Source organism: Nuphar pumila, chromosome 4 (assembly GCF_984573655.1).
Source record: "Nuphar pumila chromosome 4, dmNupPumi1.hap1.1, whole genome shotgun sequence".
Taxonomy (NCBI): Eukaryota; Viridiplantae; Streptophyta; class Magnoliopsida; order Nymphaeales; family Nymphaeaceae; genus Nuphar; species Nuphar pumila.
In genome coordinates, this window is record NC_143252.1 from 40,028,188 (window position 1) to 40,172,366 (window position 144,179).

At 38.2% G+C, this 144,179-nt stretch overlaps 1 protein-coding gene across 1 annotated transcript; it reads left to right on the forward strand.

The window, feature by feature from the left end:
- Positions 1-37,490: 37,490 nt before the first annotated feature.
- On the forward strand, positions 37,491-109,617 carry LOC149840075 (protein DOWNY MILDEW RESISTANCE 6-like). Its single transcript, XM_090004988.1, has 8 exons — positions 37,491-37,529; positions 96,181-96,265; positions 100,416-100,486; positions 103,192-103,400; positions 106,665-106,884; positions 106,972-107,219; positions 108,155-108,476; positions 109,222-109,617. The coding sequence occupies exons 1-8, from the start codon at positions 37,491-37,493 to the stop codon at positions 109,465-109,467; spliced, it is 1,440 nt and encodes a 479-aa protein (XP_089861114.1). The 3' UTR covers positions 109,468-109,617.
- Positions 109,618-144,179: the final 34,562 nt, after the last annotated feature.

Genomic DNA, 144,179 nt, shown 5'->3' on the forward strand with positions numbered 1-144,179 from the left:
AAAAAATAGCATTTTTACCGTAAAGCGAATCAAACCGATTCCTGCGACCCAAATATACTTAGGATATTCGTATCTTTACGAATATATGCTCAAACACTCTGGAGGTCATAACTTCCTACCTGAACCAAATCAAGAGATTTCTACGAGCCAACTTTCTTAGTTACATCAATACGAAGATAATGGCCTACTCAAAAAATTTCGAAAAAAAATGCCGAAAACTTGACTTTTTTGCACGACCCGCAAAAATATTTGTGGGACCCACAGTTCTCAGAAAATATTCTAGAATATTCTAGAGTCTTCCAGCACCTTCCAGAAAATATTTCATGGAATATTCTTTATAGATAAGATCAAACAGTCAGATGGATAAGATCAAGCTGGATTTCTGAAAAAGCCAAAGGGCATTTTGGTCAAATGGGTTGCTTAGCCCCTAAGCAACCTTGGCTATAAATAGTGGAGGACCCCCCTTTAGAAAAATCCCCAACCCCTCTCTGTCTCCTCCTTTTCCAAACCTCCCCTACCAAGCTTAGCCCATCTGAGCCTGCCTGATCTGGTCTTAGCCTGCCTGACCTGGTCCTAACCCACCTGACCTAGGTCTGAACCCACCTGACCTAGTCCAAACCCAGTTAACTTGACTTGAACCTAGCTAGGTTTGAAGTCAAAGTCCTTTTTCGTCTGAAGTCTGGATTTGATTATTTTTGAAGCTGAACCTCTCAGAGGACGGATCGAAGCAACAAGAGTCGTTTCTTCCGCAATTTGAAGTAAGTTCGCTTCGTTAATTCATCTCTCTCAAGTATTTGCTTGTTTATATATACGTATATCTTTTGAAGTAGTATCTTGCCTTAGTTCTTGGTTGAGCCCTCTAGGACGCTTCGGTGTTCACTCGCTCTCCTTGTAATTATCATCGGATATATATGTTCGAATGCGCAGTATATGCGTTCTTCAAAATAGTATCTCACCCTAGTTCTTGATTAAGCCCTCTAGGACACTTCGGTATTCACTCACTTGCCTCATAACTTTTGTTGGATACAGATCTAGGTGTATATCTGTTGATACTGCCGGCGCGTCTTATATCACATAGGCTAAGTAATTTACCTTTGTCGTCGTGTCGTACGATGCCAAGGCTTATGCTTTCTGCAATTTCTGATTAATGCACTTTCGATTATGCATTTACTTACGCCGTGGCGTTGAAAGGCGCCAAGGCTCCTGCTTTCTGCAACTATATATGTAGAATATTTCGTTCAGTTACACACCCTGAATAATAGTATATGCATTTTGTTTACACCGCCGTTGTATAAAGCACAGTCTTTTGCTTATACTACATATATGGCGCGTAAATAAGCGTTCAAATAGAGATCAACTCTAAATCGCCAATGCAATTCCCTTACCGTTCCTCGTTCAAGATTCTGCTTGACGAATGAAGCCCCTATTGAAAAGGCTTCGCTTTTTGGCAAAATGCTCTTTTCGTAAAGACTAAGTCAAATACGTATGGCCTGGCTATGACCCAGGGTTTCCAATAACCTTGATGGATGCAAGGTACATACAACGGTGCATATCCATTTTCCGAGTTAAGCGTAGCGATTTTCCGCCAAAGAGGGGAGATGTCGCTAAAATGGATAAAAGAAACACACGCTTTCTCCGTTAAAGAGAGGAAGTGCTGTTTAAATTTCTGAAGAAGCTAAGAGTAGCTCAGAAAGAACGTAGCAGGATACTCTGTCATATAGCAGAGTGCTACCCAGTTCATGAAACACTTTCTATGATGTAGAAAGGGGCGTCGCACCACTGCCGATAGAGCAGGAGAGGTGCTGATGAAATGGTTGGCAGGAGAGCTGCCAGAACCAGTTAAGTGGCACAACGATGCAATTTGTTGGAAAAATGTCAGAATGACTCATATCCTTGACACCTGTAAGGGCACCGTACTTGTAAGAGTCATTACGTCGAAGTAGTGGTAGCGCCTTGACAAGGTCCTGAGCTCATTGCGTAAAAATACGCTGAGTAGTCAATCCGTAGAGATCGAGTCATGTGCATGCTCATTGAGAATTATTAGACAACCGGACTCGTAAGGGCCGCTGAGATAGAGTGTGTTGTTTTCCACCTAGAAGAGGTGAGGTGCTCGACAGGGCCGAAGTTCCGAGAGCAGAGTCAAAGAATAAAACCTTTGTTCCACGGTGTTGTTTTCCACCTAGAAGAGGTGGGTGATTGGGGTCGGGTACATACTTCTCAAAGTTTGCCCTATAGGCATGCAATGTTCGTTAAGTAATTGTAAGACTGGTAGATCCCTTTCAAAATTTCTCACCGAGGAAGACGGTGATGGCATAGCCTTGAGTGACATATATTTTACCCGAACCTGATAGAGTTCATTGATGACCTCCGTCACTCAGAGATATGAAGGTCGTGGTTATCCTTAAATATCTAAGGATTGAACCCAACTACTGCAGTAGCAGAATGCATCCGACTATCTAGTAAGGATCTCTTCTGATATGTTGTACCGTCCTACTAGTATGATGGGGTCATCAGGCCTCTGGAGTATCTAAAATACATAGAATAATCAACCCTCAGGTCATCGCGTTATCGCCTAGATATGAGTCACCTAAGCCCAAGGGGAGGTGCAATTATCGAAACAAAGCATTAGCTTAGGTACAACGATACTTTGAATATATGAGTGTATGGACGTTGTTGAGTCAGTCCTGCATAACCTTTGTGAAGGTGTCATGGTCAGTATACTACTGGACCGATTGAGAAATAACCCAAATGATATCTGTACGACTAAGCGAAGCTCGGAGAACTGTCTTTAGATTCGTAGGATACAGATGTGCCAAGAATAAAGGCTTGAGCTAGACATCCATTCGAGACCCTGAAGAGGTCAACGCTAAGTCATAGAGACTTGAGTATGTTATTTTAATCATAGCTCTAAAGAGGCTTGCGCTAAGTCATGAAGACTTAAGCGAGATATTCAACTCATAGCTTTGAGGAGGCTCTTCCGATATACGCCAAGTCTTGGAGGTTTGTGCATCGTTATTGGGAAATGTGACCCTGAGTGGTCAACACATTTACTTGAGTTGAATGAATGTGTGATTGCTTGCTTACCAGACCATCAGTGGTTCTGACCCCGTTTTATGGAGATTTCAGGTGTTGAACATGTGTTGCAATATGCAGAGCAAGGCGACATCAAGTTCCAGGGTTTCTCTAGACAGAGTTGTACTGCTTCCTTTTATTGAACCTATACTGCTTTCCCAAGTAGTGATGCTGTAATAAACATGTGGTTTTTGATAAAATAGAACACTTTGGTGGTCAATGAGTTACTTGGTCACATACCTGCAACGTGCTCAGAGTTTTCTAAAACTGACGACTCATTATCATCTGATTCCGCTGATAAAAGTTTTTCTAAGTTCCGCTGTAAAGAAAAAAAAAGAAATTCATGAAAATTTTCAACTTAACTTTGTTTTGGAAATCCGGGGCGTTACAGAATTGGTATCAGAGCCTGAGTCTGAGAAACTTGGTTCGAGATCCGTCTTGTTTACCGTATCGCACTGTAAGTATATCTCTTCATAATAGTTACTAATTCGAGTGCATCTTTGTATAGATGGCAACTCACGACTTATGAGGGTACTGTTATCGTTGTGGGATCATGCACGATGAGTGGGTATGCCCATATGAGGTCCAAGACTGCCAGTTTTATGGCGAAGAGGGGCATTCCACCAACGAATGCCAAAGGAAATACACCGCCGATATGGGTCGACGGGGATCGCTTGGTCTTAGGGACGAGACCTCGCGTGTTAGTGGACCACATCACTTCAGTGTGGGGAGTAGCCACACTCAATCGACTTCAGATGAACTACCACATCTGGTAGAATTTGACTTGAACTTCCATGAGGGATTCGGTCAGACGCAAGGCTATCAACAGACATCATATACGCGTAGCTTGCACAGTCAGGATGAGGGATGCAACAACTCTTTCTATAATCGCATTATGATTTTGGATTCCTCGAATCATAGTGCCATTATATTGGGGAATGCAACGGCTTCACAAACGCCGAGCCTGAATGGCTAGGGAGAGGGATACAACCCCTATCATCCTGTTATGGTATCGGATTCCCCGAGCCATGATGCCACTGAGTGGGCAAGTGGACCGGCATCACTGATCTACCTAAAAGATTCACTTGAGAGTGCGGAAGTGCCACCCAAGCCAAAACTAATTGTGCTTGCACCAAGGCAATGTGGAAGTAAATGATACTTCGGGTCATTTTGGTCAAGAAAGAAACCTAGTTCTTAGAAGAAACTGGTAATTTTTTGGAGTCAATAGACTCATGTATATAGTTTCTCGCCGCCTATGTCCGCTAGAGTGGTATGACACTTGTATATAAGGGCGATGTGTATGCTTGTAAAATGTAATGTATATTAAGTAAATAAAGCTTTGCTTCGATATATACATTGAGAAACTAAAACACGTTGCTTGTATGTGATAGATAAATGGCTCCTACGACGAGGAGAACCATGCCAAGCGAGGAGTCTCATACTCAAGGATTCCTGCTAGAAACACTCAACATTCTGGTTATCGCCATCCGCGAAACGAGACAAGAACCAGTCGTACCTCGCAACGAGAACCTTGGAGGAATAACTTATAAAAAATTCCTCAAGCTCGATCCACCAGTCTTCACCGGTAGAACCGGTCCTGAACTGTCAGAGAGTTGGGTCGAAGAGACAGAATGTGTCATCCTGGTACTAGGAGTACCAGAAAAGAAAAAGACCAACTTTGGCACGTACAGACTGAAAGACAACACACGAAAGTGGTGGGATACCACTAAGATTATCCAGTTCTCACAAGTCGAAGTCATTCCTTGGACTGACTTTCGGAGAACTTTCTTGGATAACTAATTCCCGTTGCATTCCAGAAACAAAAAGAAAATGGAGTTTATAGAATTGGAGCAGGGTGGTATGAGTCTGACTGACTATACCACAAAATTTCAAAATCTTGAGCAGTACTGCTCTCAGTTATTTGAGACCGACCAAGAAAGGGCCGACAAGTACATCAACAAACTGCGAGAAGGGCTAAGGTCATGGGTTATCACCAGCATGCCCCAAACTTTTCAAACTGTTGTGGCAGCAGCTTCAAAAATTCAAGTGGATTAGAAGCGATCAAAAGTGATTATAGCAAAGAGGCTTGTAGTTGATGGTGGGAATCAGAAGAGAACGTTCCCAAGTTGCCAGGGTTCACGACAACCCTTTCAAAAGAGAAAGTTCCAAGGTGGGAACGTTACTCAACAAGTCGTGAGGCCAAGGCAGAACATGGCTCCAAACAATTTGCAGTCCAACCCAAACTGCCCAAAATGTCATGTAAATCACGCAAGAGGACCATGTTTACGTGACACTGGTGGTTGCTTCTACTGTGTAAAAGTAGGCCACATTACAAGAGAGTGCAGAAAGAAACATGCAGATGAGCAAAAGAGGAATGCCGGATCTGTCGGACTCTCTCAACAAATACCACAACGGTCACAAATCCAAGGACCTCCACCTAGAGTAGAACAAAGGCCTGCTGTAGGTCGTGTATACGTTGTAACGACTGAACAAGTCGAAACCGGTGACCTCATTGAAGGCACCGTACATATTAATGGACATACAACTTACGTCTTGTTTGATTGTGGTGCTACTCATACATTTATCTCTGATGATTTCACCGAACAACTCCACGCTTCGGTACAAGCGATTGATAAAATGATCGAAGTATAGAACCCGTTGGGTTCACGCACCAGATGTATCTATTGCATCAAGAATTTGGATATAGAGATAGTTGGGCAACACTTGCCTACTGATGCCATCTTAATCGACATGGTACAGTACGATGTTATTCTGGGAATGAATTGGTTAGCCCAGAACCATGTCAGGATCTTATGTCGCAAGGGCAAGGTGATTCTATCACGACCGGGAATGCCTAAGATAGAATACCGGATATCCAAGCCTGTTCCACAAAAATGGCTTATATCTGCTCTCAAAGTGTAGAAATACTTTAGGAAGGGTTGTGTAGCCTTTCTACTTAGCCTTTCAACAGAAGGCTCAAATATCCAACCACTTAAGAGTTTGAAAGTGGTCCGGGAGTTTCCTGATGTGTTTCCTGAGGAATTGTCAGGACTTCCACCACTTCGTGAGGTTGAATTTGGAATTCAATCCTTGCCTGGAATTGCACCAATATCCAAAGCCCCTTATTGTATGACGTCAGCTGAACTCAGTGAGTTGAAATGCCAGTTGGAAGAACTAATGGAACAAGGGTTCATCCGACCAAGTATGTCATCGTGGGGAGCCTCGGTCCTGTTTGTAAAGAAGAATGATGGATCCCTTTGGTTATGCATCGATTATCAGATGCTTAACCAAGCAACTGTTAAAAATAAGTACCCGTTGCCTCAGATAGAGGACATGTTCGATCAGTTCAAAATAGCGAGGGTATTCTTCAAGACCGACCTCAGGTCTGGGTATCATCAACTCAGAGTAAAGGAGGAGGATATACCTAAAACTGCCTTCCAAACGAGATACGACCATTATGAGTTCATAGTAATGCCCTTCGGACTCACTAATGTGCCTCGTGCCTTTATGGACCTGATGAACCAGGTGTTCAGTCCATACTTAGACACATTTGTCATCGTCTTCATCGATGACATCCTCACTTATTCCGAGAACAAGGAACAACATAAGGAGCACTTGAGAATCGTCTTGAAAACCCTTCAAGATAATCAGCTTTATGCTAAGTTTTCAAAATGTGAATTCTGGCTAGACAAAGTAATGTTCCTTGGTCATGTAATCTCAAAAGATGGAATCGCAGTAGATCCTGCGAAGGTCAAAGCTGTGATAGACTGGAAGCAGCCAGAAAATATCACTGAGGTCTGCAGCTTCCTTGGACTTGCCGAATATTATCGGAAGTTCATACAAGACTTTTCTTGAATCGCCGTACCGATGACAAAACTGTTGAAAAAGGGAGTCAAGTTCGAATGGACTGACTAGTGTAAAAAGTGCTTTGAGGTTCTCAAGCAGAGGCTTACCACTGCCCCTGTCCTTACCTTACCTTCTGGTCAAGGAGACTTCGTGGCTTATACCGATGCCTCGAAAATGGGTTTGGGTTGTCTACTGATGCAGCATGGCAAAGTAATCGCCTATGCATCCCTTTAGTTGAGAATTCATGAGAAGAACTATCCAACCCATGATCTTGAGCTTGCCGCGGTAGTGTTCGCACTTAAAATCTGGTGACACTACCTATATGGAGAAAAATTTGACATCATGTCAGACCATAAAAGCTTAAAATACCTCTTTTCTCAAAAAGAACTCAATATGCGGCAACGACGATGGCTGGAATTCCTCAAGGACTATGAATTCACGCTTTCCTATCACTATTGGCACTCTGGCCAGCCTCACCAGACAATGGAAGTTGATGGAGGATTTCGTCAATTGGAAGTCATTCCTGGCTGATACAGGCAGAATACGATTGTCAAGCCTGATAATACAACATGAGATCATGGATCAGATCGTAGCCAAACAATTAAAAGATCCCTGGTACGTGGAGCTAAATGCTTGAGCTGAAAATGATGATACTTTCTTCCATCTGAAAGAAAATGGAGGAATATGGATGGAAGAAAGGATCTGGGTTGCGAATAACCCTGAGCTAAGAGAAGTACTCCAAGAGGCTCATAGTAGCAAGTACACTATCCACCCTGAAGGTACCAAAATGTTCAGAGGCCTACAGAGAAAGTACTGGTGGAGGGGAATGAAAAGAGACGTGGCTACGTTTGTCTCAAAATGTTTGATCTGCCAACAAGTTAAGATCGAACATCAACGACCTGGTGGAAAGATACAGCAGATCGAGATTCTGGAATGGAAATGGGAGGATATCACGATGGATTTCATCGTTGGATTGCCTCGATCCAAAAGACAACACAATTCAATGTGGGTGATCGTAGACAGACTCACCATGTCTGCTCACTTCCTGCCAATCAACACCAGATATTCCACAGAAAGGTTCACAGAAATCTATGTTCGGGAAATTGTCACACTCCACGGAGTGCCGACCATGATCATATTTGATCGTGACCCGAAGTTCACCTCCCACTTCTAGGAGCAGCTATAGAGAGCCCTGGGGATAAAACTCAAGTTCAGTATGACTTTTCACCCCCAAACAGATGGGCAATCTGAGCGAATCATACAGACTATTGAGGATATGTTGAGAGTCTGTATGTTGGAATGGAAGGGTGATTGGGACTCCTATCTAGCGTTGGCTGAATTTGCTTATAATAATAGCCACCACGCTAGCATTAAGATGGCACTGTATGAAGCTATGTACGGACGACCCTGCTGATCACCAATCTAATAGGGCGAAGTGGGTGAGTGAACCTTGAACTCGTCCATTATGTTGCAGCACTACACTAAGCAGTTCCACATGATCAAAAATAAGTTACTGACTGCTCAGAGTCGACAGAAGAGCTACGCTGATCAACGACGTAGGGAACTCACTTTTGCGGTTGGAGACAAGGTCTTCGTCAAAGTCTCTCAAACCAAGAGTGTTTTCTATTTTGGAAAGAAGGGGAAACTCAGCCCCAGATTCGTTGGTCCCTTTGAAGTTTTGAGCTGGATCGGAGAGACTGCCTACCGAGTAGCATTGTCACCGCAGTATACATAGATACACAACGTATTTCACGTGTCAATGCTTAGAAAATATGTTCACGACCCTTCCCACGTCATCTAACATGAAGACATCGACATCTGGGAAGATATGACTATGGAAGAAAGACCTGTTAAGATCGTGGACCGTCGGGAGAAAGTGCTTAGGTCGAAGGTCAATCCACTTGTTAAAGTGAGATGACAACATCATGGAGTCGATGACTGCACTTGGGAGCCCGAATCCAATATGTGGGATAAGTATCCTGTGTTATTCACTTAGTACTCTTAACTGAATTTCGCGGACGAAATTCTTTTAAGGGCATAATGATGTAAGACCCACAATTTTTCAGTTCAAACCCTGAATAAATTCTTGAGGCATTTTCCAGTGAAAAATAGCATTTTTACCGTAAAGCGAATCGAACTGATTCCTGCGACCCAAATATACTTAGGATATTCGTATCTTCACGAATATATGCTCAAACACTCTGGAGGTCATAACTTCCTACCTGAACGAAATCAAGAGATTTCTATGAGCCAACTTTCTTAATTATGTCAATACGAAGATAATGGCCTACTAAGAATTTTTTCGGAAAAAAATACCGAAAACTCGACTTTTTTGACCTGCGAAAATATTTGTGGGACACATAGAAATATTTCTCAAAGAATATTCTAGAATATTCTAGAATATTTCAGAGCCTTCCCGGACCTTTTAGCACCTTCTAGAGAATATTTCATAGAATATTCCTTCTAGATAAGATCAAACAGTCAGATGGATAAGATCAAGCTGGATTTCTGAAAAAGCCAAAAGACATTTTGGTCAAATGGGTTGCTTAGCCTCTAAGCAACCTTGGCTATAAATAGTGGAGGACCCCCCTTTAGAAAAATCACCAACCCCTCTCTCTCTCCTCCTTTTTCAAACCTCCCCTACCTAGCCTAGCCCATCTGAGCCTGCCTGATCTGGTCTTAGCCTGCCTGACCTAATCCTAACCCACCTAACCTAGGTCTGAATCCCCTGACCTAGTCCAAACCCAGTTGACTTGACTTGAACCTAGCTAGGTTTGAAGTCAAAGTCAAATTCCTTTTAAATCTGAACTCCGGATTTGATTCTTTTTAAAGTTGAACCTCTCGGAGGACTGATCGAAGCAACAGGAGTCATTTCTTTCGCAATTTGAAGTAAGTTCGCTTCGTTAATCCATCTCTCTCAAGTATTTGCTTGTTTGTATATACATATATCTTCTGAAGTAGTATCTTGCCTTAGTTCTTGGTTGAGCCCTCTAGGATGCTTTGGTGTTCACTCGCTCACCTCGTAACTATCGTCGGATATATATGTTCGAATGCGTAGTATATGCGTTCTTCAAAATAGTATCTCACCCTAGTTCTTGGTTGAGCCCTCTAGGATACTTCGGTGTTCACTCGCTCACATCGTAACTTTCGTTGGATACAGATCTAGGTGTATATTTGTTGATACTGCTGGTGCATCTTATATCGCATAGGCTATTTAATTTACCTTTGTTGTCGCGTCGTATGATGTCAAGGCTCCTGCTTTCTATAATTTTCGATTAATACACTTTTGATTATGCATTTACTTACGTTGTCGCGTTGAAAGACACCAAGGCTCCTGCTTTCTGCAAATATATATGTAGAATATTTCATTCAGTTACACACCCTGAACAGTAGTATATGCATTTCCTTTACGCCGTTTCTGTATAAAGCACAAGCTTCTGCTTATACTACATATATGGTGCGTAAATGAGCGTTTAAATGGAGCTCAACTCCAAATCGCCAATGTGATTCCCTTACCACTTCTCGTTCAAGATTCTGCTTGACGAATGAAGCCTCTATTGAAAAGGCTTCGCTTTTTGGCAAAATACTTTTTTCGTAAAGATTAAGTCAAATAAGTATGGCCTGACTATGACCCAAGGTTTCCAACAACATTGATGGATGCAAGATACGCACAACGGTGCACATACATTTCTCGATTTAAGCGTAGCGATTTCCCACCAAAGAGGGGAGATGCTGCTAAAATGGATAAAAGAAACGCACGCTTTCTTCGTTAAAGAGAGGAAGTGCTGCTGAAATTTTTGAAGAAGCTAAGAGTAGCTCAGAAAGAATGTAGCAGGATACTCAGTCATATAGCAGAGTGCTACCCAGTTCATTAAACACTTTCTACGATGTAGAAAGGGGCATCGCACCACTGCCGATAAAGTAGGGGAGGTGCTGACAAAATGGTTGGCAGGTGAGTTGCCAGAACCAGTTAAGTGGCACAACGATGCCGTTTGTTGAAACGTTGTCAGAATGACTCGTATCCCTGATACCTATAAGGGCATCATACTTGTAAGAGCCGTTGCGCCGAAGTAGTGGTAGCGCCTTGACAAGGTCCTGAGCTCGTTGCGTAAAAATACGCTGAGTAGCCGATCCGTAGAGATCAAGTCATATGCATTCTCATTGAGAATTATTAGACAACTGGACTCGTAAGGGCCGCTGAGCCAAAGTGTGTTGTTTTTCACCTAGAAGATGTGAGGTGCTCTACAGGGCCAAAGTTCGGAGAGCAGAGTCAAGCATGCATATGAATAAAACCTTTGTTCCACGGTGAAAGCGATGTGGGTGATTGGGGTCGGGTACATACTTCTCAAAGGCTACCCTATAGGCATACAATGTTCATCAAGTAATTGTAAGACTGACAGACCCCTTTCAGAATTTCTCACCGAGGAAGACGGTGATGATGCAGCCTTGAGTGACATATATTTCACCCGAACCTGATAGAGTTCATTGATGCCCTCTGTCACTCAAAGGTATGAAGGTCATGGTTATCCTTAAATATCTAAGGATTGAACCCAACTATTGCAGTAGCAGAATGCATCCAGCTATCTAATAAGGATCTCTTCTGGTATGTTGTACCGTCCTACTAGTAGGTAGGGTCAACAGGCCTCTGGGGTATCTAAAATACATAGAATAATCAACCCCCAGATTATCGCGTTGTCGCCCAGATATGAGTCCCCTAAGCCCAGGGGAAGGTGCAATTATCGAAACAAAATATTAGCTTAGGTACAATGATACTTTGAATGTATGAGTGTATGGACGTTGTTGAGTCAGTCCTGCATAATCTTTGTGAAGGTGTCATGGTCGGTATACTACTGAACCGATTGGAAAAGAACCCAAATGATATACGTACTACTAAGCGAAGCTTGGAGAGCTGTCCTTAGATTCGTAGGATACAGATGTGTCAAGCATAAAGGCTTGAGCTAAACATCCATTCAAGACCCTGAAGAGGTCAATGCTAAGTCGTAGAGACTTGAGTATGTTATTTCAATCACAACTCTAAAGAGGCTTGCGCTAAGTTATGAAGACTTGAGCGAGATATTCAACTCATAGCCCTGAGGAGGCTCTTTCGATGTATGCCAAGTCTTGGAGGCTTGTGCGTCATTATTGCGAACTGCGACCTTGAGTGGTCAACACATTTACTTGAGTTGAATGGATGTGTGATTGCTTGCTTACCAGACCATCAGTGGTTCTGACCCCGTTTTATGGGGATTTCAGGTGTTGAACCTGCGTTGCAATATGCGGAGAAAGGCGACATCAAGTTCCAGGGTTCTTCTAGACAGAGTTGTACTGCTTCCTTTTATTGAACCTATACTGCTTTCCTAAGCAGTGATGTTGTAATAAACATGTGATTTTTGATAAAATGGAACACTTTGGTGGTCAATGAGTTACTTGGCCACATACCTGCAACGTGCTCGGAGTTTTCTGATTCTGTTGCTAAAAGTTTTTCTAAGTTCCGTTGTAAAGAAAAAAAAATCATGAAAATTTTCAACTTAGCTTTGTTTTGAAAATACGGGGCATTACAGCTAATCCGTCATAAAAAATAAATAAAAAATTGTTTGAAATATAAATATCATTTTTTTTATCATTATACAATTTATATATCCTGTGTATAAAAACAAAGTACATATAAAAAATACATATACAAAGTAGTTGAAACAATTTATTGATCCACTATAATCCTCGCCAAGTTCTAATTATTTACAAATGAACATTTACAAAGAATTTCTTTTGAAACAACAATAAGGTACAACAAAGAATCTAATCATCACTATGATTTTGTGCATTAGTTTCTTCATTGTCTCGATCTGCCCCTTTATCCATGCCTCCATCAGCTCCTCTACGCTGATTATCTCTAGCATCCTACAAGAGAAAAGAAATGTTAGTATTAATAAATAAAATATAATGAAATAAATTATATGCTTCATGCAAATAGTCACTCATTGTGTCCTTAACAAGCTCGCGGATACCATCCCAAGAATTAGTCGTGTCAATAGGACGCTTGGAGTTGATGCTGGCGGGAGAACTCTGAGAGCCCTAGCTGGAGGAGGCAATGACTGGTGAGGTGTTTATATTACTCCTAAACCCGAACACACGACCATTTTTGGGTTCACCGGTTGCAGGATCAAAAGGCGAATGCTGAGTGGAGTCATCGCCATATCGCTCTACCATATGTTGCTCGTATGACTCCTATAAAGTAATGATTACAATATGGATTAATAATTAAGAATTACAATGTTCATGGTAACTTGTATATTACAATGTTTATTAATACAACAAATACATATCGTTGTCATTCTCACCTTCTCTGATACAAACTCTTCTGTGCTCTTATGTTTATGTGTTTCAACAAACACATCCTTGTAAGGCACAATGCCTCCTTTTTCTGCTTCCTGCGAGGTTAAATGATAAAATAATTATTTAAAAGGTATGCAACAATACTTATAAATTTGACAATATATATATTGATGAGTTATCATTTTTTTCAGGTGGCTCCCAAAAGTCCTAGATTCACCTATGTGTATATGGGCATCAGGCATCTTTGTTCAGTTTTATGCAGCCTTTACAGAGCGGTTTTAAAATTCATGCACCGCCCACTTGTCACACATTGCATCCCAAAAATCTGACCTGATAGTAGGAGGGTCATGGCCCTTCCACTGTAGTGGATCATCTATCCCACCAGATGCTTTTATTGTTATAGTCTTTATATTGTATAGCATGTCTGCAAATCGACTGGTAGTCACCTTCTGCCACACCCGCCTCACGTCCTGCTTCTCTATCGCAGTCGTGAAGTGATTCGAAGCCTACAAATAATTTCCGAAAGTTAGTAGACATGACTATAACAAAAAATTAAATATGAAACACATTAGCTATGATAAACGATTGTATGCCATAAATGAGGACCACAATATGTCCAACAATTCCTTCGAGTACTTTTTCTATTTAGCGACCAGTCCTGGTAGATGTTGAACTAGTGACTGTCTAATCTCTCGTATTACTTCTTGTGTCTCGAACCTTGCACTGCACACGAACTAGTACACATTAACTATCGATATACACTATTTATAAGATAAGTGAAAATGAAATACTTACAGTCGATTATCGATATACACTATTTGAATGAGTCATTGTGTGTCAGACTGAGAAGTCCTTGCTTTTAGCGTTGTCTCGTGATGTGTATGAATAGCTAGTGTATGTGGGTCATGTGCAGGCGAAACATCATTTATAGAAAAATGAGTTAGAAATTCATACAATGCGCATTTAAACTAATCAAGTATATAATTAATTAAATGATATACCTATCGAAGCAACCCGTGAAGATGAAGGCCGAGACTGGCTACCACTCGGTGCTCAACCACTGTGACCTCCATGAACCATATTCTAACAAATAAAAATTTTATTTGGATCAATTACACAACTTTATATCTTCATAGATACATAATCAAATCATAAATAACTTCAAGCAATACATTCAAACATTGCAATACATTCAAATTATTGCAATACATTCAAATCATTCACATTAAACATTGCAATACATTAAAATATAAGCTATGGCATCACTTGCTAATAATGGATAACTTATCATTAACTTGCAATATAATTGGATCAGTTACACAACTCTAAAAGATTGTAATACATTCAAACATAAGGTATATATTACAAGATGTATTTCACTAGCTCGAGTATGCTTCTTCATCACTTGTTTGACTTTCATATTCTTCTTCTTCATCCTCCTCCTCTTCTTCTTCTTTATTGGGCACCCATCCACTTGGTATATCATTTGGATCACATTCTTCTATACCTGTGTCATCGAACAATGAAGATATGACATGCATACCATGTGCGACATCGTGACCATAAAAGAAGTCATACATATCATTTGATTGATAGTAATCACCCTCTTCAGCAATCTTGTCTCTCTTCAGCAATCTTGTCTTCTTGTAACTGATCATACTCGAGGTATAGTTTAGACTTCACAGTGCAAACTGCCCACCATTCATTTCTATCTGATTTTCTTGTATTTGGATATGAAGTATAGTAAACTTGTTGAGCTTGCGAGGCTAATATGAATGGTTCATATGTTTCAAACCTTGATTTATGATTCACCTCTACAATGCCTGAGGCTTTGTCGACTCTTGTTGCTGTGGGATCAAACCAATGACACTTGAATAAAGTTACCCTATTATTTATGCCTAAGTAAGTTAACTCCATTATTTTTTCTATAACATCGTAGTAGTCATGTTCATTTTCACCGTAGTTGCTACCCTTGACACACACACCACTATTCACCATTGACTTATTTACACCATAGTCTTTTGTATAGAATCGATAATAATTTACAATGTACCCGTTGTAACATTGTACAACTTCGGTCGGACCATTTTTTAAATCACATATTCCTTGGTCATTAACATCACTATGACGAACCTACAAGTATAAACAATGATTGTGATCATGACCAATTAAGTAACACTACAAGAAAAATGTGTATTAGAGACGGATAGCGTCCGTTCGCATAATCCTAGTCGCTAAACTACAACAGAATTTATTTATCGCTACGTAGTGACGGATTAGCGACGGATCATGGCCGTCGCTAATCCATCGCTAATTAGAGACTGATTTGGTTATGCGACAAAAATTAATCTGTTGCTACTATTTAATGAGGGGTATGTATCTGTCGCTAATGTCTGTCGCCAATTTGGCGACGGCCATTAGCGACAGCTTAAATTCTGTCACAAACCAACGATTGCTTCAAATTGGCAACGGATTAGCGATGGATATTATCCGTTGCTAATTTTTAATAAAAAATTTAAATTTTTTTTGAAATATTTTAAAACTCGAGAAAAATTCTCGTTATACAATTCAAATAACCTACTTATAAAAAAAAGTACACATAAAAAATACATATAGAGGTGAAACAAATTTAACACAAGTTCTAAGTTAAGCAAACTTTAACAACCAAATACAGTCCTTACCAAGTTATAACTAGTTACAAATACATCAAATAAATTAAACAAATGAATCTAATCCTCGTCAAGATTTTGGGCATCATCCTCTTCATTTTCTCGATCTGCCCCTCCCTCTATGCCTCCATCAGCTCCTCTACGTTGATCATCTCCAGCATCCTACAAGAAAACCAAAATGTTAGTATTTATAAACAAAATATAATGAAATAAATTATATGCAATGCACCTAATCTAATGCAACAAAGTAACTTGCCAAATGACACATAGACTACCAATAAACTGAAGGACATTAACAAAATTCAAATATGTGTTCTAAGACTGGAAAAAAAATTATAGTGATTCAATCATGCAGATATGTGTTCTAAGGTTGTCAAAGAATGTAAGAGTGATTAACACATGCATATATGGTTTATAAGACTGTCAAATAAATGTGTTATGTATCACAATCATACATATATGTGTTACAAGACAGTCAAAAAACTTCTATAGTGATGAAATCATGCTTATATGTGTTCTAATGTTGTAAAAAAACTTTCATAGTGATTCAATCATGCTCATATGTGTTCTAAAGCAGTCTAAAAACTTGCATATTAATTCAATCATGGATAAATGTGTTCTAAGGAAAAATTTATAGTAATTCAATCATGCATATGTGTGTTCTAAGGCAGTAAAACAATTTCATAGTGATGAAAGCATGCTTATATGTGTTCTAAGGTTGTCCAAAAACTTTCATAGTGATTCAATCATGCATATATGTGTTCTAAGGTTGTCAAACAACTTTCATATTGATTCAATCATGCATATATGTGTTATAAGGCAGTCAAAAAACTTTCATATATGCTAATATCATGCTCATATGTGTTCTAAAGCAGTAAAAAAACTTTCATAGTGATTCAATCATGCTCATATGTGTTCTAAGGCAGTCAAATTTTTTTATATGTGATTCAATCATGCGTATCATGTTCTAAAGCAGTCAAAAAAATTTATAGTGATTCAATCATGCTCATATGTGTTCTAAGGCAGTCAAAAAACTTTATATATGATTCAATCATGCGTATCATGTTCTAAGGCAGTCAAAAAATTTTATAGTGATTCAATCATGCATAAATGTGTTGTAAGGCATTAAAAAACTTTCATATATGCTAATATCGGGCTCATATGTGTTCGAAGGTTGTCATAGTGATGAAAGCATGCTTGTATGTGTTCTAAGGTTGTCAAAAAACTTTTTTAGTGATTAAATCATGCATATATGTGTTATAAGGTTGTAAAAAAACTTTCATAGTGAATCAATCATGCGTATATGTGTTATAAAGGTGTCATAAAAATTGTATAGTGAATTAATCATGCATATATGTGTTATAAAGTGTTAAAAAAATTCATAGTCAATCATGCATATATGTATTCAATCATGTATATACTAGCTTGAAATCTAACGACATGAAACAAATGACATGAATCTTTATACCTGACGGGCACCAGAGCTCATGTTGAATGCAGATGAAGTTTCCTTGTCCTGAAAAAAGTTACACAACTTATTACGGATAATGTTGGGAATGACTTCATTTAAAAACTAATGCATTTTGTCCTCAAAACGCTAACAAACACCATCCCAAGACATAACAGGGTCAATCAGACATTGAGAGTTGATGTTGGTGGGAGAACTCTGAGAGCCATGGCTGCAGAAGGCAACGACTGCTGTGGTGTTCATGTTACTCCCAAACCTGAACTTATGACCCTTTTTGGGTTCACCGATTGCAGTCACCCATGGTGCAGGATTAAAAGGCGGATGCTGAGTGAAGTCATTGCCATATCATTACACCATTTACTGCTCGTATGACTCCTACAACGTAATGATTAGAATATGAATTAAGAATTAAGAATTATAATGTTTATGAAAACGTAATTCATAGTAACTTGTATATTATAATGTTTATTAATACAATACCTGCAATGTTAAATGATAAAAAAATCGATTAATAAGTATGCAGAAATACTTACAAATTTGACAATATATATTGATGAGTTACCATTTTCTTTTGGGGGCTCCCAAAAGTCTTAGATCCACCTGTGTGTAGATAGGCATCGGGCATCTTCGCTCGGTTTTGTGTAGCCTTTGCTGAGCGGTTTCGAAATTCATTGCTTGCCCACTTGTCGCACATGCCCTCTCAATAATCTCTCATCATAGTAGAAGACCCATGACCCTTCCACTGCAGTGGATCATCTATCCCACCAGTTGCTTTTTTTGTTGCAGTCTTCATATTGTGCAACTTGTCGGCAAATCGATTGCCAGCCACCTTCTACCACACTACCCTCGCGTCTTTTTCCTTGTTTGCAGTCGCGAAACGATGAAAAACCTACAAATACTTTCAGAAAGTTAGAACACATAAATATGAAATACATTAGTTATAATAAATGATTGCATACCATGAATGAGGATATTAATCTGTCCAACACCTCTGTCAGGTACTCTTTTAATTGCGTTACCGGTCCTTGAAGATGATGTAGTAGTGACATTCTCATTTCTCGTATTACTTCTTGTTGCTCAAACTCGCACTGCACATGAATTGATACACATTAATCTAGTCCAAGCAGGTACCTTGCCTTTGGTTTTAGTACTTTGCCATAGTACTCTTTGAGTTCCAATTCTGGTCTTTTACATAGTACTTTTAAATCCATGCGGGCCTTCGGATTATCCTTCGTTTTCCCTTTGACATTCATTACTGTATTGAACACATTATCAAACATATTTTTCTCCATATGCATCATATTTAAATTATGTTGTATCAATAAGGTCGACCAATATGGTAGTTCCCAAAATATAGATTTCTTTGTCCAATTGTGATCTTTTCCAAATCCAAGGAAGGGCGTCGGCCTACGGGCATTTGTCAGTCCACATGGAAAGTATCGCAATCTTCTTAAAATCTCTATACCAGACAACTTTGTGGGTGGACTTTCTATTTCAGTTATTGTTATCATCGCAAAAAAAAAATTCCCCTCTCTTGCGAGAGAGGAACGAATTTCGCGAGTCAAACTCGACCAAAGTTTTGAAAATGGTTTTGAAAATTAACTCGCCTCTGTTTTGAAAATTTGCGGGAAAATTCCGTGGAATGGGATCCGCCTGTCGGTACGATGTTCAACCGTTCCTAGCGCCTTCACCAGGGGTAATTGAACCAAGGATCAATTATGTGCTTTAACTTGACTCAAATATCTAAATTATGCTATGAAATTTTGAAAATGATGCAAGTTTGAGAAACATGATGTTTGCTTTGGAAAATTGAAATATGCTTGAAAAATGATTGGAAAAGTGCTTGAAATTGGAATTCCTGTGAAAATAATTGAATTTCATTGGAAATCAAAAATTTGCATCGGAAAGTGATTTCTCAGGAAAACTTGAACTTTGGAAAATCGATTTTGAGTTTTGGATTACTTTTCTAAGGAAATGGATTTGAGAAATTCTGGGAAAATCAAGAAATTCATTGGAAATGACTTTTTTAAAAGGAAAATAGATTCTCAGGAAACTGGGTTCTCTGGAAATGGGAAATCTGAGAAGATCGATTTCTGAAAACTTGGGATTTTGAAATTTGAGAATTTTAAAACATTGAAAAATCTTGGTTTGAACTTAGGAAATGCTTTGAAATCTTATTTGAAAACTCAAAATTCTGAGAAAATCAGATCCTGAGAAAGACTTGGAAATTCTTGAGAAAACTGATTTTTCTGAAATTGAAATTGGAAAATGAATTTGCAATTTGAATAATATGAATGAATGAATATGAATTTGAAAGGGAATTTCAATTGAGGAATTGAGAAATCCTTTTAAAACTTTGAGAAATGCAGTGCATTTTGAAGTTATCCTAAGTGTGTAGGCTGAATGTGGCTAATACGAAGATCATAAATCTTAGTTTTCTTCGTATTCTGACTATGGCCATAAATATGAATCCCACCGAGTTTATAAACTTCATAAGAGCTTGTGCACGTGCCATTCGTGTAAACCATAGTGAATTTGAAATAAATATGCATGAATCATACATCAAATATTGAAATTTGCAAAAATTAAACTATATGCAATGCAGCCCTATTCTAAGCAGAAAAGTAACTCTTATTCCAAATATTACATTGATTTTTACATTGAATTGAATAAAATAAAGAAATAAAGTGACTAAGTCTTCTTCTTGAGTGTTCCTGCAAAACTAGAAAACAAGGTTAGCACAAAATGTAGGTTTTTCTGAATTTATCCGAAAATATGGGAAATTATCGGATATTATTCAGATATAAACCCAAATTCATACCCCCTTTGATATAAACATGTTAAATAATGAATAAAGTTTGAAAATAAACTTGGAAATTCGAAATTGGAGTAAAAATGACCAAAATAACCCTAATGACCTTGAAATCAGGGTCTTTTGAAAGAAATTTTGTAAATTTTGGAATTTTGAAAATCAAATGAAATAAATCAAATACAATATGATAAAATATGATGATATGCATGAAAATTTTTTGGAATTAGAAATTAAAATTTCGAAATTTAGGTCAAAATGACCAAAAATAGCTCTGATAACAAGACTATGGCCTTGAAACCAGGGTTTTATGAAATAAAATTTGCAAAAATAGAAATTGTGAATTGAAAATGACATTGAAATTAACCCTAATATGATTCTACATGTTCATATACATGATAAAAACCCTAAAATGGCAAAAATATCATAAAATATCGAATTTAACCTGATTTTCACCTGATTTTCGCTTCTGAATTTAAAGATAAACTAACACATGAAGCAAATGAACTTGGAATTAATCCAAATTTGGCATGGACACCTAGACTAACCCTAGAAACAGAAAGGAGCTCGACAATCTATTTTTTTTGTATTTTTAAATATAGAAATTCAAATAAAAACCTTACATTTTGTGATTTTTTCCTAAAATGTTGATTCTAAAGGAGATTTCGGATATCAAACTTCCATAAAAAATTTCCAACTTTTTATGGGGTGATAGAGGACAGTTAGGCAAAGATTTTTTCCTTTTACACTTTCTGGTTTTGACCTATGGTCGGAGCTGTGCCACTCTGGCAAGTCGGATCGGAATCCAGCGACTCTAGGATTTAGGGGAAACAGACAGGTTTTGGTAGAAAATGTGGAAAAAATAGTAAAAAGATGGTAAAAAGGCTGAAATTAAGGTAAAATGTCTATGACAAACAGGAAAAAATTTTATATTTTGACACCATTGGGATTCGGGTTACGGTTTGATAAAGGGCACACTGTTATCAGAGACCCGAATCTCTGAAATTTTGGGATATTGAAATCTGTTAGTCATAAAAGAAATTTTTGGGAAAAATACTGAAATAGTTCAAAAAATCTCCAAAGTTTGGGAAATGACAGGAAAACATGTTAGGAACAACGTTTGTGTTGAAAGTTTTTGCAGACGAGCTACAGATTGAACGAACTCAGTGCATTAAAGTCTGTCTATACCCTGACAAAGGAAAATCGAAATTTTCCCAGGTGTCTGGGAAATCTGATTTTTGACAGAGGTCAAAAATAATTTGAAAAACCTCAAAATTTCTAGATCATTAGTATATATTATTATAAATCCACTGCGATTTTTATAGGATGATTCGGATCTCCACCAAGGGTGGTTTAGACTGCTCTTGTCTGCTAAAACAAATATTGGAAATTCTAGGCAGGTCCAAAACCCATTGTCACCCTTTTATTTTTTTAAGATAATAACGATTTAAAATTAAATAAAAATTTATACATGAACTAAAGGTCGTACAGGTCTAACAGTAGTAAAATTTGCAGAATTTAAAAATGCAAAAATTTACATGAAATAACCTATGGACTTTGTACCAAAATGAACTCTATGGATTCTAATAATGAAATTTACATTGAAATGAATGAAATAAATTAACATCCTAACATAAATGCATTTTTTATCGTAAAATATCATGAAATATAAAACTAATACACAAATCAATGGGGATACAACATATTATTTGTTGTTGGTATGCAAAACGGAAGATCCAATCCATTGAACGGATGAATCTTATCGTTTAATTAGCCCCTACACATGAGATATGTGTTTTTCTATTTTTTTTTTTTTAAGATTGTGAAAGAGATCCTTTCATCACCTTGGATCTGGTTTTAGACTAACTTCCCATTATTTTCACGAAAATAGGGCTTGCATACCCCTAATCACACGGCATTAACGGATTTTGGTAAATAAAAAAAAAACTAATAAGAAAATTGATCTTACCTTGACACCTAGATGGAATAGGCTGCAGCTATGGAAATGGTTGCCACCGAGATTGGAGGTTGAAGCAAAGTAGGTACTGGAAGTAGATGCTACAGAGCTGGAGGTGGAGGAGGCTCGCAGCTGCAAACTTGATGGAGTGGGTCGGCTGCTGCAAGTGGCTGCAAGGGAGGCGCTGGAGTGGATGGTTGTGGAGCAGCTGCTGGGCGTGAAAGGGGTGGCTGCCGGCTGGTGCTCCCTTTTGGTGGCTGCTGCCTAGGCTGGAGGAGGTGGCTGGACTGCTTGAAGAAAGTGCAGCAATGGAGGCTGCAACCCAAAAGAGAGAGAGAGAGAGAGAGAGAGAGGGAGGGAGGGAGAGACGTGGGTTTTTCTTTTTTGAGAACTTAGGTTTTAATCAAACTTCCCACCTAAGTTTCTAATGAATGTGGGTTAAGATGGGAGATGAGGGTTGTAGCAGCAAAGGGGAGAGAAGGAGAAAGCTAAAGGGAGAGAGAGAGATGTGAGAATGGGTAGAGAGGAGGGCCAGCCGTAGCCTTTTTTATTGTATGGAACTTAGGTTTTGATATTATCAAAACCTAAGTTTCTATTATTATCTAAAGAGCCATACGTGAATGGCTATGGCTGCAGCCTTGGCTTTGAAACAGTATGAAAAGGAGGTAAGGAAGAAAGGGGAAAGAAGGAAGGGAAGGAAAAGGAAAGAAAGGGGGAAGAAAGGAGAGGGAAAGAGGAAAGAGAAGGAGGGATGGGCTGCCATACGTGAGTGGAGGGAGAGGAAAGAAAGGAGGAAAGAAAAAGAAAGAAAAAGGAAGAAGAAAGAAAGAAAAGAAAGAAAGGAGGAAAGGAAAAAAAAAACTAAAAAAAATAGAAAATGGAGGAAAAAGAAGGAAGGAAGTAGGCTGGAAGGTGGGATAGGGTGGTCGACCCCCTTGTGGGTCCCACCTTAGGAAGAATAAAATAATTAAAAAAATAAAATAAAATAAAATAAAACAAACAAAAAATAAAGAAAAAGATAATTTTTTTTCTTATAAATTAAAACAAGAAAATGCAAATGGATGGGCCATCTCAGAGCGCGTCCAAATTTCACTTTTGAAATTCATTTTGACGATTAAAGGGGTAAAATAGTCTTTTCAGAAAATTTCCAGACGAAACGAGCTATTTTTGGCAGTTTTTGAAACAAGCTCGGATTTTAAAGTTCAATACCTCATTGCGAAGCAAATCCAGTGTAGAATTTGAAAATTTAATTTTGAAAGAAATCCAAATTGTTTTTTCTTGAGAAAATACTTCTAAATTTATTTTCAAACGAAACAAGCAATTTTTGGTAGTTTTTGAAACGAGCTCGGATTTTGAAGTTCAATAACCCGTTGCGAAGCAAATCCAGTGTAGAATTCAAAAATTTGAGTTTAAAATAAATTCAAATTATTTTTCTTGAGAAAATATTTCCAAATTTAGACTCCCTGGGGTAAAAATGTCAATTTTGGAAACCTGAGGTTTGAAATTGATTTCTGAAAACTTTTAAAACTCAATCTGGATTGAAATTTATAAAACTGGAGTTCTCGACTTTGAAAATGGAATGAAATGTGATGAAATGTTATGAAATGCTGAGAAATGATATGAAATGATGAGAAATGACATGCGAAATGCAGACCCTGAATGAAGAATTTTGGATGTTAGACCCCGATTGACACGTGTACCCGTTCAAAAAGTGTTAAAATTGACAAAATTTGCAAAAATGGTTGAAGAAATGATTTTCGAGCTCTGCCAAGCTAGAGTGACACTGGAAATTAGGGTTTGAGTTGGATTAAACTGAAATAAACTGGATTAAGCTGGGTTTTAGAGTTTTAGAACTCAAATGAACTGACCAGACACTGACTCAACTGACCTTTCTGACTTAATTTTCAAGAAAAACTATCATTTTTAGAGAAATGGTACAGAATGATCACTGGAGTGAAGCGAATTACGAATCTGAGCCGAGTTTGAGCTAAAATAAAGGTCAGTAATACTGACATGAACTAAAATCGAAGCTCGAACACTAGCTCAATTGACTGAACTCAGCTCAATTTCAACTGAAAGAACTGAAATGCACTAAAATGGGCTTCTGGACAGTTGGAAGTGGTTTTGTACTGAAACTGGAGTGCTTGAACTCCTGGTGAGCTCAAGTTAGACTCTGAAGAACATGACTGACTGAGAATGACTGACTCGAAGACAATTGGTTTGGATTTGAGTAAGAAATGAGCTCATTTATGAAGAAATGATCCCATTTTGGCAGGAATGGTCAGAAATGAAAATGGCCTTCTCACTTTGAGCTCAAATGAGCTTAAAATGACTGATATTCTAACTGTTCTGAACTGACCACCGAGCTTGGTTGACTCCGACTGACTGGGGTCCGGAATGACCTAGGGGTAAAATGGTAATTTTCCTAATGAAAATGGGTAAAATGGTGATTTTCTGAAACTGACCCGGGGTTTGACTCCTACACTGACCTAACAGGGTTAGCATTGCACGAGGAGGATTGTTTGAGATTCGATGAGAAAAATTTGGGGTGTTTATAGATGCCCCTCTTTGCTGCTAAGCCGGCTTGAAGACGAGCTTAGTGGCAAAGAAAAACACACCAAATTTGGGCTATAAAAATGCCCCAGTTAGAAGGATTTGACTGGATATGAACAAATTAGCCCTTATGAAAATGGTAGATATGAAATATAGAATGAAGAAGAAAAATTTACTTCAAAGAAGTGAGATTCAGGTTTTGCCCTTAACCTGGATGGGACGAGAAATACCTCGTGTAGAAACGAAGCTCAGGTTTGACCCTTGACCTGGTCGGAAATGAAATACCTCATCAGAATGAGGCTCAGGTTTAACCCTTAACCTAACCGAGAAATGAAATACCTCATCAAAATGAGGCTCAGGTTTAACCCTTAACCTAACCCGGAATGAAATACCTCATCAGAATGAGGCTCAAGTTTAACCCTTAACCTGACCGGGAAATGAAAATGATGAGATTCTCGAAAGAAGAACTCATGATGAAACCTTCGAACTTCCGCACAATGAATCCGATAAGGATTTTGCAAAAGGATGAAATTAGGGTCCTTAAAGCTTGAAAAGGGGTTTGATTTTGGGCGCCTTATTGCTGAGACTAAATAACTTTTGAAGTTGGTGACCTTATGTGAGAAAATGATTTGTGGCTTAACCTCAAGCCGAAATTGGACTGTCTATGGTGGGACAGTGGGGACACAGGGAAATGTGCGAATCTGAGAGCCCATGCGCTCAGATTATACCAACAGAAGGGAAGAAATCTTGAAAACTCCCGTTATCAAGTCTTAAAAGGGACAACAACTGATGTCAGGATGCACCAAAGATGAACCTTAAGCTTTCGCTTCACGCGAGGATAGCTAGAAAATATTGTCAAAATATTGAAAATTATTGTTGATTCAAAATAATTGAAAATGATGCACATTGTTTTGAAAGTATTCCCTCTTTTCTACTTGAAGTATTACCTTCGACTGGGCTTAACTCCGTAGAATCAAGATTCAAATTCAAATTTCTTGCAATTGACTTTCTTTCAAGGAGGCTATCAATTTCCCTGATATGAACAAAAAATGGAGTATTCTTGATATTGTGAAAGCAATTGGTGAAAGAATATTGATAATAGAATTTCACAAAATTAAAGAGGATTCTTGACAGATTCGGCAGTCTGATATCCTGGGATTCTTTTCTCATGATGATCTTTCTACCCACTTTTTTTTTATTGGCAGAATTAGAGCTCTCTTGGGTTTTTGGGGAGTTTATTGCATCATCCTTCATTTTGAAGGTCCTGACTTTTTTCTCTTTTTTTTGGAAGGGTACGTCACAAACTCTTTCATCTTGGAGATGATCTGATCTTTCTTTTCTCTTGACGGTTATTGGCTCTTTGGTTGGCAATCTCTTGATGATAGCAGAAATTAAATATCCTTTAAGGTTTGTCGGGAGGCTCATCGCAGTCGCCTTCATCTTGACGGTGCTCTGAACTTTCCCTAGAAGGATCCGTCACAAACTACTTCATCTCGGAGATGATCCAAATATTCTTTGGCCCCGGGGGTCTAACTCACATAATTCGTCTTCACCTTGACGACAATTAAGAGATCCCTTTTGCAGATATTTAATTGCAGCTTAGGTGATTGAGAAGATATAGGGATTGAGTGGATTTTTCTGTATCACCTAGGATATTTCGACTGCTTTATTTTCCAAGAATGATCTTTAAAAATGTGTCATTGACTGCGATCAATACCGATCACTTATGGCTTTGCAACAACATTGAATTTCCTTTGCTGGCCATATCAAGGATTTATTCTTCATCTTTTTGGTTGACCAATAGAAAGATTCTGAATTTTGAATCCCTTTTCGCAAAAGCTTTGTCCTTTTTGAAGTAATACTGAAGGTATTCTGAGGTAATAATTTTGTGCAATAAAGATTTTGAAATCAACAAATATTTAATGACAAATTGGCAAAATTTTCTTGAAATCCTTGGTGAAAGAAATTGCTTGAGGTTTAATTGACACATCCATGACCAAATTGAGTCTTAAAAAGACTCGATAAAAGATCAACTCGAAAGTTGGGTTTTATTTTGACTTACCAGCTCGAAAGCAGGATTTGGGTTGACCGACCAGATCGAAAGCAAGATTTGTTGAATTACCAGCTCAAAAGCAGGATTTGTTAACCGACCAGCTTGAAAGCAGGATTTGTTGACCGACCAGCTAGAAAGCAAGATTTGTTGACCGACCAGCTCAAAAGCAGGATTTGTTGACCGACCAGCTTGAAAGCAGGATTTGGATTGACCGACCAGCTAGAAAGTAGGATTTGTTGATCGACCAACTCGAAAGCAAGATTTGTTGACCGACCAGCTCGAAAGCAAGATTTGTTGACTGACCAGCTCGAAAGCAGGATTTGTTGACCGACCAGCTCGAAAGCAGGATTTGTTGACCGACCAGCTCGAAAGCAGGATTTGGATTGACCGACCAGCTTGAAAGCAGGATTTGTTGATCGACCAGCTCGAAAGCAGGATTTGTTGACCGACCAGCTCGAAAGCAGGATTTGTTGACCGATCAGCTCGAAAGCAGGATTTGGATTGACCGACCAGCTCGAAAGCAGGATTTGTTGACCGACCAGCTCGAAAGCAGAATTTGTTGACTGACCAGCTCGAAAGCAAAATTTTGATTGAAAGACCGAATTTGATGATTTGAAATTGATTTACATTGATGAAGTTGTAACCCGAAGGCTTAGAAAGTGATAGATATTGATAAAGTTGTAACCCGAAGGCAGAAAAATGAGTGATGTTGGTAAGATTGTAACCCGAATGCGTGAATTTGGAAATTGATTGACCCGAAGGTCGAAACTAGAAATTAGTTTACTGGGAACAACATGGGTTCAATTGAGAATGACATGGGTTCACTGGGAACGACATGGGTTCAATAGAGATTCAGCCTAAGAACTTGGATCAGGATGACTTCAACCTATAAATCACATTTCAGAAAAATACCAATCCAAAAGGGCTTCGACCTAAGGACTGTAAAGAATATTGGATCATGAGGACTTCAACCTACAAATCACATTTCAGAAAAATACCAATCCAAAAGGGGTTCAACCTAAGGACCTGGGATCAGTAGGAATTCCACCTACAGATCAAATTTTTGAGAATGAGATTGATTTGAAAGGGGTTCAACCTAAGAATCACTGGGTTGAGAAGGACTTTTGGTTTATAAAGGGGTTCAACCTATGATCTGTATTGGTTTGACAAGCATTCAACCTACAAATCACATTGGTTCTACAGAGGTTCAACCTACGAACTATCAATTTCATAGAGATTTAACCTAAGGACCACAACGGTTCCGTAGGGATTCGACCTACGAACTATCAATTCCATAGGTATTTAACCTAAGGACCATAGTTTAAGAAGGAAGGACTCAACTTTTTAGCTTTGAATGGACCAGGTGCTAAACTGGGTTTTGAGGGAAGATTCAAATCAGAATTCAAATCTTTAAGGAAAAACTAAATTAATTGGATTTTGAAAGAAAATTCAAGTCGGAACTTGGATCTTCTAGACCAATTACTAAATTGTAGAAAAGTTTGAGTAGGAGTTCAAACCTTTAAAGGAAAGCCAAGCAAATTGGATTTGTAAGAAAATTCGAGTCGGAACTCTAATTTTCTAGACTGATTCCAGGCATTTGAATTGGATTTGGAAGAAAAATTGAGTCGGAACTCTAATTTTCTAAACCAATTTTAGGACATTTGAATTGGATTTGGAAGAAAATTCGAGTTGGAACTCTAATTTTCTAGACCAATTCTAGGACATTTGAATTGGATTTGGAAGAAAATTCGAGTCGGAACTCTATTTTTCTAGACCAATTCTAGGATATTCGAATTGGATTTGGAAGAAAATTTGAGTCGGAACTCTAATTTTCTAGACCAATTCAGAAGGAAAAGAAATTCAAGTTGAAACTCGAATCCCGGAGGAAAAAAAATTCGAGTCGGAACTCGAATCACGCAAGAAGACTAGACCAGCATGAATTAGGTTTGAAAACATTAACCAGTAAAACCGGATTTAGAAAGTTTGACCAATAAAAAATGGATTTTGAAAGTCCAACCAATAACAATTGGATTTTGAAAGATGTACCAGTGTGAATACCGGATTTTGGAAATGAACCAGTATAAGTACTGGATTTTGAAAATGGACCAGTACAAATGCTGTTTTTGGAAGAATTACCAGTACGAGCACTGGATTTTGAAGATTTACCAGCACGAACACTGGATTTAGAAAATTTTACCAGCACAAACACTGGATTTTGAAAATCTTACCAGCATAAACACTGGATTTAGAAAATTTTACCAGCACAAACACTGCACTTTTTTGAAAATTTACCAGCACGAACACTGGATTTAGAAAATTTTACCAGCACGAACACTGGATTTTGAAAATCTTACCAACACGAACACTTGATTTTTTTGAAAATTTACCAGCACGAACACTGGATTTAGAAAATTTACCAGCACGAACACTGGATTTAGAAAATTTACCAGCACGAACACTGGACTTTGAAAATTTACCAGCACGAACACTGGACTTTGAAAATTTACTAGCACGAACACTGGATTTAGAAAATATACCCAACTGATTCTGATGAGAGATTTTCAGTCTTCATCCTCACGATGACTTAGACAACTATCGGGGTCTCAGGATTTATCCCTTATCCTGAATAGGTAGTTCAGGTTTATCCCTTAACCTGAAGGGGAAATGAATTTGATGCAAATGCAAATTGATGCATATGAATGCAGATGAATGCGAATCAATGCATGCAAATACAAATGAATGCAAATGATGTAAATGGGTGCACATGCATGCAAAATGAGAGATTTATGTGATCCTGCCTGCATACAGGATGTTTTGAAGACAATTTTCAAAATAATGTCCCAGTGTAACTGGGAAAGAAGAATTTGACCATTATTGAAGAAAATATATTAAGGAATTACAAAGGATGGAATAGAGGATTTAAGTATAGAATTTTTTCAAATGTTGAGCATTGATAGGGTCTGATAATTCCACACCATCAGCATTGATAAGAAGATATGAATTGTGAGGGTAATGCTTCCTCGACAACATAGGGCCCTTCTCAATTCGGCGACCATTTGCCACCCAGGCGGTGCTTGAGATAGTTCGTTGATCTGAGCAGTAGATCATTGACTCAGAATTTTCTTTCAATGATAATTTTTGCATATTGTCTGGCTACCCTCTGCCGACATGATTGAGCGTGCTCTGCTGCTCTGATTCTCCTTTCATCAAGCAAATGAAGTTATACTAGCCGTTGTTGCTGATACTGATCAAGAGATAATTCTAGAAGTGATGCAAATTTTAGAACAGGTTTCTGAACATGTAGAGGCAATACTACTTCAATTCCGTAGACAAATTCTGACGGAGTAGCATTAGTTGGAGTCCAAATGGTGGTTCTGTATGCCCATAATGCATCATGGATCTTCTCATGCCAATTATGACCTGTTTCCAAGGTTCGCTCCAGGATTCGAATCAGAATCTTATTGGTGGCCTCTGTTTGACCATTCTCTTGAGGATAATAAGGAGCGGAAAAATGATGATGAATTCTGAACTTTGAGCAAAATGTCTTCATTCTCTCATTCTTGAAATGACTGCCATTATCTGACACAATATCTTGCGGTATGCCGAAACGACATAGGATATTCTTGTGGATGAATGAGATCGCGTGTCGACCTTCTACTATGCGTAGAGTGAGTGTTTCTACCCATTTGGTGAAATATTCTGTTGCGGCAAAAAATATTTGTGGCCATTTGAAGTAGAAGGAGTGATAGGGCCTACCACATCAAAGGCCCATATAGAAAATAGCCATGGAGAGATGGCGGTTTGCAAATATGTTGCTGGCGCATGAATAGAAGGTGCATGTATCTAGCATAGAGCACACTTCTTCACAAAATGGTAGCAATCTTGCTGCATAGTCTTTCAATAATATCCTGCCTACATGATTTGCTTGATAAGAGTTTGGTAGTTGACGTGACCACCGCAAATGCCTTAGTGTGCCTCTCGCATAATTTCTTTGGCTTCTTCGTCGTCCAGACATCTGGAATACTCAGAACTGAATCCATGACGATAGAGGACATCGGCGAGAATAAAATATCGGGCAGACACGTGCCAAATTGCTCATTACTCTTGCCAGTGATATTCTGAGAGAAGGAGACAGATGTTTTCTCCTTAATGGGAGCCTTTTTGAGACTGTCTTCAGCTTGCTCAGACATCATCCTAATCATCATTTTCTTGAACATCTGATATGTAGCAGGATCAATGTCATCCCTATCATTCAGACTCTATCTTCTGGCAGATCTTGGAGAATCCATTTCTTCTCGTCTGCTTCTAAAATCACTGATGCACTGACACAGTGGTGTCTTCTTGCTTGATCTGAACCACTTGAAAATACCGATATTCTCTGCAGAATGATATGGATGATTATATTTTGATGATGAAGATTTGGGATAGAAATGAATATAGGAAAAATATTTGAGGAGAATTTGGTAGATAATTGAAAGAATATCCCATTACTAGGGATTGGGTCGCCGCTAGGATTACAACAATTGCATTGTCATTCCTTCTCAAAGAAAATAAATAACTGAAAATTATGCCTCCTTACCTAGGCGAGGTCGTCAAACCAAGGATTGAAGAATTTGCAAGATTTTTATTTATTGAAAGGAAAACATGATTGCATCAATAGTAAACTTGGGAAAGAGGGGGCAGACAGACAATTTGCCACCACTCTTTATAATTAGCAGAGACACAAGGACCAGGAAAAAGTGGAAGAGTTAAAAAAGAGTCTCAGCCATATCTGGCAAAATGGTATGTTCTGGACCACTGCGTTGATGTAAGGTCGAACACTAGCACGACTCCTGATAGCAGCCCCATCTCTATGTGCTTCTGTCTCTGAGAAAAATGTCGAACACACCGCTCTAGATGATAATAGGCACAAAAGAATGGACCAAGCAACTTGAATCTCTTGCCATATGCATAGGTGTATCTGGGAGGTGAAAGCTTTCGATCAAAATAGTCTCATACCACTTCTTCTTTCTGCAGATAATCGATCAGGAATCGATACCACGCAACTGGAAGGAGCTCCTTGTCGTTGTATCTGAAGAAACTAGCTCTGGTCGGTTCATGCTGAAGGAACTAGGACTGAAGTTTATAAGTACATCCCTCGACTAAAATGGACTCTCCAAGTGTGAAGCGGGTCAGTCTTTTGTATAGAAAAGCAAGCGCGACCATGGCTATCGAAAGACGGCTGGTCTGTCGACTTCCCCATCTTCTCAGAAGTTGTACTATTCTGATGTCCACATAATTTTGTCTATCTGGAAAGAAAGTAAGTTTCACAGTGCACAGAACCATCGCATGCTGGATTCTTTCTCGAGCTGTTCTGGATAGCGTGCTGACTTCTGCGAATTCTCCATACTGTCAGTAGATCTCGATCAGGCTCACGTATTCATTTCCATTTTCTTCAATCAGTGGCCAAGACTTGCGCCCTGTCATGCGAGTCATAGCATCTTTAGGGTCCAGACCCTTGACATTGATTAGAAATTGCTGCTCTAATGGATCTCCAGGCTGACCTGCTGGCTCGAGCAGTCCCATGATCTCTGAAAAATTTTCCATCAACAGAGTCATCTCGCCCCATGGGAACCAAAATGAGCAAGTGCACGGATTCCACCGCTCTGCCAGTGCATGGATCAGATTGCCATTAACTGTCAACTTTCCCACTGCAGATGTCAGTTCCAACCCACAATCGCTCAAGCGGTCCGAAAACATACGAGAGAAGTTTTTGAACCAAACATAGTACCACCGGGGGAAGAAGGGTCCGGTGCTGAGAGCTCGATGCTCGGGAAGACTTTGTCGCACCTCGTAGGAGATGTGACCCTTAGGAAAAACAGAATCAAGTTGACTGTATGCCATTGGACTGAAAGATAGGAAGATTGGAATTAGACATTGGAAAAATACAAGAATTTTGAAAATTGCAGGCAGGATAAAATAAAAAGCTGGAAATTCAAAGTCCAGAGGAACAAAAGAATGGAAAATCACCTGAAGTTTTGAGGAAAAGGTGGATAATTTGGAAAAATCGTCTAGGGTTTTTGAGAAAAAGAAGATATTTCACAAAAGATGGAAAATGAGGTATTTTGAAAAATTGTTCGGTATTTTGGAAAAATTGGGAAAAATATGAGAAAATAAGGCGAAAATGAATATCATACATTCAATTACAAACAATTATGCACATACAACAATCCCTAAGAAGCTGACTCTAAATGCATTGATTTTGAAAGAGCTTTAGGACCCTAATCCTGACTCTAGGCTCAGATCAACTATGTCCAATCATGCTATGCTGATATACTCGAGCCGAGGCTCGATGTACGTGGCATAAAACTCATCTCCGGTTTTAGGCTTGTGTTTTCCCAACATCCTTGAGCGCCTGCCGATATATGTTGGACTATGGCCCTTGGTACGTGGCAGGGGGGCGTTAGCCCAAATAAGTGGCCCAGTTGTGAGGCTCTGTCCCGAACTATGGTTCTGGAAGAGAGCCCAACAACGTGAAGACCGGGTAGACATAGGTGAGGTGGTTTTTTAAAATATGAGCACATGCAGGCAAACAGAGGGCTTTAAAACCTAAAGAGATAGAGATTTTGAAAATTTTTGAAGAAGCAAACATTGTTTTCATACAAGTCCTAGATTGAGGAGTGTTGTATTTCAGACCTAAGTCAATGTAAGCATGAATAATTCTCCTCAATTGGTCCTACCAAACCATGCCTAGTCTATATGCAATCCATGTCAGCTGGGTTCAAGTCTAGGCTCCTAGGTTCACATGATATCATGAATTAAAGTTGACATTTCATAGAACATAATTTTGATAATTAAGCTAAGTTAAAGCACATAACTGATCAGGCGAAGACAGGTCCCATCACGGTCGTCAAACCTGTTATCATCGCAAAAAAATTTCCCCTCTCTTGCGAGAGAGGAACGAATTTCGCGAGTCAAACTCGACCAAAGTTTTGAAAATGGTTTTGAAAATTAACTCGCCTCCGTTTTGAAAATTTTCGGGAAAATTCCATGGAATGGGATCCGTCTGTCGGTACGAGGTTCAACCGTTCCTGGCGCCTTTACCAGAGGTAATTGAACCAAGGATCAATTATGTGCTTTAACTTGACTCAAATATCTAAATTATGCTCTATTTTTTCTAGAATGCACAAAAAATCAGGCTTGTGCTATGAAATTTTGAAAATAATGCAAGTTTGAGAAACATGATGTTTGCTTTGTAAAATTGAAATATGCTTGAAAAATGATTGGAAAAGTGCTTGAAATTGGAATTCCTGTGAAAATAATTGAATTTCATTGGAAATCAAAAATTTGCATCGGAAAGTGATTTCTCAGGAAAACTTGAACTTTGGAAAATCGATTTTGAGTTTTGGATTACTTTTCTAAGGAAATGGATTTGAGAAATTCTGGGAAAATCAAGAAATTCATTGGAAATGACTTTTTTAAAAGGAAAATAGATTCTCAGGAAACTGGGTTCTCTGGAAATGGGAAATCTGAGAAGATCGATTTCTGAAAACTTGGGATTTTGAAATTTGAGAATTTTAAAACATTGAAAAATCTTGGTTTGAACTTAGGAAATGCTTTGAAATCTTATTTGAAAACTCAAAATTCTGAGAAAATCAGATCCTGAGAAAGACTTGGAAATTCTTGAGAAAACTGATTTTTCTGAAATTGAAATTGGAAAATGAATTTGCAATTTGAATAATATGAATGAATGAATATGAATTTGAAAGGGAATTTCAATTGAGGAATTGAGAAATCCTTTTAAAACTTTGAGAAATGCAGTGCATTTTGAAGTTATCCTAAGTGTGTAGGCTGAATGTGGCTAATACGAAGATCATAAATCTTAATTTTCTTCGTATTCTGACTATGGCCATAAATATGAATCCCACTGATTTTATAAACTTCATAAGAGCTTGTGCACGTGCCATTCGTGTAAACCATAGTGAATTTGAAATAAATATGCATGAATCATACATCAAATATTGAAATTTGCAAAAATTAAACTATATGCAATGCAGCTCTATTCTAAGCAGAAAAGTAACTCTTATTCCAAATATTACATTGATTTTTACATTGAATTGAATAAAATAAAGAAATAAAGTGACTAAGTCTTCTTCTTGAGTGTTCCTGCAAAACTAGAAAACAAGGTTAGCACAAAATGTAGGTTTTTCTGAATTTATCCGAAAATATGGGAAATTATCGGATATTATTCAGATATAAACCCAAATTCATACCCCCTTTGATATAAACATGATAAATAATGAATAAAGTTTGAAAATAAACTTGGAAATTCGAAATTGGAGTAAAAATGACCAAAATAACCCTAATGACCTTGAAATCAGGGTCTTTTGAAAGAAATTTTGTAAATTTTGGAATTTTGAAAATCAAATGAAATAAATCAAATACAATATGATAAAATATGATGATATGCATGAAAATTTTTTGGAATTAGAAATTGAAATTTCGAAATTTAGGTCAAAATGACCAAAAATACCTCTGATAACAAGACTATGGCCTTGAAACCAGGGTTTTATGAAATAAAATTTGCAAAAATAGAAAATGTGAATTGAAAATGACATTGAAATTAACCCTAATATGATTCTACATGTTCATGTACATGATAAAAACCCTAAAATGGCAAAAATATCATAAAATATCGAATTTAACCTGATTTTCGCCTGATTTTCGCTTCTGAATTTAAAGATAAACTAACACATGAAGCAAATGAACTTGGAATTAATCCAAATTTGGCATGGACACCTAGACTAACCCTAGAAACAGAAAGGAGCTCGACAATCTATTTTTTTTGTATTTTTAAATATAGAAATTCAAATAAAAACCCTACATTTTGTGATTTTTTCCTAAAATATTGATTCTAAAGGAGATTTCGGATATCAAACTTCCATAAAAATTTTCCAACTTTTTATGGGGTGATAGAGGACAGTTAGGCAAAGATTTTTTCCTTTTACACTTTCTGGTTTTGACCTATGGTCGGAGCTGTGCCACTCCGGCAAGTCGGATCGGAATCCGGCGACTCTAGGATTTGGGGGAAACAGACAGGTTTTGGTAGAAAATGTAGAAAAAATAGTAAAAAGATGGTAAAAAGGCTGAAATTAAGGTAAAATGTCTCTGACAAACAGGAAAAAATTTTATATTTTGACACCATTGGGATTCGGGTTACGGTTTGATAAAAGGCACACTGTTATCAGAGACCCGAATCTCTGAAATTTTGGGATATTGAAGTCTGTCAGACATAAAAGAAATTTTTGGGAAAAATATTGAACAGTTCAAAAAATCCCCAAACTTTGGGAAATGACAGGAAAACATGTTAGGAACAACTTTTGTGTTGAAAGTTTTTGTAGACATGCTACAGATTGAACGGACTCAGTGCATTAGGGTTTGTCTATACCTTGACAAAGGAAAATCGAGATTTTCCCAGGTGTCTAGGAAATCCGATTTTTGACAAAGGTCAAAAATAAATTGAAAAACCTCAAAATTTCCAGATCATTAGTATATTCTATTATAAATCCACTGCAATTTTTATAGGATGATTCGGATCTCCCACAAGGGTGGTTTAGACTTCTCTTGTCTGCTAAAACAAATATTGGAAATTCCAGGCAGGTCCAAAACCCATTGTCACCCTTTTATTTTTTTAAGATAATAACGATTTAAAATTAAAGCAAAATTTCTACAGGAACTAAAGGTCGTACAGGTCTAACAGTAGTAAAATTTTCAGAATTTAAAGATGCAAAAATTTACATGAAATAACCTATGGACTTTGTACCGAAATGAACTCTATGGATTCTAATAATGAAATTTACATTGAAATGAATGAAATAAATTAACATCCTAACATAAATGCATTTTTTATCATAAAATATCATAAAATATAAAACTAATACACAAATCAATGGGAATACAACATATTATTTGTTGTTGGCTTGCGAAACGGAAGATCCAATCCATTGAACAGATGGATCTTATCGTTTAATTAGCCCCTACACATGAGATTGTGAAAGAGATCCTTTCGTCACCTTGGATCTGGTTTTAGACTAACTTCCCATTATTTTCACGAAAATAGGGCTTGCATACCCCTAATCACACGGCATTAACGGATTTTGGTAAATAAAAAAAAACTAATAAGAAAATTGATCTTACCTTGACACCTAGCTGGAATAGGCTGCAGCTATGGAAATGGTTGCCACCGAGATTGGAGGTTGAAGCAAAGTAGGTACTGGAAGTAGATGCTACAGAGCTGGAGGTGGAGGAGGCTCGCAGCTGCAAACTTGATGGAGTGGGTCGGCTGCTGCAAGTGGCTGCAAGGGAGGCGCTAGAGTGGATGGTTGTGGAGCAGTTGCTGGGCTTGAAAGGGGTGGCTGCCGGCTGGTGCTCCCTTTTGGTGGCTGCTGCCTAGGCTGGAGGAGGTGGCTGAACTGCTTGAAGAAAGTGCAGCAATGGAGGCTGCAACTCAAAAGAGAGAGAGAGAGAGAGAGAGAGACGTGGGTTTTTCTTTTTTGAGAACTTAGGATTTAATCAAACTTCCCACCTAAGTTTCTAATGAATATGGGTTAAGATGGGAGATGAGAGTTGTAGCAGCAAAGGGGAGAGAAGAAGAAAGCTTAAGGGAGAGAGAGAGACGTGAGAATGGAACTTAGGTTTTGATTTCATCAAAACCTAAGTTTCTATTATTATCTAAAGAGCCATACGTGGCTATGGCTGCAGCCTTGGCTTTGAAAAAGTATGGAAAGGAGGTATGGAAGAAAGGGGAAAGAAGGAAGGGAAGGAAAAGGAAAGAAAGGGGGGAAGAAAGGAGAGGGAAAGAGGAAAGAGAAGGAGGGCTGGGCTGCCATACGTGAGTGGAGGGAGAGGAAAGCAAGGAGGAAAGAAAGAAAGAAAGAAAAAGGAAGAAGAAAAAGAAAAGAAAGAAAGGAAGAAAGAAAAAAAACTAAAAAAAAAAAGAAAATGGAGGAAAAAGAAGGAAGGAAGTGGGCTGGAAGGTGGGCTAGGGTGGTCAACCCCCTTGTGGGTCCCACCTTAGGAAGAATAAAATAATTAAAAAAATAAAATAAAATAAAACAAACAAAAAATAAAGAAAAAGATAATTTTTTTCTTATAAATTAAAACAAGAAAATGCAAATGGATGGGCCATCTCAGAGCAGGTCCAAATTCCACTTTTGAAATTCATTTTGATGATTAAAATGGTAAAATAGTCTTTTTAGAAAATTTCCAGACGAAACGAACTATTTTTGGCAGTTTTTAAAACAAGCTCGCATTTTAAAAGTTCAATACCTCATTGCGAAGCAACTCCAGTGTAGAATTTGAAAATTTAATTTTGAAAGAAATCCAGATTGTTTTTCTCGAGAAAATACTTCCGAATTTATTTTCAAATGAAACAAGCTATTTTTGGCAGTTTTAGAAATGAACTCGGATTTTGAAGTTCAATACCCCGTTGCAGAGCATATCCAATGTAGAATTCAAAAATTTGAGTTTGAAATAAATCCAGATTATTTTTCTTGAGAAAATATTTCCAAATTTAGACTCCTGGGGGTAAAAATGTCAATTTTGGAAACCCGAGGTTTGAAATTAATTTCTGAAAACTTTTAAAACACAATCTGGATTGAAATTTATAAAACTGGAGTTCTGGACTTTGAAAATGGAATGAAATGTTATGAAATGCTGAGAAATGATATGAAATGATGAGAAATAACATGCAAAATGGAGACCCTGAATGAAGAATTTTGGATGTTAGACCCTGATTGACACTTGTACCAGTTCAAAAAGTGTTAAAATTGACAAAATTTGCAAAAATGGTTGAAGAAATGATTTTCGAGCTCTGCCAAACTAGAGTGACACTGAAAATTAGGGTTTGAGCTGGATTAAGCTGGGTTTTAGAGTTTTAGAACTCAAATGAACTGACCAGACACTGACTCAACTGACCTTTCTGACTTAATTTTCAAGAAAAGCTGTCATTTTTAGAGAAATGGTACAGAATGATCACTGGAGTGAAGCGAATTACGAATCTGAGCCGAGTTTGAGCTAAAATAAAGGTCAGTAATACTGACATGAACTAAAATCGAAGCTCGAACACTAGCTCAATTGACTGAACTCAGCTCAATTTCAACTGAAAGAACTGAAATGCACTAAAATGGGCTTCTGGACAGTTGGAAGTGGTTTTGTACTGAAACTGGAGTGCTTGAACTCCTGGTGAGCTCAAGTTAGACTCTGAAGAACATGACTGACTGAGAATGACTGACTCGAAGACAATTGGTTTGGATTTGAGTAAGAAATGAGCTCATTTATGAAGAAATGATCCCATTTTGGCAGGAATGGTCAGAAATGAAAATGGCCTTCTCACTCTGAGCTCAAATGAGCTTGAAATGACTGATATTCTAACTGTTCTGAACTAACCATCGAGCTTGGTTGACTCCGACTGACTGGGGTCCGGAATGACCTAGGGGTAAAATGGTAATTTTCCTAATAAAAATGGGTAAAATGGTGATTTTCTGAAACTGACCCGGGGTTTGACTCCTACACTGACCTAACAGGGTTGGCATTGCACGAGGAGGGTTGTTTGAGAATGGATGAGGAAAATTTGGGGTGTTTACAGTTATTCTTTCTCGAAACACATTACTTTATCGTCAGAATGGATGGTCGCTGGGTAGAAATTGACGGTGACAATCAAACCAGCATGGCTTCCTTCCATGCGTTAATCTAAAAGATTTTGTATCCTTTATGTTGTACGGACATGCCAACCTTTCATGTGTGCTTCAACCAGATAACATACCATATGCAGGGAAGTCACTGATTGTCCATAGAACAACAACCTTCATATTGAAGTTTTATTTTTTGTGGGCATCGTACGTGAGAACACTATCACTCCACAGTGTTTTCAATTCATCAATCAATGACCTTAAATATACATCAAGATTTTGACCCAGAGAAGTCGGACTAGGGATTAATAGAGACAAGAAAAGATTTTGATGCTTCATACACAAACTTGGAGGAAGGTTGTATGAAGTGACAAATGTCTGCCAACACGAGTATGGGGTTGATCTACCCTCAAATAGATTAAATTCATCTGTACATAAACTTAGCCTAACATTTTTCACTTTCATTGCGAAGTTCTGATGAGTACGATCGAAGTATCTCCAAGCTTCCGTATCAACAGGATGTGTGATCTTGTCTGTTACGACAATGAAGCCATACATGATACTTCAAGTACAAGGTTTTGATGATGAGCAAGTGGAATCAACTGCATTTCAACTAAGGCTATGAAGAAATTTAAGAATTCGATGAAGAATCTTTGAAGACTAGTGTGCAAATGTTTAATTCATTAAAAGTCTTAGATTCTTGTAAGAGCCTTACTTAGAGTGCATATTTAGGTTGCATTTCACCTTAAAAGTCTTTAGAAAAACTTTTCTAAAAGAAACCCTCTTGAAAATCTTTTTAGAAAACTCTTTTCTTAAATTTTCATGTTTATTAGTCGACCAATCAACTTACCAGTCGACTAATCCTTTCGCGCCATATTTTTTAAAAAGTCATTTTTGTCAAATTAGTCGACCGAAGGTTTTATCAGTCGACTAGACAGAATGTCTGTTTTCTGGAAAATTAGCAGCAGTCGACTAATGGTTTTATCAGTCGACTGAACAGAATATGTGTTTTCTGAAAATTTAGCAGCAGTCGACTAATGCTTTTATCAGTCGACCGAACAGAATGTTTGTTTTTCAGAAGATTTTAGCAGTAGTCGACTGAAAAGTTTTTTAGTCTACTGATGATATTATCAGTCGACTAATTTTTCTCTAGTCGACTAAGTTTCAAAAGTTCAGATTTTCAAATGGCTCGATTAACAGATCAGTCGACCGACGATAACTGTCAGTCTACTAATAACTAACTATTAGTCGACTAACTGATGTTTCAGTCGACTAATTTTGCCGTTTTCCTGAAACTTCAAAAAGGTGTGTCTTTTCATTTTTCAAGCATTTTGATCGTTCAAAATGGACTGTTTTGACACCCTTTCATACTCTCAACGTATGAAAAACTTCAACTATAAATATGAGTGCATTTTACACTCAATAGAATAAGAATTCAATCGATTTAAATGAGTTACTTATTGCTTTTCACTCTTAGTCATTCAAGTATTTGCTTTCTCACTTACTTGATATTTTCACTTCAATTTTTCACTCAAATCACTTTGAGAGATAGTGAATTCGTGAGTAGAGTATTTCAACAACCTCAAAAGCCAATTGCATCTCATTTGCATTCAAAAGAAAGGCTCATAGGTTGTATTGTAAGTTGTTACTTATTTTTCTGTAAAAAGAAGGACTTCTTGGTTTAAAGGAGTTGTTTGCTTTCAGTAGGATTGTTACTGAAAGTGGGACCAGTTTTGGTCTGTGTGATCTTGTAGTTTACAAGGTTGATAGTGGAAATCTCAAGCGGGTTTTGCTTGGGGACTGGATGTAGGTCGGGATAGACCGAACCAGGATAAAATTTTGTGTTCTTTGTGGGTTTGCTTTTTCGATTTACAAAATCCTTCAATATTCTGCAGACAATTTATAAAAGCACTATTCACCCCCCCCCTCTAGTGCTCGTTGCCTCGATCCTAGTACACTTTCATTTGGTATCAGAGCACATGATTGCTATTACTTTGATTTGACCATCATCTAGCATGGCAACTGCAACATCTCAGCACAAAGAAGGAAGCTCTTGTGTTCGTCCTCCTCTCTTCAACGAAACAAACTATGGATACTGGAAAGTAAGAATGACAATATTCTTGCAATCCATGGATCTAGATATTTGGAGAATTGTTTAAGAAAAGTACCAAACTCCATCAACTGATTTCAGCCGATGGACCGATGAAGAAAAGAAGACTGCTTCACTTAATGCCAAGGCAATGAATGCATTATATTATGGCGTTGACAAGGTAGAGTTCAATTGCATCTCCCAATGCTCTACAGCAACTGAAATCTAGCATACTCTTCTCGTGACTCACGAAGGTACGTCAAAGGTAAAAGAATCTAAAATTGCTTCTTTAGTTCATAAATTTGAATTGTTCAAAATGAAGCAAAATGAATCTATATCAGACATGGTGACTAGAATGACCGATATAACTAACACTTTGAAATCCCTTGGAAAAGAATATTCACAAGTGGATTTAGTCAGAAAGATTCTAAGGTGTTTAACTCCTGAATGGGAGAGAAAAACCACTGCTATTGAAGAAGCAAATGATCTCAATACTCCCACTCTTGAAGATTTAGGTGGTAACCTTATGGCATATGAAGTTCAACTTCAAGACAGACAAAAAGAAGAGCCCAAGAAGAAATCTCTTGCTTTCAAGGCTTCTTCTGACTTAGAAAATTCAGAAGAAGATAAAGATATTGCCCTCATCACAAGGCAATTCAGAAGATTCATCAAAAAGGGAAGATTTCAAAGAAAGGTAAAGAAAGCAGATTCTTCCAATCTCATTGAAATCAAGTGCTTTAACTACAAAAAGGCAGGACATATCAAGAAAGATTGTCCTCTTTTCAAAATCAAGCCCAAGGACCAATTCAAGAAGAAAAAGGCATTTCAAGCATGTTGGGATGATAGTGACTCCTCTTCCGATGAAGAAACAAATGAAGAAGTCGCCAACATGTGTTTTGTAGCATAAGAAGATTCGGTAAGTCAATTTGACTATGATGAATTATTTGAAGCATTCAATGATTTATAAGCTAAATTTAAGAGTCTAAGTTCTAAAAATAAAGAGTTAAAAACTGAAAATTTAACTCTTGGCTCTCAAAATAAAATGTTACTTCAAGAGATAGAAGATCTTAAGAAGGAAAACTCTTGCCAAGCATTTGAGATAAAAGAAGTTGGAGTTAGAACCAATCTCTTACAAAAAGAAATATCTAGTCTAAAAGAAAAATCAAATGATCTTCTTTCCATAGTGATCAAATTCACAAATGGTCAAGAGAATCTAGAAAAACTTCTTGGTTCTCAAAGATGCTCGGTTAATAAAACCGGATTGGGATATAGCTTCTTTGATACTCAAAATAGACCAAACTATGTGGTGAAAAATCAAAGACATTATTCTCAACCATTTGTTCATAGAACTAAACTTTCTAGTTCTAATAGAAATGCATCTAATCATGGAAACTATAATGCTTATTATTCCAGACATGATTATTCTAGACATGATTATTCTAGACATGATAAATCCTTTCATAGAAAGAATATTTATTATCAAAGGAAACCAAAATCCAAATGGATATGGGTTCCTAAGACTAACTCTCATGGACCCGAAAATAGAAAGGGGTCAAGTGCTCCGTTTTCTAATTTTGTTGTAGGTACACAACATAAGGAACAAATGGATATTGGACAACGGTTATTCCAAACATATGACTGGAAGGCCAGAGTTATTTTCCACCCTCCAAAATAAGGATGGAGGAACCATCACCTTTGGTGACAATAACAAGGGAAAAGTAATAGGTATTGGTAATATTGGTAATCCAAAATTTTCCTTGATAGAAAATGTTCTTTTAGTAGATGGTTTAATGCATAATTTAATATCTATTAGTCAATTATGTGATAAAGGTTTTCATGTTTCTTTTGAAAATGATTTATGCTTAATTTCTGATTATCAATCTAAAAAAATCATTTTTAAAGGTAAAAGAAGGAACAATGTGTATGAACTATATCTAGATGAATTACCCATTTTTAATGAAAAATGTATTATTGTTTCAAATGAAATTCAATGGTTATGGCACAAGAGACTTGGACATGTTAACTTTAAAATTATTTCAAAGTTATCTAAGAATGATCTTGTAAGAGGCCTACCTAGAATACCATATAAGAAAGATCACTTATGTGATGCTTGCCAAAGGGGTAAACAAATCAAGAGTTCTTTTAAAGCAAAAAATATAGTTTCAACAAAACGTCCTCTTGAACTTTTACATTTAGATCTATTTGGACCATCTAGAATTCAAAGTTTGAATGGTAGCAAATATGCTTTTATTATAGTAGATGATTATTCTCGATTTACATGGGTAATTTTTCTAAAAAGCAAAAATGATGCCTTTTTGGAATTTTCTAAACTTTGTAGAAGAATTACAAATGAAAAAGCTACATCTATTATTAAAATTTGTAGTGATCATGGTGGTGAATTTGAAAATGAATCATTTCTAAAGTTTTGTGATTTACATGGTATATCTCACAACTTTGCTTTTCCTAGAGCAGCTCCACAAAATGGAGTTGTTGAAAGAAAGAATAGAACTTTGCAAGAATGTGCTAGAACCATGCTTCAAGATAAAAATTTACGAAAATACTTTTGGGCTGAAGCAATTAATACAGCATGTTATGTTCTAAATTATGTTCTTATTCGACCAATTTTACATAAAACATGTTTTGAATTGTATTATGATCGTATACCAAAGATCTCATATTTCAAAAATTTTGGTAGTAAATGTTTCTTGTTAAGTACCAAAGATAATCTTGATAAGTTTGATTCAAAATCAGATGAATCAATATTTCTTGGATATTCGTCTAGAAGTAAAGCTTATCGTATTTTCAATAAAAGAACATCTTGTATTGAAGAATCTTTACATGTTGCATTTGATGAGAATTGTGAGCAGATTATACCACTAAGCGAAAGAGAAGAAGTAATATTTCAAGAAAAACCCTTGATAGAGAGTACTTCTCAAGAAAATATTCCTCTTTAACCGGTTTGGAAAGAAGTTCCTAATCATCCACATGAACAAGTTATTGGTGAAATAAAGAGTGGTGTCCAAACTAGAAGGCAATTAGAAAAATCTATTGCAAATGTTGCTTTCATATCTAAATTAGAACCAAAGAATATCAATGAGGCTTGTGATGATGAATTTTGGCTTTTGGCCATGTCTGAAAAACTTAACCAATTTACTAGGAATGATGTTTGGAATCTAGTTGATAGACCAAAGGATCATCCAGTAATTGGAACAAGATGGGTCTTCCGAAATAAGCTGGACGAAAATGGTGAAGTCATTCGTAACAAAGCAAGGCTAGTAGCACAAGGATATAATCAAGAAGAAGACATAGATTTTGATGAAACCTATGCACCAGTGGCTCGATTAGAGTCAATTCGAATGATGCTTGCTTTTACTAGTTACATGAACTTCAAGTTATATCAAATTGATGTTAAGAGTGCATTCTTAAATGAACACATCAATGAAGAAGTTTATGTAGAGCAACCTCCAGGCTTTGAAAATGAGAAATATCCAGAAAAAGTCTACAAATTGAAAAGAGCTTTGTATGGACTCAAACAAGCACCAAGAGCGTGGTATGAAAGACTACGAAATTTTCTAGAACAATCTGGTTTTTCCATTGGTCGGGTAGACTCCACTTTATTTATTAAAAATCTTAATTCAGATATTCTTATTGTGCAAATTTATGTTGATGACATAATATTTGGTTCTACTAATGATTCTCTTTGTAAAGAATTTGCTAAAGCTATGCAGGAAGAGTTTGAAATGAGCTTGATGGGCGAATTAAACTACTTCCTTGGACTTCAAATAAAGCAAACTGAAGAAGGAATTTTCATCAATCAGGCTAAGTATACAAAAGAACTTCTCAAGAGATTTGGGATGGACTCATCGAAATCAAGAAGGAATCCTATGAGTACAACTACTTCTCTTGATAAAGATGAAAATGGTAAAAGTGTAGATACTAAGCTCTACAGAGGTATGATCGGATCTCTATTATACTTAACTGCTAGTCGACCTGATATTATGTTTAGTGTGTGTATGTGTGCAAGATTTCAAGCTAATTCAAAGGAATCTCATTTAACTGCCGTAAAACAAATTCTTCGTTATTTGAAAGATACTTCAAATTTCGGTTTGTTTTACCCAAAATCATCTTCCTTTGATTTAGTTTCATATAGTGATGCAGATTTTGCAGAAAGTAAATCTGATCGCAAGAGTACTAGTGGAACTTGTCATTTCTTAGGAAATTTCTTAGTCTCTTGGTTTAGTAAAAAGCAAAATTCAGTATCACTCTCAACAACTGAAGTTGAATATATAGCAGTTAGTTTAGCATGTTCACAAGTACTTTGGATGAAACAGACCTTAAAAGGTTTCAGTTTGAATTACTCCACAACAACTATTTATTGTGATAATATTAGTGCTATAAATCTTTCGAAAAATCCTATTCAGCATTCAAGAACTAAACATATTGAAGTTAGACATCATTTTTTAAGAGATCATGTGTTAAAAGGAGATATTTCGTTAAATTTTATTTTCACTAAAGAACAACATGCCGATATCTTCACTAAACCTCTTAAAAATGAAGATTTTATGAGAATTAGGAGAGAACTAGGTATTTGCTCATTTTTAGATTTGTAAAAATGTTGTTTTTTTTAACAAAATCTCAAAATCGCACTATATTAGTCGACCGATAAAATTCTAGTCGACTGATGTTTTAGTATTTTAGATTGAATCGCACCATATTAGTCGACCGATATATTTCTAGTCGACTGATGATATTTTTAGAATGAGTCGCACATTTTTAGTCGACCAATAAAGTTTTAGTCGACTAAAATTTTTAAAAAAATTTAAATGAAGGGACCCGATACCCCTTGGATTTTTTTTTACTCGTTTTTTTTAATAGGCATCGTTTCACTTCGTTTTCGTATCTTTTCATTTTTCTTAAAACGAAAACCCTCTTTCTCTTTTGCCTCTCTCTCTTCTGAAAAACCCTCAGAGTGTCGTTCGATCCCATCTTCGTCGGGATTTTCTTGTCGTGACAGGGAGATGCCGGAATCTTCTGGCCGTGATCTTGAAATGCCGGAATCCTCTTGCAGTAACTGGCGCATCTTCAAAACACGCTGGAACTCTCTTGCCGTGACAGTGTATTTTCCCCCATTGCCGAAATCCCCTTGTGGCAGCCTTCACACTCGTCGTCAGCCACCGTATCTTCCTTAGTTTCTGAATGCCGGACAACATCTTCCTTTTGCCGAATGCCATTTGGAAGTTAACATCATTCTCTGCAACTATTTTTCTTGGTGAATCAATTTTTTTTAATCATGCCTCGTACGAAGTCTGCATCTGCAAAAGGTTTAGGTTCTCCTCCGCCTACACCTATTTCAAGACATGGTTTTTCACTCAGATTACTCAGAAATCCTCTTTTGTATGATACTTTTGGATCAATTTCTGCACTACCTATTTTACCTGGCCGAAATGTTCTATTTCACTTATTTTCTCGTTACAACATAAGAGAATTATTTCCTGGTATTTCACATCTTTTTTATGCTTGTGCAGATACTTTTCACTATCCTTTTCTTATTCACTTGTTTTACACAAATCTACAAATGGATCATGAAACTAGAATTTTGTCCTCTCTTGTTCGTGATGTTGAAATCGAGTTTGATTCGAAACTACTTGGAGAAATTCTTAAAATTCCACCTTCAGACACTCTTTTCAACACTATTGAATTAAATGATGAAAGAGTTTTTGAACAAATTCTTCTTCCAGGTGCACCTCACTGCCCTCCTTTCAAAAATACTAATCTTCAAACTCGTGCACGCATTGCTGGACGAATCCTTGCCCACAATGTTCTACCTAAAACTGGTTCTTTTGATTATTATTCCACAGATCTTTCTACGACTCTTTATGTTTTATTTGGAAATATTTCTGTCAACTGGGCCATTGTGTATTTTACAAATTTGTGGAAACAAAAACCATTTCTTCCTTATGGTTGTCTTTTAACTCGTATTTTTAGACATTTCAAAGTTCCCTTAACAAATGAAAAATGTATTGAGCAAAAAGAGTTCTTTGATCAAACAATTTTTAAAAGAATGAAAATTAAATATCTGCCTCCTTTAAATGTTGATCAAACTGAACCATCTGATCATACTGAACCATCTATTTCTGAACCTTCACCTTCTGCAACACCTTCATCTCATGCAAAAAAAAAAGAAATTTTCTACAAGTCAAGACAATGATGAAGTTATGCAGAGACTGAAAGCTTTGGAGCTGCATCAACACACTTTTCGTGAAGATGTGACTCAGCAACTATCTTCGATTCAGAAAGAGATTACTTCAATCAAGGATTTGCTCAACTCACTTTTCTTATCTTTGTTGTCTAAACTTTCATACTTTATGGGTTGTAATATTTTAAACTTGTATCACTATTTTGCTTATGCTATTTCTGCCCTTACTCTTTTTGATTCTGACAAAGGGGGAGAAAAAGATAAAAGATCTTGCATTAAATTGAATTTGCAGGAGATCTTGCAAGAGAAAAATCTCATATGGAGAAAAAGATAAAATGCATGAAGTAATGATGAATGGAAATGCAAACCAATCAATATGTGATATATGTGCTTTAAATGTGCTAACTTTTAATGTTTTGCAGCATATTGATAAGGGGAGTAAAATCTTCATCTATGCATCTAAATGCTTCATCTTTGATTAAGTTTGTCATCATCAAAAAGGGAGAGATTGTTACGACAATGAAGCCATACATGATACTTCAAGTACAAGGTTTTGATGATAAGCAAGTGAAATCAACTGCATTTCAGCTAAGGCTATGAAGAAATTGAAGAATTCGATGAAGAATCTTTGAAGACTAATGTGCAAATGTTTAATTCATTAAAAGTCTTAGATTCTTGTAAGAGCCTTACTTAGAGTGCATATTTAGGTTGCATTTCACCTTAAAAGTCTTTAGAAAAACTTTTCTAAAAGAAACCTTTTTGAAAATCTTTTTTAGAAAACTCTTTTCTTAAATTTTCATGTTTATTAGTCGACCAATTGACTTACCAGTCGGCTAATCCTTTCGCGTCATATTTTTTAAAAAGTCATTTTTGTCAAATTAGTCGACCGAAGGTTTTATCAGTCGACTAGACAGGATGTCTGTTTTCTAGAAAATTAGCAGCAGTCGACTAATGGTTTTATCAGTCGACTGAACATAACATGTGTTTTCTGAAAATTTAGCAGCAGTCGACTAATGCTTTTATCAGTCGACCGAACAAAATGTTTGTTTTTCAGAAGATTTTAGCAGCAGTCGACTGAAAAGTTTTTTAGTCTACTGATGATATTATCAGTCGACTAATTTTTCTCTAGTCGACTAAGTTTCAAAAGTTCAGATTTTCAAATGGCTCGATTAACAGATCAGTCGACCGATGATAACTGTCAGTCTACTAATAACTAACTATTAGTCGACTAACTGATGTTTCAGTCGACTAATTTTGCCATTTTTCTGAAACTTCAAAAGGCGTGTCTTTTCATTTTTCAAGCATTTTGATCGTTCAAAATGGACTGTTTTGACACCCTTTCATACTCTCAACGTATGAAAAACTTCAACTATAAATATGAGTGCATTTTACACTCAAAAGAACAAGAATTCAATCGATTTGAATCAGTTACTTATTGCTTTTCACTCCTAGTCACTCAAGTATTTGTTTTCTCACTCACTTGATATTTTCACTTCAGTTTTTCACTCAAATCACTTTGAGAGATAGTGAATTCGTGAGTAGAGTATTTCAACAACCTCAAAAGCCAATTGCATCTCATTTGCATTCAAAAGAAAGGCTCATAGGTTGTATTATAAGTTGTTACTTATTTTTCTGTAAAAAGAAGGACTCCTTGGTTTAAAGGAGTTGTTTGCTTTTAGTAGGATTGTTACTGAAAGTGGGACCGGTTTTGGTCTGTGTGATCTTGTAGTTTACAAGATTGATAGTGGAAATCTCAAGCGGGTTTTGCTTGGGGACTGGATGTAGGTCGGGATAGACCGAACCAGGATAAAATCTTGTGTTCTTTGTGTGTTTGCTTTTTCGATTTGCAAAATCCTTCAATATTCCGCAGACAATTTATAAAAGCACTATTCACCCCCCCCTATAGTGTTTGTTGCCTCGATCCTAGTGCACTTTCATTGTCTTCATCATGTTGAACTTTATTTACATGTCAAATCATTTGTTTAGCTGTTCTCGAAGACATATACAGTCGTTGCAATCTAGGGGTGAGAGGAAAGTAGCAGAGTGACTTATATGACACTTCTTTTGACCTTGTATTACCATTTCTTGTTGTCTTTGGCTTGAACCGAGGATGTCCACATGATAGACATGATCTGCTATTTTCTTGATCTTTGAAATACAACATGCAATGATTTGGACACACATCTATCTTTTGATACCCCATACCTAAAGCATTGACCATAACCTTCACACGGTAGAGATTTTGTGGCAATTTCTCATCTTTGGGCAACATACTCTTTACAATAAATCACAAATAATTTTTAACAGTTTTAAGTTAATATTATGTGTATTTGTATGCATTTATGTATTTATATATATAATATAGATAAAAATGGACTTGATTAGGGTTAACTGAATCTACTTTTGGATAGAAATGGACCTCGGTGTGGTTGACTTCACCTAATACAAAGGAAGTTGTGTCCAAGTGTCACACCCGCCTGGTGCAGGTGTGACGCAGATGTGGTGCCCTGTTAGAAGAGTCCGTGTGACATAGCTATGCACCTTTCATTTATTTTATTATGATAAAGAATTGATGTTTTAACTGACTGTGTATAACTGTTTAGTTATACACTGCCGGTCCCAAGCCCGGATAAAGGAGGAGGGTTGCGGTAGGCTAGTGATAGCCAACATAAAAACTTAGTCACACCCTATAAATATGAACCAATATGAGAATTTCATTGGGGCGTTCCCTACTGAGCGATGCACTGTACTCTATAGGCCCGGAGGCAGTGATAAATGGGCAAGGGTTGCTAGGTCATCACCCAAAAGTGACGCATCACACTGGCGCCCGGGTGTGGTGTCAAATAGGCAAGGGTTCCCTCACTTTGTTGGATGGGTGGGGGTAAAGAAGATAGTTCAAGACCATAAAATTAGGTTAGCCACTTGGAATATAAGGTCTTTAACTGGTAAGTTGGTAGAATTAGTTGATGTTATGTGTAGGAGAAAGATGGATATTTTATGTCTACAAGAGACCAAATGGGTAGGTGAGAGAGCAAAAGTGATAGAACCTTTGAGATACAAGATTTGGTATACAAGAATAAATAGGAATAGAAATGGAGTAGGTATTGTTATTAGTCGTGAGTTTATAGATAATGTAGTTGAGGTCTGTAGGAAGGGTGATAGGATTTTACTTATTAAATTAGTAATGGGTACAAATATTATTAATATTATTAGTGTTTATGCACCTCAAGTAGGTTTAGATGATTCCATTAAACGCCAATTTTGGGAAGATTTAGATGGAGTAGTACAAGGGATATCTTATGGAGAAAAGCTTTTCATTGACGGTGACCTTAACAGACATGTAGACATTAGTAGGGATGGATTTGAGAGTATCCATGGAGGCTATGGTATAGGAGAAAGAAACGAATGTGCAGAAAAGATTTTAGATTTTGGTTTGTCCTATGATATAGCACACACTTGATTTGGGAAGAGGGAGTCTCACTTAGTAACATTTAAAAGTGAGGTTAATACAAGTCAGATAGATTTTTTCCTACTTAGAAAGAAAGATAGGGGTTGTTGCATCGATTGTAAGGTTATACCAGAAGAAAGTGTAGCTACACAACATAGAGTCTTAATTTTAGATCTTAGAATTAGAAAATGCTGCAAAAGAGATAGACATAGGATAGATCTTAGAATTAAGTGATGGGCACTGAAAGGAGTTAAACAAGAAATGTTTGTAGAGCAGGTAGTTAAGGAAGTTGATTGGTGTCTCGAGGAGGATTCAGAATCAATGTGGAATAAGATAACAGGTGGCATCGCTAAGGAGGTATTGGGTGAGTCTAAAGGTGGTGCACAGCTATGTAAGGATACATCATGGTGGAACGAGCATGTCAAATTAGTTATTAAGGTTAAAAGAGAGTGTTATAGAAATCTAAGTAAGAGTCGTGATAATGAGAATTTGGAGAAGTATATGATAGCAAAGAAGGAAGCTAAAAAAAGTAGTTTGAAACGCGAGGGATAAGGTATATAAGGAGATTTATGACAAGTTGGATACCAAAGAAAGCGAGAAGGATATTTATAGGCTTGCAAAGATGAGAGATAGGAAATCGAGGGATCTGAGTATGGTTAGATGTATCAAAGATGAAACGCAAAGGGTTTTAGTCAAAGATGAGGAGATTAAGGAGAGATGAAAAAATTATTTTGATAAGCTATTTAATGGAAGTCATGCTCAGAATCTTGGAGACTTCTCCATTCTTTTTCATGAGATGAATTGTGACTTCATGCGCAAGATTCAAAAGAAAGAAATTGCAGAGGCTTTGAAGAAAATAAAATCAAGAAGGGTAGTTGGCCTAGATGGTATACCGATTGAGGCTTGGAAATGCTTGGGTGAGAAAGGTTTAGAATGGTTGACAAATCTTTTTAACAAGATTTGGCGGACAAATAAGATGCCTAATGAGTGGATGAAGAGTACTTTGGTGCATTTATATAAGAATATGGGTGATATACAAGATTACACAAACTATCATGGTATAAAACTCACGAGTCATACTATGAAACTATGGGATAGGGTAATTGAGTATAGGTTGAGGAAAGTTGTCATGATATTGGAAAATCAATTTGGTTTTATGTCTGAAAAATCAACTATGAAAGCTATACATCTTCTTAGACAACTTATTGAGAGATATAGAGAGATAAACAAATATTTGCATATGGTTTTTATTGATTTAGAGAAGGCATACGATAGAGTACCTAGGAATGTTCTCTGGTGGACAATGATGAAGAAAGGTGCTTCTCTTAAGTACATTAGTATAATTAAAGATATGTACGAAGGAGTAGTAACCAATGTCCTTACTTGTGGAGGGGTGACAACCAATTTTCCTATAACTGTTGGGTTACATCAAGGATCTGCATTAAGCCCTTTTCTATTTGCTATAGTGATGGATGAGCTTACGAGATCAATTCAAGAACATGTGTCATGGTGTATGTTGTTTGCTGATGATATTGTTTTGATTGATGAGTCTAGAGCTGAGGATAATGCTAAGTTAGAATTATGGAGACAAACATTGGATGCAAGAGGTTTTAAGTTGAGTAAGAGTAAGACAGAATACATGGAATGTCGGTTTAGTAAGCAACGAAGTAGTGATGGGAGTGTAGTGAAGCTTGGTGAGCAAGAAATACTGGTGGATGACTGTTTCAAATATTTGGGATCTATCATTCAAAAGTATGGAAAAATTGATGAAGATGTAAATCATAAGATAAAGGTTGGGTGGATGAAATGGACGCTTTACTATATGGTACGAAATGTTGGGCTGCCAAGGGACATCATATTAAAAAAATGAGTGTAGTTGAGATATGTATGCTTAGATGGATGTGTGAAAATACAATAAAAGATAAGATTCGAAACAAGGAGATACGTAAGAAAGTAGGCGTTGCATTCATTGAAAATAAGATAAGAGAGAATCGTTTACGGTGGTTTGAACATATTCGGCGAAGGCCTAATGATGCTCCAGTTAGAAGGATGGAGAAATGAAAAGATATATTAGTTAAAAGAGGTCGGGGTAGCCCTAAGAAGACTTGAATGAAGATGATAGGAAAGGATATGAATGCTTTGAACCTCACTGAGGACATGACATTGGATAGAAATGATTGGCGGAGAAGGATTCATGTGGAAGACCCAGAATGATTTTCTTTTTTGGTTCATATCGCTGACCCCAATTGTTTTGGGATGAAGGTGTAGTTGTTGTTGTTGTTTGTTGTAGAGAATGAATGTTTTAAGGTTGATTTCACAATATCAACTTGCCCATGGAAGTATTTGTTTATTTTGTTGTAACACCATGTCATCCAACCTCGGTATAATTTTTATTGTCCTCTTGTCAAAACCACTTTAGATAATATGGTAATTAGCATGAAAATACAACAATTTGCATTGGCTATCATTCACAGGACTTTGCAATTATTCAGTAAAGATGATTTGATTAGGACATTCAATCTCAATTCGACAAAAATATATGACGATTGGGACGCTTAACTTGGTTATAATAAAAGTAATATAAAATATCTTGGCTTGTGGTCGCTTTCATGTTTATGTGTTGTTTATGCTCTTTTCGATGATTCCAGGTAGGGGTGGCAATCAAGTCGGGCTGGCGGGTCAGAATACCTCAACACGAACATGACCCATTTATTAAACAGGTCGGATGTGGTAGACACGACCCATTTATTAAATGAGTAACCTGACACGACGCGGTTAACCCGTTTAATAAATGGGTCAGGTTGACACGACACGATTACACGACACAGCGACCCATTTATTAAACGGGTCGACCCGATAACATAGACATTTTTGTTTACGATTTGGTTTGGTTCGGACTATTGGTCAAACAGGAGTTAGGGTTAGATAAGTTTATATATATATATATATATATATGGGTTGCGGGTTGACCCGCCCGCCTAACTCGTTTATTAAACAGGTCAAATGGGTTGGCATACCCCTAACACGAACACGATCCGTTTAATAAACAGGTTAAGCGGGTCAACCCGTTTAAGCCAAACCTTAACCCGGCTAAGAAGCGGGTTGGCGGGTCGGTCAGATTTTGCCACCTCTAATGACAGGGATTCATCTCACTGGCAGGGCCATTAAGTGATCCTTTTCTCGAAGAGGGTTCCTCAAAAAAAAAAATATATATATATATATATATATATATATATATATATATATATATATTAGTAACCATAGGTGCTCCTACTCCCACCTAACATAATCTTCATATTTTCAAAAAATGTGAGCGGTTTTTGGTTGATCGGATCCTATAGATATGGTCTGAAATCATTATTTAGTGGAAAACAAGATTTGGATAACGTGATGATAGCATACATGTACGTTTTTTAAGATCTTCAAAAATCAATGACTCGCAGTGTACCAAAATTTCATGACTTATGAAAACCTATTTTTATGTTGAAAAAACATGATTCCTATCAAATAAACTATGTTAAGTACTGATTGAGAAGATGCAACCTACAACCTTGATTTCCAGTAGGTGGGAGTAGGTGCTTCTAGAGCACTGAGCAGATATGTATATATATATATATATATATAATTCCAAGGTTCACCCATTTAATGATAATGATGACTCTGTTTTGAAGAGCAATTTTAATAATTTGGACTGTCTTGTGCTGCTTGGCTGCTGCAGTCATACTGAGTTTTGGGGTGCTGCCAACTTTGTCACAGGTAGGGATGCACACGAACAGAGCCTTGGCTGTTCGAACTCGGCTTGGTGCAAAAGATATCTGTCCAAGCTCAGAGCCGAGCTTGAATGGCTTTGTCCATACTCAGCACGGTTCCAAGCTCAAGCCGAGCTTCAAGGCATTTCAAAAAAATCATTTTTTAAAAATATTGTTGAAGGAAAGATTTGAACCCAAACCCCTCTCAAGTAACCCAAGTGCCACTCCACCAAGCCAAAGCATACATTTTAAACATTAGCACTGAAAATAATATATACATACTAAAAATACTCTATATTAAGAGTAGAAAAAGTGAAAAACGGGATTCAAACTTCGAGCCTTTGATAAAAAATCAAAGGCCCAGTTGCAAATATATTTTATATATACTTATGTCCGAGTGTGATCGAGCCTACCGAGCTCAGTAGGCTGATCAAGCTCAGCTCATTTGCTGGTCCAAGCCTTAGAACCATGTTTAAGCTCAGCTCATTTAAAGCACAGATGAGCTTTGAGTCAAGCTCGAGCTAGCTCGGTTCGTTGTGCATCCCTAGTCACCGGTATGGTGTTTTCCTGGCTTAGACACGTATGGATATTTTTTTTATATATTTAATAATTTTTTATTTTTCATAAATATTTCACTAACAATACATTTTTATATATTAAAATATCAAAAACAATTTTTTATTGATTTAAAATTTTTACAAATTCTTGTCTCCATATCCTTTTTCCCAAGCAATGTTTGAATTTACACATCAGTGCCAAATCCTGTTCTTGAGATGCCCAAAGAGTCGGTTTGCAAACCAAAGGCATATTTTATTTGTTGAAGGGAAAAAATCCCTCCATCATCTATGGCATATTGGCTGGCCACCAGTTGGTAAAACCTTTTAGGTCTCCTATGCACCGGGAAGTACACTCAGCTTTGACCTTATAGAAGAACGCTGCCTGTAGATTTCGAACTTGTGATGTCCTATCAACTTGGCGACATTTACTAGATGCCCCTGCCCAATTAGTGGAACCCTTGTAGACTGATTGGCTATAAGTTGACAATCTAAGAATTGCAATTATAAAAGGGTAAAGTTGGGGATACAGTCACCCAATATGGTCATACTTGTGATTAAAGAAACGTAGCTAGTTCGAATTAAGGCTGCACCTTGTGCTTGTCTTTAAGTGAAAGGTGTAATGTTTTATGTTGATGGCTACCTGCATACATATGGATTAGAATCATGGTTGTTGATTAAATAATCCTCTATGATTCTTTTTTCTTATGGGGTCCATGGACTTTAATGTTTTCTGCTTTTTATGCTTTCAAGATGATTAAATTAAGATCAGGCTCCTCTTTTGTTTAATAAGATGGAAATTTTTTTTTATAGCTCATTGATTTTGGCTGCTAAGCGTGCATGCAGAGGTTTCACATTGCAAGTTGATTCTTTCAAGCATTTTTGGACCTGACCTGGGCTTGCATATGGGCCTGACCTGCTTGGGAGAACCCCACTTTCAGTGAAAATTGTAGGCTCTGTTTTGGGAGTTTTGCATTGAGATGGAAGCACTGTTTCTATGTGTTGCCGAAACTCGATTCTGCCAAAATGTGGTTACAAAAACATGATATCACCAAAATGTGGTGTTGGGAATGGAGTTTACAAAAACATCCTCTTGTGAATGGTGTTGAAATGCAGTGTTGGGGTTGTCAACTCAATCCCCAACATCACAATGTTTCAGCTATAGTATTGCTCATAAACAACAGAGGGTATTGAGGAAACAGCAATGTGCTGCTTCCAAATGGCACAGGGGTTGGAAATCAAAACCACAATCCACCTCCAATTCAAGTTTCGCAAACATAGCCTTAAATGGTTCTATCCAAGTTGGTCATTGGATTATACCTATATTTAGCCCGGAAATGTCGGGCTTCGGATCCTACCCAAATTCCTGTCAGCTTCAAGTCATCAGTGTCAAAAAAACCAAAGTTCTTGTTCTACTAGAACCGTGATGCTGAAAAGGACATCATGAGTTTGAAACCCACTGAGGGTGTTCTTTGCCGCAAGATCAAAGCTGGGTGTACTCTCTGGTGGGCAAAGAGGACCTAAAAAGTTTTATCAATTGAGCTTGTGATTAGTGATTGAGGGGTTTCTCAATGCCATAGCCGACAAAAGAAAAAAAAAATTGGCAATATATCAAGTGATGCAGTGATCAGGAGGATGCTCTTGAACCCCGTAGATCGATACCAAAACTAGAGAAAAGTACAACCTATTGAATGAAATTATATATGTAGAACAATAAACAAAGCAACAAATATGGTTTTTCAATCTCTGAACTGTTCTCCTCTCTCAAAAGAACAAATAAATAGTCTCTCTTTGTGGTGGAATTAGATCTAGATTAAAAGAATATATGGAGATCTGGATCACATGATAGACGTTATGCATTAGCTCGCTTAACCATGCTGGGTTCATATCCAACTAAGGAGGTGAAAGACTAAATGCTCACTTCCTTTGCCCTTTCCTCTACCTACTGGATCTACACACATAACAATCACCACGAATAGTCACTGCATCCGTAGAAGAATCCACTTTGAGAACCAAATCAGTAGTCTAATGATTCAGCCCCAAAACGGGTCACCAGTATCGTGGGTCCGGTCTGCCTCATCAAGTCTTGGTAAGAGGTCCAATCATCTACTTAAACAGATGCGTGTAGGCTAACTATGAGCACAAGTTTCCTCCAAATGTTTGCAAGAAACTCAGCATCTGCTTATGTGGAGATCCATTTTAATAATCATTTGGAAAAACAAAGTTGTGAGAAGGAAATCCATAACCACGAGAGCTTCTTGTTTTTTCTTTCCCTTGGTCATCATCGTCATCAACTCAAATTCATATACTATGGAAAATATAACGAGCCTTTATTATTTGCTAATGAGGGGCTCATATAATATGGAATTGAAAACGTTTGGTTGGTGCCATTAGTAGTTTTTGTTGTCAGGGAGGGGGAGGGATGGGGAAGGTAGAAACCGCATAGTTGATTCCACATCATCCTTTACCCTTTCACCTTATCCACACAGCACCCACTCAGATTGCTGTGTCAGCAAAAGCATTGGCCATGTCATGCACCATCTGTGACATGTAAACGCTACCATGGCTCAGCTCGGGTTGGCTCGGCTCTGCTAGACTCGGCTCATCTAGTACAGTATTCTCCAATATGAAATTATGGGCTTCGCGCAGGTTAGGCTCAGTCTACTAGCCAAGAGCCCAAAACCAAGATTACTGGGTACATAGCTATGTCAAACGGGGATGGCTTAAAAGAAAAAAAGTGACACGGTCAAAACACAGAACTGTGCCAAAAGCTAGCGCTATCTATGTCTTTGTCAGTAAAACTTTTCACTAAGGGGAAGTTTGGATATATCATTCTGATTTACTTTGTCATTTGAATGAGAAAGTAAATCTGATGTGTATAAGCAGCCGAATATAAAAAGTTAAGCTGTGAGAAAGTGAATCTCATTTTGCCTTTGCAAATGAGAGTCACTTTCTAATTTTCTTGAGATTCAAAATCACATGAGACCCCATGTGATTCTGAATCTCGAGCAAATTAGAAAGTAATTCTGAATCATGTTTTTTTTTAAAAGAGCAGCCAAACATACCCCAAGTATATTTGTTCAAGTTTTTTTTTTCTTTTTTGCGATGACTGGGAGAAGAATCCACCACTTTGGTTTGGATGTCTCATTACCTGTTGAGAGGTGTCACATTGACCATGGTCGTATTTCGATGTAGGGAATCTTAACTCCATGAGAACTAGCCCCATCCCCATGCACCGCCCCCACCGTCCTATACCAAGGATAGTTTTCCATTGGCTTTGACTTTGCAATAAGGGATATGCGCCGACAGCAGGGCGTGTTTTAATTTATAAAGCCTTAAGCCAACCCACCTAGCCAGGTATGTGGAGCCCTAGTGAAGGGTATTCATCAATGTGGTAATAATTGTCTACATATACAACCAACCAAACCCATGCAAGTGTGACTCCAAACAGTGACCTCATTGGTCCTCTCATTGGTTTTAATCTTTTGATCATGAGCTCCATGTATGCTTTCTATAATATATGACTTCGAAACATCACCCTTCCAAACTGCAATAACCCAAAATTTTCTTCTTCCTCCTCCTCATCTTTTGTTCATCACCTTCTTGAGCATCATCATCATTATTCTTTGAATGGGTTTCCCTTTAGCTTTTAGTAATTATGGCATCATCATACCAACACTTGTGCTGGATTCAATTAACCTACTAACCCAACTCGATCTTCTGGTTACATGGTTCCTTTCTTATCTTGATCTCGATCTCCTGGATCATGTCTGGGACGAGGTTTCGCCACACCAGCGAAGAAACTGTGGACTGTCATCGCCGGCAACCAGGCAGCTGATCAAGAAGACCCTGCCGGTGGTGGAATTCGGTGGTTTCCTTGACAGTTTTAGGGAGTGTAAGCAAGAGGAGACTATTTGTGTTGTTTGTTTGTGCTGCATAGAAAGAAGGCACAAGGTGAGGGAATTGTACAACTGTAGGCATGTGTTCCATAAGGATTGCTTGGATAAGTGGGTGGATCAGGGGCAACAGACTTGCCCCTTGTGTAGGTCTCCCCTCCTGCCTCATTCGGCTGGTGGGTTTGATGATGATGGTTCGTGGTTGGTCGACAGCATATCTTATCTATTTGCCGAGGATATGTTGATAGAGATCTAATATCTCTCTCTCTCTCTCTCTCTCTCAACTTTAGATAGTTCCTCCATGTATTAGTGGTAGTTAGTCACATGGAAATTGGTGAGGATTTGTTGATCTCGCTCTCTCTCTCGTTCATCGGCCTTTCCTGAGAAACAGAGCAGGTCGTGAAGGCTGCTCTCTTATTAAAGGGGCAATTTTAGATGATGATTGTAACTGATAACTGAAATTATTTTGATGGGAGTGATAAGTTCTAATATGCTGTGGGAATTTGGTTTACTTTTATCCAATTGTTTTTCATTTATGAGCATGTGGTTTGGTTAATTACTTCTTGTTGAAATATGGTACCGAATTATCGTTAAGCGTGATTTAGAATGTGAATAATATTTGCTGCAATCGCTTGTATTGAAAATACAAGCGACTGAGCAAAACAGCACTTTTTTATTTTTTTTGTCACATCTAACACCATATTTTGTTCAGTGAGAATAGGCTTTTGGATCACCAGAATCTGACCTGTATACAGGTTACTGACAATCTAAAAATCAAAGGCTATTTATTTATTTATTTATTTTTACTCATAAAAACATGTTTTTTCATTAAAAATAAATAAAACATGATCCAGGAACTTATTCCTGCTAAATGCTGAAGGTACTATGAAGTTAGATTTGAGTCATAACAGATTGCATCATGAGATTCTAGCTTGACTGTAGGTACAATTGATTATAGCAAATATATATCTTTTAGATGCATGATTAAATGGATGACACAAATTCTCTTGCTAGCCCGCAAAAACTTCCACTCACCATGGTGTTTTGCTTCACATCATCTGCGCCTTCCTGGTCAGGGGTAAACGTTGTTTGTCAACTGATGTGGGACGATCACAATTCAAAACCCACGGAGAGCACCCCTTGCAGAAAGACCAGTGCTCGGTGCACTCCTTATATCCGACTAATCTGGATATTGGCTATTGAGACTGGGATTCCAATGAAGAAAAGATAATACGGAATTTGAAAAAAGACATACAATTGGATTCAGTTATGAATTCCTTATACCAAACCCAAATCCAATTACTAATCAGATTCAACTTTCTTAATCGAATCTGATTAATAGGACTTCGGATACATCCAATCCATTGACATCCTTAAGTTTTCCATTGGTCTAGCGAAGTACAAACAAGAATCATGGTCTTTCCTAAGCTACAAGCAAGGAATTGTACCGTTGTTTCAAAGAGTCGTTTCCACTTTCCAAAAACCCAACCTTGGAAAAGGATTCCTGCAACGTTTCTAGTTTCCAAGAAACCAACCTTCGAAAAAGGACTCCCACGAAATCCTTCATCCAGGCAAGAGGTAGCTTTCATTGGTTTCGAAATGATGTCCATAACTCCTGTAGATTGTTATTCGTCAATTCAATGCAGATGCAATCCAACAGGTGTTACCCCGGCCAGCGAAGCTGTCAATTATTTGTTTTCTTCGACAGAGAAAGCTAGGGTTAAGCAGAACCCTACCAGTTATACAACCATATATATCATTGGGATTCGAACTTGCAACGCCCCAACACCAAATAACATGCACTAACTTCTCCTGCCAGACAAGCGGAGCCCCCATTGGTAACTGTCAATTATTGTGTAATGTGAGTGCACCTCTTCGGCCGCCCGCCAAGTGGGACCACAGAAGCAGCATCATTTTGGTGAAATGTCATTGGATTGAGCTTGGGTGAAAGATCTAATTGAATCTAAAACAGGTAATTGGATTTTGTAAGACAAATAGAATCCAATTAATAATTGAGTTTGAATTCAAATCTGACATAATCCAACCCGATTACATATAAAACTTATATACTCAGTATTAGAAATTTTTTTGGGTTTGATTTCAAATATAAATCATATGCTACATTCAATTAAGTCGGATTCAGCAATGCCTAAATCCAAAGCAAAGTCGGACCTACTTGCATCCATTATCAAAGAACCTTTTGGGCCAACCTTTCCCTTTTTGATGGGCTTACTTTTGTGGCATGATTTTGAGTAGGGGTGTCAACGGGTAGGCTTTGGTTGGGACGTCCCAGGCGGAACCAGAGCTCACTGGTCCAGACTCGGGTCTAATGGGACCCACCATAAGAGAAACCATACCCGGACCCGATAAGTAATATGGTTTGGTATAGGTTGTGGATAAACCCAACCCGTTACACCCCTAATTTTGCCGGAGATTTTTTTTTTTTCACCGAAATAACTCCAGCTGTGCATGTAAAGATTAAGCCTTTAATATTGTGATTGCCATGTACGTTGCAATGAAAGTGTTTCTACCAAAAGCCTGCTCCATTTTTTCTTACTTTCAGAATCGCTACTAATGTTAGATGCAAATGGTACAACAATCGCCCCCAAAGGGGAGGGTTGTGTATGTTCGCCCCCGATGATTCACTGAATCCCACGTCCGTGTTCGGGGGATCGAATGAGCGCCACGTATTCATGCACATGGGGCTCGTATTCCCGTGTATGTTGACATAACTTTGCATCGGACTCTGGTGCTGTTGCAAAGACTTAATCACCCTTACTTGCTTTTCTTGCCCTGAAATGACGGTTCGAGGAAATGACAAAAATATCTTCCATTCAAAAGTTGTGAAACGACGGGTGGGGAAAAGGACAAAAAAGTCCTCATTCCAAAAAGTTTGATGTTAACCATTTAAAGTGGAGACGTTCGCCTGCGCCATCTGATGTAACAGTGCTCCCATTATCAACGCAAACTTTGCCTTCGTCTCCAGTCGAGCTTTCCGCCTTGTTTTTTATCCTGTTGTACAACACACTGTCGCCTTCTCGTGCTTGCCTTGTGTTACAAGACATTCCATTGTCTTCTCTTCATTTCTGCTGTCGTTAGGCATCATGGAAGAAATCAATGATTCACAAACATTCCAACCAGTGCCATTAAGACACCGTGAGTAGCTTTTCATCTCATCATGCTATCGATGAAGAAGGCATGTCGTCTTGTTTGCCATTAAGGCATTGTTTGGTTATTGCAGGTAGATCTTGTTATTACGAAGGTTGGAAACTTATCGATATTTGTAAGACGCTGGGACTTGTTGACAAGAACACTTGTTTGCAGATGCTAGGAAGGGCCTCTACCCCATCAGGTATCCTACAGTCACTCATCATATGCATTGCATCTCAAACCGCTGTATTAGTAACAGACTCTCGTTTTTGTGAGATACATTTTTGTTAGTTAATATCGATTTGTTTGCTATTATGTTCAAGTTCTTCCTTATCGATTTGTAATTTATTGTGCGATATATTTATCGACCTTTTAGATAGTATGTTTTTGTATCGTCGAGTTATAAGTTATAAATACTGAACTGCTGTATCGATTTTCAATATCTGACAAATCGCTATACATATCGTTTTGTAAGATATTATATGTTTTGTAATATGTATTTGTAAGATATTTGTACACAGACTTTGAAAACGTTTGGGTGCAGAAACACATCTTGACATGCATGGCGGAGCGATTTTCGCATGCATATCGTTGCTCTCTCAGCGACTTCTATTGAACTCGCTTTAGAGCCTCGTGGATATTATGAGAGCGTTATCGTCAACACACATGTACGACATGTTTATTTTATTGGCATGGTAAGCGACACGTCGATGCTCAGCACAAGCAAACATCAAACCGCACTTGCTTTGATACTTTCATTCATTAAATCGTTGCTTTGACTTGCGTAACCCTAGTGGTATCCATTCTTATATGCATCCTGATTAAATCGTAGTAAACCTATGCCGCTTGCTAACGGAAATTGATATATTGCTTACAAAACATTCCACTGTCTTCTTTTATTTGTCGTTGTTGTTAGGCATTAAGGAAGAAAGCAATGATGCACAAACATTCCAACCAGTTCCATCAAGGCGGCGTGAGTAGCTTCCCAGCATCATGCTATCGATGAAGAAGGCATGTCGTCTTGTGTGTCATTAAGGCTTTGTTTGGTTATTGCAGGTAGATCTTGTTCTTACAAAGGTTGGAAACTTATCGATATTTGTAAGACGCTGGGACCTGTTGACAAGAACGCTTGTTTGCAGATGCTAGGAAGGGCCTCTACCCCATCAGGTATCCTACAGTCACTCATCATATGCATTGTATCTCAAACCGCTGTATTAGTAACAGACTCTCGTTTTTGTGAGATAATATCGACTTGTTTGCCATGTTACTGCAAACACAAATTGATATATTGCTTAAAACATTATTGAGCTTATCATTAGGTTGTAATAAAGACGATGTAGCTCAATCAATAGAAAGATCTGGAGAATTGAATATCTATACTTATGACCCAACTGAAGAATTGAACATCTGCACTAACGATGCACATGAAAAGAAGGGTGCAGGCATTAGACCCACTATTGACTTGAATGTTCCAGTGGAAGAAATGCAATTCAATGATGAGGTAGACTACCATGACAACGCACATAATAAAAGTGTGTGCACTGGGAATGTACACGGAAGTACACCTGACTTCAATGTTCCAGGAGAAGAAATGCAATTCAATAATGATCCTAATTTTGATGTCAGTACACTTAATAAAACCGTAGGAACTGGGAATGTACATGGAATTGCACTTGACTATGTTCCTGTAGAAGGAATGCATTTTAATAACGAAGAAGATGCATATAAATTTTACAATGATTATGCCTTAAAAGTTGGCTTCAGTGTGAGAAGGTTTTCTTGGTCAAAAAATGCACAGGGTGTCTTGGTTAGAAAGACATATGTCTGTTCCAAGCAAGGTTGGAAGAAATCAATGGGAAATCCAACTAGGAGCACGCCAGAATCAAGATGTGGATGTCAGGCGAGATTGGTTTTGAGAAGACATCTGAATGGGAAATTTGTCGTGCGTACTTTAATCAGTGATCATAATCATGATTTATCTGCATTATTTATGACTCCTATGCTAAGGTCACATCGTAAAGTAACTGTAGCTCATGTTGCAATGGCTGAAATAGCCGATAGCGCCGGCATTGCACCAAGGAAGACATACAATTTGTTTACCCGCATTGATGGTGATCGCGAAAATGTGCCATTCACACCTTTGGATCTTAGAAACCACTTGAGCAGGAAGAGGACAGATAACATGAAAAACGGAGAAATATGTTGTTTGGTTCGTTACTTACAAAATAAATCAAGTAATGAACATGGTTTCTTTAGTGCAATGCAAGTGGACGCAGATGGATATGCCGTGAATATGTTTTGGTCAGATTCAAGGTCTAGATTAGATTATGAATGCTTCAATGATGTGCTTGTGTTTGATACTACAGTAAAGATTAACACTGAACAGTGGCCATTTGCGCAGTTTGTGGGAGTGAACCATCACGCACAGAGTTGTATATTAGGCGGTGCTTTTGTGTATGACCAGACTAAGGAAACCTTTGAGTGGTTGTTCAGAGTATTTACACAGGCAATGAACGGGAAGCATCCTGAAACTGTACTTACAGATGGTGATCACGCAATTGCGGCTGCAGTGCTTCATGTGTGGCCAGATGCACATCATCACCTGTGTTTGTGGCATATCTTTCAAAATGCAGCAAAGAACATAGGACACATATTTAATTAGAATACAGGGTTGGACAAACATTTTACAAGGTGTGTACTTCATAGCGTAGACGAGGTCACCTTTAAGTCAGATTGGGACAAAATGATTAAGACATACGACCTTGCTGACTGTCTGTGGTTACAAAATTTATATGCAGAAAAAGAGAAGTGGGCATTGGCATATGGAAGACAATACTTTTGTGCAGGTATGATAAGCACACAAAGAGCCGAATCTATGCATGCCACGCTGAAGAAAACCCTGTATTCATGTTTAACAATGTTTCGTTTCATAGAACAATATGAATTATTTATAGACGGTCTAAGACAGAATGAGCTTAAATAAGATGTGAAATGCTTCAATACACGACCTCTAACTTTTGGCATGAAAATATTGATGCGACCTGCAGCTCTGTATACACTAACTGTATTTGAATGGATCAAGAAAGAGGTGTTGCATGTCATGAATTGCAGAATAGAAGAACTGGTGCAAACCGATAATATGCACAAATACCATATTTTTTGTCAGGGCGAAAAGCATCAGGAAAGGCAAGAAGCGCATGTCACATACAATGTCGACAACGGAAGGGTAGAATGTTCATGCAAAATGTATGAATTCAAAGGTATCCTATGTTGTCATGCATTAAAGGCACTCAATCAAGAGAAGATACAAGAAATACCTGAGTCTTACGTAATGCGAAGATGGACGAGACGCGCGAAGATTGAAAAGCTCGTTATGGACAATGCGAGTAAATCTGGTGTTGACGAGAAGTGCCACATAGCCTCCCGTTACCAACAACTGTGTAGGTCATTCATGCATGTTGCTGATTTGGCATCGAGAAGCGAAGAAGGTTATGCATGTGTGAGAAAAGCTGCAATAGAGTTACTTGAAAAAGTGAAGTTAATTCACATTAAGTCTGTTGCAGCGAATGAATACCAGCCGAAGATAATGGGATCGAACAACGTAGGTCAAAATCATGTCTCGCTTGACACTCCCGAGAAGTTGCGCCGAAGCGTAAACATTATCTTCAACAAGTCAGTAGTGAACGTTGTTGATTATGATGGACATATTCATGAAGCGCAGGGTATCAAAAGAAAACCTGCCTCTGATCGCAGTCGTCGGAGGGCAAAGGGTGCACTAGAATTGGTTGGCAAGAAAAGGACTAAGAAACAACCAACCTGTAATAAAAAACAACAAAGCCCTTCGAATGAACAGGTATGTAAAACATTATATTGTTTCCCATTGCGTGAAGCTTGTCAAATAGCTAACTCGTGTAATGTCCATCATGCAGCAATACCCTGCAGAAGTACCGGCAAACGTTCAAACCTACATTCCTCTCGACCAGATTTCCGGCAATGATCGTTACAGTTTTACAAGGCTTTTGGTATGTAATCGATGTTGCGAGGAGGTACGCATTTCTTGTGAAACATAATTCAGTGTCTAATATTTTTTCTTTCATGACAGGCTATGATGCAGTCGACAGATAGGTTTGGGACACAGGAATCTTGTGTGGGCTATTAACTTAGTTGTCATGCCTCTTTGCATGACCCGATCTCCACAATGCCAGATTTTTTGAGAGTTTATAGTCGTTTGTCATTGACGACTTGCGGTCCGTGGTTGAATTTGTTCAAATCGATAGATAGCGGGTTTTTGCTTCTGCAGGAAGTCGATTGATGACATCACTGTATGGCGATTTGTGGTTATCGTTGAATAGCGATATGTGGCATCGCAGCGTAGTGATTTGAGGTTATTATTGGACTGTCAATCTTAGCGTGATGCGAAGGATTGTTCAAGTAAGTTTTTTTGCGGCATTGAGCAAGGTTGCGCTTCACTTTATGATCTAAGTAGTCTATAACCTGCGCGGTTGACAGCCTACTTAGATCATAAATTAAAGCTCAACCTTGATCAATGCCCTAAAAAAATTTACTTGAACAATCCTTCGCATCTCGCTTAGATTGACAGTCGAACAATACCCTTAAATCACTGTGCTGCGATGCCACAGATCGCTATTCAACGATAACCACAAATCGCCATACACTTCATTTCTTCGTAGCTTACACTTCTTCGGCGCCATGCCTGGACGAAGAGAGATCAACCATGGAACAATGAAGGAATTCCGGTGAATTTACCAAGTTTAGTTGGCAAAGCTATGACGTAGAGTCGAGTCAACTTCTTCTCCAGCAAATCTTTCGCGTTCCCGACACCTCCACTTGCCTTTTGAAATCATTATTGTTATCTTGTGAAAAGTTGTATCCATATATTATAAATAAAAGGCTACTCAATGTGTATTTTCTCTTCTTCAATTCATTTGTTAAGAGGTAAGTAAACCGCTTCATCTGGTAAAGGGGGAACTTTGTTCGCTTTAGTAGTGGAAGTGCAAGTGTGAGTGGTATGCCACAATTTCTCACAATCGCTATGTGCGGGTTTTTGCTTCTGCGGAAAGGTGAATGATGACATCACTGTATGGCGATTTGTGGTTATCGTTGAATAGCGATATGTGGCATCGCAGCGTAGAACGTTGTTGATTATTGTTGGACTGTCAATCTTAGCGTGATGCGAAGGATTTTTCAAGTGTGCTGCGATGTGTGGCATCGCAGCGTAAGACTGTCAATCACTGTGCTGCGATGCCACAGATCGCTATTCAACGATAACCACAAATCGCAGAGTAAACCTCCAGTCAACTTCTTCTCCAACAAATCTTTCGCGTTTCCGACACCTCCACTTGCCTTTTGAAATCATTATTGTTCAAAAATACGTCTTTCCATGCCGCTCATTAAGTTTTAAATATTCAAAAATACATTTTCCACGTGTGATTAGACATTCGAACAATACCCACAAATCACTATGTTGCGATGCCACAGATCGCTCTCCGACTCAAAGCACAAAGCTAATTAATTGATTGCGTTTAAAAAAAATATAAATACGGCTTTTCGCATGCCGCCTTTTTTTTATAACCGCCGCCAAATTAAATGCTTGCGTTCGAAGTATTCAAAAATACGTCTTTTTATGCCGCTCATTAAGTTTTAAATATTCAAAAATATGTTTTCCACGTGTGATTTGACATTCGAACAATACCCACAAATCACTATGCTGCGATGCCACAGATCGCTCTCCGACTCAAAGCACGAAGCTAATTAATGTGGCATCGCAGCGTAGAACGTTGTTGATTATTGTTGGACTGTCAATCTTAGCGTGATGCGAAGGATTTTTCAAGTGTGCTGCGATGTGTGGCATCGCAGCGTAGGACTGTCAATCACTGTGCTGCGATGCCACAGATCGCTATTCAACGATAACCACAAATCGCAGCGTAAACCTCCAGTCAACTTCTTCTCCAGCAGATCTTTCGCGTTCCCGACACCTCCACTTGCCTTTTGAAATCATTATTGTTCAAAAATACGTCTTTCCATGCTGCTCATTAAGTTTTAAATATTCTAAAATACGTTTTTCACGTGTGATTAGACATTCGAACAATACCCACAAATCACTATGCTGCGATGCCACAGATCGCTCTCCGACTCAAAGCACGAAGCTAATTAATTGATTGCATTTAAAAAAAATATAAATACGGCTTTTCGCATGCCGCCTTTTTTTGAGAACCGCCGCCAAATTAAATGCTTGCGTTTGAAGTATTCAAAAATACGTCTTTCCATGCCGCTCATTAAGTTTTAAATATTCAAAAATACGTTTTCCACGTGTGATTTGACATTCGAACAATACCCACAAATCACTATGCTGCGATGCCACAGATCGCTCTCCGACTCAAAGCACGAAGCTAATTAATGTGGCATCGCAGCGTAGAACGTTGTTGATTATTGTTGGACTGTCAATCTTAGCGTGATGCGAAGGATTTTTCAAGTGTGCTGCGATGTGTGGCATCGCAGCGTAGGACTGTCAATCACTGTGCTGCGATGCCACAGATCGTTATTCAACGATAACCACAAATCGCAGCGTAAACCTCCAGTCAACTTCTTCTCCAGCAAATCTTTCGCGTTCCCGACACCTCCACTTGCCTTTTGAAATCATTATTGTTCAAAAATACGTCTTTCCATGTCGCTCATTAAGTTTTAAATATTCAAAAATACGTTTTTCACGTGTGATTTGACATTCGAACAATACCCACAAATCACTATGCTGCGATGCCACAGATCGCTCTCCGACTCAAAGCACGAAGTATCCAGCGATGGCAACAAATCCTTTCCTTATCTATTGATTATTTAACACAAATACCTTTTCACGATTATCGTATATGGATACAAACCTTTGTGCCGTCAGAACTCGTTAAATTATTATTCATGGCTTAGATCGCCAATACTTTGTGTGCTATTCTTTCGAGGCGAAGACAAATACAGCGATTGCGAAGACAAAGATCTCTGTAAAAGTAATTTCAATTGTAATCATTGCTTTTTTGGAAAAATGAGAAGCTTGACTTTTGAACAAAGATCTACGTTTACAAACAAATCTTTTGAACTTGTGCACTCGGATTTATGGGGACCGACACCCGTAGTATCTAAGGGAGGATTTGCTTACTATGTTATTTTTTTTATGATTATTCAAGATTTTGTTGGATATACTTCCTTAAACATAAGCATGAAGTCTTTGCATCGTTTAAGACATATCATATGATGATTAAAAATCAATTTAATGATAATTTAAAAATCTTTAGAGTTGATTCCGGAGGAGAGTATCTTTCAAATGATTTTAAAAACTATCTTGAAAACCATAGAATAGTTCATCATAGATCTTGTCCAAAAACACCACAACAAAACAGTCTAGCTGAAAGAAAACATAGGTATATTATTGAAACAACTAGAACTTTACTCATTTCTCAAAACATTCCAAAAAGTTTTTGGGTCGAGGCGGCTCTTACATCCGTTTATCTTATAAATCACTTTTCTTCAAAAAATCTAAACAAAACTTCAGCTTTTAAAATTTTATACCAAAAGGAACCCGACTAAAATAGGTTAAGAATCTTTGGATGTAAATGTTTTGTCCTTACCGACAAAAATGACAAACTCTCACCAAAAGTCATTCCTTATGCATTTCTTGGATATTCTGAAACTCAAAAAAGATTTAGATGCTATGATGTTAAGAACGACAAACTATATGTTTCTAGGAATGTGACTTTCTTAGGAAACGTTAGTGGTTTGGAGAAGGATGAATCCCATAAAGAGAATATGGATTATTCTTTCTTGTTTAAGTTACTATCTAGAAATGATGATATTTTTAGTGATGATGAACTCAATTAGTTTAGTAAAAAAGAAAATATAGATGAAGACAACCATCCTTCTTATCAACCTACTAATCCTCCCATAGAGGAAAGTTTATTTATTACCGAGACCCAAAGTCGGAAAGATGTAATAATAAAGAATTAAACAGTAAAAGAATTTCACGTTACCTTAACTCATTATACAATTACAACAAATGTATAGCGTGATAAAAATAAAAAATCTAGGATTTATTCCGAGTCACTGGACGAATCTGATGAAATTTCATAGACTTGTCTCTCACTTTTTATTGGTGGACCGTCTATCCTGGGTGGCCTCCTCGTTGCGAAACCTTGCCTAAGAAGACTGGTCATCATGTCCACCACTGCATTCAATTGGGTCCCCATAGTGCTTACTTCTGTCCTTAATTTCTTATTCTCCCTCTCAATAAGTTCGAACTTTGCGGCAGAGACAGTTTTCTCTTTTGGAGCAAGAGTTCGGTCTTCCTCGTAATTTGTTACTGATGGACTAGTCGTATTAACCAGATCGAGATGACGTTTTGGTTGTAGAGGCTGGGCTATAACATGAGAAAGGACAGTTGGGAGGCATGGGTTGACAATTTTCTCAATCTTCCAATTTCGCCACATTGGTTCCCAATAGCTTTCGAAATAGAAGGGATCAAATTGTCGTCCTTCATGATCATACGGTACGGCAGGGACACCACCTGAGTTCCAATTTAATAATTCGTCCCTGTAGCGATCGCTCCAATTCACGTGCCTGCCCCCACCATTATTCATCTTCCTTCTCACCTCCAAAGGCTTATTTGGGATAGACTGCCCCAAGCCAGATTGTAGGAGAACTCGACTACCTTGCTGCATCTCGGCTTCAAAATTGCAGAATAGCCACAAATCCCGGTCAGACAATCTGGCAGCCTCCGCAACAACGTCTTCATCATCGCCCCCATCTCCATAAGGTCTCCACAAAACCTGTACATTGGTAATTCTTTTTAATAACGAATGACAAATATATTAAAATTTATTTACGCATGATATGGCAACAACGATATGCACTACGGAAGACAATCCTGCAGCGATGTATACTTAAGAATGTTGAACATTACAACGACTTATAATACTCAATGGTAAATGCTGACGCGATTGTAAACAATTTTAGAACGTTTACCTCGTTTAATTGCAGCCCATCTAAAATGGACTTAGCATTATAAACTGTGACGTTTATTCTGGCCCAGCGACCGATCTTTGGAAAACCACAAATCGGAGGGTCACACCGTGGACGCAATGGGATAATATGTTCCAACGCCCAGGCCTAACAAAAAAAATATTATTAGCAATGCCACAGACTGCAATGAGATTTGTCTACAAATACTAAGTATGTAATCAACAAATACCTGAACAAATGGCCAAAATCCGCCAACTGTTTTCGTACCATTACTCGCACGGTGGAGTTGACTGTACAGGTGTGTGAGCATAGCGGCACCCCAGGCAAAGTTGTCGACTTCGTCTAAGTCTGCCAGGTACTGCAGCCACATGGAACTTATTCTCGAACCAGAACAATCGAAAAATAATATAAGAGCAAAAAAATATAGAAGGAAGCCGCGCAACTCTTGGTCAGCTGTTTCAGATGCACAAGTAGCGGAGTGGCCTTCCCATTTATTACGAAAAACTGAGACCTTCATTGATGTGGAATTGCTTCCACCAGAAATACATTGACTTCATTCGTCCATCGACATTCCTAGAAGGGCAGTGCAATTTTCCCTTGTGTTATAGTTTGAATGTCGTAATAGGACAGCACTGCCATCGCACTTAAGGCCAGTGATCCTCGTCACATCTTCTAGAGTCATGGTGATCTCAAAAGAATCAAACTGGAATGTGTTAGTCTTATCATTCCACTTATTTACCAGGTGAGTCATGGTATTCCAGCAAGTTTCAAAATATTGCTGGTCCAAAAGGCCACCGAAGTGCATATTTCGTAGTCGGTCCTTCTGATATGCACTCAGTTGACCATACCAAGACAGAACTACAGGCCATTGACAGCGACCTCCGAGCTTCTCACCTGGTGCTCTACTTTTCCTGTGACCTCCCTGTAACACAAAATAACATATTATTCCTACAAATTATAAATTACTTCCATTTGTACTTATAAATACTATTCTACTAACCACTATAAATAATATTGGTTGCAGACATACTATCGCAGTAATCGCTATAAATATCAATACCTAACACAGTAATCGCTATACCAAAATCGCTAAACATATTATTAAATCTTCGCAGACAGGACGGATATATTTACCTTGGTCGCTATTTTCTGCTGTTCTCGCTCCAACCTGGGATTTTCTGGTGGGTCCACTGCCTCGAACTGCCTTTCAATCTCCATCTCTACCGGCTCCACCGTCGCCTTCATTTCTCTCGCCTTCCTTTTCTCATCCTCCTTCTGCTTCCTTTCTCTGACTCTATTCTCCTCCTCCTCCTCCTCCTCCTTCTGCTTTCTTTCTCTCTCCTTTTCCGCCTGCTCCTTCTGATTCCTTTCTCTCTCGCATTTCTCCTCCTCCTTCTCCTTCCTTTCTATCTCCCTTTTCTCCTCCTCCTTCCTTTCTCTCTCCCTTTTCTCCTCCTCCTCCTTCTGCTTCCTTTCTCTCTGCCTTTTCTCCTCCTCATTCTCCTTCCTTTCTCTCTCCCTTTTCTCCTCCTCCTCCTTCTGCTTCCTTTCTCTCTGCCTTTTCTCCTCCTCCTCCTTCTCCTTCCTTTCTCTTTCCCTTTTCTCCTCCTCCTCCTTCTGCTTCCTTTCTCTCTGCCTTTTCTCCTCCTCCTTCTCCTTCCTTTCTCTCTCCCTTTTCTCCTCCTCCTCCTGCTTCCTTTCTCTCTGCCTTTTCTCCTCCTCTTTCTCCTTCCTTTCTCTCTCCCTTTTCTCCTCCTACATCCTTTCTCTCTCCTTTTTCGCATCCTCCTCCTTCTCCTTCCTTTCTCTCTCCTTTATCTTCTCCTCCTTCTGCTTCCTTTGTCTCTCCCTTTTCGCCTCTTCCTCCTGCTTCTTCCTTTCCCTTTCCTTTTCTTCCTCCTTCTCCTTCAGCCGCCTTTCTTTCTCCTCGATTTCTTGTTTCCTTCTTTGCCGCAGTTCTTCCACCTGCATCTTCCTTTCCCTTTCCCTTTCCTTTTCTTCCTCCTTCTTCCGCCGCCTTTCTTTCTCTTGCAGTTGTTGTTTCCTTCTTTTCTGCAATTCTTCCTCCTGCTTCTTCCTTTCTCTTTCCTTCTCTACCTCCTCCTCCTTCTCCTTTTGTTGCCTTTTCTTCTTTTCCTCATTCTCCTTCTGCTGCCTTTGCATTTCCTTAGCTTCCTTGAACTCCAACTCCCTCCTTCGTCTTTCCTTTTCTTCTCAAACTGAGGAATATTCTGTTACTTCTCTTCCTCCTCCTTATTCATTTGCCTTTGCCTCTCCTCCGCCAACTTCAGTAGCCTTGCCTTGTGTCGCATTGCTCTACTCTCCAAGTTTCTCCTTTGAGCCTCCGCCATCACATTGCTAACATCCCTTTCCCACTCCTCCGCCTTCTTCTTCCTCTTTTCCATCTGCTGTGCGTTAATCCTCCGCCTTCTATTTATATTCTCATCAATATTTCTGGCCTTTGCCTTCTCTTCGTCATCCTTGTTCTGCATCTTTCGTTCTTCAGAGTTCTTCCTTTGGTCCGCAGCCTCGATATCTGATGGATAATCCTCCGCAAAATACGATTCCAAGGCTTTTTCTCTGTCTTCATCGTTCTCAATCTTAAGTATATTTTGGTATCTTTCAAAAACTTTAGATAAATGGGACTGGCGGATCACTTCTCTAATAGACAACCCATAGAACGACGGGGTATCTCTAATCTGATGAGGCGCAGACATTGCTAACCTGCACAACACAATACACGATCATCATCATTAGAAATCGTCGGAATATTTGGGTTCATAATACAAATCCTTGTATAAGAACCAATCTTCAGATTGAAGAAAGAAAACTTACACGAAACTCACCGAAACGATGGGAACTTGGATATTCCAACTGTAGAGTAAGCAACAGTAACAACTAATACGCAACAGAAGGTGGCAACGATGCTGCGACTGCGCGTAAGACGGAAACAAATGCTCTGGTAAAAAGGAAAGGATGCTCCGACAACTCGAGATGAAAGCAAAGAATCTCCGGTAGAGTGCTTAGAGCGAGAATGGATTGTTTTGAACTATTTAAATCCTACAACATAAGGCTTGCTACATACGCAAACTTTGCGGAACGTTTTGGCGCGATAACGATGGAGGGCAGTTTTGTCTTTTTCACAAACCGACGATTCAGTTTTCTAGAAGGAGGGCATTTATGTCCGTCCGAGGAAGAGGAACCGACGATTCAGTTTTCTAGAAGGAGGGCATTTATTTCTGTAAATTTTCAGCGATTTCTATTGTCATCTCATTCTCCATTTTAACTTCAACGATACATTACAGTGGAACGTTTTCCCGCGATATCGATGGAGGGCAGTTTTGTCCTTTTCATGAACCGACGATTCAGTTTTCTAGAAGGAGGGCATTTATTTCTGTAAATTTTCAGCGATTTCTATTGTCATCTCATTCCCCATTTTAACTTCAACGATACATTACAGCGGAACGTTTTCCCGCGATATCGATGGAGGGCAGTTTTGTCCTTTTCATGAACCGACGATTCAGTTTTCTAGAAGGAGGGCATTTATGTCCGTCCGAAAAAGAGGAACCGACGATTCAGTTTTCTAGAAGGAGGGCATTTATTTCTGTAAATTTTCAGCGATTTCTATTGTCATTTCATTCCCCATTTTAACTTCAACGATACATTACAACCACCTGCGGAACGTTTTCCCGCGATATCGATGGAGGGCAGTTTTGTCATTTTCATGAATGTCGTAAATGAGGCAGAGCACGACCGGAGCGAGCGCTACGGAGTGGCCTAGAGAGAAGCGCACCGCCATTTCGAAGACTCCCCTCCTCACCCACTGCCCCCTCGAGCAGCAGATCACGCTGCGGCACAGCCACAACACCAAGAACGCCTGGTTCTCTTGCATGGAAGGCTCCTCCTCTTCTTCTTCTTCCTTGCCTCGCGCCCACTCTTCCATCCACAGTTCAGTTTTCACATATGATCAACTCACACGAGGAGTTGGCAAAACCCGAGCAGGACAAGTAGCAAGCGCATTAGAAACACTGATACTGAACTCCTTCGCATATTTGTCATTATTATAATCATTTGAAGAAACAACCTGCAAATGTAAAGAGTTAGCAGCAAGAAGGACTACGGATCTTACTGGTGGAATCTCAGTAATCCAATCGAGATGAGCATGAGGGCCAGATTCTGCTTACTGAGAAGCACTTAAGCAACAAGCAATAAACACAAACAATCAAAGCAAGAAAGAGATGGTTGATGAGCCCGAACGGGTAGCATCCTGTGAGGGCAAAGGGCCATGAACACGCTGGGAGGAGCCCTCAGACCCCCCTTCTGTAAGGGTAAAAGCTCTGAATCAGACTCCATAACTCTTCAAGTTGAATGATGCTACCCACACTGAGAGGAGCCCCCAGACCCTCCTCCTGTAAGGGTAAAAACTCTGAATCAGGCTCCACAACAGTAAATGTGCAGGTCAGTCGGTGCTTGATGGAGCAATGTAAGATCTTCTGTTGGATGTGTATAGAAGCAAAAATAGAAGGGAGAGAGAGTGTGAAAGGGTTGATGTCCAGGGGAGATATCTTTCTCGAATAATCCTGTAGTGCAGAGACTGGGTCTTAAATAATCATCTTCGGGACACTTAAGTCTTTACAACCACTCCTTTTCAAGAACCGTCATTTTTTTTGCACCAATGGAGGAGAGGGTACTTAAGTCTTTGCAATCGCATCAAACTCCAACGCTATAGCGATTTGTAGTGTTATTCAGTAAGCAAATCGTTGTACCTAACCGGAGGTCATATTCCAAATCTGTAAAAAGTGGTGTCTTCGTTATTGAGTCTAGTTTATTTTTGTAAATTTTCAGCGATTTCTATTGTCATTTCATTCCCCATTTTAACTTCAACGATACATTACAACCACAATCATCAAAAGAAAGATTTCCCAAGCTAAGAGTCTTGAGAGAGTAGAGGAGGGCCTCACCACCCACCGAATAACAAAAAATACAATGACTCAACTTCAAGTGCAGTAAGGACCCAGAGTCGAATAAATTTAGAGGCAGCTCATCAGTAAGGACCCACAACAGTCAATGTGCAGGTCAGTCGGTGCTTGATGGAGCAATGTAGGATCTTCTGATGGATGTGCACAGAAGCAGAAATAGAAGGGAGAGAGAGCGAGAGAGGGTTGATGAGCCCCCGGACCCCCCTCCTGTAAGGGCAAAAGGCCATGAACACGCTGGGAGGAGCCCTCAGACCCCCCTTCTGTAAGGGTAAAAGCTCTGAATCAGACTCCATAACTCTTCAAGTTGAATGATGCTACCCACGCTGGGAGGAGCCCCCAGACCCTCCTCCTGTAAGGGTAAAAACTCTGAATCAGGCTCCACAACAGTAAATGTGTAGGTCAATCGGTGCTTGATGGAGCAATGTATGATCTTCTAATGGATGTGCACAGAAGCAGAAATAGAAGGGAGAGAGAGAGAGAGTGAGAGTTGAATGATGCTACCCACGCTGGGATGAGCCCCCAAACCCTCCTCCTGTAAGGGTAAAAACTTTGAATCAGGCTCCACAACAGTCAATGTGCAAGTCAGTCGGTGCTTGATAGAGCAATGTATGATCTTCTAATGGATGTGCACAGAAGCAGAAATAGAAAAGAGAGAGAGAGAGAGAGTAAGAGGGTTGATGTTCATGGCCTCCTCTAGGGGAGATTTCTTTCTCGGATAATCCTGCAGTGCAGAGACTAGATCTTAAATAATCATCTTCGGGGCACTTAAGTCTTTACAACCACTCCTTTTCAAGAACCGTCATTTTTTTTGCACCAATGGAGGAGAGGGTACTTAAGTCTTTGCAATCACATCAAACTCCAACGCTAATTAATGCTGACAAACATGGAGATACGAGACACACATGCTTACATACGTGGTGCTCTTTGGGACCCCCGATCATGAGATGTAGCTAACTGCCCTGTTCGGAGGGGGGAACATATAACCTGCTTCGCCCCCAAAGGGGTTTAGCATAGTGAGATAGGGACCTAAGCCGCTAGGCAGGCGGTCTAGGTTCAAATCTCATGAGTGTCATCCCTTATGCAAAGCAAAGCATGGCGACTCTCTAGAGGCAAGAGGGTAAGCCTATGAAGTTTTCGGCTGTAATTTAAAGGCATCTTTACATTCAAAATATATACAAGATCCACAAGTCGAGGCACGGTTAGGTGATTGGCCTAGAGTAATTTACAAAATACTCGGGCTGCACAAAACACAGAAAACAGTGATTTTCTGCGTAAAGCACGGCTAGGTGATTGGCACCGAATACACACAAAGTACTCGGGTCACATAAAACACAAAAAATTGCTAACGCATGCACAGCAATGTTCTGTGTTTTGTGTGGCCCGAGTACATTTGTAAAGTGTTTGGACCCGATCACTGGATCTGCTCTGACACGGTCAGGTCAGATATCTGTGCAAAAATATATCCCCAACCTGAGCTATACCTTACTCAGTTCGGGCTGAGGTTAACCCAGATAATATTCGAGTCAGAATTTTTCTTGCCCAAACCCGATTATTTGGGTTTAGATCTGGTGGGTTATCCAACACAAACCCGACCAATTGACAGCCCCAGCAACTAGGCGCATGGATATTGGTGGATATATATATACATGGGATTTAGCATTGAGACGACCCAATAGAGACGGGTGGGACAGGGAGAGGGCCTGACCTGCTGGTATGGGTATCAATGGGTCGGGTTTGGTTTGGACCAAAGTAGAACCAGACTCAAACCTGATTTGAGATGTTGGACCTGGGTCCAATCAGACCCACCAAAAGGGAAACCATACCCGGATCCTATAAAGATTAATGAACCAAACCCCAACCATACCCGATAAAATAAATTTTTTTATCATTTTTACATTGAAAAATAGCGGATCTTTGTCAGAACTTGGGTCGGTTATGGGTCTTGCATGAAATTTCAAAAACCATACCCGGCTTCACATATTAATTGCCCTTCAGGTCCAACCCAAATTCTAGTCAGACCTTCTTATTTATTACCAAACCCTGACCATATGGGTCAGGTCCCGGTCAAAACCAACCCATTGACACCTCTACCTGCTGGTAGTCCAAAAACCCGGCTCATATTAGACATGAACTAAGCTCAGGTCTTAGTGGGCTTGTCCCATGTGCGCAGGTAATCAGGTCAAACTCGAGCTGGGCCTCATTAAAATGGTGCTTTAGTTACCCAGATCCGAAGAGACAGTCCAATTTACTGCTCGAGCTGGGAGAACTGCACAACTTAGGTAGTGTTTGGATGTATTTATAAACACATCCTTTTTACAAGTATTTTCAAGCACTCCAAACTCTGTCCAACTTATTCTCCATTCTCAGCTCTCTTATGTGACAACATTTGCTGAAACCCATAATCGACCAAGTTCGTTAACAAAGCTTGGGACTATGCGTGCACAAAGCTCGGCTTGCGATCGAGCTCGACTTGTTTAAGCCCAGCCTGGGTTCATTTGAGATGTTAAATGAACCGAGCCTGACACCAAGCACAGGCTCACTTATCTTAAACGAGCTGAGTTTGATCAAGCAATCGGGCTCAATTAAGGCAGTAATAAGTGTATAGAGAGGTTTTATTAAACAAAAGGTAAAATAATTAAGGCATATAGTTTGTCATGCATTCAAGAGGTGGTGGGTTCGAACCCTGCCCCCTCAATTTTTTTCCTTTTCTAAACAAAACTTACTAGCTCGAGCTCAACATCCTACTTTTTAGGTGAACCAATCTCGGCAAGCTCAAACCTGGTCTAGCTCGGCACGTGTACATCCCTACTTGGGACATGGCCCCCATCAACTCAGAAGGTAAAAGCATTTCACAAATTTTAATAAAAAAAAAACTCTGATGGGCCCTTTTTTTTTCTTTTTTTTCATAAAATCAAGCTAAAAGATTGCTCTTCTAGGGTTCCAACCAATGTTGTCAGTATCGTTGCAAATCAGTCTGAATTGGCCAATTCGTATAGTATCAACAAAAGTCAATATGAAACTGAGCTTATTTGGCTTATTTTTAAATAAATTTTAAGAATGGTTTAAAATATTTTTTAAATTTTTGAATATTATTTTAATGTTTTCATGATTATATTGACAAAAGTTTTTAACGGCAATTTCTCATTTTTCAAAAACTTGCAAGAAATTGAAAAAATTCCATAAATCTCACATTTTTTCAGCAAAATCTCGATAATAAAAAATTAATTAAAAATATAAAAATATTTTTTATAATAAAATATTAATAAAATTTATTTAAAAATAAAAAATATAGGATTTTTGTGGTGATAAATAGTTGTTTAAAATGTAAATATCGCATTTAAATTGCAGTATTTATGTTTTTTCATAAATCTCATGATATTTTGAAAATCTCATGAGAAATTATCGTTTAAAACTTTCAGGCAATTTCTCACGATATTATTGCGAGCTTTTCATAAATCTCACGATATTTGTCACACTATTCATGATACATGTTATCTGTTGGTTAAAAATTGTTCAATTTAGCTCGATTCAATTTAGAATCAACATCGGCTGATTCAGGAATCAAGTTCTGATAAGATTCAGACAACATTGGTTCGAACTTCAAACCCAAGAGTCGTTGGTTATGATGGTGTAACTTGAAGCATATGTCTCATACAACCCTTATACATCCATGAAATCTTTGTTATTAGTGAAATCTTTGGTTATGTTTCAAAGCCTCAGATCTCAAATCTAAGTCTGAGAAAAATGCTCGGATTTGAGAATGAACCTTTCATGCTTTCCTCATCCATTCTATTGAAAAAATTACCTTACTTAGTGGGTCAGGTAACAGAGGTTGAACCTGTGAGCTCGGAGGCATGCATAAATGCATAGTCTTTCAAGCGATAGTTACCCAACTTAGGATCAAGTCCTCGGTGCAATGAGTATTCATGCAAATACGCTCTTAAGATACAATTGAGTTTTTGCATTCTAGCGAATAATCAGACCACGTGTTGCACTAGGTGAGCCTAACGATCTCGACACGGACTACCTTGAACAACCTCTTGACTAGGTTTGAATCAGGTATGGATCCTGGGTAACTGAGTTGAGATCCAAACTACAACTGGAAATGAGTCAACCGAATCTGGATTCTGGAGAGGGATTCTAAATTATAACAGATCTAGATCCTGAATAGGGATCTAAATTATGACAGATCTGGATCCTAGATAGGGATCCAAATTATAATTAGATCTAGATCTATAACCAGATCAAGATTCTGGATAGAGATCCAAACTATAACTTGATCTAGACCCTAGATAGGACTCCAAACTACAACCGTATTTGGATTTGAACCACAACTAGAGCTGAATCTGAACCGAAACTCTGAAACAGGAGAGTGCAGAGCTAGTGAGAGAGATAGAGAGAGCTGAGCAGCGAGGGATGAGAAATGAGGAGGGAGAGTTGGGTTTATATAGTCTCTAACCCACCAGCCATCATAATGACTATTAAGAGATCCCAAACAGCTAGACAGGGAGGGGTGCCCAAAATGGACCAAACAGATAGGAACAAGGTCTAAAATGACCCTGCCATGTACAAAACCATCAAAAATAGGATCAGAAGTCAACAATCAACATGGTTGAGCAGCCATAGATTGTTTGGACTCTTAATGCTCATGCAAAAACATTGAACAAGGTCCAAATAGATCCAAATAAGATCCAAGAAAGTTTTAAAGCAAAGTCAAAGTGCATTTAATGGTTGGTTAAAGGTCAAAAAATATACTTGAGGATTAAAACAGTCTCAAGTATTAAAAAGAAAGTCGAAGACTAGACTAGACCGAACCAAACTGAGCCGGGTCTGAATCCAAAACTGTAAAGCACAAACCCAAATATAAATATAAATATAAATATAAATTGATTGTAATCTAAGATTAAAGGTTTGTTCAAGCTCAAAATTTAACGCCTTTAAGGGCCATGCCCTCTAAGGCACCACCATCCTATATAAAGACAAAAAAAGTTTCTACAACTTTTAATATAGAACTAAACTTTTGTAGGAAACTATATACCCATATACTTAGGAAAAAATGGAAAGATAGAAGATATACTTAAGTAGTTTTGAGCAAAAAGTCCAACAATCCCCCACGTGGATCAAAACTATAAAAAGAGGACTCAAGAGATTGTTCATGAAGATCCAGTGCATAGGTGAAGGTACTTTTTGGGTTTAAACCCCCATGTTATTGTTACTTAGTTTTAATCAGTCTGAGACCTCAATAAGTTTAGCTTTGAATTGAAAATCTCAATTGATCTTCTAAACACCGTAACACACACTTTCACTTTAGGTGGTCATAGTGTGTCTTCCAATATATAGAAGTCATACATTAAGGGTTATGTAATGTATCTCAGTTTCATGAGTGCTATAGAGATAAAGTCTAAGTCCCATAGAAGGTGACCTCACCTTCACACTCATATAGGTAAGTCCATCAAGGGTGTAAATTTATTTGAAATACCCCAACCATAAGGCCTATAAATCTTTTTAAGATTTCAATTATAACTTAACCTCCTTACACTAATTTCGAGCATTTGACATTAGGAATGAAAAAATTATTAAGTGCTCAATCCAATCACTCATAAACTTGTTCTTTCTATTGAACCACTCAATATGGTTTAACGTTTATCATATGGTTAAATTTTCATCATCGATGATTGCGTTTACCGACTTTAACCATATTCTTCTTGATGTCTTAAATACGATATCTCAAGAAAGTTCTTTTGTCAATGAGATTTCATATTTAATTGAGATTACTCATTGCCTGAGTAAATTATTCACATAATTGTGCTTTAGACTGATATGTGTAGATTTTTTATCATAAATATTACTTTTCACTTTGTATATAATTGTTTGACTATCACAACGCATAACTATTGGAGGTACTGACTTATCTCCTAATGGTATCTCTATTAAGAGATTCTTTAGCCATTCAGCTTCCATATTGTTCGATGTTAGTGTTATAAACTTTGCTTTCTTTGTAGAATAGGTTATCAAAGTTTTCTTCTTGGATTCTCAAACAATTGTTTTAGATTCAAGGGTAAATATTCAACCACTTATGGATAATGACTCATTGGAATCATAATTTCAGTTTGTATCACTATACCCTTCAAGTATAGCGGGTTCTCTTTCATAGAATATTCAATATTTTAAAGTTCCTCTGAAGTACTTTAGGACTCGATATATTGCATCTCAATGTTCATGTGCTAAATTACTCGTATATCGGCTCAACTTGCTCATGTTGAAAGCTATGTCTGGTTTAGTTTCATTTATAGCATACATGAGACTACCAATAATACTTGCATACTCCAAGTGAAATGTGTTTTTTTCAGTGTTAATCGATAGCATAACACTATGATCAATCAGAGTAGCAGCAGGCTTATAATCATAATAATTATATTTTCTCAATATACTGGGATTGAGTTAATGCATAACCGCTTTTATGTCTGATCAGTTTAATAACAAGTACAACATCAACTAATCCTATATCTTTCATGTCAAATTTAAATGAAAGAAAACTTTTTGTATTATTTATACATTCTATATTATAACTTATAATTAACATATCATCCACATAATGAAAAATAATTATAGCATGGCTATCTTCTACTTTCACTACAAGAAAAATGCGAAGTAGCGATGGATTTTTTCTGTCGCAACTTTGCATCGGATTAGCGAGAGAAACTAATTTGTCGCTAAGATTTGTAATATTGACGAATGTAGCGACCGAAAACCATCCATCGCTAAATCCGTCGCTACGTAGCGACGACCCATTTTTGTCGCAACACGCGACGATTAGCGACGGATTGGGCGACAGAAGGCTTTTTGTCGCTACTTAGCGATGACATTAGCGACAGAAATATTTCGTCGCTAACGACTCCTGTAAATTTATGATGGCTTGGCGACTTACTAATTCCGTCACTAAAGCCGTCGCTAATTTTTGCGTAAATCCCTAACTAGAGCCTTTTTCCCTCTTTTCTTGTTTCCTCTCTCCTACCCTCCCGACGCCGCCCTCTACCGCTCGACGCCTTCCTCCGCCGCCCGACGCACTCTCCGGTCTGTCGCCTTGCCGCCCGGCGCTCCCCGGCCCGCCGCCCGTCGCTCCCCGGTCTGCTGCTTGTCACCCCCCGTTTCGTCGCCCGTTGCACCCCGCCCATCGCAGATAAAGTGTTCTTTTTTTTTCAGTAGCGGTGGGCGCCTGCACCTTCTTATTTTTCTGGCAGAGGGTCGCCCCCTGCCGCGTTCTATTTTTTTCGGCAGGGGGTCGCCCCCCTGCCACATTTTGTTTTTTCTGGCAGGGGGTCTCCCCCTACCGCATTTGGTTTTTTTCGACAGGGGGCGACCCTTTGCCGCGTTCTATTTTTTCTGGCAGGGGGTCGCCCCCTGCCGCATTTTGTTTTTTCTGGCAAGGGGTCGACCCTCCTGCCTCGTTTGTTTTTTCCAGCAGGGGGGCAACCCTTACGGCGTTTTGTTTTTCCCGGCAGGGGGTGTGGACCCCCTGCCTCGTTGTTTTATTCGGGCAGGGGTCGACCCCCCTGCCTCGTTGTTTTATTCGGGCAAGGGGTCTTCCCCTGCTTTTTTGGCAAGGGGTCTCCCTCCTGCCACTTTTTTTTCTGGCAGGGGGCGACCCCCTGCCTCATTTTTTTTTTCGGCAGGGGGTCGCCCCTCTGCTTCATTTTTTTATTCGAGCAGAGGGTCGCCCCCGTGCCTCATTTTTTTCGGCAGGGGGTCACCTCACTGCCTCATTTTTTTATTCGGGCAGATGGTCGCCCATGTGCCTCTCTTTTTTTCGGCAATGGGGCGACCCTTGCCTCGTTTGTTTTTTTTGGTAGGGTTGCTCTCATGCCTCATTTTTTTATTCGGTAGGGGGACGCCCTCCTGCCGTTTTTTATTCGAGCAGGGGGTTGCCCCCAACCCCCTGCTTTTCTGGCAGGAGGGCGACCTTGCCTCGATTTTTTTTTCGGCAGGTGGTGACTTCATTTTAACACAGTGTCTCTTGCAGATTTCTCAACGGAACCCGCTTGTGCCTCGTCACCCGTGGTAAGTAAGTGACAAAAACAATGTAAATCAGGTAAATACCCGTGGTGAGTAAGTGATGCAAGCACATCACATGTTATTTAATTTATTGAATGCAACACTTTACTGTTCACACACTCACTTAGTTGTTGATATCTAGGACTGCTTTGTTGGAGTTTGGAGATCATGCTGAGCATGATTTTAATGTATGAGAATAGAAGTGTTCTTATTTTTGGAATGTGAATTTAATGCTAGGCATGGTAGTAGTTAGCGGGATATTGAAGTGTGTTTGTTGCAGGTACATGTTTGACATTTGTTTGATATAAATGATTTCAATATATTGCAATGTTTGATGTGATTGTATCTATGCTTGCATGTAGTTACTTTCAATTTGATTATGACTTCCATGTGAAATTGTATAATGAAAGTATGCTTCAAATGAATGTATCGTGTCATGAATAGTTTACACATGAAAATATTAAGTTATCAATGCATGCATCATAATTCTTGTGATTGTATGACATCATATATTATATGATAAATTTGATATTTTCTTCATCATAGCATTCTGATGGTTCTCTTTTTACTGGTTAGGATATTATTCGTAACATCATACGACAAAATGACTGCAAACCGTGAATGAATGTACCGTAGAATAGTTGACAATGAGTTATCGCATGAATATATGGATGGTGTTGAAAGTTTTATTGAATTTGCAACGACAAGTGTCAGTACAGTGGATCCCACAGGTCGGATTAGGTGTCTCTGCAAGATTTGTAAGAATAGTCAATTTGTAAAACCTCATGGCATTAGACATCACCTATACAGGAAGGGTTTTGTGAGTGATTATCAGAATTAGACGTTTCATGGAGAAGAATTTATTAACAATTTTGATGCACGGGTGAATGTAGTGCACGATAATCCATATATGGATTTGATATTTGATGTCGCATGAACAAAATGATGCAGCTAGTAGATTTTATAATTTACTTAGAGATGCTGATGAGTCACTTTAGAACGGTTGTGAGAGTCACACTATCTTGTCTGCAGTTCTTCAACTAATAAATTTGAAGTCCGAGTATAATTTGAGGCAATCATGTTTTGACCATTTGTGCATGATTGTGAAGAGTATGTTGCCCAAAGATGAGAAATTGCCACAAAATTTTTATCGTGCGAAGGTTATGGTCAACGCTCTAGGTATGGGGTATAAAAAGATTGATGCTTGTCCAAATCACTACATGTTATATTTCAAGGATCAAGAAAACAACATATCATGTTTGTCATGTGGGCATCCTCGGTTCAAGCCAAAGATAAGAGGCAATGGTAGCACGAGATCAAAAGAAGTTCATACAAGTCACTCTGCTACTTTCCTATCACTCCTAGATTGCAACGATTGTATATATCTTCAAGGACAGCTAAACACATGAGATGACATGTAAATAAAGTTTGACACGATGAAAACAAGATCACGCATTCTGTTGACATGGAAGCTTGGAAGCACTTTCATCGTACTCATCAGAACTTCGCAATAGAAGTGAGAAATGTTAGAATCGGTTTATGTACATATGGATTTAATCCATTTGGGGATAGATCAACTCCATACTCATGTTGGCCAGTATTTGTAACTCCATACAACCTTCCACCAAGCTTGTGTATGAAGTGTCTAAATCTTTTCTTGTCTATGTTGATCCCTGGTCCGACCTCATTTGGCCAAAATCTTGATATATATATTTAAGGCCATTGATTGATGAACTAAAAGTACTGTGGGATGACGGTGTTACCACGTATGATGCCTACAAAAAATAAAATTTCAATATGAAGGTCATTGTTCTATGGACAATCAGTGACTTTCCTATATATGGTATGTTATCTGGTTGGAGCACACATGGGAGGTTGGCATGTTCGTACTGCATGGAGGATACCAAAGATTTTAGATTGATGCATGGAAGGAAGCCTTACTGGTTTGAGTGCCATCGTTGATTTCTACCCAGCGACCATCTGTTCCGACGACAAAAGAATGTGTTTAGAGCAGGCACAACTGAAATGGAAGGTCCATCCACAAGATTGTCTGGCATAGAGATTTTAAGAAGATTGTGATACTTTCCAGATGTATTAACAGATGCCCGCAGTCTGACACCCTTCCTTGGATTTGGGAAGGATCACAATTAGACAAAGAAATCTATTTTTTGGGAACTACCATATTGTCCGACCTTATTGATACGACATAATTTGGATGTGATGCATGTGGAGAAAAATGTATTTGATAATGTGTTAAATACAGTAATAAATGTTAAAGGGAAAATGAAGGATAATCTGATGGTTCGTATGGATTTAAAAGTAATATGTAAAAGACCAGAATTGAAACTCAAAGAGTATAATGACAAAGTACTGAAACCAAAGGCAAAGTACGTGCTTGGACCTGATCAAATAAAGCATGTATGTCAATGGTTGAGATAGTTGAGATTTCCAAATGGATATGTCTCTAACATTGCTCGGGCTGTGAAGATTGACGATGGATAGTTATATGGGTTGAAGAGTCATGATTGTCATATCTTTATGCCAACATTTTTCGATGTTATGGAATATTTAATCATACATTTGCCTTATGAACTAAGGGTTGGTGGCTCTGTGCAATATCGATGGATGTACCCATTTGAAAGGTATATGTTTTTTTATATTTGTCTCTTCAATGACAGATATTTCAAATTTGAAATATATATTTTTGACAGATGCATGTTTGACCTCAAAAAAAGTTTCGTAATAAAGCAAGAGTAGAAGATTCTATTTGTGAGGCGTACACTTTAGAAGAGATTTCAAATTTCTCATCTATGTACTTTGAACCTCACATTCCAACACTTTACACATGCCCGCCTCGTAACGATGATGGAGAATAGTTTACTGTAGCTGACAAGCTGTCGATATTTCAACCACTTGGGCATGCATTTGGTAGTTGCCGATCAAGACTCTTGACAGATCAAGAGCAAGACACAACACATATCTATATTCTTTTTAATTGCTCAGTGATCGACCCATACATCGAGTAAGTATATATAGACGTAACACAATTATAAATCCTTTTATGTTCTATACGTGCATACATGGTTCGGTAATATAAGTATCTGTGGTTTACAGACGATTTGATCTAGAGTTGCAAAAAGAAGTTTCACATCTCACTGATGCAGAAGTATAAAAAGAATGTGAAACTAAGTTTGTGGAGTGGTTGAAACAGTTGGTAAGGACGCTAACATAAATTGTGTACTTGTAAACAACACTAAGTTACTTAATTAGTCGTGATCACAATAATTGTTTATGTTTGTGTGTAGGTCCGCTATGGTGATGGTAAAGATCAAGGAATATGTGATTTAGAAAATGGTCTGACCAAAGTTGTGCAATGTTACAACGGGTACATCGTAAATGGTTATCGATTTTATACAAAAGATTATGGTATAAACAAATCAACGATGAATAGTGGTGTGTGTATTAAGGGTAACAGCTACGGTGAAAATGAACATGATTACTACGGTGTTATAAAGGAAATAATGTTGTTGACTTACTTAGGCATAAATAATAGGGTAACTTTATTCAAGTGTCATTGGTTTGATCCAACTGCAACAAGACTCGATAAAGCCTCAGGCACTGTGGAGGTGAATCATAAATCAAGGTTTGGAACATATGAACCATTCATATTAGCCTCGCAAGCTCAACAAGTTTATTATACTTCATATCCGAGTACAAAAAAGTCAGATAAAAATAAATAGTTGACAGTTTGCAAGGTGAAGTTCAAACTATACCCTGAGTATGATCAGTTACAGGAAGACAAGTTAGCTGAAGATAGTGATTACTATCAATCAGATAATATCTATGACTTCTCTTATGGTCACGATATTGCACATGATATGCATGTCATATCTTCATTGGTCAATGAAACATTCATAAAAGAATGTTATCCAAATGATATACAAAGTGGATGGGCAAACAATGAAGAAGAAGATGAAGAAGAAGAATATGAAAGTCAAACAAGTGATGAGGAAGAATTCTCAAGCTAGTAAGCAAAATCTTGTAATACAAACCTCTATTTGAATGTATTGCAATACTTGATGTAAATGATTTGAATTATTTGAATGTATTATAATACTTGATGCGAATGATTTGAATGTATTGCAATACTTGATGTGAATGATTTGAATTATTTGAATGTATTGTAATACTTGATGCGAATGATTTCAATGTATTGCAATATTTGATGTGAATGATTTGAATTATTTGAATATATTGTAATACTTGATGCAAATGATTTGAATGTATTACAATACTTGATGTGAATGATTTGAATGTATTGCAATGATGTGAATGATTTGCAAGTATTCCAATTATTTGAATGTATTTTAATACTTGATGCGAATTATTTGAATGTATTATATGACATTTTTTATTTGTTAGAATATGGTTCATGGAGCTTACAGTGGTCGTTCATCCAGTAGTAGCCAGGCCTAGCCTTCATCTTCACGGGCTTCTGTGATAGGTATATCATTTAACTAATTGGACGTTTGATTAGTTGAAATGCGCATTCTGAGAATTTCTTACATATTTTTTTACAGATGATGTTTCGCCTGTACATAACTCACCTGCATCAATTGATCATACAAGTCAGGAGCCAACACAGGATGCAGAGTCTTCTCAGTCTGGCACAAGAAGACTCATTCAAATAGTGTATATCGATAATCGACCGTAAGTATTTCGTTTTTACTTATTGCATATCTTATAAATATTTTATATTGATATTTATTGTGTACCAATTTATGTGAAGCACGAGGTTTGAGCCACAAGTAGTACGCGAGATTAGGAATTCACTTCTTCAACATCTACGAGGATCGGACGCTCAATGGAAAGAGTATCCAAAAGAGGTGATAGACAGATTGTGGTCCTCATTCACGGTATACAGTTGTTTGTCATAGTTAATGTGTTTCATATTTAATTTTTTTTATAGAACACATATGAGCATAATAGAATCACATATACAATTTTTTGACTGCCTTAGAGCACATATGAGCGTGGTAGAATCACATATACAGTTTTTTTGACTGCTTTATAACACATATGAGCATGATATAATCACATATACAGTTTTTTGCCTGCTTTAGAACACATGTGAGCATGATAAAATCACATATACAGTTTTTTGACTGCCTTAGAGCATATATGAGCATGGTAGAATCACATATACAGTTTTTTTGACTGCCTTAAAACACATATGAGCATGATATAATCACATATACAGTTTTTTGCCTGCTTTAGAACACATGTGAGCATGATAGAATCACGTATACAATTTTTTGACTGCCTTAGAGCACATAAGAGCATGATAGAATCACATATAAAATTTTTTTGACTGCCTTAGAACACATATGAGCATGATATAATCACATATTCAGTTTTTTGCCTGCCTTAGAACACATATGAGCATGATAGAATCACATATACAGTTTTTTGACTGCCTTAGAACATATGTGAGCATGGTAGAATCACATATACAGTTTTTTTGACTGCTTTAGAACACATATGAGCATGATATAATCACATATACAGTTTTTTGTCTGCCTTAAAACATATATGAGCATGATAGAATCACATATAAAGTTTTTTGCTAGCCTTAGAGCACATATGTGCATGATAGAATCACATATAAAGGTTTTTTGACTGCCTTAGAACACATATGAGCATGATATAATCACATATTCAGTTTTTTAACTGCCTTAGAAAACATATGAGCATAATAGAATCACATGTACAGTTTTTTGTCTGCCTTAGAGCACATATGAGCATGGTAAAATCACATATAGAGTTTTTCTGACTTCCTTAGAGCATATATGAGCATGATATAATCACATATAGAGTTTTTTACTGCCTTAGAACACATATCATTCATGATAGAATCACGTATAGTGTATAATTTATTTCAATATATTTTATTTATCAATACTGACATTTCTTTTCTTGTATAGGTTGCTGGCGATAATCAGTGTAGTGGAGCTGAAGGGACAGATCAAGGCAATGAACAAGAAGACGCACAAAATCTTGGCGATGATTAGATTAATGTGTTGAATTTGTTCTACTTTCTTTTTGTTTCAAAAATATAAATGTTGAATTGTAAATAATTATAACTTGCGAATTTTAAAGTGGAATGATTAATTGTTTTAGTTTCCTTTTATATGTATTTTTATGTGTACTTTGTTTTTTATTCACACAAAATATAGATTGTACGAGAAATTTTTTCTCGATATTTAATTTTCAATTATTTTTTTTTAATTTTTTCCTTGTTTGCGACGGATTAATGACGGATATATCCGTCGCTATTTATTATTATCGTTGAAGGTAGCGACGACTATAAATCTGTCGCCAAACCGAAGTCGACGTTTAGTAACGACAGCCTTGCGACAGAAGTTGTCATTCGTTATTTCATCACAACTTAGCGACAAAACTGGCGACAAATACAGTATGTCGCTGCTTAGCGACGGAATGGGTGACGAATATATATTGTCGCTTATTAGCGTTAAAAAATTTGTGATGGAAGATATATGTCGCTAATCTTGTTAGCGACAGATTAGCGGCGAATTAGCGATGGATTTAAGTCATCGCTAATCCACTGGATTGTTGTATTGTTTTCTATATATGTATTTTTCAAAGTCATGAATTCTAAAATCATATTAAATGACTACTTTATCCAATTTCTTATGTTATTGTTTTAAACCATACAATGACCTTAAAAATTTGTAAACTTTCTTTTCTTGACCTGGTGTGATATAACCTTCAGGTTGTTTCATATAATTTTTTTTCTAAGACATCATTTAAAAAGACAATTTTGACATCCATTTGTTGAATTTTAAAATTATAAATTGATGCCAAAGCAACCAAGTTCTAATAGATGTAATCCTACTTACAAGAGCATAAGTGTCAAAATAATCAAGTTCAAGTTTCTGTTTGAAACCTTTAGCTACTAGTCTAGCTTTAAATTTTTCAATAAAGGCATCAATTTAAAGTTTTCTTTTGAAAATTCATTTGCATCCCAAAGGTTTAAAATAAGAGGGTAAATCAATCAAAAATTCAAGTTTTATTTTCATGATAGAATCTAATTCACTGTCTATAGCTTTCTTTCAATAAAGAGCATCAGGAGAGGTCATAGATTTCAAAAAACAAACAAGGTCTCTATCTGTGATGTAGAGATTAAAATCAGGACCAAAGTCTTTTGCTTTTCTTGACTTTTTATTTTTTCAAATTTTGGGACTTTCAGGCTCATAATTTTTTTTTCTTTGATTATTTTCAATCACTTTTGGAGGTTCAAGTGATTTTAAAGTTAAATCTTCTCTAAATTCGGTTTAGATAGTTTTTAAAATCACTTTAGTTTCAATACTCATAAATCTATATGTCTTACTATTTTGAGAATATCCAATGAAGACATATGCTTTAGTTTTTTGACCTAGTTTGGTTAATTTTAGTTCAGTAAACTTTAATAAGCAATACAACCCCAAACCTTTAAATAATTTAAATTTGGTTTTCTCTCTTTCTAAAGTTTATAAGATATAGTATTTGACTTAGAATATAAAACTTTATTTAAGATATGACATAAACTAAGCAATGCATCACCCCGCAGGTTATAATCTATACCAAAACTAATAAGCATTGAATTAACCATGTCAATTAGGTCTATTTTCACGTTCAACTACACCATTATGTTAAGGAGTATATGGACCAATATTTTTTTTATGTATTTCATGAATTTTACAAAATTCAATGAACCTATTTGAAAGATATTCGCTACCTCTATCAGATCTAAAAGACTTTATTTTACTATTATGAAAGTTTTCAACCTCTGCTTTGAAAATCTTAAATTTTTTAAATAATTCATGTTTTATTTTCCTGAGATAGACATAGGCATATTTGGTGAAATCATCAATAAAAGTTATAAAATAATTGTTACCCCTATGAGTTGGAATAATTTTTAAATCACATACATCATTGTGTATTAAATCTAATAATTTAGAAGTCCTTTCAACACTCTAAAATGGTTTTTTCGCAAACTTTACTTTAATACAAACATCATGTTTTCTAAAATGTTCAATTTTGTATTTATAAATAAGTCCTAAGCTACCTATGCTTCTCAAATATTTTTAATTAACATGCCATAAATCAAGAGTCAAGCATATAAACAACATAAGAATCAACTTTATTACTCAAATTGAGTTTGAACAACCCATTGATGGTGTATCTTTTGCCTATAAACTTAGGGTTCTTCGATAGTATAATATTATTGGTTTCCATTATAACTTTGAAACCATGATTTGTAAGCAGATAGGTGGATACAAGATTTTTTGTAATGGTAGGTATGTGATACATATTTTGAAGAGTTAGACATTTTTCGGAAGTGAAGTAAAGTTTCACACTCCATTTTTCATGAACTTTAGCTTCATGTTTATCTCTCATATATATAATATTATTTTTTTTCATGATTTCATATGTTTTGAACTTACTTTTAGCATTACATGAATGGATCGTTGATCCAAAATTCATGTACCACCTTTTATCTGAATTAATCATAAATAACTCACTATCTACAACCACTAGGTCGTCATCAAGTTTACTAGCTTTATTGCCCTTAAATTTTTTTCTATGTCGACATTCTCTCACATAGTGACATGGTTTTCCACAAGTATAGTAGGAAATTGTCTTTCTCTGTTTAGCATCAAATTTGGATTTCTTATTCTTGTTCTTAAGTTTGGGTTTGAAACTTGGTTTACGTTTAACCATATTTACCTTAGCTCGAACTTCTTTTATATCATTTTTCTTATCTCGAGATCAAGTTTTCTCCTCGATTCTAAGATGTTGAAGAAGTTATTCTGAGGTAAACTCCTCATTCTTATGTTTAAATTCATTTCGATAATCTTTTCAAGATAGGGGTAATCTCCCAATGATTGTAGCTACCTGTTATGATTCATGGTTCATACTCTAAGACTTGATCTGATTAGCCAAGATTTGTATCTCATGTACTTGAGGTAGCAGTGACTTATCATCAAACAATTTGAAATCCATACACTTGTTAACTAAAAACTTTCAATTTTCTGCATCCTCTATTTTGTACTTTCTTTCAAAAGCTTCTCATAGCTTCTTTGCAGTGCTGACTTCTGAGTAGAGGTCGAGCAAGGTGTTGTAGAGTGCATTTAGTATGTGTATACGACACATGAAGTCATGTTTTCACTTTAGTCTCTTGTGGTTTTCAACAATGGTTTTGTTCTCCCGTTCTTTTGGATAGTCTTCCGTAAGCACATGCACCACTTTTGCAATTATGAAGAAGATGAACACCTTGTATTGTAATCATTTAAAATTGGTGTCATCAAACTGGGATAACTTGGGCAGCATCTGGTTTCCAACCTTTACAGTCATCATTGCAGAACTATTGCTTTAAAATTGTTGAAAAATTACCTTACATAGTGGGTCAGGCAACTGAGATTGAACCAGTGAACTCAGAAGCACGGGTAAATACGCAATCTTTCAAGTGATAGTTGTCCCACTTAGGATCAAGTCTTCAGTGTAATGGGTATTCGTGCAATTACGCTCTTGGTGTGAGTTTTATGAAAACCATTTTTAAAACAATATATTTAATGAAAATCCAGTGAAAGCTAGACACCAAAAATATAAAAAAACTGGCTCGCACGAGTGGTGGAGTCCGGGTCGATCTCAGGGAACGGAAAATACTTTGTATTCAAACACACAATCTAAACTACTCTTTATTGCCAAAATAAAAAGAATTAATTAAATAATTAACTAACTAAGGGAGTACGGCCCTACGCAGAGGGCTTAAACAAAATAAATAAATGATTTTATTACAGACCCAATTAATAAAATGAAATAAAACCCTAATCTAAAAAGAAAAGCAAAAGTGTCTTCAGTGCTTGAGTCTTTGTTCCCTTTGAATTGATTTGCTTCCCTTTGTCCTTCCCTCTTTTTGTTTCCTCAATGAAACAGGTAATGCATGTTTTCTTTTGCCCTCTGAGGGCTCTTTGAGGATACTTTTAAGGGCTTGAGAAGACCTCCGAGAGTGCTTTTAGGGCACGAAAAGAGCTCCATCGTACATTCTGACACTCTCTGTAAGATACAAAAACAAAACAAGCAGCAGGAACGAGACAAACTAGACTAAATCTAAACTTAAAATTCAACAAAGCAAAGATCTAAACTAACTAGACAAGTAACAAACTCACTAAAGGACGAAATAGCATAACAAACTAACAAGTTATGAAACTAATGTAAAATGATCTAACTAAACTAAAATAATTATGAACTACTGAATTTAAAACACATTAAATACATGGAATGAAATGAAAATCATGAAAATTACTAAAACAAATTAACTAATATCTACTACCTAAAAAATCATGAATTTAACTTACTAAATCTAATATAACTAACAAACACTTAACATGAATCAAATCAATACATGAACCAACATCAACTAATTTGCTAATCTAATTCACTCTAACTAATACAGTACATCTTAAATGGCTAACCTTAAACACACATTAATTAAAAGTTACGCAAGATTAAACACATTGTTCTACTCAACTAATAAAAATCAATGTAAATAGGAACTCACGACTGAATGCCTTACACAGTAAATAATAAGCTAAAGGGAATCTAATACTTAAACTACATATGTAATCTAACGGCCATGTAAACAAAAACAAAAGAACAATATTGATTGACTAATGAAGATAACTATTAACTAAGCTAATGTACCTAGTTGCTAATGAAATAAACTAGCAAATAGTATAAACAACTAATGAATACACTGCCTATGGAATGAAATAATTAATAAATAACTAATGAGTACACAGCCTATGGAATGAAATAATTAATAAACAACTAATGAGTAAAGAGCATATGCAATGAAATACTTAATAAACAACTAAGGAAATTATCTAACATATGTAATAAACAAGTGTTGAATAAAAACTATGACAGAATCATGACTGAATAAAAAAAACTAACACAAACATTGAACCTAACTATTACACAACGCTGAAATTAAATAACACAAAACGACTAATCCTAACCATATAAAAAGTTGTTGACTAAAGAATCGACTGATCCTAATTGTTGTAAGCTATTCAAAGTACACAACTGCAATATAAAACATTCAAAGTGAACGGCTGCAACTGGAGTATGCCCAACAACGTGATTTTTTTTCTTTACAGCGTGAAACGCTGTGTATTTTTTTCTTTTTATTATTAAGAGCAACTCAAGATTGTGTACACTAAGCTACCGAACATGCATACTACTTACTCGGTAAGATTAACTACCTAACACCACACAACAAAAACTGCAACACACGCAGATTAGTGGACGACCACTATTTGCTGGACATGACTATGACGAAAACGTGAATACGCCAGCCAACACGACAGACCTATCTATCACATACACGTTAACCCTACAGAACACATTGCAAGAACACAATCTAACACAAAATTCAGGATACATTTTTTTTTCTTTATTCTTTTTCAGCAAAAATAAGAAACTAATCTGAAACACGTAAAAAGAAAAGGGGAGAAGAAGGATAAAACGTTACCGAATATTTGCCTGGACAGGTTGCAAAAAGAGTGGTTGATCCCGAGCTGCAACTGCACTTCTCTGATGAAGATGAAGATATAACCGGCGATGAAGTGGTTAACAGTAGGAAGAAGAAGAAACAAAGGAAGGAAATGAGAGGAAGAGAGGAGAGAAGAGAAACCGATTTTTGAGAGAGGAAAAGAAAGAGAGAAAGGGGGAGGCGTGAGCTGCTGGGGAAAAACGTGTTCTCCTTTTCTCACCTCCTTTTTATAATATTATAATTAGGTTAAACCAATTTTTTAAAACCAGACCAAGAATTTTTAATAATTTCCAACAAAGGCCTTATTTTAGAAAACATGTTTGTCAAAATTCAGACTTTCTAAACTAATTACATTAGCCAATTAAAACCTAATCTAATTAAAATATAACTAAGAAAACTCTTAAACTAATAGAAACACTAAAGCAAATGCAGGAAAACTTTGAAATATGTGATTTTTCAATAAATTCAATTTCGATGCAGTTTTTCTAACTAACGATAAAAATGAGTTTTTAAAACGATTTTAACATGGATCATGCATAAAATAAGATGAATAAAAGTGCAAAAATGTATGCATGATCAGCTCTCAAAATATAACCAAGTTTTTTCCTTCTCGTGAATGATCGAACCACACCCTACACAGGGTGAGCCCAACAACCTTGACATGGACCACCTTGAACAACCTCTTGACTATGTTTGAATCAAGTATAGATCTTGGGTAACTGAGTCAAGATCCAAACTACAACTAGATATGGATCCTGGATAGGAATTCCAAACTATAATAGATATGGATCCTGGATAGGAATTCCAAACTATAATAGATCTAGATCCTGGATAGAGATCCAAACTATAATGGATCTCGATCCTAAATGGAGATCCAAATTATAACCAAGATTGAATCTTGGATAGGGATTTGAACTATAACTAAATATGAATCTTGAATAGGGATCCAAACTATAATCAGATATGGATCCTAAATAGGGATATAATCTAGAATCAACTCTGGATCTAGATCCAAAATACAACTAGATATGGATCTAAATTGGAACTTCAAAACAGGAGAGAGAGAGAGAGAGCAAAGCTCATGGGAGAGGAGAGAGGATAGAAGAGAGATGAGTAGTGAGGGATGAAAAATGAGGAGAGAGAACGGGGTTTATATAGGCTCCAACCTACCGGCTATCATAATGGCCATTAAGACAACCCAAATGACTAGCCATAATGGGCCTGAGTTGGCCAAATGGCTAGCCAGAAAAAGGCTTTCAAAATAGACAAAAAGAATAGAAACAGGGTCTGAAATGACCTTGCTAGGTATATGACCATCCAAAATAGGATCAAAAGTATGGTTGGGCGGTTGTGGACCTTGCATGTGGACTCTTAATGCTCATGCAAAAATGTTGAGCAGGGTTCAAAATGCTCATGCAGATAAGATCCAAGAAGGTTTTAAAGCAAAGTCAAAGTTTATTTAATGGTTGGTCAATGGTCAAAAATATACTTGAGAATTAAAACTTTCTCAAGTATTGAGAAGAAAGTCAAAGGCTAGACCAAACCAAATATAAATATAAATATAAATTGTTTGTAATCCAAGATTCAAGGTTAGTTCAAGCTCAAAAATTAATGCCTTTAAGGGTTATGTCCTTTGAGGCACCACCTTCCTTTATAGAGACAAAGAAAGTTCTTACAACTTTCAATATGGGGGTAAGAAACCCTATACACGTGCTTTGAAAAAAATGAAAAGATAGAGGATATACTTTGGTAGTTTTGAGCAAAAAATCTAACACATTCCTAATTTCAAGGATTTGGCATTTATCTCCTTTATACCAAGGATCTCTTAATTTCGAGGATGACATGCCAGATAGAGCTTTGTTAGCCTTTGTTAAGGAAAATGGCTCCCCCTAAACTATTGAAGTAAGGTGGGCACTCTAAAGGTAAGAGAAAAATCAAGAGTTACGGTAAGCTCGAATAGGAACAAAAAGCGTACGGGTGGGAAATTCAAGTAGGAACACTAATGCTAGGGCAGTAAATAGCTTCAGATCTTGCCACAGGGTCCATACCATATCAGCATATCCATGCCATATCCTTGGATGGAAGATCAGAAGCTTTTTAAAAAAAAGAGAATCTGGATTTAAGTACGTATGACATTTCATGTTCCTAAGGTTAATGTTTGCAGGCTGCGGGGAAGGAGCCCCTATAAAAAAACTCTAATATCTTTAATTTTTAATATTTTTTGAACATATGATCCTTTAGATGTGATCTATATATGTTTGAGTTTATTGACATAGGTGTTTGGATCATGTTATCCCAACATGTATATAAGCTTATGCAAGTGTTGAAAAAGCAACAACATACTAAATTTTCAATCCTCATAAAATCATATTTTTACTTCATAAAAATACCCAAGAATTGATCCCTACTTATCATTAAAAATAAATAATAATTGATTCTTACTATTTTGATCATGCTGAACGCATTTATAGGTTAGATTTGGCCAAAACAACCTCCCACTTTGAATTCCAATTAAAGAGTTCCTTACCCACGAGGGTACCAAACCGAATCTCCTTGACACTAAAAAACAAATTTTCGGGTGTTATTAACAGCAGTAATAGGATGGATTTGGACACCATCTCAATCCATTGTTTCCTTCTATTCCTGATTTGGACAAGTCATAACTTAAAAGCACTTACTAAGTGTGAAAGAAAACCACAGTTGTGGTTACCCATGTAGTCAGCGGGGTCTTGTGTCAAGTTGAAGGCCGAGGATCGAATCTTGTTAGCGCAGGGGGACTTCTGTTGCTTTTTCGTGGTTGGGTGGCGGCATCCTCAACCTGAAGTTTTACCTTGTAGGGAGGTAGGCCCAAGTGATCCGATCATCACTGAAGGTTTTCCTTCATCATAAAAAAAAAATGTGTGAAAGAAAGGGCCTTCAGGAGGGCAGGTTAAGTGCATAATCGTTAGCACCATCAATTGGTGATAAGGCATCACCACCATCCATCACTGCCCATCATGATAAAAATCAGTGAACCATGGTATATAAGAGCCATTTACCATAGTAGACCCTGCTGGTTGCTGCAGTGTATGGTGAAGATGACAAAAATCGAGGGTGACAATGGTTTATCACCAATGAATGGTGATAATGCTTATCACCTCATCCTGTGTGGTCCACCATATCCTTCTCATCAGCCAACTATCATATTTATGATTTTTTTTCTGATAAATATTTGTGACACTATTTTGAGGAGTCAATAGAATATGAGAACTAATGTGTGAAGGGTGATTTTCATAGATTTTTTTTTCTTTTCTCTTGAATTTAATCATATGATGTGATCTACATGCTTGGTTTTATAAAATCCCAGTCTTAAATCATCAGATTTTGATCTATAAACGAGATTTTTTAAGGCTTTAAAATCAATGACTCTATCATCACAAATATTCAAGCATTCAAAAATCACATTTTTTTATCAAAAATGCATATCCAATAGTTGATTCCTAGCAAATTCATCATGCCAAGCACATGCACATGATTGAATTTGCAAAAAAGCATTGGAAATGCCCATATTTTTAGTTCTCATATTCTAGTGACTCTTCTTAAGGGTGTGTTTAGATTCATGAACTTAGGTGAAAGTGGAATCCAATTCCATCAAAATTCTTTCACTGAAAAGAAAGCATGAGAGAAGTTAACTTTTGTAGAATTGGATTCCAATTCCACCTAATTCTACAAATCCAAACACTCCCAAGTACCACAAAATAACAATCTTATAGCGTTACTAATGGTACTGGAAATAACGGGGGTTTCAACTTGGAAAGCTCAATCAATTATTACCTTCTATGCCTAGGGGAGAATTGGTCAAGTTAAACCCAAGCCATAGGAGGACTTGGCTAACTCAGTTAACATGTCAAACTATCTTGCCCATAAAAACCTAGCCCTAGCCTTGGCTAGAAATGCTTGACTGACCTATATCCCTTGAGTCAATTCTCACAGTTGGCCAAGCTAAGCTCGTTCAAGGAATCTTAGGCTCTGTTTGGGAGTTGCCAGTCCAAGTATGAAATCCACAAATCCTGTGTATTTGATATTTTTCACCTGCCTGTTTAAGAGCACCTTCAAAATTTTTGCAGGCACCTAGCTACCAAATCAATTTTGAAGTTTTTGGGAGGATGTATGGATTTCATAGTTGTCTTTTCATATACCAATTTCCAAACAGGTAATCAAATAAGTTGGTGTGATGGCCATGGACCATTGCAGGTGGGCAACGGGATAAACTTTGGAAATTGCCACCTCTCCGCGGTGGTAGTCAGTTTGTGGATTTGGCGCCAGTAAGTGCATTCTGAACTCCCTCAAATATCAGTTTTCCATACTCCCAAACATCTGGCGACTGTTGTGGATTCCATGCTTCCACTTCAGTGTCCTCCGCCTGCCGACTCCCAAACAGAGCCTTAAACTAGGATCACCTCTTTATCCATTATTGACTTTCTTGGTCCAGCAGACCAGACCCTTTGGCCAACCAGTTTCGCCTTAGCTGGTGCTGGGCGCCATGTGGGTAGCCCGCGCGCCCAGTGCAAGCCCTCTATGAGCTTTTCTTTTTTTCGGAGGTAAGTTTGCTGTTTTATTTTCTTTTTGTTTTCTTTATTATTCTTCGCCTCGGACTGGTGCCGGTCTGAACCACCAGCACTACAGTCCGGTTTTGACCGGCTGGGTGCCAGTTTGGACCCAACCTGATTTACCTCTTTGGCTGGGGATGGGTGTGCACCGCGTAAGCACCTTGTGGGTGCAGGTCTGAAGCCCTTGTGAGCCCAGCTAGCACCTGGTGCTAGCTGCGGCTTCACCTTATTGGAGCCGGGTGCCAGCCACTTGGTGCTGGACACCCCGAGTCTTCCCTATTTGGCTGAACCTCTTCGGGCCCAGGTCTGAACTAAAAAGTTCAGACCTTAGCATGTGATAGCTGCTGTCTGGGACTCAACTACCTTGGTGTAAGTCCAAAATAATCCTTTGTTCCATAGCCATGGAGCTAGTTGCCAGCAGTCACAACAATTGCTGATGAGCAAAGTTCATCATTGTCTAGGTCATGGCTTCCAAAAAATATTTATTTTTGGTTTTGTATAATCATAAAAAAAAACCCACCTTACTCACTGAGTTAATTGATGTAACCCTTCCATATACTTGCCCACAAGGGAGTACACCTAATTTTAGACTCATGACAAGGCTAAAGAAGACCCAAACTTGTGGGTTTCTAACTTGTCACATCCCATCAACTTGGTCATGAGTCACCCCTACCAGATGAGCGGAGCCATGGTGGATGACCTAGAAGATCCTGATCAGAAGTAGATCTTTTATATTTATGAAAAAAACCTGATAACGATATTTATGATATTATTTCAAGTAAAGCAAGAAACCATTTTAACGCAGCATTAACGGCGTTAAAAGAGGCACTTAGAAGTATTGGGATCGGTTCAGTCAACGCGATCTATTCTTCCCTTCCAGGAAAGACTCAACCCAGTCGAGACCTAGTCGTTGGCAGATGATCTTGCCTAGTAAAAACCCAACCCTTGACTAGAATAAATATACAAGACCCACACATTTGACCCATCCAAGTCATTCCAATTCTCATTTCACAAAAAAATGTGATGCCCCACTTAACTACAGAACACGTGTTGATGGGCAATATAAACTATTAAAAAACTAAAGACTCGCATGACGGGACACGTGCTACGCTGTCAGGCCAGCAATAACATTTTTTTATGAAACAACATTGCTCCTGACCATAGTGACAAACGTTTTTATGGGCAATTTATCGTTTTCCAAAAAAACTCACTAGAAATTGAAAAAAATCCATAAATCTAGCATTTTTTCGGCAAAATCTTGGCAATAAAAAAATAATTAAAAAATATATAAATATTTTTATAAGAAAATATTAATAAAAACTATTTAAAAATAAAAATACATTATTTTTTCACAATAAATAGTTGTTTAAAACGTAAATATTGCATTTAAATCGCGATATTTATGTTTTTTCATAAATCTTGCAATATTTTGTAAATTTTGTGAGAAATTGCCGTTTTAAAATTTCAGGCAATTTCTCATGATACTATTTTAAGATTTTCATAAATCTCGCGATATTTGTCACACTGCTCCTGACCAGCTCTCTCATACCTAGGGGTGTCAATGGGCCTGGTTTACCCAAACCCGACTCGAACCAAACCCTTTAGGGTCCAGGTATGGTAATAAATAAGAAGACCGGATTAAGACCCAGGTCTGAACCTGAAGGTCCGATTAATACATGGACCGCAGTATAGTTTGTGAAATTTTATACCGGACTTGCACCCCACCTGAGTTCCAATTAATTAAGACCCTCAAATTTTCAATGTAAAAATGATAAAAAAAAATATGGTTTACCAGGTAAGGTTCGAGTTTGGTTCATGTAGTTCTTATCCAGTTTAGGTATGGTTTGTATTATAATGAACCTGATTAGATTCAGGTCTGGAATCGATATCATATCCAAAATCTGGTCCAAACCAAACCCGTTGACACCCTACTCGTACCTGAACAGTCGGCTAGACACCTAATCGATCCGGTTCGATGAGACGATCCGAGTCTGGGTCTCCATCGACTCGGCAGCCACATGTTCTCGGAAATTCAAAGAAGCCGCGGGAAAACGACCCGCGATATGCTCTCATCAGTTGATCTTACGAAATTACTCAACTACTCCTCAAGTCCACGTCACCATGCAGCAAAATCGGAAGATATCGTGGAAACAGCGGATGAAGTTCAAGGGCAAAAACATAATAATTAGATAAACTAAATTACCCTACTGATTACGCATTATTTCGGGTAGTTAGAGTTGAAGATTTCAGTTATCGTTTCCACGTGCAAACGGAATTCCAATTCTGGTCTTTCGGAATTCCTCCCATCTCTTATTGTTTCCTTTTATATCTTGAATTCCATCTTCTTCTCTGAGGCTAAACCTCCTTTCCGTGTTCGCCATGCACGCAAGATTCTGTTTTCCAGAATCTTGTCCAAACAGGATCCTTCCAAAGACTTCAGTTTTGTTTCTTCTGCCGTGAAAGATCATGAAATCAGGGTCTTCTGGGGTTCTCTCTTGCTTGCTCTTGTCTCTGTTGATTCAGTAACCATGGACGGGAACCCGCTGAAGACGTTTAAGGTCGAGCCCGGTGCCGGGGATTGGAGGAAAGACGTCACGAGCAGTTTCCGGCAGAAGATCGTGATGAACATGTAAGTTTTAGCCCTTCTGACTGGGATCTTTGATCTGATCGTCTCTTGATTCCTCAGTTTTTCATGTATTTGTAGTAAAAAGAAGTTTGCATGCTTTGGATGAATTAGCAATGATCGCCGTGAATTTGCGGATTTGCAGTTCAAGATCGAATTATCTCCCGAACATTTAGCGGAGACGGAGTTTGGATCGTGAATTGTTGGTTTTTACATGAAGAAATAGATATTGTGTGAAATTGCAATAAGTAATGTTTATTGTTTGAGATTTTCATTAGCAGCTGTTTGTTTTCGAGGACGGATTTAAGTGTTTCTACGATTGGATTTTGTTGTTTAGTTCATCCAGCATATTTTGATTCAAAGAGTTCAAATTGATGAAGGAACATGGGAGAAGAGAGATTGAATCTAATATCATATTTTTGTTCTGTTTCTGTTGCCTTTTCTCTGAGTAGAATCAAGAGTGAAAATTTTTCTAATGTTTTTTGGAGGTAGATTTGTCAGCCTTGAAGTGAGCCCTGGAAACTTTTTAACTCTGTTTGTGCTTTGTGCTTGCATTGAGTGAATTGAAAGAAGAAACAGAGGTTGAGTGTATATTGGATTGGTATTCCTTTCTTTTATAACTTTGTTATGATGGCTGCGTTTCAAAAGTTCGCAAGCGTTTGCATTCGGTCGAACTTAAATGCTTTCGTTGCTGCCACCACATGAACAGATTTGGGAGCCTCCAGAAACACTTGCCTAATGTTCCTGAGGGGATTGCTGAACTGAACAGGATTGCAGAATCTTTTGAGGAGAGAGTCTACGTGATGGCCTCAAGTCAGGTTTAGTGGCTTCATCTTAACTTTAGTTTTGTTTTCTTGATGACGGTATGATTTCTAATTTGTCATCTGTCGATCCTTCTCATTCGGTCTATCCCTCTAAGTTCTTGTCTGCCGCCGCGTTTGACAAAAATCTCCTATCAACTCTAATGGTGCACTTCAGAACTTTAATTTGTTTGGGAAACTGTCATTTTTTACTAAGAAAGCTATGATCAGATCATAAATAGCAGAGAACTATAATTTAAATCACCACCATGTTTGGAGACTAGGATTGTAAACTTTTCCTTCATTTCCCGGATCATTTCGAAGGAATAAATTGCTCAAAGAACTAAATAGCTTGAGGAAAACCTGCTGCATAATGTGCTTGAGCGTCTTCATAACTTGAACAAAAGGAGCAGATTGTGAACAAAAGTCTAGGTAGCAAATATGAACGGCTGAGATGAAAAGTCTATTAAAATAAAGTATAAATGTGTTCATTTAAGTTCTCTAGTTAATTAACTTTATATAATTGGTATGCAAACTTATAATGCAGTAGTGATATGACCATTGTGAATGTCAAGGTTGGGCTAATAGTAACACCGTATTGTATCATAAATTTTTAATAAAAATTTAAAAAAAAAAAATAAACCTTTTAAAAAATCATATCAGATAAAATAGTAATAAGTTACACAAAATTTATGTAGCTATGAGTCACATAAGACATCATCAAACATCAACTAATATAGAATCATAGTTAGTATTGCATGCATATCTTACAAGAACAATGCAAAATATTAAATATCTTCTGCAATTAAGAACATGTCACAAGACTTATACTTTAATATTACATAAACAAAAATATTATGGCAATAGTAGCACTCAATTTTCAATCGGTTTCCACTTATCACTTGTGTGCTGTATTGCCATGCAAGAACATCTTATACTATCTTTTTTGGAGGAGTGTGGAGTCTGATTTATACCTTAATATAAATATTTAATTTTTATGGATCCAACTTTGTAATTTTACTCATAATAAAGATTTTTTACCTTAACCTCTTTTCTTTAGTGAAAAATGGTATAAATGCAGTTTTTTTTTATCTTAATTCACTTCTTGGAGTGAAAAAATAATGAAAATGCACTTCTAATGACTTCTAGACAAACGGAGAAGTCAACCCTCAAAAGGTATTTAAAACTAAAAAAAAACTTTCGGCATTTTTAAAGTGTGTCGAGATATAGGGGTGTATCATAGGATACACCCGATACGGGTATGATACACACTCATATCATGATATGAGTGTGTATCATATCGTAAACTCGGGCATGTGCTAATTGTATAAAAAAAAACCAAAGTCCTTCAAGGTCCTTCAAGGAATGCACACCAAGGTCCTTCAAGGAATGCACATCATGATATGAGTCTTGACAAGACTATTCTATCTCAGCTCAGCTCCGAGCTGAAGCTAAGCTTGAACAGGGGTGTTTCTGAGAGAGCCAAGTTCAAACAGCAACTCGTGTGCACCCCTAGCTACCAATCTACATTTACCATAATGGCCCTTTGCCTTCCAAATATTCCTTTTCAAAGCATGTACAACGAGGCTTAGTGTTTACATAGTCCAGCACCATGCCAAAAGGTAAGAAGGCAGCCTCCAGGTTTCATGCAGGGGAGTATAGAGTTAGGTTTTCAGCTTTTTATAATCTAAGGTGAAGCGACTGTTGCTCAAGTAGCTTCCAAAGGCCAGTAGCCTTGGATTGGGTGAGAAATATATAGGGAAACAAGCTGATTTGCAGATCAGCTGGTAAACAGCCTAGTACCGGATCCGCAGATCCGGTCAAGCTATATATTTTTGTTTTAGGGAATAAAACAAAACAAAGCAAGCTCACAAAGGTGCGATCCCTGAGTCAGAGGCAACTATAGTTGAACAAGACTCTCCCATATGGCAGGCCCCTTGACTCAGTGGTGATCTTTTTAGTGTAACTAACCAAAAGAAGAAAATAAAAATCATGTCGTGGTAAGGACGTGTGGGCAACCTGTACACATTAATTGAATGCCTACAAGGGTTCTACGCATCTCTGGCTAGGTGGGTCATTTTAAGTCCAAGTTGAAGGACCTTGGTGTGCATTCCTTGAAGGACCTTGGTTTTTTTTTATACAATTAGCGCATGCCAGTGATTGTGCAGGCATTCTCCCTTAAGGGTGTTTGAAGGGTGTGTATATATATATATATATATATATATATATATATATATATATATATATATATATATATATATATATATATATATATATATATATATATATATATATAGAGAGAGAGAGAGAGAGAGAGAGAGAGAGAGAGAGAGAGAGAGGACCCAACTAACGACAGCAACAGACTCAATGAATGAGATGGATAATGGTTGATAACCCCCGACGCTCTTTCCTCGAAGCTCCAATACTTTCCTCTCTTTAACTCTCCTCCTTCCCCCCTCCTCCTCCAAAGGACCGTAGAAACTGGAGATGTGACATCAGAGACCCTCCTCTCAAGGGGCACCCCTTTCACTTCTCTGCCTGAGTCCTACATCCGGCCACCATCCCAGAGGCCAAGGTTCTCTGAGGTCAGGCCCTTGCAAACAATCCCGGTCATCGACCTCGGCTCGACTGACCGGACCTGGTTCATCCACCGGGTTCACGATGCCTGCGAGTCCTATGGCTTCTTCCAGGTCCAACACTTCCCCATCTCATCACCTGTAAGATTTCCAAATTGGTGCATTTGATTCTCTATTTTCATGGTGCTTAATTCTTTGCAGATTGTTAATCATGGAGTACCTAAACTACTGGTTGAGGAAATGTTATGTGTTTCTCGTGAATTCTTCATTCTACCAATTGAAGAGAAGTTGAAGCTGTACTCTGATGATCCATCTAAGAAGCTCAGGCTCTCTACCAGTTTTAACGTGAAGAAGGAGACGGTCCACAACTGGAGGGACTACCTTCGTCTCCATTGCCACCCTCTAGAGGAGTTTATTGATGAGTGGCCTAATAACCCTCCCAATTTCAAGTAAAATCAATCCCACTCTATATTCTTCTTAAGAACTCTTCTTGGTGTATTGGTTTTGGTCGTTATTATCATTTAATTGTAGAGAGTAGCTAGTGTGACAAATATCCATATCGTGAAAAAAAGGAGAATTTAGTTGCTGTTTTAGATGATATCAAAGTCTCACAACGTTATTGTTTAGAGAAAAAATATCATGATCTTATCACTATATTTGTGTTTGTACCATCGCTGTATAGGCTATGTTATGGTGACACTCTACTTAGGCTCTGTGTCCAGAGGGACACGAATCAAACATGCTGACACGACCCCGAACATGTACTGACATCAATTTAATATTTTTTAATTTGTTTCTAATAATTTTTAGTTATGTTTTAACAAATATATTAAAATATCAAAAAAATAGTTTTTATTGATTAAAAATTAAACAATTATAAAAGCAGACTTGAAAGAAAGTTTGCCATCGGAAGGAGGAGTGAGGTCCCCCCTCTTTATGGTCCGAATTCCTTATATGTGTTCAGCACCAAACATTGAATCTGCTCTGATCGATGAGTCTCCATATTACCTAATTATGGAGGAAAGGATTGTGTCCTACTTTTCAAAAAAAATCTGTGAAGACAATCGGACAAACTCCTATGTTCCTTTCATTACTTCCAAACAAGTTCCTGGTCACAAAATCGTGTCATGCATGGGGTCATACACGTATCTTTGTGACATGGAGCATCAACTGTTTTCCTTTCTTGCATATCAGTTAATGCGTATGTTCTTTCTCTTATATTTTGTATTTTGTTTTATTAATATTTGAAAAAAAAAACATTAAAATATCATTATATCTTCACAGATATAAGTTGGTGTTTGAAACATTTGTCATTGTGATAGAGAGTAGTGAAGGCCAAGCATTAATACACTTGTACAAACCTTTGTTGTGACATTCATTGTAGGGCTGTGGTGGGTGAGTATAGTAAACAATCAAGAGAGCTTGCACAAAGAGTGATGCAAGTCATTTCTCTAAGCTTAGGCATGAAGGAGGACTACTTAGAGAACGCTCTTGGCTCACAAGCCCAACACATGGCTGTCAATTACTACCCACCTTGTCCTGAACCCGAGCTCACTTATGGCTTGCCCGCACACACTGACCCCAATGCTCTCACAATTCTCCTCCTAGATGGTGTTGCCGGGCTGCAGGTCCAGAAAGACCACCAATGGCTGGCTGTCGATCCGTTGCCGGGGGCTTTCATCGTAAACCTAGGCGATCAGATACAGGTACAAACATGAGACTTGATTCCTCGATATAACACTAACCGGGTTGACACGGGGTTCCTATTTTTTGTAGTTTTTAACCCCAGAACTTTGTAATTTTTATGTTTATGATTGTGAATATACAAAATGAATTGCCTTTATTTATATATATATATATATATATATATATATATATATATATATATATATATATATATATATATATATATTATTGTCACTGATATCGCTGATATTTTGAAAATATCATGATATTATTGGCTATTTCAAGGTACCCGATAATATCAATAAAATATCGTCAGAAATAAAATATCGTGATAATGTCATGATATTTTTGGGAAAAAATATATTTTTAAAATTTTTAAGTTTACATTTCTTATTTTTTTGTTTTTTTTTTATATTTTAAAACCTTTAAAACATGTTTCTTTAGAAAAAAAATAATACAAAACTTATTATTTTCTTAGCTTTTTTGTTGTTATTTATATTTTTTTCACTTTTTTTAAACACCCGAGATTTTTTCAAAATATTTTCGAGATTTATCAAGTTTTGAAAACCCTCCCAGAAATACCCTCACAGAGAAATTACCTTTAACTATATATATATATATATATATATATATATATATATATATATATATATATATATATATATATATATATATATATATATATATATATATATATATATATATATATATATATATATCACTGACTGGGTAGGGCTGAAGCTTAAGAAATTAATGATGATGTAGGCGTTGAGCAATGGCAAGTATCGTAGCGTATGGCATCGATTCGTCGTCAATTCAGAGAAGGACAGAACATCTGTGGCCTCGTTCATGTGCCCAAGCTGTGATACAACGATAGAAGCAGCAGAAGAGCTTGCAAATGATGGGGTGGCCGGACGTGTTTACAAGAGCTTCACCTACGACGAGTATTACAAGAAATTCTGGACTCGCACCTTGGATGATGGCCATTGCTTAGACTGCTTTAGAATCTGACTCAGATGTGCGCTTGTTGTCAAAAGGCTTCAGAGAGTTCGAGTTCCATCAAGACTTTCAGTTTCTTCGTGCTGTGCACGTCTTTCCTGCTTTTTTTTTCTTCCTTTGGACAATAGTATGAATACGATGAATCCAGTTCAACATGCACTATCCAATGATCTTTAACTTTTTTTCCACGATAGGATCCAAATGTTCCACACAGCAAGATAAAAATGCACGTCTCTCTCTCTCTCTCTCTCTCTATATATATATATATATATATATATATATATATATATATATATATGTGTGTGTGTGTGTGAAAGGAAATGGTCCGCACCCATTTTTCATTAGGTCCAATTAAGATCCTCTAAAAACTATACTTTCAAGTATTTTTTTCTTGATATGTAAAAATGTAAATATTTATCAAATTTTAGTATAATATCAATCATTGATATTTTTCTCGATTGAGTAAACAATGATAAACACATTTATCAGTTCACACTACAAAAAATCTGTGGATTAGCGACAATCGTAATCCATCGCTGTATAGTTTAGCATCAGATTAGCATCGAATAACTTTCATCGCAATTTCCTAGTCGCTAATTAGCAACGAAAAATATTTGTCGCTACTTTCATTGCTAATTTGTGATGAATTAGCGGATACCATGATTCGTCACAAGGTCATCGTTAATCCACAGAGATTTGGTTTTACGACAGATACGAATTCGTCGCTATTGTAGTGACGAAATTTCGACGGATTACAATCCATCGCAAAACATCGACCGATTCAGTTTTGTGACAGATAAATATCCATCCCTAATCCATCACTAAATTGAAGACCAATACTACTTAGCGACGGATATTATCCATCCTTAATGTAAGACCCACAATTTTTCAATTCAAACCCTGAATAAATTCTTAAGGCATTTTCCAGTGAAAAATATCATTTTTATCGTAAAGCGAATCGAACTGATTTTTGCGACCCAAATATACTTAGGATATTCGTATATTTATGAATATATGCTCAAACACTCTAGAGGTCATAACTTCCTACCTGAACGAAATCAAGAGATTTCTACGAGCCAACTTTCTTAGTTACATCAATACGAAGATAATGGCCTACTCAAAAAAAATTTGAAAAAAATTGCCGAAAACTTGACTTTTTTGCACGACCCGCAAAAATATTTGTGGGACCCACAAAAATATTTCTCAAAAAATATTTTAGAATATTTCAGAGCCTTCCAGGACCTTCCAGCACCTTCCATGGAATATTCCTTCTAGATAAAATCAAACAGTCAGATAGATAAGATCAAGCTGGATTTCTGAAAAAGCCAAAGGGCATTTTGGTTAAATGGGTTGCTTAGCCCCTAAGCAACCTTAGCTATAAATAGTGGATGACCCCCCTTTAGAAAAATCGCCAACCCCTCTCTCTCTCCTCCTTTTCCAAACCTCCCCTACCTAGCCTAGCCCATCTGAGCCTGCTTGATCTGGTCTTAGCATGCCTGACCTGGTCCTAACCCACCTAACCTAGGTCTGAACCCACCTGACCTAGTCCAAACCCAGTTGACTTGACTTGAACCTAGCTAGGTTTGAAGTCAAAGTCAAAGTCTTTTTTTGTCCGAAGTCCAGATTTGATTCTTTTTGAAGTCGAACCTCTTAGAGGACGGATCGAAGCAACAAAAGTCATTTCTTCTGCAATTTAAAGTAAGTTCGCTTCATTAATCCATCTCTCTCAAGTATTTGCTTGTTTGTATATATGTATATCTTCTAAAGTAGTATCTTGCCTTAGTTCTTGGTTGAGCCCTCTAGGACGCTTCGGTGTTCACTCGCTTGCCTTGTAACTATCGTCAGATATATATGTTCGAATGCGCAGTATATGCGTTCTTCAAAATAGTATCTCACCCTAGTTCTTGGTTGAGCCCTCTAGGACACTTCGGTATTCACTCGCTTGCCTCGTAACTTTCGTTGGATACAGATCTAGGTATATATCTACTGATACTGTTGGCGCGTCTTATATCGCATCGGCTATATAATTTACCTTTGTCATCGCGTCGTATGATGCCAAGGCTCCTACTTTCTGCAATTTCTGATTAATGCACTTCCGATTATGCATTTACTTACACTGTCGCGTTGAAAGACGCCAAGGCTCCTGCTTTATGCAAATATATATGTAGAATATTTCGTTCAGTTACACACCCTGAACAATAGTATATGCATTTTATTTACGCCGCCGCTGTATAAATAACAGGCTTCTGCTTATACTACATATATGATGCGTAAATGAGCATTCAAATGAAGATCAACTCCAAATCGCCAATGTGATTCCCTTACCGCTCCTCGTTCAAGATTCTGCTTGACGAATGAAGCCCCTATTGGAAAGGCTATGCTTTTTGGCAAAATGCTCTTTTGTAAAGACTAAGTCAAATATGTATGGCCTGGCTATGGCCCAGGGTTTCCAACAACCTTGATGGATGAAAGGTACACACAACGGTGCACATCCATTTCCCGAGTTAAGCGTAGCGATTTTCTGCCAAAGAGAGGAGATGCCGTTAAAATGGATAAAAGAAACGCACACTTTCTCCGTTAAAGAGAGAAAGTGCTGCTTAAATTTCTAAAGAAGCAAAGAGTAGCTCAGAAAGAACATAGCAGAATACTCTGTCATATAGCAGAGTGCTACCCAGTTCATGAAACACTTTCTACGATATAGAAAGGGGCGTCGCACCACTGCCGATAGAGCAGGGGAGGTGCTGACGAAATGGTTGGCAGGAGAGCTGCCACAACCAGTTAAGTGGCACAACGATGTCGTTTGTTGGAAAAATGTCAGAATGACTCGTATCCATGATACCTGTAAGGGCATCGTACTTGTAAGAGTCGTTGCGTCGAAGTAGTGATAGCGCCTTGACAAGGTCCTGAGCTCGTTGCGTAAAAATGCGCCGAGTAGTCGATCCGTAGAGATCGATTCATGTGCATGCTCATTGAGAATTATTAGACAACTGGACTCGTAAGGGCCGCTGAGCCAGAGTGTATTGTTTTCTACCTAGAAGAGGTGAGGTGCTCGACAGGGCCGAAGTTCTGAGAGCAGAGTCAAGCATGCATATGAATAAAACCTTTGTTCCATGGTGAAAGCCGTGTGGGTGATTGGGGTCGGGTACATACTTCTCAAAGGCTGCCCTATAGGCATGCAATGTTTGTCAAGTAATTGTAAGACTAGCAGACCATTTTCAGAATTTCTCACTGAGGAAGACGGTGATGGCGCAACCTTGAGTGACATATATTTCACCCGAACCTGATAGAGTTCATTGATGGCCTCCGTCACTCAGAGGTATGGAGGTTGTGGTTATCCTTAAATATCTAAGGATTGAACCCAACTACTGCAGTAGCAGGATGCATCCGGCTATCTAGTAAGGATCTCTTCTAGTATGTTGTACCGTCCTACTAGTAGGATGAGGTCAACAAGCATCTGGGGTATCTAAAATACATAGAATAATCAACCTGCAGGTCATCGCGTTGTCGCCCAGATATGAGTCCCCTAATCCTAGGGGGAGGTACAATTATCGAAACAAAGCATTAGCTTAGGTACAATGATACTTTGAATGTATGAGTGTATAGACGTTGTTCAGTCAGTCCTGCATAACCTTTGTGAAGGTGTCATGATCGGTATATTATTGGACCGATTGGGAAATAACCCAAATGATATCCGTACGACTAAGTGAAGCTCAGAGAGCTGTCCTTAGATTCGTAGGATACGGATGTGCCAAGCATAAAGGCTTGAGCTAGACATCCATTCGAGACCCTGAAGAGGTCAACGCTAAGTCGTAGAGACTTGAGTATGTTATTTCAATCACAACTCTAAAGAGGCTTGCGCTAAGTCATGAAGACTTGAGCGAGATATTCAACTCATAGCCCTGAGGAGGCTCTTTCGATATACGCCAAGTCTTGGAGGTTTCTGCGTCGTTATTGGGAACTGCGACCCTGAGTGGTCAACGTATTTACTTGAGTTGAATGAATGTGTGATTGCTTGCTTACCAAACCATCAGTGGTTCTGACCCATTTTTATGGAGATTTCAGGTGTTGAACCTGCGTTGTGATATGCGGAGCAAGGCGACATCAAGTTCCAAGGTTTTTCTAGACAGAGTTGTACTGCTTCCTTTTATTGAAGCTATACTGCTTTCCCAAGCAGTGATGTTGTAATAAACATGTGGTTTGCGATAAAATGAAACACTTTGGTGGTCAATGAGTTACTTGGCCACATACCTTCAATGTGTTACGAGTTTTCTAAAACTGACGACTCATTTTTGTCTGATTCCGCTGCTAAAAGTTTTTCTAAGTTCCGCTGTAAAGAAAAAAAAAGAAATTTATTAAAATTTTTAACTTAGCTTTGTTTTGGAAATCCGAGCTGTTACAAAATTGGTATCAGAGTCTGAGAAACCTGGTTTTAGATCCGTCTTGTTCACCGTATCGCACTGTAAGTATATCTCTTTATAATAGTTACTAATTTGAGTGCATCTTTGTATAGATGGCAACTCACGAGGGTACTGCTATCATTGTGGGATCTTGCACGATGAGTGGGTATGCCCATATGAGGTCCAAGACTGCCAGTTTAGTGGCGAAGAGGGGCATTCTGCCAACGAATGCTAAAGGAAATATACTGCCGATATGAGTCAGCGGGGATCGCTTGGTCTTAGGGACGAGACCTCGCATGTTAGTGGACCACATCACTCTAGTGTGGGGAGTAGCCATACCCCATCGACTTCAGATGAACTACCACATCTGGTAGAATTTGACTTGAACTTTCTTGAGGGATTTGGTCAGACGCAAGGCTATCAACAGACATCATATACGCTTAGCTTGCATAGTCAGGATAAGGGATGCAACAACTCCTTCTATAATCCCATTATGATTTTGGATTCCTCGAATCATAGTGCCATTATTTGGGAGAATTGAGCGGTTTCACAAACGCCGAGCCTGAATGGCCAGAGAGAGGGATACAACCCCTATCATCCTGTTATGGTCTCGGATTCCCCGATCCATGATGCCACTGAGTGGGCAAGTGAACTGGCATCACTGATCTACCCAAAAGATTCACTTGAGAGTGCGGAAGTGCCGCCCAAGCCAAAACTAATTGTGCCTGTACCAAGGCAATGTGGAAGTAAACGATACTTCGGGTCGTTTTGGTCAAGAAAGAAACCCAGTTCTTAGAAGAGACTGATAATTTTTTGGAGTCAATAGACTCATGTATATAGTTTCTCGCCGCCTATGTCCGCCAGAGTGGCATGACACTTGTATATAAGGGCGATGTGTGTGCTTATAAAATGTAATGTATATTAAGTAAATAAAGCTTTGCTTCGATATATACATTAAGAAACTAAAACACGTTGCTTGTATGTGATAGATAAATGGCTCCTACGACGAGGAGAATCATGCCAAGCGAGGAGTCCCATACTCAAGGATTCCTGCTAGAAACGCTCAACAATCTGGTTACCGCCATCCGCGAAACGAGGCAAGAACCAATCCTACCTCGCAACGAGAACCTTGGGGGAATAACTTATAAAAAATTTCTCAAGCTCGATCCACCAGTCTTTGCCGGTAGAGCCGGTCCTGAACTTTCAGAGAGTTGGGTCGAAGAGACAGAACATGCCTTCCTAGTATTGGGAGTACCAGAAGAGAAAAAGACCAACTTTGACACGTATAGACTGAAAGACAACGCACGGAAGTGGTGGGATACCACTAAGATTATCCAGTTCTCACAAGTCGAAGTCATTCCTTGGACTGACTTTCGGAGAACTTTCTTGGATAACTACTTCCCGTTGCATTCCAGAAACAAAAAGAAAATGAAGTTTCTAGAATTGGAGCAGGGTGATATGAGTCTGACTGACTATACCACCAAATTTCAAAATCTTCAGCGGTATTGCTCCCGGTTATTTGAGACCGACCAAGAAAGGGCTGACAATTACATCAACGGACTGCGAGAAGGGCTAAGGTTACGGGTTATCACTAGCATGCCCAAAACTTTTCAAACTGTTGTGGTAGCAGCTTCAAAAATTCAAGTGGATTAGGAGTGATCAAAAGTGATTATAGCAAAGAGGCTTGTAGTTGATGGTGGGAACCACAAGAAAACGTTCTCAAGTGGTCAGGGTTCACGACAACCCTTTCAAAAGAGAAAGTTCCAAGGTGAGAATGTTACTCAACAAGTCGTGAGGCCAAGACAGAACATGGCTCCAAACAATCTGCAGTTCAACCCAAACTGCCCAAAATGCCATGTAAATCACGCAAGAGGACCATGTCCACGTGACACTAGTGGTTGCTTCTACTGTGGCAAAGTAGGCCACATTGCAAGAGAGTGCATAAAGAAGCTTGCAGATAAGTAAAAGAGGAATGCCGGATCTGCCAGACCCTCTCAACAAATACCACAACGGTCACAAATCCAACAACCTCCACCTAGAGTAGAACAAAGGCCTGCTGCAGGTCATGTATACGCTGTAACGACTGAACAAGTCGAAACCGGTGACTTCATTGAAGGCACCGTACCTGTTAATGGACATGCAACTTACATCTTATTTGATTGTGGTGCTACTCATATATTTATCTCCGATGAGTTCACTGAACAACTCCACGCTTCAGTACAACCGGTTGATAAAATGATCGAAGTATATAACCCATTGGGTTCACGCACCAGATGTATCCATTGCATAAAAAATTTGGATATAGAGATAGCTGGGCAACACTTGCCTACTGATGCCATCTTAATCGATATGGTACAGTACGATGTTATTCTGTAAATAAATTGGTTAGCCCAGAACCATGCCATGATCTTATGCCGCGAGGGTAGGGTGATTCTATCACGATCGGGAATGCCTAAGATAGAATACCAGATATCCAAGCCTGTTCCACAAAAATGACTTATATTAGCTCTTTAAGTGCAGAAATACCTTAGGAAGGGTTGTGTAGCCTTCCTACTTAGCCTTTCAGTAGATGGCTCAAATATCCAACCACTTAAGAGTTTGGAAGTGGTCTAGGAGTTTCCTGATGTGTTTCCTGAGGAATTGTCAGGACTTCCACCACTTCATGAGGTTGAATTTGGAATTCAATCCTTGCTTGGAATTGCACCAATATCCAAAGCCCCTTATCGTATGGTGCCAGCTGAACTCAGTGAGTTGAAATGTCAGTTGGAAGAACTGATGGAACAAGGGTTCATCCGACCAAGTATGTCACATTGGGGAGCCCCGGTCCTATTTGTAAAGAAGAATGATGTATCCCTTTGATTATGCATCGATTATCAGATGCTTAACCAGGCAACTGTTAAAAATAAATACCCGTTGCCTCGTATAGAGGACCTGTTCGATCAACTCAAAACAGCGAGGGTATTCTCCAAGATCGACCTCAGGTCTGGGTATCATCAACTCAGAGTAAAGGAGGAGGATATACCTAAAACTGCCTTCCGAACGAGATGCAGCCATTATGAGTTCGTAGTAATGCCCTTCGGACTCACTAATGCGCCTGCTGCCTTTATGGACCTGATGAACCGGGTGTTCAGGCCATACTTAGACACATTTGTCATCGTCTTCATCGATAACATACTCGTTTATTTCCAGAACAAGGAACAACATAAGGAGCACTTGAGAATCGTCTTGAAAACCCTTCAAGATAATCAACTCTATGCCAAGTTAAAAAAATGTGAGTTCTGGCTAGACAAAGTAATGTTCCTTGGTCATGTAATCTCAAAAGATAGAATCGCAGTAGATTTTGCGAAGGTCGAAGCTGTGATAGACTGGAAGCAGCCAGAAAATATCACTGAGGTCCGCAGCTTCCTTGGACTTGCCGGATATTATCGGAAGTTCATACAAGACTTCTCCTGAATCGCCATACCGATGACAAAACTGTTGAAAAGGGGAGTCAAGTTCGAATGAACTGACTAGTGTAAGGAGTGCTTTGAGGTTCTCAAGCAGAGGCTTACCACTGCCCCTATTCTTACCTTACCTTTTGGTCAAAGAGGCTTTGTGGCTTATACCGATGCCTCAGAAACGGGTCTGGATTGTGTACTGATGCAGCATGGCAAAGTAATCGCCTATGCATCCTGTCAGTTGAGAATTCATGAGAAGAACTATCCAACCCACGATCTTGAGCTTACCACGGTAGTGTTCGCACTTAAAATCTAGAGACACTACCTATATAGAGAGAAATTTGAGGTCATGTCGGACCATAAAAGCTGAAAATACCTCTTTTCTCAAAAAGAACTCAATATGCGACAATGACGATGACTGAAATTCCTCAAGGACTATGAATTCATGCTTTCCTATCACCCTGGAAAGGCGAATGTTGTAGCAGATGCCCTTAGTCACAAGACTGTTGGCACTCTAGCCAGCCTCACCGGACAATGGAAGTTGATGAAGGATTTCGTCAATTGGAAGTCATTTCTGGCTGATACAGGCAGAATACGATTGTCAAGCCAGACAATGCAGTCTGAGATCATGGATCAGATCGTAGCCGAACAATTAAAAGATCCCCAGTACGTGGAGCTAAAAGCTCGAGCTGAAAAGGATGATACTTTCTTCCATCTAAAAGAAAATGGAGGAATATGAATGGAAGAAAGGATCTGGGTTCCAAATAACCCTGAGCTAAGAGAGGAAGTACTCCAGGAGACTCATAGTAGCAAGTACACTATCCACCCTGGAGGTACCAAAATGTTCAGAGACCTACAGAGAAAGTACTGGTGGAGGAGAATGAAAAGAGACGTGGCTACGTTTGTCTCAAAATGTTTGATCTGCCAGCAAGTTAAGATCGAACATCAACGACCTGGTGGAAAGATGCAGCGGATCAAGATTCTGGAATGGAAATGGGAGGGCATCACGATGGATTTCATCGTTGGATTGCCTCGATCCAAGAGACAACACGATTCAATATGGGTGATCGTAGACACACTCACCAAGTCTGCTCACTTCCTGTCAATCAACACCAGATATTCCATAGAAAGGTTGGCAGAAATCTACGTTCGGAAAATTGTCAGACTCCACGGAGTGCCGACCACGATCATATCTGATAGTGGCCCGAAGTTCACCTCTCACTTCTGGGAGCAGCTACAGAGAGCCCTGGGGACAAAACTCAAGTTCAGTACGACTTTCCACCCCCAAACAGATGGGCTATCTGAGTGAACCATACAGACTCTCGAGGATATGTTGAGAGCCTGTATGCTGGAATGGAAGGGTGATTCGGACTCCTATCTAGCGTTGGCTGAATTTGCTTATAATAATAGCCACCACGCTAGCATTGGTATGGCACCGTATGAAGCCCTGTACAGATGACCCTACCGATCACCAATCCATTAGAGCAAAGTGGGTGAGCGGACCTTGGACTCGCCCATTGTGTTGCAGCACTACACTGAGCAGGTCCACATGATCAGAAAGAAACTACTAACTACTCAGTGCCGAAAAAAGAGCTACGCCGATCAACGGCGTAGGGAACTCACTTTTGCGGTTGGATACAAGGTCTTCGTCAAAGTCTCTCCAACCAAGAGTGTTTTCCGTTTTGGAAAGAAGGGGAAACTCAGCCTCAGATTCGTTGGTCCCTTTGAAGTTTTGAGCTAGATTGGAGAGACTGCCTACCGAGTAGCATTGCCACCGCAGTATACACAGATACATAACATATTTCACGTGTCAATGCTTAGAAAATATGTTCACGACCCTTCCCACGTCATCCAACATGAAGACATCGACATCTGGGAAGATATGACTGTGGAAGAAAGACCTGTTGAGATCGTGGACCATCGGGAGAAAGTGCTTAGGTCGAAGGTCATTTCACTTATTCAAGTGAGATGACAACATCATGAAGTCGATGACTGCACTTGGGAGCCCGAACCCAATATGCGGGATAAGTATCCGGTGCTATTCACTTAGTACTCTTAACTGAATTTCGTGGACGAAATTCTTTTAAGGGCGTAATGATGTAAGACCCGCAATTTTTCAGTTCAAACCTTGAATAAATTCTTGAGGCATTTTCCAGTGAATAAAATCAAACCAATTCCTACGACCCAAATATACTTAGGATATTCGTATCTTCACGAATATATGCTCAAACACTCTGGAGGTTATAACTTCCTACCTGAATGAAATCAAGAGATTTCTACGAGCCAACTTTCTTAGTTACGTCAATATGAAGATAATGGCCTACTCAGAATTTTTTCGGAAAAAAATACCGAAAACTCGATTTTTTTCGAGACCCGCAAAAATATTTTTGGGACCCATAAAAATATTTTTTAAAAAATATTCAAGAATATTCTAGAGCCTTCCAGGACCTTCCAGAGAATATTCCTTCTATATAAGATCAAACAGTCAGATGGATAAGATCAAGCTAGATTTCCGAAAAAGCCAAAGGGCATTTTGGTTAAATGGGTTGCTTAGCCCCTAAGCAACCTTGGCTATAAACAGTGGAGGACCCCCCTTTAGAAAAATTGTCAACCCCTCTCTCTCTCCTCCTTTTCCAAACCTCCCCTACCTAGCCTAGCCCATCTGAGCCTGCCTGATCTGGTGTTAGCCTGCCTGACCTGGTCCTAACCCACCTGACCTAGGTTTGAACCCACCTGACCTTGTCCAAACCCAGTTGACTTGACTTGAACCTAGCTATGTTTGAAGTCAAAGTCAAAGTCCTTTTTCATCCGAACTCCAGATTTGATTCTTTTTGAAGTCGAACCTCTCTGAGGACGGATCGAAGCAATATGAGTCATTTCTTCCGCAATTTGAAGTAAGTTCGCTTCGTTAATACATCTCTCTCAAGTATTTGCTTGTTTGTATATACGTACATCTTCTGAAGTAGTATCTTGCCTTAGTTCTTGGTTGAGCCCTCTAGGACGCTTCGGTGTTCACTCGCTCACCTCGTAACTATCGTCGGATATATATGTTCGAATGCACAGTATATGTGTTCTTCAAAATAATATCTCACCCTAGTTCTTGGTTGAGTCCTCTAAGATACTTCGGTGTTCACTCATTCACCTCGTAACTTTTGTTGGATACAAATCTAGGTGTATATCTACTGATAGTGTCGACGCGTCTTATATCGCATAGGCTATGTAATTTACCTTTATCATCACGTCGTATGATGCCAAGGCTCCTACTTTCTGCAATTTTCGATTAATGCACTTCTAATTATGCATGTACTTACGATGTCGCGTTGAAAGACCCCAAGACTCCTACTTTCTACAAATATATATGTAGAATATTTCGTTCAGTTACACACCCTGAACAATAGTATATGCATTTCCTTTACGCCGTCGTTGTATAAAGCACAAACTTCTGCTTATACTATATATATGGCGTGTAAATGAGCGTTCAAATAGAGATCAACTCCAAATTGCCAACGTGATTCCCTTACCGCTCCTCATTCAAGATTGTGCTTGACGAATGAAGCCCCTATTGGAAAGGCTTCGCTTTTTGGCAAAATGCTCTTTTTATAAAGACTAAGTCAAATACGTATAGCCTGACTATGGCCCAGGGTTTCCAACAATCTTGATGGATGCAAGGTACGCACAACGGTGTGCATCCAATTTTTGAGTTAAGCATAGCGATTTCCCGCCAAAGAGGGGAGATGTCGCTAAAATGGATAAAAGAAACACATGCTTTCTCCGTTAAAGAGAGGAAGTGTTGTTGAAATTTCTGAAGAAGCTAAGAGTAGCTCAGAAAGAACGTAGTAGGATACTCTGACATATAGCAGAGTGCTACCCAGTTCATGAAATACTTTCTATGATGTAGAAAGGGGCGTCACACCACTGCCGATAGAGCAGGGGAGGTGCTGACGAAATGGTTGGCAGGAGAGCTGCCAGAACCCGTTAAGTGGCACAATTATGCCGTTTGCTGGAATGATGTCAGAATGACTCGTATCCCTGATACCTGTAAGGGCACCGTACATCTAAGAGCTGTTGTGCTGAAGTAGTGGTAGCGCTTTGACAAGGTCCTGAGCTCGTTGCGTAAAAATACGCTGAGTAGTCGATCCGTAGAGATCGAGTCATGTGCATGCTCATTGAGAATTATTAGACAACCGGACTCGTAAGGGCTGCTGAGCCAGAGTGTGTTGTTTTCCACCTAGAAGAGGTGAGGTGCTCGACAGGTCCGAAATGCCGAGAGCAGAGTCAAGCATGCATATGAATAAAAACTTTGTTCCATGGTGAAAGCCGTGTGGGTGATTGGGGTCGGGTACATACTTCTCAAAGGCTGTCCTATAGGCATGCAATGTTCGTCAAGTAATTGTAAGACTGGCAGACCCCTTTCAGAATTTCTCACCGAGAAAGATGGTGATGACGCAACCTTGAGTGACATATATTTCACTCGAACCTGATAGAGTTCATTGATGACCTCCGTCACTCAGAGGTATGGAGGTCATGGTTATCCTTAAATATCTAAGGATTGAACCCAACTACTGCAGTAGCAGAATGCATCCGGCTATCTAGTAAGGATCTCTTCTGGTATGTTGTACCGTCCTACTAGTAGGATGGGGTCAACAGGCCTCTAGGGTATCTAAAATACATAGAATAATCAACCCCCAGATCGTCGCGTTGTCGCCCAAATATGAGTCCCCTAAGCCCAAGAGAATGTGCAATTATCGAAACAAAGCATTAGCTTAGGTACAACGATACTTTGAATGTATGAGTGCATGGATGTTGTTGAGTAGTCCCGCATAACCTTTGTGAATGTGTCATGGTCGGTATACTACTGGACGGATTGGAAAAGAACCCAAATGATATCCGTACGACTAAGCGAAGCTCGGAGAGCTGTTCTTAGATTCGTAGGATACAGATGTGTCAAGCATAAAGGCTTGAGCTAGACATCCATTCAAGACCCTGAAGAGTTCAACGCTAAGTCGTAGAGACTTGAGTATGTTATTTCAATCACAACTCTAAAGAGGCTTGCGCTAAGTCATGAAGACTTAAGCGAGATATTCAACTAATAGCCCTGAGGAGGCTCTTCCGATATACGCCAAGTCTTGGAGGCTTGTGCATCGTTATTGCGAACTGCGACCCTGAGTGGTCAACGCATTTACTTGAGTTGAATGGATGTGTGATTGCTTGCTTACCAGACCATCAGTGGTTCTGACCCCGTTTTATGGGGATTTCAGGTGTTGAACCTGCGTTGCGATATGCGGAGCAAGGCGACATCAAGTTCCAGGGTTTCTCTAGACAGAGTTGTACTGTTTTCTTTTATTGAAGCTATACTGCTTTCCCAAGCAGTGATGTTGTAATAAACATGTGGTTTTCGATAAAATAGAACACTTTGGTGGTCAATGAGTTATTTGGCCACATACCTGCAACGTGCTCGGAGTTTTCTAAAACTGACGACTCATTATCGTCTCATTTCGTTGCTAAAAGCTTTTCTAAGTTCTGCTGTGAAGAAAAAAAAAGAAATTCATGAAAATTTTCAAATTAGCTTTGTTTTCGAAATCTGGGGCGTTACAGCTAATCCGTCATAAAAAATAAAAAAATAAAAAAATAATTGTTTGAAATATAAATATCGATTTTTTTTATCATTATACAATTTATATATCCTGTGTATAAAAAACAAAGTACATATAAAAAATACTTATACAAAGTAGCTGAAACAATTTATCGATCCACTATAATCCTCGTCAAGTTCTAATTATTTACAAGTGAACATTTACAAAGAATTTCTTTTGAAACAATAAGAAGGTACAACAAATTCAACACATGAATCTAATCATCGCTAAGATTTTGTGCATCATCTTCTTCATTGTCTCGATCTGCCCCTTCATCCATGCCTCCATCAGCTCCTCTACGCTGATTATCTCTAGCATCCTATAAGAGAAAAAAAATGTTAGTATTGATAAACAAAATATAATGAAATAAAGTATATGCTTTATGTAAATAGTCATGCATTGTGTCCTTAACAAGCTCGCGGACACCATCCCAAGAATTAGCTGTGTCAATCGGACGCTTGGAGTTGATGCTGGCGAGAGAACTCTGAGAGCCCTGGCTAGAGGAAGCAATGACTGGTGAGGTGTTCATATTACTCCTAAACCTGAACACGCGACCATTTTTGGGTTCATCGGTTGCATGATCAAAAGTCGAATGCTGAGTGGAGTCATCGCCATATCGCTCTACCATCTGTTGCTCGTATGACTCCTATAAAGTAATGATTACAATATGGATTAATAATTAAGAATTACAATGTTTATGGTAACTTGCATATTACAATGTTTATTAATACAACAAATACATACCGTTGTCATTCTTACCTTCTCTGATACGAACTCTCTTGTGCTCTTATGTTTATATGTTTCAACAAACACATCCTTGTAAGGCACAATGCCTCCCTTTTCTGCTTCCTACGAGGTTAAATGATAAAAAAATTATTTAATAGGTATTCAACAATACTTATAAATTTGACAATATATATATTGATGAGTTACCATTTTTTTCAGGTAGCTCCCAAAAGTCCTAGATTCACCTGTGTAAAAGTGCAGTAGGATCGAGGCAACAAGCACTAGAGGGGGGGTGAATAGTGCTTTTAAAAATTGTCTGCGGAATATTGACAGATTTTGCAATTTGAAAAGCAAACACACAAAGAACACAATAATTTATCCTGGTTCGATCTTTCCCGACCTACATCCAGTCCCCAAGCAAAACCAGATTGAGATTTCCATTATCAACCTTGTGTAACTACAAGATCATACAGACCAAATCCGGTCCCACTTTCAGTAACACACCTACTGAAAGCAAACAACTCCTTTAAACCAAGGAGTCCTTCCTTTTACAGAAAATAAGTAACAACTTACAAAATAACCTATGAGCCCTTCTTATGAATGCAAATGAGATGCAATTGGCTTTTGAGGTTGTTGAAATACTCTACTCACGAATTCACTATTTCTCAAAAGAATTTGAGTAAAAAACTGAAGTGAAAAATATCATGTGAGTGAGAAAACTGAATATGAGTGAAAAGCAAAGAGTAATTGATTCAAATTGATTGAATTGTAGTGCTTTTGAGTGTAAAATGCACTCATATTTATAGTTGAAAGTTTTCATATGTTGAGGGTATGAAAGGGTATCAAAATAGTCTATTTGAACGATCAAAACGTTTGAAAAATGAAAAGACACGCTTTTTTGAAGTTTCAGGAAAAATGACAAAATTAGTCAACTGAAACAGTAGTTAGTCGACTAATAATTAGTTATTAGTAGACTGACAGTTATCGTCGGTCGACTGATCTATTTATCGAGCCGTTTGAAAATCTGAAGATTTAAAACTTAGTCGACTAGAGATAAAATTAGTCGAATGATAATATCATCAGTAGACTGAAAAACCTTTTAGTTGACTGCTGCTAAAATCTTCTGAAAAATACACATTCTGTCCGGTCGACTGATAAAAGCATTAGTTGACTGTTGCTAAATTTCCAGAAAACACATGTTATGTCCAGTCGACAGATAAAGTCATTAGTCGACTGCTGCTAAAGTTTCCAGAAAACAAACATTCTGTTCGGTCGATTGACAATACCTTCGGTCGACTAATTTGACAAAAATGACATTTTAGAAAATATGGCATGAAAGGATTAGTCAACTGGTGAGTCTATTAGTCGAATAATTAAGGCAAAAATTTAAGAAAAGAGTTTTTTAAAAAGATTTTCATGAAGGGTTCTTTTAGAAAAGTTTTTCTAAAGACATTTTAGGTAAAATGCAACTTAAATATGCACTCTAAGTAAGGCTCTTACAAGAATCTAAGAATTTTAATGAATTTAACATTTGCACACTAGTCTTCAAAGATTCTTCATCGATATCTTCAATGTCTTCATTGCCTTAGCTGAAATGCAGTTGATTTAACTTGCTTATCATCAAAACCTTGTACTTGAAGTATCATGTACGACTTCATTGTCGTAACAATCTCCCTCTTTTTTATGATGACAAACTTAATCAAAGATGAAGCATTTAGATACATAGATGGAGATTTTACTCCCCCTATCAATATGTTGCAAAACATTAAAAGTTAGCACATTCAAAACACATATATCACATATTGATTGGTTTGCATTTCCATTATTACTTCATGCATTTTTAAAATTCCATGTCATGACGCAATATGCAATTGCTATCTTTTTCTCTTAATTTCACTTTTCTCATGCAAGGTCTATCTTTTACTCCTGCAATTTCCATTATGTGTCTACCAAGAGACACCAAGTTATCTTTTTCTCCTCCTTTGTCATAATAAAAAAGAGTAAGGGCAGAAATAGTATAAGCAAAATGTAAATTCAAGTTCAAAATATTACAACCCTTAAAGTATCAAAGTTCAGTAAAGACAGAAAACAAAAATCAGAAAAGTGAGTTAAGCAAGTCCTTGATTGCAGTAATATTTTTCTGAATCGAAGAAAGTTGTTGAGTCACATCTTCACGAAAAGTGTGTTGATGTAGCTCCAAAGCTTCCAGTCGCTGCAAAACTTCATCATGGTCTTGACTTGTAGAAAATTTCTTTCTTTTGGCTTGAGATGAAAGTGTCGCAAAAGATGGTGAGGGTTCAAAAATTGATGGTTCAGTAGGATCAGATGGTTCAGTTTGATCAACATTTAAAGGAAGCAGATATTTGATTTTTATTCGTTTAAAAATAGTTTGATCAAATAACTCCTTTTGCTCAATATATTTTTCATTGGTTAAGGGAACTTTGAAATGTCTAAAAATACGAGTTAGAAGACATCCATAAGGAAGAAATGGTTTTTGTTTCCACAAATTAGTAAAATATACGTTGGCCCAATTTACAGAAATATTTCCAAATAAGACATAAAGAGACGTAGATAGATCTGTGGAATAGTAATCAAAAGAACCAGTTTTAGGTAGAACATTATGGGCAGGGATTCGTCCAGCATTGCGTGCATGAGTTTGAAGATTAGTATTTTTGAAACGAGAACAATGAGGTGCACCTGGAAGAAGAATTTGTTCAAAAATTCTTTCATCATTTAGTTCAACAGTATTGAAAAGAGTGTCTGAAGGTGGAATTTCTAGGATTTCTCCAAGTAGTTTAGAATCAAACTCAATTTTAACATCACGAACAAGAGAGGAAAGAACTCCAGTTTCATGATCAATTTGTAAATTTGTATAAAATAAGTGGATCAGAAAAGGATAATGAAAGGTGTCTGCATAGGCATCAAAAAAATGTGAAATTCCTGGAAATAATTCTATGATTTTGTAACGAGAAAACATGTGAAAGAGGACATTTCGTCCCGGTAAAATAGGAAGTGTAGAAACCGATCCAAAACTATCATACAAAAGAGGATTTCAGAGTAATCTGAGAGAAAATCTGTATTTTGCTAAAGGTGTAGGAGGAGGAGAACCTTTTGCGGATGCAGTCTTTTGACGAGGCATGGTTGAAACAAATTCACCCAAAAAAAATTTTCAGTTGCAGAGAACACAGTCGTTGAGAAGAACAGTTGATGTCGGCTTCCAAATGGCGTTCGGCGGGAAGAAGATGTTGTCCGACGTTGTGAAGGAGAACCAATGCAACAGAAACAGTAAATAGACGAGGAGGAGTCCGTGGTGGATGTCGGCAGATGCGAGGAGGCTGCCACAAGGGGATTCTGGCGAGGACTGAAGAGGCACCGGTCACGACAAGATGATTCCGGCAACTTCCTATCACGGCCAGAAGAATCCGGTCGAGGAGAGGTTCGAACGACACTCCGAGGGTTTTTCGGAAGAGAGAGAGGAAAAAAAATCCAAGGGTGAGAGAGATAGTGAGAGAGGGTTTCGTTTAAAAAAAAAAATGAAAGGGTGCGTGAAAATGAAACGATGCCCTAAAAAAAATGGCTAATAAAAAAAATCCAAGGGGTATCGGGTCCCTTCAGTTAAAATTTAAAAAAAAAAATTTAGTCGACTAAAATTTTATCGGTCGACTAATATGGTGCGATTTTGAGATTTTGCTCAAAAATCAGCATTTTTATAAATCCAAAAATGAGCAAATGCCTAGTTCTCTCCTAATTCTCATAAAATCTTCATTTTTAAGTGGTTTAGTAAAGATATTGGCATGTTGTTCATTAGTGGAAATAAAATTTAACGAAATGTCTCCTTTTAATACATGATCTCTTAAGAAATGATGTCTAACTTCAATATGCTTAGTTCTTGAGTGTTGAACAAGATTTTTCGAAAGATTTATAGCACTAGTGTTATCACAATAAATAGTTGTTGTGGAGTAATTCAAACCAGAATCTTTTAAGGTCTGTTTCATCCATAGTACTTGTGAACACGCTAAACTAGCCGCTATATATTCTGCTTCAGTTGTTGAGAGTGACACTGAATTTTGTTTTTTACTAAACCAAGAGACTAAGGAATTTCCTAAGAAATGACAAGTTCCGCTAGTACTCTTGCAATCAGATTTACTTCCTACAAAATTTGCATCACTATATGAAACTAAATCAAAGGAAGATGATTTTGGGTAAAACAAACCAAAATCTGAAGTATCTTTCAAATAATGAAGAATTTGTTTTACTGCAGTTAAATGAGATTTCTTTGGATTAGCTTGAAATCTTGCACACATACAAACACTAAACATAATATCAGGTCGACTAGCAGTTAAGTATAATAGAGATCCGATCATACCTTTGTAGAGCTTAGTATCTACATTTTTACCATTTTCATCTTTATCAAGAGAAGTAGTTGTACTCATAGGACACATGATTGAATTTGCAAAAAAGTATTAGAAATGCCCATATTTTTAGTTCTCATATTCTAGTGACTCTTCTTAAGGGTGTGTTTAGATTCATGAAATTAGGTGAATGTGGAATCCAATTCCATCAAAATTCTTTCACTGAAAAGAAAGCAGGAGAGAAGTTAATTTTTGTAGAATTGGATTCCAATTCCACCTAATTCTACAAATCCAAACACTCCCAAGTACCACAAAATAACAATCTTATAGCGTTACTAATGGTACTGGAAATAACAGGGGTTTCAACTTGGAAAGCTGAATCAATTATTCCCCTCTATGCCTAGGGGAGAATTGGTCAAGTCAAACCCAAGCCATAGGAGGACTTGAATAACTCAGTTAACATGTCAAACTATCTTGCCCATAAAAACCTAGCCCTAGCCTTGGCTAGAAATGCTTGACTGACCTATATCCCTTGAGTCAATTCTCACAGTTGACCAAGCTAAGCTCGTTCAAGGAATCTTAGGCTCTGTTTGGGAGTTGCCAGTCCAAGTATGAAATCCACAAATCATGTGTATTTGATATTTTTCACCTGCCTGTTTAAGAGCACCTTCAAAATTTTTGCAGGCACCTAGCTACCAAATCAATTTTGAAGTTTTGGGGAGGATGTATGGATTTCAGAGTTGTCTTTTCATATACCAATTTCCAAACAAGTAATCAAATAAGTTGGTGTGATGGCCATGGGAGACGGCGGGAGCACCATTGCAGGTGGGCAACGGGATAAACTTTGGAAATTGCCACCTCCCCACGGTGGTAGTCAGTTTGTGGATTTGGCGCCAGTAAGTGCATTCTGAACTCCCTCAAATATCAGTTTTCCATACTCCCAAACATCCGGCCACTGTTGTGGATTCCATGCTTCCACTTCAGTGTCCTCCGACTGCCGGCTCCCAAACAGAGCCTTAAACTAGGATCACCTCTTTATCCATTATTGATTTTCTTAGTTGGGACTCGACTACCTTGTTGTAAGTCCAAAATAATCCTTTGTTCCATAGCCATGGAGCTAGTTGCCAGCAGTCATAACAATTGCTGATGAGCAAAGTTCATCATTGTCTAGGTCATGGCTTCCAAAAAAATATTTATTTTTTGTTTTGTATAATCATAAAAAAAAAATCACCTTACTCACTGAGTTAATTGATGTAACCCTTCCATATACTTGCCCACAAGAGAGTACACCTAATTTAAGACTCATGACAAGGCTAAAGAAGACCCAAACTTGTGGGTTTCGAACTTGTCACATCCCATCAACTTGTTCATGAGTCACCCCTACATGATGAGTGGATGACCTAGAAGATCCTGATCAGAAGTAGATCTTTCATATTTAATTATGAAAAAACCCTGATAACGATATTTGTGATATTATTTCAAGTAAAGCAAGAAACCATTTTAACGCAGCATTAACAACGTTAAAAGAGGCACTTAGAAGTATTGGGATCGGTTCAGTCAGCACGATCTATTCTTCCCTTCCAGGAAAGACTCAACCCAGTCGAGACCTAGTGGTTGGCAGATGATCTTGCCTAGTAAAAACTCAACCCTTGACTAGAATAAATATACATTTTGACCCATTCTCTACTTTCTTCTGGACTGGATAGTGTTCGAGAGAAGGTGCAGCCACATTTCACAAAAAAATGTGATGCCCCACTGATATCGCTGATATTTTGAAAATATCATGATATTATTGGCTATTTCAAGGTACCCGATAATATCAATAAAATATCGTCAGAAATAAAATATCGTGATAATGTCATGATATTTTTGAGAAAAAATATATTTTTAAAATTTTTAAGTTTACATTTCTTATTTTTTTGTTTTTTTTTATATTTTAAAACCTTTAAAACATGTTTTTTTAGAAAAAAAATAATACAAAACTTGTTATTTTCTTAGTTTTTTTGTTGTTATTTATATTTTTTTCACTTTTTTTAAACACCCGAGATTTTTTCAAAATATTTTCGATTATCAAGTTTTGAAAACCCTCCAAGAAATACCCTCACAGAGAAATTACCTTTAACTATGATATATATATATATATCACTGACTGGGTAGGACAGAAGCTTAAGAAATTAATGATGATGTAGGCATTGAGCAATGGCAAGTATCGTAGCGTATGGCATCGAGTCGTCGTCAATTCAGAGAAGGACAAAACATCTGTGGCCTCGTTCATGTGCCCAGGCTGTGATACAACGATAGAAGCAGCAGAAGAGCTTGCAAATGATGGGGTGGCCGGACGTGTTTACAAGAGCTTCACCTACGACGAGTATTACCAGAAATTCTGGACTCGCACCTTGGATGATGGCCATTGCTTAGACTGCCTTAGAATCTGACTCAGATGTGCGATTGTTGTCAAAAGGCTTCAGATAGTTCGAGTTCCATTAAGACTTTCAGTTTCTTCGTGCTGTGTACGTCTTTCCTGCTTTTTTTTTCTTCCTTTGGACAATAGTATGAATAATATGAATCCATTTCAACATCCACTATCCAATGATCTTTAACGTTTTTTCCACGATATGATCCAAATGTTCCACACAGCAAGATAAAAATGCATCTCTCTCTCTCTCTCTCTCTCTCTCTCTATATATATATATATATATATATATATACATATGTGTGTGTGTGTGTGTTTGTGTGAAAGGAAATGGTCCGCACCCATTTTTCATTAGGTCCAATTAAGATCCTCTAAAAACTTTACTTTCAAGTATTTTTTTCTTGATATGTAAAAATGTAAATATTTATCAAATTTTAGTATAATATCAATCATTGATATTTTTCTCGATTGAGTAAACAATGATAAACACATTTATCAGTTCACACTACAAAAAATTTGTGGATTAGCGACGGTCGTAATCCATCCCTGTATAGCTTAGCGTCAGATTAGCGTCGAATAACTTTCATTGCAATTTCCTAGTCGCTAATTAACAACGAAAAATATTTGTCGCTACTTTTGTCGCTAATTTGTGATGAATTAGCGGATACCATGATTCGTCACAAGGTCATCGTTAATCCACAGAGATTTGGTTTTACGACAGATACGTATTCGTCGCTATTGTAGCGACGGAATTTCGACGGATTACAATCCATCGCAAAACATCGGCCGATTCAGTTTTGCGACAGATAAATATCCGTCCCTTATCCATCACTAAATTGAAGACCAATACTAATTAGCGACGAATATTATCTATCGCTAATGTAAGACCCGCAATTTTTCAGTTCAAACCCTGAATAAATTCTTAAGGCATTTCCAGTGAAAAATAGCATTTTTACCGTAAAGCGAATCGAACTGATTCCTGCGACCCAAATATACTTAGGATATTCGTATCTTCACGAATATATGCTCAAACACGCTGGAGGTCATAACTTCCTACCTGAACGAAATCAAGAGATTTCTACGGGCCAACTTTCTTAGTTACGTCAATACGAAGATAATGACCTAGTAAAAAAAAATTTGAAAAAAAATGCCGAAAACTCATCTTTTTTGCAGGACCCGCGAAAATATTTGTGGGACGCACAGTTCTCAGAAAATATTCTAGAATATTCTAGAGTCTTCCAGGACCTTCCAGCACCTTCCAGAAAATATTCCATGGAATATTCCTTCTAGATAAGATCAAACAGTCAGATGGATAAGATCAAGCTGGATTTCTGAAAAAGTCAAAGGGCATTTTGGTCAAATGGGTTGCTTAGCTCCTAAGCAACCTTGGCTATAAATAGTGGTGGACCCCCTTTTAGAAAAATTGCCAACCCCTCTCTCTCTCCTCCTTTTCCAAACCTCCTCTACCAAGCCTAGCCCATCTGAGCCTGCATGACCTGGTCCTAACCCACCTGACCTAGGTCTGAACCCACCTGACCTAGTCCAAACCCAGTTGACTTGTCTTGAACCTAGCTAGGTTTGAAGTCAAAGTCCTTTTTCGTTCGAAGTCTGGATTTGATTATTTTTGAAGCCGAACCTCTCGGAGGACGGATCAAAGCAACATGAGTCGTTTCTTCCGCAATTTGAAGTAAGTTCACTTCGTTAATTCATCTCTCACAAGTATTTGCTTGTTTGTATATACGTATATCTTTTGAAGTAGTATCTTGCCTTAGTTCTTGGTTGAGCCCTCTAGGACGCTTCGGTGTTCACTCGCTCGCCTCGTAATTATCGTCGGATATATATGTTCGAATGCGCAGTATATGCGTTCTTCAAAATAGTATCTCACCCTAGTTCTTGGTTGAGCCCTCTAGGACACTTCGGTATTCACTTGCTTGCCTCGTAACTTTTGTTGGATATAGATCTAGGTGTATATCTGTTGATACTACCGGCGCGTCTTATATCACATAGGCTATGTAATTTACCATTGTCGTCGTGTCGTATGATGCCAAGGCTTATGCTTTCTGCAATTTCTGATTAACGCACTTTCGATTATGCATTTACTTACGTCGTGGCGTTGAAAGGCGCCAAGGCTCCTGCTTTCTGCAATTATATATGTAGAATATTTTGTTCAGTTAAACACCCTGAACAATACTATATGCATTTTCTTTACGTCGCCGCTGTATAAAGCACAGCCTTTTGCTTATACTACATATATGGCGCGTAAATGAGCGTTCAAATAGAGATCAACTCCAAATTGCCAATGCAGTTTCCTTACCGCTCCTTGTTCAAGATTCTGCTTGACGAATGAAGTCCCTATAAAAAAGGCTTCTCTTTTTGGCAAAATGCTCTTTTCGTAAAGACTAAGTCAAATACGTATGGCCTGGCTATGGCCCAGGGTTTCCAATAACCTTGATGGATGCAAGGTACACACAACGGTGTACATCCATTTTCCGAGTTAAGCGTAGCGATTTCCCGCCAAAGAGGGGAGATGTCGCTAAAATGGATAAAAGAAACACATGCTTTCTCCGTTAAAGAGAGGAAGTGTTGTTGAAATTTCTGAAGAAGCTAAGAGTAGCTCAGAAAGAACATAGCAGGATACTCAGTCATATAGCAGAGTGCTACCCAGTTCATGAAACACTTTCTACAATATAGAAAGGGGCGTCGCACCACTGCCGATAGAGCAGGAGAGGTGCTGACGAAATGGTTGACAGGAGAGCTGTCAGAACCAGTTAAGTGGCACAACGATGCCATTTGTTGGAACAATGTCAGAATGACTCATATCCCTGACACCTATAAGGGCACCGTACTTGTAAGAGTCGTTGCGCCGAAGTAGTGGTAGCGCTTTGACAAGGTTATGAGCTCGTTGCGTAAAAATACGCTGAGTAGCCAATCCGTAGAGATCGAGTCATGTTCATGCTCATTGAGAATTATTAGACAACCGGACTCGTAAGGGCCGCTGAGCTAGAGTGTGTTGTTTTCCACCTAGAAGAGGTGAGGTGCTCGACAGGGCTGAAGTTCCGAGAGTAGAGTCAAGCATGCATATAAATAAAACCTTTGTTCCACGGTGAAAGTCGTGTGGGTGATTGGGGTCGGGTACATACTTCTCAAAGGTTGCCCTATAGACATGCAATGTTCGTCAAGTAATTGTAAGACTGACAGACCCCTTTCAGAATTTCTCACCGAGGAAGACGGTGATGGCGTAGCCTTTAATGACATATATTTCACCCGAACCTAATAGAGTTCATTGATGGCCTCCGTCACTCAGAGATATGGAGGTCGTAGTTATCCTTAAATATCTAAGGATTGAACCCAACTACTGCAGTAGCAGAATGCATCCGGCTATCTAGTAAGGATCTCTTCTGATATGTTATACCGTTCTACTAGTAGGATGGGGTCAACATGCCTCTGAAATATCTAAAATACATAGAATAATGAACCCTCAGGTCATCGCGTTGTCGCCCAGATATGAATCACCTAAGCCCAAGGGGAGGTGCAATTATCGAAACAAAGCCTTAGCTTAGGTACAACGATACTTTGAATGTATGAGTGTATGGACGTTGTTGAGTCATGCTTGTATAACCTTTGTGAAGGTGTCATGGTCAGTATACTACTGGACCGATTGGGAAATAACCCAAATGATATCCGTAAGACTAAGCGAAGCTCGGAGAACTGTCCTTAGATTCGTAGGATATGGATGTGCCAAGAATAAAGGCTTGAGCTAGACATCCATTCGAGACCCTGAAGAGGTCAACGCTAAGTCGTAGAGACTTGAGTATGTTATTTCAATCACAGCTCTAAAGAGGCTTGCGCTAAGTCATGAAGACTTAAGAGACATATTAAACTCATAGCCCTGAGGAGGCTCTTCCGATATACGCCAAGTCTTGGAGGTTTGTGCGTCGTTATTGGGAAATGCGACCCTGAGTGGTCAACACATTTACTTGAGTTGAATGGATGTGTGATTGCTTGCTTACCAGACCATCAGTAGTTTTGACTCCGTTTTTTGGAGATTTCAGGTGTTGAACATGCGTTGCAATATGCGGAGCAAGGCGACATCAAGTTCCAAGGTTTCTCTAGACAGAGTTGTACTGCTTCCTTTTATTGAACCTATACTGCTTTTTCAAGCAGTGATGTTATAATAAACATGTGGTTTTCAATAAAATGGAACACTTTGGTGGTCAATGAGTTATTTGGCCACATACCTGCAATGTGCTCAGAGTTTTCTAAAACTGACGACTCATTATCGTTTGATTCCGCTGCTAAAAGTTTTTCTAAGTTCCGCTGTAAAGAAAAAAAAAGAAATTCATGAAAATTTTCAACTTAGCTTTGTTTTGGAAATCCGGGGCGTTACAGAATTGGTATCAGAGCCTGAGTCTGAGAAACTTGGTTAGAGATCCGTCTTGTTCACCGTATCGCACTGTAAGTATATCTCTTCATAATAGTTACTAATTCGAGTGCATCTTTGTATAGATGGCAACTCACGACTTATGAGGGTACTGCTATCGTTGTGGGATCATGCACGATGAGTGGGTATGCCCATATGAGGTCCAAGACTGCCAGTTTTGTGGCGAAGAGGGGCATTCCACCAACGAATGCCAAAGGAAATATACCACCGATATGGGTCAACGGGGATGGCTTGGTCTTAGGGATGAGACCTCGCGTGTTAGTGGACCACATCACTTCAGTGTGGGGAGTAGCCATACCCCATCGACTTCAGATGAACTACCATATCTGGTAGAATTTGACTTGAACTTTCTTGAGGGATTCGGTCAGACGCAAGGCTATCAACAAACTTCATATACGCCTAGCTTGCACAGTCAGGATAAGGGATGCAACAACTCTTAAAATAATCCCATTATGATTTTGGATTCCTTGAATCATAGTGCCATTATATTGGGGAATGGAGCGGCTTCATAAACGCCGAGCCTGAATGCCCAGGGAGAGGGATACAACCCCTATCATCCTGTTATGGTCTCGGATTCCCCGAGCCATGATGCCACTGAGTAGGCAAGTGGACCGGCATCACTGATCTACCTACAAGATTCACTTGAGAGTGCGGAAGTACCGCCCAAGCCAAAACTAATTGTGCTTGCACCAAGGCAATGTGGAAGTAAATGATACTTCGGGTCGTTTTGGTCAAGAAAGAAACCCAGTTTTTAGAAGAAACTGGTAATTTTTTGGAGTCAATAGACTCATGTATATAGTTTCGCGCTGCCTATGTCCGCCAGAGTGGCATGACACTTGTATATAAGGGCGATGTGTGTGCTTGTAAAATGTAATGGATATTAAGTAAATAAAGCTTTGCTTCGATATATACATTGAGAAACTAAAACACGTTGCTTGTATGTGATAGATAAATGGCTCCTACGATGAGGAGAACCATGCCAAGCGAGAAGTCCCATACTGAAGGATTCCTGCTAGAAACACTCAACAATCTGGTTACCGCCATCCACGAAACGAAGCAAGAACCAGTCATACCTCGCAACGAGAACCTTGGAGGAATAACTTATGAAAAATTCCTCAAGCTCAATCCACCAGTCTTCGCTGGTAGAACCGGTCCTAAACTGTCAGAGAGTTGGGTCAAAGAGACAAAATGTGTCATCCTGGTACTAGGAGTACCAGAAGAGAAAAAGACCAACTTTGACACGTACAGACTGAAAGACAACGCACGGAAGTGGTGGGATATCACTAAGATTATCCAGTTCTCACAAGTCGAAGTCATTCTTTGGACTGAATTTCGAAGAACTTTCTTGGATAACTACTTCTCGTTGCATTCTAGAAACAAAAAGAAAATAGAGTTTCTGGAATTGGAGCAGGGTGGTATGAGTCTGACTGACTATACCACCAAATTTCAAAATCTTGAGCGGTACTGCTCCCGGTTATTTGAGACCAACCAAGAAAGGGCCGACAAGTACATCAACAAACTGCGAGAAGGGCTAAGGTCACGGGTTATCACCAGCATGCCTCAAACTTTTCAAACTGCTGTGGCAGCAGCTTCAAAAATTCAAGTGGATTAGGAGCGATCAAAAGTGATTATAGCAAAGAGGCCTATAGTTGATGGTGGGAACCGGAAGAGAACGTTCCCAAATGGCCAGGGTTCACGACAACCCTTTCAAAAGAGAAAGTTCCAAGGTGGGAACGTTACTCAACAAGTCGTGAGGCCAAGGCAGAACATGGCTCCAAACAATCTGCAGTCCAACCCAAACTGCCCAAAATGTCATGTAAATCACGCAAGAGGACCATATCCACGTGACACTGGTGGTTGCTTCTACTGTGGCAAAGTAGGCCACATTGCTAGAGAGTGCAAAAAGAATCTTGTAGATGAGCAAAAGAGGAATGTCGGATCTGCCGGACCCTCTCAACAAATACCACAGCGGTCACAAATCCAACGACCTCCATCTAGAGTAGAACAAAGGTCTGCTACCGGTCGTGTATACGTTGTAACGATTGAACAAGTCGAAACCGGTGACCTCATTGAAGGCACCGTACATGTTAATGGACATACAACTTACGTCTTGTTTGATTGTGGTGCTACTCATACATTTATCTTCGATGATTTCACCGAACAACTCCACGCTTCGGTACAACTGATTGATAAAATGATCGAAATATACAACCCGTTGGGTTCACGCACCAGATGTATCTATTGCATCAAGAATTTGGATATAGAAAAAGCTGGGCAACACTTGCCTACTGATGCCATCTTAATCGACATGGTACAGTATGATGTTATTCTGGGAATGAATTGGTTAGCCCAGAACCATGTCAGGATCTTATGCCGCAAGGGCAAGGTGATTCTATCACGACCGGGAATGCCTAAGATAGAATACCGGATCTCCAAGCCTGTTCCACAAAAATGGCTTATATCAGCTCTCAAAGTGTAGAAATACCTTAGGAAGGGTTGTGTAGCCTTTCTACTTAGCCTTTCAGCAGAAGGCTCAAATATCCAACCACTTAAGAGTTTGGAAGTGGTCCGGGAGTTTCCTGATGTGTTTCCTGAGGAATTGTCAGGACTTCCACCACTTCGTGAGGTTGAATTTGGAATTCAATCCTTGCCTAGAATTGCACCAATATCCAAAGCCCCTTATCGTATGGCGCCAGCTGAACTCAGTGAGTTGAAATGTCAGTTGGAAGAACTAATGGAACAAGGGTTCATCCGACCAAGTATGTCACCGTGGGGAGCCCCGGTCCTGTTTGTAAAGAAGAAGGATGGATCCCTTCGGTTATGCATCGATTATCAGTTGCTTAACCAGGCAACTGTTAAAAATAAGTACCAGTTGCCTCAGATAGAGGATCTGTTCGATCAACTCAAAATAGCGAGGGTATTCTCCAAGACCGACCTCAGGTCTGGGTATCATCAACTCAGAGTAAAGGAGGAGGATATACCTAAAACTGCCTTCCAAACGAGATACGACCATTATGAGTTCATAGTAATGCCCTTCGGACTCACTAATGCGCCTGATGCCTTTATGGACCTGATGAACCAGGTGTTCAGGCCATACTTAAACACATTTGTCATCGTCTTCATCGATGACATCCTTGTTTATTTCGAGAACAAGGAACAAAATAAGGAGCACTTGAGAATCATCTTGAAAACCCTTCAAGATAATCAACTCTATGCCAAGTTTTCAAAATGTGAATTCTGGCTAGTCAAAGTAATGTTCCTTGGTCATGTAATCTCAAAAGATGGAATCGCAGTAGATCCTGCGAAGGTCGAAGCTGTGATAGACTGAAAGCAGCCAGAAAATATCACTGAGGTCCGCAGCTTCCTTGGACTTGCCAGATATTATCGGAAGTTCATACAACACTTCTCTCGAATCGCTGTACCGATGACAAAACTGTTGAAAAAGGGAGTCAAGTTCGAATGGACTGACCAGTGTAAGAAGTGCTTTGAGGTTCTCAAGCAGAGGCTTACCATTGCCCCTGTCCTTACCTTACCTTCTGGTTAAGGAGGCTTCGTGGCTTATACCGATGCCTCAGAAATGGATCTGGGTTGTGTACTGATGCAGCATGGCAAAGTAATCGCCTATGCATCCCTTCAGTTGAGAATTCATGAGAAGAACTATCCAACCCATGATCTTGAGCTTGCTGCGGTAGTGTTCGCACTTAAAATCTGGTGACACTGCCTATATGAAGAGAAATTTGACTTCATGTCGGACCATAAAAGCTTAAAATACCTCTTTTCTAAAAAAGAACTCAATATGCGGCAACGACGATGGCTGGAATTCCACAAGGACTATGAATTCACGCTTTCCTATCACTATTGGCACTCTGGCCAGCCTCACCAGACAATGGAAGTTGATGGAGGATTTTGTAAATTGGAAGTCATTCCTGGCTGATACAAGCAGAATACGATTGTTAAGCCTGATAATACAGCCTGAGATCATGAATCAGATCTTAGCCAAACAATTAAAAGATCCCCGGTACGTGGAGCTAAAAGCTCGAGCTGAAAATGATGATACTTTCTTTCATCTGAAAGAAAATGGAGGAATATGGATGGAAGAAAGGATCTGGGTTGCAAATAACCCTGAGATAAGAGAAGAAGTACTCCAGGAGGCTCATAGTAGCAAGTACACTATCCACCCTGGAGGTACCAAAATGTTCAGAGGCCTACAGAGAAAGTACTGGTGGAGGAGAATAAAAAGAGACGTGGCTACGTTTGTCTCGAAATGCTAGATCTGCCAACAAGTTAAGATTGAACATCAAGGACCTGGCGGAAAGATACAGCAGATCGAGATTCCAGAATGGAAATGGGAGGGCATCACGATGGATTTCATCGTTGAATTGCCTCGATCCAAGAGACAACACGATTCAATATGGGTGATCGTAGACAGACTCACCAAGCCTGCTCACTTCCTGCCAATCAACATCAGATATTCCACGAAAAGGATGGCAGAAATCTATGTTCGGGAAATCGTCACACTCCACGAAGTGCCGACCACGATCATATCTGATCGTGACCCGAAGTTCACCTCCCACTTTTGGGAGCAGCTACAGAGAGCCCTGAGGACAAAACTCAAGTTCAGTACGACTTTCCACTCCCAAACAGATGGGCAATCTGAGCGAACAATACAGACTCTCGAGGATATGTTGAGAGTTTGTATGCTGGAATGGAAGGGTGATTGGGACTCCTATCTAGTGTTGGCTGAATTTGCTTATAATAATAGCCACGACGCTAGCATTGGGATGGCACTGTATGAAGCTCTGTACGGACGACCCTGCCGATCACCAATCTAATAGGGCGAAGTGGGTGAACGAACCTTGGACTTGTCCATTGTGTTGCAGCACTACACTGAGCAGGTCCACATGATCAGAAAGAAGCTACTGACTGCTCAGAGTCGACAGAAGAGCTACGCTGATCAACGACGTAGGGAACTCACTTTTGCGGTTGGAGACAAGGTCTTCGTCAAAGTCTCTCAAACCAAGAGTGTTTTCTATTTTGGAAAGAAGGGGAAACTCAGCCCCAGATTCGTTGGTCCCTTTGAAGTTTTGAGCTGGATCGGAGAGACTGCTTACCGAGTAGCATTGCCACCGCAGTATACATAGATACACAACGTATTTCACGTGTCAATGCTTAGAAAATACGTTCACGGCCCTTCCCACGTCATCCAACATGAAGACATCGACATCTGGGAAGATATGACTGCGGAAAAAAGACCTGTTGAGATCGTGGACCATCGGGAGAAAGTGCTTAGGTCGAAGGTCATTTCACTTATTCAAGTGAGATGACAACATCATGGAGTCGATGACTGCACTTGGGAGCCCGAACCCAATATGCGGGATAAGTATCCGGCGCTATTCACTTAGTACTCTTAACTGAATTTTGTGGACGAAATTCTTTTAAGGGCGTAATTATGTAAGACCCGCAATTTTTCAGTTCAAACTTTGAATAAATTCTTGAGGCATTTCCAGTGAAAAATAGCATTTTTACAGTAAAGCGAATCAAACTGATTCCTGCGACCCAAATATACTTAGGATATTCGTATCTTCACGAATATATGCTCAAACACTCTGAAGGTCATAACTTCCTACCTGAACGAAATCAAGAGATTTCTATGAGCCAACTTTCTTAATTATGTCAATACGAAGATAATGGCCTACTAAGAATTTTTTTGGAAAAAAATACTAAAAACTCGACTTTTTTGACCCACGAAAATATTTGTGGGACCCATAGAAATATTTCTCAGAAAATATTCTAGAATATTTCAGAGCCTTCCCGGACCTTCCAGCACCTTCTAGAGAATATTCCATAGAATATTCCTTCTAGATAAGATCAAACAGTCAGATGGATAAGATCAAGCTGGATTTCTGAAAAAGCCAAAGGGCATTTTGGTCAAATGGGTTGCTTAGCCCCTAAGCAACCTTGGCTATAAATAGTGGAGGACCTGTAAACACCCGAAATTTTCATCCTCATCCAATACTTACATTTTGTGTGTCATTGCATATCATTGCATGCATTCGACATACCATTTCATTGCATTGCATGTCATTACATCTCATTTTCGAGATCCAGAACTCTTGTTTTCAAAATATTTAATCCAGATTCGGGTTTTTAAAACTCTTCTTTCAAAATCAATTTTAAAACCTGGGTTTTTAATCGACATTATGTCATTTGCCAACCCCCAGAACCTTATATTTTGAAGTATTTTTTTAGAAAACAATCTAGATTCATTTTAAACTCAATTTTCAACTGATTTCAATTCTCAGATGAGACCCATTTAGGTGGTGTCGCTTCTGGATTCCTTCATTTATGAAAAATCTCAAAAATTTTAGAGTCCTAGTTGGATCAGGACTCTTTTTCCAGAGTCCTAGTAGGATCAAAACTCTACTTTCACTACCTTTTCTACTTGTTTTAGAGAAAACCTTTCAAAATCTTCGGTTTTGGCCAAAATCTTAGAGTCCTAGTTGGATCAGGACTCTTTTTCCAGAATCCCAGTCGGATCAGGACTCTTCTTCAGAGTTTTAATCGGACTAAGACTCTAATCTTTTACAGCTATTTTATCCATTTTCAATCAAATCTTTCAAAATCTTTCAAAATGAGTCAGAAACTCAGAGTTTTAGTCAAAACAGGACTCTGTTCAGAGAGTCCTAGTTGGATCAGGACTCTGATCCTGATTTTAATTTTGAAAGAATCTTTCAAAAATCTTTCCATCTATCAAAACTGTTACAATTTTATCAAAGAATTTCAAAATTCTGAGGTTTTATCCCAGAGTCCTGATCAAATCAGGACTCTACCACAGAGTCCTGATCGAAGCAGGACTCTATCCAAAATTGATTTTCATACTTCATTTTCACTGGTTTTCAAAAGCTTTGCCCAAATTTCATCATTTGCTCATCAGAAAACCAAAATTCTTAGAGTTCTGATCGAATCAGGACTCTTTCTCAGAGTCCTAATCAGATCAGGACTTTGAACCAAAACTTCGATTTCATCCTGTTTTTAACTGTTTTCAAAATCCTCTTATTTGTTTTCTCAGAAAATCCAAAAATATGAGAGTCCTAGTTCAATCAGGACTCTGTTCTTAGAGTCTCAGTTGAATCAGAACTCTGTTCTATTTCAATACTTGTTATTGTTTACGTTGTTTTTACAAGTTCTTTCATTTGTTTTTCAGAAAATACCAAAAAAATCTAGAGTTTCAGTCCGATCAAGACTCTGTCCCAGAGTCCTAGTCCAGTCAGGAGTCTGTTTTGAAGTCTGTTGTTTATTCTATTTTCATTTATTTCAATTTGTTTTCAAAAATTAGGTCATTTTATAGAGTCCAGTTGATTCAGGACTCTATTTCAGAGTTCTGATCGAGTTAGGAGTCTAACCCTGACTGTATTTTTCGACTTGTTTCACCATTTTTGGTAAAATCTTTTCAAAAGCTCCTTCATTTGGCTTTTAAAACCCAAAATCACAGAGTCCTAAAAATCCAGGACTCTAACCCGGAGTCCCAGTTCGCTTGAGACTCTATTTTCAAAGATTCTGAATTTTAATTATTGATTTTAACCCCTTTTCAAAAGTATTTTCAGTGTTTATTTCAAAATTTGCAAAACTCGATGTGGGCCCACTCAGTTGGTACCATATCCAAAGGAGTTCTGACCCAGTTAGAACCCTATGCCATTTCAAAAATTTTAATTTCCGAGTCTACTTTTGAAAATCTTTTGAAAACTTTCTCAATTTCAAGTTTTTAAATCACTTTTTTTTTAAAACTCAAGTAGGGCCCACTCGGGGTGGCGCCATATTCGAGTAAGTCTGGGCTAGACTAGGGTTAGTCAGTGTCTTGGTTAGTGTTAGAGGTTTTGAAGAGTCAAAAGTTATTTTAAAAACTCATTTTGAAGTTTGGATTTTAAAACTAGTGTTTTTAAAGGTTTTTAAATAACTTAAAACCCAAATATGGAAAATGCCAAGTGGCATCACATTTGAGGATTTTCAAGGATAGGCTAGGGGTTAATTAGGCATTAATTAGGATAATCTAGGCTAGAGGTAGGTAGGTAACTCCACTCCAAAATCGCCCCCCCTTGTTAGAGTCCAAAAAAATCAAAATTCCTAATTTTTAAACCTAAAAAAATTCTATAAATAGTCTCCATAGGGGGGTCTATTTTTCCAACTCTTTCTCTTTGGATTCTTGGAGCTTTTCTCTCCTCTCCAGCCCTCCCTCCATTGCAGCAACCTCAAGGTAATATTTTCTTTAATGTTTAGCTTTTATTTAATATTTTTAATAGTTTTAAATTAATTTTAGCCATTAATACCATCTATTCCATGAATTAAACCATGGATTCAAGTCCAAGAACCTCAAGAGAGGTTAAAGAAAGTGATCTAACTCTGTTTTATGGTGTTTACAGGGATTCTAATCTATTAAAATCAATTTTAGTATTGGTTTTTACATTATTAACCAATAAAACATGTGATTTACCCTTTTAATGGGCTAAATCCATGCTTTTAAAGGTAACATCAAATTCCAGCCATTGATTCCCTAATCTTTATTTATTTATTTGTTTAATCATATTTATTACACGTTTTCCAGCATAGAAATAATTTTTATTTTACTGTTTTAGTGTTTATTTTATTGTTTTTCATTAGTTAATGCATGATTTCCTAAGTTTCTTAGATTTCTGTGTGTTTTTAGTTTAGAACAGAAAAGAGTATGCTGTTTTGAATTGAAATATTTTCTGTTAATTCTTGATTTTTTTATATGTGATACATGCATATGTAATTGAACTACTTTAAAAAAATCAGAGGTTTTGGAATTCGGGAACCCTGTCAGAAAAATCAGACATCAAATCGGGTTTTTAAAACTTTAAAATCGTTGTTAAAATCAAAAGGGTAACTTTCTGTTATGATATTTTTCTCATTCTATATTCGATTTAAGATCTGTAAAATTTCATGGATTAGTATTGATTAGATCTATCTACTGTGAAATTTTGAGATTTTTTGACATCTGTTTAGTATTTTTCCTCTGAAAGAAAGTTTGATTTTAAATTTAAAACTCGTTACGTTTTACCAAAATCCTAATCAGACCTGTGTTGTTCATAGATCCCAAACCACAGATCCGATTCATGATCTGTAAAACGTGAGTATTGTTATTTTTCTGTCTAATGTTCACTGATAAAATGTCAGAAATTTTTTATTAAGATTATTATTTATTTCTGTATTTTCAATCTGAAGTATCTGTTTTAACCCCTGTTAGGTTTGTTATATTTTAGTTCAGATTGCCGGAAAAGTTTCTCCCTAACCGGAGATGATTTTTTCA

Bases quoted from the DNA above. Each gene is read 5' to 3' on its own strand.
- LOC149840075 (XM_090004988.1), top strand. From the start codon at position 37,491: ATGGCTGCAGCCTTGGCTTTGAAAAAGTATGGAAAGGAG. The intron at 107,220-108,154 runs GTAAAATCAATC...CATTCATTGTAG, and splicing joins AATAACCCTCCCAATTTCAA to GGCTGTGGTGGGTGAGTATA. The intron at 108,477-109,221 runs GTACAAACATGA...ATGATGATGTAG, and splicing joins ACCTAGGCGATCAGATACAG to GCGTTGAGCAATGGCAAGTA.